Source organism: Lepidochelys kempii, chromosome 19, assembly GCF_965140265.1.
Source record: "Lepidochelys kempii isolate rLepKem1 chromosome 19, rLepKem1.hap2, whole genome shotgun sequence".
Lineage (NCBI taxonomy): Eukaryota > Metazoa > Chordata > Testudines > Cheloniidae > Lepidochelys > Lepidochelys kempii.
This window is the reverse complement of record NC_133274.1, coordinates 7,204,746-7,326,641: the sequence shown is the minus strand read 5'-3', so window position 1 is coordinate 7,326,641 and position 121,896 is coordinate 7,204,746. Positions and strand designations below refer to the sequence as shown.

The following is a 121,896-nucleotide window of genomic DNA, read 5'->3' as shown; positions in this document are numbered from 1 at the left end:
GAATATGGTACAGAGCTATGAAGATATTTTCGAAGGGAAGAATGTTGGTGATGAGTAATGATCCCCTGGAATCACAGATTGGGGAATCTGCACATTGTTCTTTCTGTGTGACCAGACAGCCTAGTTTATGTTCTACTAAGATATGTGGCAGGGGCTTTTAAAGGACACAGAAGTAACGAAGGGAAGGCAGGTAACTACAGGCTGATTTTTAGGGATGCTGAGCACTCCCAGCTCCCATGGACTTCAGTTGGAGTTGTGGGCAGCCAGCGTCTTTGCAGATCAGGCCCCAAATGTCAGCACAGGAGATTTTACACTAAGATCCCTCTCAAACTTAGGACACTAACCCATATGCCACGCCTCGGGAAAAACAAGACAGAGCCAAGAGAAGGCTTCCAAAGGAGATATTTAATTTCTGAACTCATCAGTTACAGACACTGGCATCACTTAATCTAAAAGGTGACAGGTCCTTTATTCAGAACATATATACTCTGCATGGCTGGCCTGCAGGAGAGAGACAGCCAGCAGAACAGCTGCACACAGGGCATAACTGGGCTAACTTTAACAGAAGAGTTTCATTCCCACATGTGCAAAGAGGGTGATGCATGGTTAGCTCTGCTGTCAGAGGGACTCAGTGTTACCAGCAGCAGATCAAGGCCTGGCCTCCGGTTTGCCACTGTGGTGCTCAGGTGGCGTGTATTTCCCTTCCTTTATCAGCTGCTTCTTCTGCGCCACAATTGTCTTCAGACGCATTATCTGCCAAAGACAAATGAGTTAAGGACTAAAGATTGGTCCTGCTTTGAGCCGGGGGTTGGACTAGATGATCTCCTGAGGTCCCTTCCAACCCTGATAGTCTGTGATTCTATGATTTTGTAGCAGGAAAAGAGGCCACTAGAGAAGCAGCGGGAACAGTGAAGCTTACTTCAAAGCCTCGCGGGTCAGGACCCTGGCACAAATGCACTAGGACATTCTAGTTTTAAAGTAAAAACAGTATTACCACATCCCCTCCCAAGAGGGTATAATTGTAATGAGAATCTATATAACAACGTGTGCACTGCTCCCCTGGATGGAATGAAAAACGTGAACAACTAAATATAGTCGTGTATCCCAACAGTGGCTGCATCATCACACACATGCATGAACATTTCATGGGTTACAGATTTCCGCTTTCCTTTCCACTGTCATTTGTAACCACTCCCAGGAAAACTTTAAACGAGAATTTGTTTCCTTATCAATGTTATTTCCCCCCCCTCCCCCATCAGCCTTGTTATTATGGATGAAGAGCTGCATATAGCTTTTTAGGAGCACTGAGGGGTTTTTTATTATAAAAAAAGAAAAACAAATAAAAACATTACAAACAAGTAAATAAAGTGGGCCACAGTATGGGGGATATTTGAGTAACCCAGTATATTTTGTGTTGCAATGAAAACTGCATCCAAACAGACTTCTCCATGAAGGGAGTCACTAATGTGCCTAAGTACAAGGCACCATGCACACACTTGCAACCACTAGAGAAAGTCTTGCCTTTACACCGTAACCCTTCAGGACAAGGATCATCTTTTCTATGTTTGTACAGCACCTAGCAAAAATGGGGCTCCAGTCCCAACTGGGGTCTTTCAGCTACCATATGATAAACATTTATTACTAAGAATCATAGGGTTTGAGTTAAGATACAACTTTCATAGAAACCACAGGGTAAATTCAGAGTTGAGAGTTCACCCCACAGCCTTTAACCTCTTTTGTTATTTGCTTACAATGCTCTGAATAAGTAATAACACTAAACTTCCTTCCACCTTACTACTTCTCTTGAAGTCCCTTTCTGCCCTGTGTCCTCAATAACTTGTCAGGGATGGCCCCGTTACACATAAGCTGCCCTTGTAAACGTATCTGTCACTGTTTTGCCATAAGACAAGACAGAATTAACCTTATCTAAGCAGCTTCAGCGTTGTAATGGCTCATGTTCGTAAACCATTTTGAAAATGTACAGTGCTATATAACCACTGAATATCCTTCTAGGGAAACTATTTTTTATCACATATGCTCAGTTACCTGTTACTAACTGATGTGTGTATCAGCTTAATGGGCAACGTTTTTGTTTATAACAACTCCACGGTACAAGCACATTGCGACTACAGTAGGATTAGAGACCTTGGAGTCAGGAAACAGTACGACAAACTGGGAAATATAACTCAGAATGGCCTATCCGATATCCCTAATTACTAGAGTCCTTGGCATCCTTTTAAGAAGACAGGTCTACCCATCAAAGATCCCAAATCCATGTTTTCCTTATTGAATCATGGATTATTGCATGGGGGAGCAGGAAGCCGGGTGAATCACAGCTCAAGTTCTTGGAAAGTAGACAGCATGCTGCAATGTCCCACAAGCTTTGTAGCTCAGTTAGCCAAGGCAGGAATGTCACCTGACATACTGGGTTTCCTGCTGAGCTGACCAATCTGTTGCCTCAGTGAAAGAGAACTGAAGAGAGCATTTTTTTGAGTGATCTGGTTTATAAATAAACACAAACACTGTCAAAGTTTGAAGAGTTCCATGTCTGAATTTAACTACAAGGTTATTTGCTCAGACTTTACAATGTACTCAACTCAACAATAACCAGTCACTGACTAGAAACAAAATCTCCAAGAAAAAAACAAAGTTTTGAGAGTCAGACATAGGACTAATCCACTGATGATATTCTGCCCTGCTGTCTCTACAGAATACTAAATTTCTCACTGCATGCTAACCATGCATTTCTACGGCCGAATTCTGCTCTCAGGCTCCCACTGAAGTCACCAGGAATCTCAGACGTTTATCTGGAGGTAGAAGTTGGGCCCTAGGGGTTAGTGACAGGTGTATGGTTATTGTTTTTTGTACTGGACTGAAAATTTTGCATAGCCCTTATTATTTACCCCAGTGTTCACACTGTGTGTAATATACATTCCCTCGACCTCATTCCCTCCCCCGCCCATATCTAGGTCATATCTTCTTACCGTTTTGTGCCTATTAATACATTCTTGGAAGTCTTCATATTCTGGTCTGCATTCCTTGCGTGCACGAATCTGCCCAATGTCACTGGCACACTCAATCCATTCCTTCTCAAAGGCATGGCACAGAGCTGCCCGTTTGTAGGGCTGCTCTGAGCTTTGATGCAGCATCCATTTGTCCACATTGATTCCCAGCTGATCTTGCAGATTCCAAAATGGCATGGCTGAGCAGGAAGTGAGGAGAGAGATAAAGTAGAGTGGTTATAAGACTAGTCTAGAGATTTAGCTCAGTAAAACAGAAGCATATGAAAGCAGGTATTTCAATCAATGCTTTTCAGTGCACAATTTAATACTTTTCCCAAGTGATTCATTTAAGTTTTATTTTCACAAAAACAGAAGCAAGAGTTAAACATTCATCCAACATATATTATCTATTTTTTGCGGGAAGGCAGGTAGAGATAATATAAGCTAACCTCTTTAGCATATGAACAGAGAGGAAAATGTTCTGGAATCATTTTTTAAAACTACAAAAATGTCCTCTCAATGGCATTTCTATGGATGGCTCCTGTTGTACACAAGGTTCATTCATAATAAAATGCATTGATAAAATAGTATTTCACACCAGATTCAGTTAAAGTTATACACGGACCTGCTTTTATTTATTTTTATATATATATATATATATATATATATATATACACACACACACACACACACACGTACTCAGACATTTTTTTATATACAAACCTTTTGATTGTATGATCTTGGAGGTTATTATTCACAAGCCCTTGTAAATCTCTTCATTCTCCTTGTCTCTGATCTCCCACCTAGTGTAGGCAGGCCAGAGGGCAACTGCACTCAAAAGCGTTGGATGTGAGTTAAACATACTTTATGATTGCATTTTTGCAATAGATCTCCATGAATTTTCAACACCTTTTTTATATGTGACATGTAGGATGTTGGTACCTTCCTCTGTTTGCATTTCTCTGCATGTTCTTAGGTTTGCCTGATCTTTAACAATTGTGACACTGTACAGTGTGGCTCTGGTCTGTAAGATAAGCCCTGTGTTCTTACTCACTTTTTTTCTCAGGCTAAGTTTCCACTGAAGTCACAGGGAATTTAACCCAATAATGATTGCTGTATTTGGCCTCAAGTGTGCATTCTATGTCTATTTACACTATTGGCTATTAAGGGAACAGACTATACTATATAAATTCTAAATTGTACAATTGTACTGTTAATAACTTTTACAACCATCTACCATAGAGTTAAACACAGCCTTAGTTACAACAACATGCACGGTGGCAATAAGCTTGCTAGTGAAATGTTTCATGATTGAAATATTGTTAACAGTCTTGAGAAAGAATCAAGGCAGAGCTATTGGTGACCAATGTTTTAGCCCCAAAGTCAGTGAGGAATTGTTTACTGGATTTATTACCAGTGCCAACACAACACCCCCTGTATTTTTCTGCAGCAACTGATGCCTCAAATAAAAGGAAAAGAAAGATGTTTCTAATGTGCTTGGGATACTTTATCACATCAAATGGTATTCAATGCAACTTGCTTGATTTTTATGAAGATAATGATGAATCTGCAAGTGGCATTCATCACGCTATAAAGAACTGCCTGGAGAAACACCAGCTTAACGTTAATTGTATTACTGCATACTTTGCTGATAATACACCAAGTTGTGTTTGCCATAATTCATAGATGCATCAGTTATGTGCTGAAAATGACTGCACTCTGAAGGCAAACTGCCTTGCATACACAACCCATGATACCTGCAAACATGCTAGTGGTCCGCTGTCAGTTATTGTAGAAATGATTGTGTTGGAAGATTTACAACCACATTGTTGTGCCTGCACCGTGCAGAGAAGGTTTTTTCTGAGTTTACTGAAATTGAATGGAAAGAAGTACTCGAGACATGTGAGTAGAAGATAGCTATTCCTTAACCCAGCAGCTGACCACCTTTTGAGAAACTGGCCTGTAATTAAAGCCTGCTTCAAGTCATTAGCTGATGCTTGCCCAGTAACTTTAAATAAAGTTTTCACTGAAGATGGCGTGTATACCTGCATTGTGGAAATTTACAGGTGTTCTCCCCCTGCCCCCAAGTGTGGCTTGTATCGACAATCTTGTGAGGAAATTAGAAGAATCAAAGCTCTGCATTACTGATGTGTACACAGAGACGTACCATTTTAAGATTTTTTTTTTAAGATTCCACACCAAACTGATGGAAAAACACAACCAGAACAAAAGGTGAACATAAAGCAATACTTCATTAAGTTTTATGACCCTATGTTTTTGTATATTGATAACTAGTTTGATTTCTCTTCAGACAGTGTAATGATGAACCTAAAGCCTATTGAGCAATATGAGAAGCTTAGCTTCTCAGACCTTAAGACTGTAATGGAAGCACTCAAAAAGAAGGAAATCATAAACACATATCAGCTGTATAAGTTTGCACCCAGCTGAGATGTGATTGAAATATCAAGACATCACATTTCCAAACCTGTCAACAAAAAGTGGGTATGTTTCAGAAGCATGGAAACAAAACCTGAAAAACCTTGTTCCCAGTTGTGTCTTTTGTACTTACTGTACCAGAGATGCCCTTATAGACATAATATTATTCCTTAATGGGAAATAAATGATTTGACGAACAGAACAGATGCAACGTAGATTTAATTAAAATGGAACTCAATATATGGATAAACTTCCAGTTATCCTTCAAAGATTTCTTCATCTCTGAAGAACAGGATCAGGAGTTGCTGAGTGCTGCAAAAAGCAGCAAGAAATACCACTAGCGAATACAGGCGAGTACTGCTAATTATTAGTAATAGTAACAACCAGAAAGCTACAACCAACTCTAGTTTCACAGGTTGCCTTGCCTGAAAAAGAACCAACATCTCTCCACAATGGGTGGGGGTGAAGGAGGAGACTAAGAAAATTGTTTGGGGCACCCCCTCCCACACACTCCCGGGGGGCGGGGCCGGGAGCTGGGGCAACCCCCCCGGGGGGCGGGGCCAGGAGCTGGGGCAACCCCCCCGGGGGGCGGGGCCGGGAGCTGGGGCAACCCCCCCGGGGGGCGGGGCCGGGAGCTGGGGCAACCCCCCCGGGGGGCGGGGCCGGGAGCTGGGGCAACCCCCCCGGGGGGCGGGGCCAGGAGCTGGGGCAACCCCCCCGGGGGGCGGGGCCAGGAGCTGGGGCAACCCCCCCGGGGGGCGGGGCCAGGAGCTGGGGCAACCCCCCCGGGGGGCGGGGCCAGGAGCTGGGGCAACCCCCCCGGGGGGCGGGGCCAGGAGCTGGGGCAACCCCCCCGGGGGGCGGGGCCAGGAGCTGGGGCAACCCCCCCGGGGGGCGGGGCCAGGAGCTGGGGCAACCCCCCCGGGGGGCGGGGCCAGGAGCTGGGGCAACCCCCCCGGGGGGCGGGGCCAGGAGCTGGGGCAACCCCCCCGGGGGGCGGGGCCAGGAGCTGGGGCAACCCCCCCCCCCCACACTCCCGGGGGGCGGGACGAAGCACAGGTGGGGGTTGGGGCAACTCCCCCCTCCACATACACCCCCGGCGGCAGAAACACAGGGCGGGGCGGGAGCGTGGGGCGGGCCTGCAGCCCCACAGACACCCACCCCGCGGCTGCGCGGGGGGTGGGGAGGGAGAGCCGGAGTCTGACCGCCCAGCTCATTGGGCCCGGCCCCCCACAACCCGGCGAGCAGGGGAGGGGCTCCCCAGAACCAGAGGCCGGGCCCGACACCCCGGAACAGACCCACCCCCCATTGCAACCCAGGAGCTTCACCTGCGACCCGCCGCCGTCGTCCTTTCGGGGCTTTTACGACGCTCGCTGCCGTCAACCGCGCCCTTCGCACGCCACCCGCGCTGTGCTTTACAGCTCGCAGTCACCTCACGGGGGAGGAATCATAGAGAAATAAAGAGAGAGCGTCTCTTGCGACCTGGCGGGGAACCAGTCGTCTCCCCAGTACACCTCCAGCGCCACCTGCAGGCTGGGTGGTGACAGTGCCCCTGTGTCCCCTGCAGACTGGAGGGCTGACATCCCTAGGGCCTCCTGCAGACTAGAGGGATGACAGTCCCCTGGTGTCCCCTGCCAGCTGGAGGAGTCATGCATTACCCACACCCTCCAGCCCTCTGTGTCTTTGTGGGGTGTCATATTTCTTCTCCCACAACCCCCATATCTCACTGGTCGGCACCAAGTTACAGTGCAACATGACTGTGGTCTGAGAGACTCATAACCAGTCACCGAACCATGGGGCTCCCACCAGTCATGCCGGCTCACTTGTGATTCAGAGTTATATGCATGACCCGTTCCAAATGGGCCTGAAACACCTCTGGCCCTAGTACTCTCAGGCACAGAGCAGGAGATAGTGTCCTGGGTTCTCATGCACCAAAGGGGACTGGTATCCAGCAGTCAGAGCAGCAGGGAGTGGGAATCAGAACTCCCGGTTTCTACTGCCTGATCTGGGAAATGCATAGATCGACTGGAATAGGGGGTGGGAACGGATGGGTTCTCTTCCTGGTTCTGCTGCTCGCTTTCTCTGTGACCTTGGAGGAGTCTCACTAATCTCTATTTCTCATCAGTAAAATGGAGATAATTTTCTTTCTTCACAGGCATGTTGAGAAGGTTAATGAGGGTTCGAGAAGCACTTTGTGTTGCTCAGCTGGAAGGAGGTAGAGCAGCATTAGGTGTTATTGTACAGATATGTGTGTGTTGAAGGGATAGTCTTGGGGATTGGCTTTTTTTTTTTCCATTAGGGTTTCCCAAGGGCCAGTAGACAGACACTTGTTAGCAGTTGAAGAACCACCACCTATCAATCCATCAATTATCAGAGATGGGATGATGTAACGATTCCTTAGACCTTGGATCCTTCCTGAAATGATATAAGTGTATCCAGAAAATATCTAGCTCCCAACTCACTGCTTTCTGTTCCCAACCTCTGCATCCCTAGTGGCTTTATTCCAGACCTCTGGGCACAGAGTAGCCCATTGTCAGTCTGTGTTAGTTTTGTTGAACGTGACAGTTCTTACCAATGTTCAAAGCCCTGGTAATTGTCAGTTTAGGGTTGATCTCATTTCTGTTTGATACTCCTGGATCCCCTTTTGAGAGCAGTGATTAATTCCCAGAAAGATCCGGCACGTCGATTAATCATTATTGCTTAAACATAAAAACAGCCAGTGGAATGTTGTAGTCACTGTTTAGCAAGGCATCAGCATTGATCTCCAATTTAAACCATGTAGGAGTTTCCTGTTTTGAGACCCAAACGGGGCTCTCCCATCCCTCAAGCCATGTGGGCTTGGGGAAGAAAGATTCCAGAACAAACCAACTCCAGAGCCCAGAGCAACTCTCAAGTCAGCCAAAGCAGACACAGAAGCAGCCGCAGTGGGTCCTACAGCATGGAGGGAGTAATAGGGAAAGACAGAGCTCAGCCAGGGCTAACGCTCCATGCCAGGTGCACCCCAACACAAAGCTATGCAGGGGTGACTCCCACCTTCTAGAGGTACTTAGGCCATTGTAGTACCCCTCCAACACACCAAGCCCTCTGTGGGGAAGAAAAATTGCAGGAAGGAGCTAATCCTACCCCCAGAGACCTGCAACTGTCAACATGGCAGGAGCAAACCTAGAAGCAGGATCAGCAGCAAGGATTCTGCTGATGTGACCAGGCTGCTTTCTACAGTTTTGACTCTGGAGAGTTCTCTCTCATGTGCTGATTACCTGTTTGCTCCAGCCCCCTCCCTCAGTCCAACCCTCACTTCAGCTTCAGTCCACCTGCCCTGAGCATGCTGCCCAGCATACCACCCTCCTTTGTGCTATTCCCCTTCTCTCTCTTCATCTAAACACCACTACCACCTGTCATTCTGCTAATGTGTTACAGCCCTTTTCCACAGCTTTGTCTGTCATATCAGCATTTCAGAGCAGTGACTGTCTATTACTCTATTTGTCCAGCACCTAGCACCTTGGGGCCCTGCTTTCCATAACCCCTTAAGCACAGCCATCATCAAAATAATAATAAATACTAAACCTAGTTTTAATGCAGAAGTGAGTTTCCCTGCAACTATGGTGGATTCCAGATGGTAGGATTCTACCTGCTAGCAGGTCCCTTAAAAACGGACTTGTTCCTGTTGCTGATCCAGGAGACTTACGGTCTGCTGCAAAGGACCTCACCCACTCTTGATTTGTATCGTGTGGAAATGCTGACTCTACAGCGGAGAGATCTTATTTCATTAGTTTAATAAAAAGAGATAGTCAGTGGCCCAGTCTCCAGCCTTGAAGGGACCTGATCCTGCAGTGGCCACGGTAGTAGCACTGGAATGAACGGATCAGTGCGTATGTGTCACCACTGCCCACTGTTGGTGGGACTCTGAACTGCACCATTCTCAGTCGGATGTCCAACACTATTAGCAGCTGATTGAGAGTCCCCCTTAGCTCAAGTGCTAGGAATTTGTGCTTTTAGAACAGGGGATTTGATTTCGATGCCTACTGTTGCACAGAAATTCCAAGTAGACATGATATGTGGTTCCATGACAATTAGGCGTTTGCCACATATTTGTCCCAAAAATCAAACCTTGCATAGTACGTTGTTTTGTTACAGTGTTGGATATCTACAAGACAGCTCTCCCTATTCTTGTATTCAGCAGGACTACTCATGTACTTAAAAGAGTTCCAGAATAGGGACTTAGAAAGGCATTACTGCTGCCAGTTTCATGGCATTGGCAGTTCCTGTCCTGATTATAACAAGCAAAAATCAAGTGTAAGTCCCAACCGGGCCATGAAGTCTATGGTCTGGATTTTCAGAACAGTACAGCATCCAGCTGCTCCCGTCCAGTTAGGTGCCCAACTGGCAGCAAAAGCTCTTTTAAAAATCTGTCTCTGTGAGACACACAGACAGTCGGTGGACCACGATGGATCAACTGTTGATTTTAATCACTAATTGTTACCCCTTTAGTTACTTCCTCTGCCCCTGAAAGAAAAAAAAGCTTGTTCTCATTGGTTTGATAGCTCACCTTGCCTGGCTCAAGCAAAGCTGGCTCAGTGCTGTTTTTTTTTAAACATTTCTTCATTAAAGGTTTAAAACCAGAAGTGGGTATAGGCTACGACCATTAAATAGAACAATATACTGAGCAAAAACCAGTCGGAGAACACTTCAATCTCTTTGGTCACTCGATTACAGACCTAAAAGTGGCCATTCTTCAACAAAAAAACTTCAAAACCAGACTCCAACAAGAGACTGCTGAATTGGAATTAATTTGCAAACTAGATACAATTTAGGCTTGAATAAAGACTGGGAGTGGATGGGTCATTACACAAAGTAAAACTATTTCCCCATGTTTATTCCCCCCCGCCCCCGCTGTTTCTCAGACGTTCTTTCAACTGCTGGAAATGGCCCACCCTGATTATCACTACAAAAGGTCCCCCCACCCCCGTCTCCTGCTGGTAATAGCTCACCTTACCTGATCACTCTCATTACAGTGTGTATGGTAACGCCCATTGTTTCATGTTCTCTGTGTATATAAATCTCCCCGCTGTATTTTCCACTGAATGCATCCGATGAAGTGAGCTGTAGCTCACAAAAGCTTATGCTCAAATAAATATGTTAGTCTCTAAGGTGCCACAAGTCCTCCTTTTCTTTTTGCGGATACAGACTAACATGGCTGCTACTCTGAAACCTACACTGGGCATGCATTTGATCTGGCCTATCCTATGATCTACCAGTAGATGGTGCCAGAGCAGTTTAAAAGGCCCTGCCTCTCTCCCTGGGAGCCTGGATTGGATGCACAGCACTACAATTTGCTCCCTCTGTAGCTTGTATGTGTCTTGATGACACTGTCATTGCCCTGGTCTACACTAGGACTTTAGGTCGAATTTAGCAGCGTTAAATCGATGTAAACCTGCACCCGTCCACACGATGAAGCCCTTCTTTTCGACTTAAAGGGCTCTTAAAATCGATTTCCTTACTCCACCCCTGACAAGTGGATTAGCGCTTAAATTAGCCTTGCTGGGTCGAATTTGGGGTACTGTGGACACAATTTGATGGTATTGGCCTCCGGGAGCTATCCCAGAGTGCTCCATTGTGACCGCTCTGACAGCACTCTCAACTCAGATGCACTGGCCAGGTAGACAGGAAAAGAACCGTGAACTTTTGAATCTCATTTCCTGTTTGGCCAGCATGGCAAGCTGCAGGTGACCATGCAGAGCTCATCAGCAGAGGTGACCATGATGGAGTCCCAGAATCGCAAAAGAGCTCCAGCATGGACTAAACGGGAGGTACGGGATCTGATCGCTGTATGGGGAGAGGAATCCATGCTATCAGAACTCCGTTCCAGTTTTCGAAATGCCAAAACCTTAGTCAAAATCTCCCAGGGCATGAAGGACAGAGGCCATAACAGGGACCCAAAGCAATGCCACGTGAAACTTAAGGAGCTGAGGCAAGCCTACCAGAAAACCAGACAGGTGAACAGGCGCTCCGGGTCAGAGCCCCAAATATGCCGCTTCTATGGTGAGCTGCATGCCATTTTAGGGGGTTCAGCCACCACTACCCCAGCCGTGTTGTTTGACTCCTTCAATGGAGATGGAGGCAACACAGAAGCAGGTTTTGGGGATGAAGAAGATGATGATAAGGTTGTAGATAGCTCACAGCAAGCAAGCAGAGAAACCAGTTTTCCCGACAGCCAGGAACTGTTCCTCACCCTGGACCTGGAGCCAGTACTCCCCAAACCCACCCAAGGCTGCCTCCTGGACCCGGCAGGTGGAGAAGGGACGTCCGGTGAGTGTACCTTTTAAAATACTATACATGGTTTAAAAGCAAGCATGTGAAAGGATTAATTTGCCCTGGCATTCGCGGCTCTCGTGGATGTACTCCCAAATCCTTTGCAAAAGCCTCTGGGGAGGGCAGCATTATTGCGTCCTTCATGGTAGGACACTTTACCACTCCAGGCCAGTAGCACGTACTCGGGAATCATTGTACAACAAAGCATTGCAATGTATGTTTGCTGGTGTTCAAACAACATCCGTTCTTTATCTCTCTGTGTTATCCTCAGGAGAGTGAGATATAATTCATGGTCACCTGGTTGAAATAGAGTGCTTTTCTTCAGGGGACACTCAGAGGTGCCCGTTCCTGCTGGGCTGTTAGCCTGTGCTGAACAGAAATGTTCCCCCGCTGTTAGCCACGGGGAGGGTTGAGGGGGTAGCCACGCGGTGGGGGGAGGCAAAATGCGACCTTGTAACGAAAGCACATATGCTATGTATGTAATGTTAACAGCAAGGTTTACCCTGAAAGAGTGTAGCCATTGTTTTATAAAATGTGTCTTTTTAAATACCACTGTCCCTTTTTTTTTCCTCCACCAGCTGCATGTGTTTCAAAGATCACAGGATCTTCTCCTTCCCAGAGGCTAGTGAAGATTAGAAAGAAAAAAAAAACGCACTTGTGATGAAATGTTCTCTGAGCTCATGCTGTCCTCCCAAACTGACAGAGCACAGACGAATGCGTGGAGGCAAATAATGTCAGAGTGCAGGAAAGCACAAAATGACCGGGAGGAGAGGTGGCGGGCTGAAGAGAGGGCTGAAGCTCAAATGTGGCGGCAGCATGATGAGAGGAGGCAGGATTCAATGCTGAGGCTGCTGGAGGATCAAACCAATATGTTCCAGTGTATGGGTGAGCTGCAGCAAAGGCAGCTGGAGCACAGACCGCCGCTACAGCCCCTGGGTAACCAACCACCCTCCTCCCCAACTTCCATAGGCTCCTCACCCAGATGCCCAAGAATGCGGTGGGGGGGCCTCCGGCCAACCAGCCACTCCACCACAGAGGATTGCCCAAAAAACAGAAGGCTGGCATTCAATAAATTTTAAAGTTGTAAACTTTTAAAGTGCTGTGTGGCATTTTCCTTCCCTCCTCCATCACCCCTCCTGGGCTACCTTGGTAGTCATCCCCCTATTTGTGTGATGAATGAATAAAGAATGCATGAATGTGAAGCAACAATGACTTTATTGCCTCTGCAAGCGGTGATCAAAGGGAGGAGGGTAGGGTGGTTAGCTTACATGGAAGTAGAGTGAACCAAGGGGCGGGGGGTTTCATCAAGGAGAAACAAACAGAATTTTCACACTGTAGCCTGTCCAGTCGTGAAACTGGTTTTCAAAGCTTCTCTGATGCGTACCATGCCCTCCTGTGCTCTTCTAACCGCCCTGGTGTCTGGCTGCGCCTAACCAGCAGCCAGGCGATTTGCCTCAACCTCCCAGCCCGCCATAAACATCTCCCCCTTACTCTCACAGATATTGTGGAGCGCACAGCAAGCAGTAATAACAGTGGGAATATTGGTTTCGCTGAGGTCTAAGCGAGTCAGTAAACTGCGCCAGCGCGCCTTTAAACGTCCAAATGCACATTCTACCACCATTCTGCACTTGCTCAGCCTGTAGTTGAACAGCTCCTGACTACTGTCCAGGCTGCCTGTGTACGGCTTCATGAGCCATGGCATTAAGGGGTAGGCTGGGTCCCCAAGGATACATATAGGCATTTCAACATCCCCAACAGTTATTTTCTGGTCTGGGAATAAAGTCCCTTCCTGCAGTTTTTGAAACAGACCAGAGTTCCTGAAGATGCGAGCGTCATGTACCTTTCCCGGCCATCCCACGTTGATGTTGGTGAAACGTCCCTTGTGATCCACCAGAGCTTGCAGCACTATTGAAAAGTACCCCTTGCGGTTTATGTACTCGCCGGCTTGGTGCTCCAGTGCCAAGATAGGGATATGGGTTCCGTCTATGGCCCCACCACAGTTAGGGAATCCCATTGCAGCAAAGCCATCCACTATGACCTGCACATTTCCCAGGGTCACTACCCTAGATATCAGCAGATCTTTGATTGCGTGGGCTACTTGCATCACAGCAGCCCCCACAGTAGATTTGCCCACTCCAAATTGATTCCCAACTGACCGGTAGCAGTCTGGTGTTGCAAGTTTCCACAGGGCTATCGCCACTCGCTTCTCAACTGTGAGGGCTGCTCTCATCTTGGTATTCATGCGCTTCAGGGCAAGGGAAAGCAAGTCACAAAGCTCCATGAAAGTGCCCTTACACATGCGAAAGTTTTGCAGCCACTGGGAATCGTCCCAGACCTGCAACACTATGCGGTCCCACAAGTCTGTGCTTGTTTCCCCGAGCCCAGAATTGGCGTTCCACCGCATGAACCTGCCCCATTAGCATCATGTTGCATGCATTGGCAGGGCCCATGCTTTCAGAGAAATCTGTGTCCATGTCCTGATCACTCACGTGACCACGCTGATGTCGCCTACTCGCCTGGTATCGCTCTGCCAGGTTCTGGTGCTGCATACCCTAACCTTCTATATACTGCTGGATAATGCATGTGGTGTTTAATGTGCTCCTAATTGCCAAAGTGAGCTGAGCGGCCTCCATGCTTGCCTTGGTATGGCGTCCGCACAGAAAAAAGGCGTGGAACGATTGTCTGCTGTTGCTCTGATGGAGGGAGGGGCGACTGACGACATGGCTTACAGGGTTGGCTTACAGGGAATTAAAATCAACAAAGAGGGTGGCTTTACATCAAGGAGTATTTCAGGCAGGACTTCACGGAGGGTTCCAATAAGAAATGGTGCACCTAAGTAATTGTTCTTATTGGAACAAGCAGGTTGGTCTGGCCTCTGATTGATACATGGCTAGATTTACCTCACTGCACCTTCTCTGTGGGTGACTGCAGCGTGACCTAGAGGAATGAGTCCCCTAGACGGGGGGCAGGATGGGGAGGGGGAGCAAATGAGTACAAAACAAATCTGATCTATTTCTTGTTTTGATCCACTCCATCTATCTTGTACATCTTTGGCTGGCAGCAGACGGTGCAGAAGGACTGCAAGCCATCCACATCTCATGGCTGCTCGGCAGAAGATGGTACAGTACGACCGCTAGCAGTCCGTATCACCTGCCTGCTCACCATAAGATGGTTCAATAGGACTGACTGCAGGACTAAAGAGAATGACCTGGTCAAGTCACTTCTAATGTAGTCATAGAATCATAGAATCATAGAATATCAGGGTTGGAAGGGACCCCAGAAGGTCATCTAGTCCAACCCCCTGCTCGAAGCAGGACCAATTCCCAGTTAAATCATCCTAGCCAGGGCTTTGTCAAGCCTGACCTTAAAAACCTCTGAGGAAGGAGATTCTACCACCTCCCTAGGTAACGCATTCCAGTGTTTCACCACCCTCTTAGTGAAAAAGTTTTTCCTAATATCCAATCTAAACCTCCCCCACTGCAACTTGAGTGTCCCTGCACCCATGTCTGCCCAAGCGCTCCTGGCCGATGTGGCCAGGAGCACCTCGGACACAACGATGACGGCTACCAGTCCTATTGTACCGTCTGCTGCCACAAGGCAATGGGTTGCTGCTGCTGTGTAGCAATGCAGTACCACATCTGCCAGCACCCAGGAGACATACGGTGACGGTTACCTGAGCGGGCTCCATGCTTGCCGTGGTATGACGTCTGTACAGGTAACTCAAGAAAAAAGGCACGAAATGATTGTCTGCTGTTGCTTTCACGGAGGGAGGGAGGGAACGGGGGCCTGACGATATGTACCCAGAACCACCCGCGACAATGTTTTAGCCCCATCAGGCATTGGGATCTCAACCCAGAATTCCAATGGGCAGCGGAGACTGCGGGAACTGTGGGATAGCTACCCACAGTGCAATGCTCCGGCAGTCGACTCTAGCCTCGGTACTGTGGAAGCACTCCGCTGAGTTAATACACTTAGAGTATTTTCTGTGGGGACACACACACTCGAATATGTAAAACCGATTTCTAAAAAACCGACTTCTATAAAGTCGACCTAATTTCGTAGTGTAGACATACCCTTAGAGACCAGCTGTGCTCTGCAAATCTCCCCTTGGCAGGAAGGGGATGAAAATCCACCTGCTTATTTATAAAAAAAATACAATTTATTAGGATAACTTACAAAAATAATGTAAACCCAATCGGCATATAAACACCCACAAACCGAATGCTCTGCCCTTTGCTATGGCACACAGCAGGCAACACAACACAGGCAGGAGGAACAGGATTTATGTTGCATACTTAAAAAAAACCACACCTGAATGTAAAACAGGTCCTACTTCAGGGCAGAAATCTGAGAGGGCATGAGAAGTGGACACAAGAGTCCCCTTGGTTAAGGATCTGCCCCCGCCATGACTGGTGCTGCTCACGTGATTCTAGCTGGAGTGAAGACAGGGGTAATGCACAAGGTATCTGTGATTTCCCAGCCACAGGAGAGAGGAGCACACAGGCTCTCTCTCTCCTCTTCTTCTGGTTGTGGCAGCTTCCCCTGTAGCAGCCGGACAGCTTCCCTGTAAGCAAGAAAAAACAAACAAACCTTTCTCTCTAGCCCAGTTTTACACCCATCCCCAGAGAACAGGGAGTTCTGTTCTCACTCATCTCCCCATTACGCCACCCAGACTTCTGTAGGGCGATCCCAGGCTGAGGTCTGGCAGTAGGCCAAAGACAAGCTGGTTCATGTCTAGATGGGGTTTGGACACTTAGAGTGAAATCCTAGCTATATGGAAGTCAATGGAAGTTTTGCTTTGGGCCAGGATTTAACCCTAAACTTCCAGATGCTGCTGATTCCAGAAGTGGCACTTTTTCTTCAAAGCCCAGACCAACCCCACAGTCTGGCTCCCAAGGGCAGTCAGTCATGAGCTCTGATTCTCACCCCTCCTTTCCCTGGATGAGTTACAGGAAGTCTCTTACCAGGCTCTTACCGGGACATGGCGTAGTTGATCTGTGGCTGCCGGTGTCCATTAAAAGAGGACGAGGCTGCTATGGTGTAGGCACCCATGTTCTCAAACGTCAGCCAGTCACCAACTTGCAGTTCTGGTAGCTCCAAGCCATCTGCAATGCAGTCCGGCCCATCACAAGAAGGACCCCAGAGGCTGCTGCTGAACAAGGGGTGATCTGGGCCGTGTTTCTGCAGTGGGGGTGGGGCGTAAAGGAGATGGACATCACAGGAGACCAAGCTCGTAAATCTAATAATCGGACCAAAGGTCAGATCCTCAACTGGCGTAAATCAACACTTCTCCACTAACTGCAATGCAGCCACACTCATTTACAATGGAGCCATGTGGATTTATACCAGCCGAAGATCTGGTCCTAAAACTGGAGTAACTCCATGGAAAACCAATCCAAATTGACCAGACTAGCCATCGACTACTGGAGGCCCAAAATGTAGGCTGCAAAAAGTGAGTTTTATGGAAAAAATATTAGCAGAAATGTTCATATTTTAACGACCTTAAGGAAAAAAAAGAGAGGGGAGAAAGAGCAGTTTGTGTGGATTTTAATCAACCCAGACATTGCAGCACCAGTACACAGGAAGTGGAAAGTTCGAGGGAGTGAAGGAACAGAAATGGAACGCCGTCTGTCTGGACTGTCTCCCCGAGCTAAAGGCAAGAATTAACTCTGTCAATGGCAACAGCTTTGTTTTAATGGTATATTCCAGTTTGATCATCTCCGCTATTAGTCACATCTCTTAAAGCTATATTTGTCACTTGTGTCTGTCCCTTTAATCCTTTCCTGAACACTCCTTGTGAGCAAACAGACACTGGGTGCGCCTACACTGCGGTCAGAGGTGTGACTGCAGCCCACGTAGAAATATCCAAATTAACCTGGATCTAGCTGGCTGTACAGGCCCACCTAGGACCCTGGGTACTCACGGTGCTGCCGGGGTTTCACTGCTATTGTTATTGCAGCTAGCTCACATATGTCTACAGGTGCCGGAGTCACAGTGTAGACATGCCCGCTGTATGCATGGTTTTACCCAGTGCTGCTAGTTAGCAAGTGGCTGACCCATGGGCCACATTCAGGTCTTGCTACAGCCCAGCTGCGATTCTGAAATCCCTGCAACTGGCTCTGAAGCTTTAAAAACCTCAGTTTTTGCTCTACGATGCCTGGTTGATCAGAGAAGGCACTCACTGGCATTTTGGAGCCAACATGTAGAGCCCTGCAAATCCGCGGGTATCCACTTTATATCAGCGGACCATTTCTGCCGATGGCTGTGGATGCGGATACAAATTTTGTATCTGCGCAGGGCTCTGATGGTAAGAGCCGGGCAGGCAGCTGCGAGGAACTGCAGCATGGATCCTCCGCCTGCCCTGGGTGGGGGGCCGGGGCACTGGGCATGGGGCTGCCACAGCTCCCCACAGCTGCCAGCACGGCTCTCTCTGACCCGGCCACGATAAAAGCCGGGCTGGCAGCTGTGGGGAGCCGCGATGGACCCTCCACCTGCCCTGGGCCGGGAGCCCAAGCAGCCCCCAGGCAGCTCCACAGGTCTCCCCACTCCCCTTGGCAAGGCCAGCATGGAGCCCAGCCGAGAGCCATGGGGAACCACAGCAGATCCTGCACCTGCCCGCGGCGCAGAGCGGGGAAAGAGGGGAGCTGAGAGCAGCCCCTGGCCGTGTCCCCGCCCTCCAGGATCCCCACCCGGCTCCCCACAGCTGCCCGGGGCTCTCTCTGAGCGGGCTCCGGCAGGGGAATGCCTCGGAGCCTCAGCCCGCCCCCAGTGTAGAGCCCTGCAAATCCGCAGACAGATGCGGATATCTGCAGATAAGTTTTGTGGATAGCAGATCAGATGTGGATACACATCTGTGTATCCATGCAGGGCTCTCCCAACATGAAAACTTGTTAACGACGCTTCAGAATGGGTGTCAAGGATTCAACAGTGTATTAAAAAGAACCATGGGTCGGTACAGGAAGTTACAGGAATTTGAAATCTGCCCAGGGTCCGTTGCACTGCTGCGGCCAATGCCAAGCTATCAATGGTCTGATACTCTGGGGGCTGATCTCTGGTGTCCAATCACTTGGAGGAGGGCAAAAGCCTTTGAAGGGCTCGTTTGTGATGAAACTGGAGTTAGAAACCTTAGCCCAACGTCCTCCTGCGGGAAACACCACTGATTTCCACGGAGTCACACCCGGGATGAGTTGAACACATTCTGCCTTGCCTACACCGTCCTCTGTATCACAAACAGGCTGAGCTCAGATGTGGAGCGGGATAGATGTGGGAGGGAGGAAGGGAGGCTAGAGCCATGCTGGGCACCTGGGGAGGCAGGGAGCATCACTCTGACAGCGTCTAAGGGCTTGGCTACCCTTCCAGATGTAGAGCGCTCGGAGTTAAACCGGCCTTCGCAGAGCGCAGCAGGGAAAACGCGGCCGTGCGTTTACACTGTCAGCTGCAAGCGCACCGGCGTGGCCACAGAGAGCAGAGAGCGCCATGGTAGCTATCCCAGTGCGCAAGTGGCTGCAATGTGCTTTTCAAACTGGGGGTGGGGTGGAGTGTGACAGGGAGTGTGTTGCGTGTGTACGTGGGGGGAGAGAATGTGTTTTGCGGGGGCTGAGAGCATGTCAGCATGCTGTTTTGTAAATTCAGACAGCAACAGACCCACCCACCGCCGCCCCCTCCCCCCCACACACACTCACAGCCTTCCACACTAATGGCTGCTTTGTCCCGGAGCAGATTAGCAGCCGGCTGTCAGAAATGGAGCTTTGAAAGGGGATATCCGCATGCCTGCAGCCGATTTCAAAGCAATGACAAGAGTGGCCACTTGACTTCAGGGGATTACGGGACGTTTCCGGAGGCAAGTCACAGCACAGTAATGCAACCCCTCGTTCACACTGACGCCCGGGGGTTTCAGCCGGGGTGCAGCAAGCGTTCTGCTTCTCGTGGAGGTGGATTGCCAGGAGCGCTCCAGCTGCAGAGTCCCGGCACTCTATGTGCCTTGCCAGCATGGACGCGTCAGGAGTTAGGGCTCCCGGAGCTGCTTTAATGCGCTCTGACTTGTAAGTGTAGCTAACCCTTAAGTCGCTCTCTAGTGAAGACAGGCTACTAGGGAGACACTGCAGGGAGTTACAGCCAAAGGCTCTCAAAGAGCTCGGATACTCAGTGTGGGGGAAAGAAACCCCAGAGACTGAGCATGGGAACAGAGCGTCCCGGAGGAAAGGCACGAGGTGCAGCTGGGGAGAATCCCAGAAGTGGATCAGACCCTCCACTGAGGGCTGAGTTATTTTGGTCTATTGTGTCCCTCTTCCTCCAGGTGGAAGGGACACTTACCTTGTGCAGGATGGGGCTGGGGCAGGTGTGATTGAAGAAAATGCAGCTGAAGGATCCATAGATGCCATCGTTAATGTAATACAGGATGCTCTTCTTGCTGCCAGACTCTTCATCTGGGAGATGGGGATAGAGCAGGGAAGGCAGATTCAGCAAAGGGTCAATTCACGTGTCAAGCTTAATACTTTGAGCTCCTGGGACTGGACAAAGATGCCCCATTTGAGGGGACTTCGTCAGCCTGACGTGGCTTTTGAGGAGTGACCAGATACTGACCCGGCTGAGGGCCACACAGAAAATGAGAACTGAGGCCTGAATCAACTGCCATCCATTTTTCCTGCAGTCACTACTGCCGTCCAATATCAAAACAGGTCCACTTTGGACTAGTAGGATCTGAACTACTGAGCAGTTGTATGCTGGTTGGCTCTCAGCTCTCATCTTTCCTAGCAAAAGGTGTTTGGCCCGCAGTTCAGTTACCCATCACAGCAACCTGCTGCCTCCCCGGGGGCTCAGCACTGCAGGAAGATGCATCATTCCACCTGCTCAACCTACCGTCTGAGCCAGGCGGATCCAAGGGAACCTCCTGCTTGTCAACAACATTGACAGCCAAGGTAAAGGCAGAAGCTACATAGTATCGTCCTGGTTTGGCGATGATCTCCACCCCACAGCCTTCTGGGAAATACAAGTCCAAGGCAGAGTTGATCATGGCTGCCATCTGATTGGTAGAAAGGGGGTGGGGTGGAAGAAACCACAAACATTGTGGTTGGTTATTCCAACATTTATTAGTTAACCACCCTTTCAAAATAAAGGCCAGAGATTCAAGCCCAGCTGAGATACCAGCTAGGACTCCCTCCCAGCTGCCTTCTCTGCCTAAAGAGAACACAAACGGTAATCTTTATACCTCTTCAAACCGGACTTTAGAATTTTCAGTGCCAGGGAATCCACCTCCAATGTCTAATAAGTGCATCTTGTAGCCCAGCTCTGCACCCATTTCAAACACCAGCCGAGCATCTGCTATGGACCGAGAGAAGGCTTGCAGGTCGGGGCAGTCACTGCCAACATGAAAACTAAGGGGGAAGAATCCTTAATTTAGTCTGGGTTAAGCCCCATCATCCAGCCTCCTCTAATGCCAGAGCGTTGAGAGCAGACTTGGGAAAACAGTGCAAAATGTTATTCACAAATAATCATTCTATAGGAGAGTTATGCTCTTTCCACACACCGAGAGAGAGACTTACAGTCAGAATAACCTTTCAGACTAAAGAAAAGCAAATATAAACCTTCCAGTGGAGAGCACAGTGTGTGATTTCTCCTAGAACTCTCTGCAGACTAAGTGACTCCAGCAAGGCCCTTAAATATCTAGGCTGGGAATTTCAAAGAAGTTAAGTCTCTATTTGCAATGACTTTCAACAGGAGCTGAGCCTCTAACTCCCCTAGGATCCTTTGAAAAAATATCAGCCTTAAAGGTGCAATACATAGAAAGAAAAGGCATATATTACAGAGATTCACTCTTGTGATAAATTTAACTAATTTTGATCACACCCATGACCTTCTTGTGTTTAATCGTAATAATTTAGCTTGAAACCTTTTTAGTTGTGAAACCAAAACCCTCAAGTGCAAATTTTTAGTTTTACACCCAAATATGCAATGCAAAATTTGCTTGGTTATTGGTTAGTTCCCCAACTCACCCGATCAAGGAACAGAAACAATACCACGTGACTTGGAGAACCAACCAACAGCGTGAATGTCCAACACTTGCAATTTGCAAACAATCAGTAAGCGGAAATCCTTGTCTGAAGAAATTAGGGGAGAGTGTCATAATTAACGTGGAATTCTGCCATCTGTTCATGGGCTATTGGTGACAAGAAATAGAGGAGAAATCCCACCAGTGAATGCACTAGGATTGATTTGCCCAGGTTTGGTGATCAGACAGACCCTCCCAGATCCATGAAGTTCAGTGCAAGTAAAGGTTTCAGAGTAGCAGCCGTGTTAGTCTGTATTCGCAAAAAGAAAAGGAGGACTTGTGGCACCTTAGAGACTAACCAATTTATTTGAGCATAGCTTTCGTGAGCTACAGCTCACTTCATCGGATGCATACTGTGGAAAATACAGAAGATGTTTTTATACACACAGACCATGAAAAAATGGGTGTTTATCACTACAAAAGGTTTTCTCCCCCCACCCCACTCTCCTGCTGGTAACAGCTTATCTAAAGTGATCACTCTCCTTACAAGAGAACCTTTTGTAGTGATAAACACCCATTTTTTCATGGTCTGTGTGTATAAAAACATCTTCTGTATTTTCCACAGTATGCATCCGATGAAGTGAGCTGTACCTCACGAAAGCTTATGCTCAAATAAATTGGTTAGTCTCTAAGGTGCCACAAGTACTCCTTTTAGTGCAGGTAAAGTTAGGGTTCAGGGGCTGTGCTTATGTCAGTTTAGGGAGAATCAGGCTTCACGGTATGAGGATGCCACCCTGTACCTGATGCCAACAATCTCCACATTCATCTCCTTTGCAGTTTCTAGTAGGTGTCTGCAGGACTTGAGGGTGGCACCAAATTTCACGCTCAGACAGGCAGAGGATCTGGGGTTGTTGGTGGCGATGCACAGAACCATCCTGTGGAATGAAGTTACACCAGGTCGGTGTCCCAGCTCTTCATCTCCCACTCCCCAATTACCATGCAGGCCAAGGTATGCGATTTCTCCAACTCTTTACTGAAGCCAGCCCTAGTACATGGAACATGAACATGCTATGAAAATACATAAAGGTCCTGCCCATAACAAACATCACGTTCACCCTCTAGAGAAGATTGAGAGACTAACCTTTGGTCCATCTGTTTCCAGCCTCAATAGCCTCCTTCTTCCATACCCAGAGAGTTTATATACAAACCTGGCATGTGGATGGCTCCTTGCCACTTTCCCGAGCTCTACTTCATTGTCGAAGGCCATCAGCTGCACCCCGTGGCTGGCTGCGTATTTGATCTGCGAGATCTGTTTGCAGGGGTTAGTGTAGATAATCTTGTCAGGTGGGACCCCAATGCTCTGAACTAATGCAATCTCCGTCTGCAACAAGATAGAAAAAGCATTATTAGCAGGGTGTATGGATCAGCCCCTGGGGAACTCAGTGTTGTGGGATACAAATTGTTATGAAATCAAGGGCTCCAGGCCTGGGACATTCTAATGCACGTTGTGGGTTCACCAAGGGTAACTCACCAGGATTCAGGCCTGGGATTCTCCTAGGAACCAGACACAGATGAAGAAAGTGGGTTTGCCCACAGGGCTCACGGTGGACTGTGTGTCTGGAGCGAGAGATAGCAGTAACACATCACTAGAAACACAAGACCAAGGAAGGTAGGTCTGTAAAGGCAGGAGGCAAGCTGGATGGACCAGATTACCCCAAGATATGTAATAAAAACACTGCCACCTAGCCCTCATCCATTAGGCCAAAATCCTTCACATGGTGTTAGGAGGAAGAAACGAGCATCTCTCCCCCTGCTAGTTGTTTATAGCGCATTCAGGCTGCGTGGAACTCTGTTCATTGTCATGGCCTCTCGGGCTTTGTTGTTTTCCCTTAGGCTTTGTTCTTAAGACATATAAATACATGCCACCTTGGCAACCTGTTCCTCTGAATCACAAAGAAATAAATAGCCTTGCTTTGATCCACCCAAAAAACCCGTTAATGAGACAAGAGGGAGCTTCTGACTCAGCCTTGAACCCACATAAGAGTGGGCTGTGGCAGCATGTCCCAGAAAAAACCAACACACTTAGGACATGCCTCATTACAGATGGATTCTGTTGCCCAGGAGACATGTAAAACAAGGAAAGAATTTGGAACACCCAACTGCGGGAAGCAGACTTTCCAGGATGCACTATTACTGTTTTGCTGGAAGGGGGAGACTCCCTCCAATGTAAATGCAGCATGGGAAGCTCCAGACTAAGTTTAGGACTCTGCAATCTGCACTAAGCTTGTTTAACATTTGTGCTGCCATACCGTGCCTTGGCTGGTTCCCTCACCATCTTCCAGGGTACAGATCTAGCCACCGCACCCCAGGGACATTGGGGCCCAGAGTTGTTGTTCTTTCCCCTTGTTCCTACCTTGCTAGCACAGTCAAATCCTGCCCCCAGCTCAGCCAGCGTCCGCACCACTCCTTTGCTGCTGTTGCACTTAACAGCGTAGAAAGGTTTGACGTGGGGCAAGGCCTTCAGGAAGTGCAGGTGTTTCTTCACTACGTCCCCCAGGTCTGCCACAAAAAAGGCCCCTTTGTCGCTCTAGAGGGAAGAGACTGGAGTCAGCAAACAGTGGTCTCAGCGCCCCTCCCTCCCGCAAGGAAGGAGCGTTGCAGAGTCTTCATGGAGCAGCAAAGGCACCAGACTCAAAACTGAGAGCCTGATTCTCCACTCACCCCACAGTGATGCCAGTGGAGTTACTCCTGATTTACACCCGCATAAAGAAGGGGCGAATCAGGCCCTAAATGTCCAATGATCAAGGTCCCTCCAATTTGGGGGCTTGCTAAGACTCAATCTTTCTGGTACTGAAATCAGTGAAGTCTGCAAATGATGCCCAACAGCCAAGTCTTGCAACTGACGGCCACTGGTGCACACCCCGCCCAGCTGATGTACGCGCCATCTGCATCGAGACACCAGCAGAATGCCCAGTGTGACAAAGAACTCCACGCTCACAGCTGCTTCAACACGCCCAGCGCAGGGGTAGGCTCTGCTGCGCGTGGGGCAACTACATGACACAAAGGGGTGTAGCTTGAGGGCAGTTAGTGGTAACCTGCGATTGACGGATACCAGCACAAAGCCTCAATTAGGAATTCAATATGGTCTTCTCAGAGCTGCAGCAAGATTCGGGTGGGACTCAGTCCACCACTGGTGAGAACGGGCAGGAGCACACCCCTGAGGTGTGCCACACACACGCACAATCAAATCAGCTCTTTTAATTTGAAGAGAAGCAAAGGGCTAAGAATGAAGCCCAGGAAAGAGCCCTACAAAGCATGAGAGGGGGAAAGTGGAACCGATGAGATATTTTTAGACAAAAAGAGATTTTTAGAAATGTGATTTTCCTTTGTTTCTTTTCCCCTAGTCCACTGGCAAATAACTATCTGTTCCCCAGATCAGACCATTATCAAGCCCAGCAGGCAAGAAAACCCTTAAAACACTAACAGTTGGAATATGACCTTCTTCCATACCATACACTGATATTCGAATTAGGTCAAAAATAGGACGAGAAATTCCACAGAAGTGCTGGCAAATTCAAAAGCGTTTTCCATCCTGTTATATAACTATCTAGCAACAATGTCACCATGGTCATTTTTAAGTGGGAGCATTTTCATTAAGGTGCATTTTAGTGGGGGAATCACCCAAACCTGGGCCTGATTCTTAATGACACAAAGGCCCTTTGACACCACTGTGGCAATGCAGCGAGGGGTGTAAATTATGTTTATATCCACTTTAAAGCCCCCTCACACTTCCAGCGTGGTATAAAGAGGCTTCAGTGTAACTGAGAATTCAAGCCCTGGTCTCTGCAATGCAAGTCTCCTGTCCCCAACAATACAAAGATTCCACTGCCCAGTTCCCTCCACTCTGGCCCTAAACCAGTGGTTCTCAACCTATTTACCACTGCGGGCCGCATATGCAACTCTCTGTGTATTACGTGGGCCACATCCACACAATCTACATACTACCTGTATGGACATCAGGATGTCACATGGGCTGCAACTGTGTGCTGACTGGGCCACAAACGGCCCCAAACCAACTAAGATAGGCAAGCCCAATGTATGCACACAAGCACATATGGCTAACTTATAGGCACATGCAAATCAGGTGTTTGTATGTGCATATGTCCAGTTAAGTATCTAGCCAGCCATTCCCACAGATGTGCACACACAAAAATTGAAAACAAAATTCTGCCCCCGCTTCACTGTCCAGAAGAAGTTAAGTGTTGTGAGATGCTGAGAAGTTGCACTAAAGCATCTCAAATCCTTATGCGTCAGAGGAGAGTGACAGTTAAATAGCCCCCCTACAGTTAGATGCCACATGACATCGGGGCCAGTGGATGGGAAGGAAGGGCCCATAGAAGCTAAGTGCCCCTTACCGTCTGGGAGACCTCCATGAGGAGATTTTCAAGGAGGTCTCTGGTGGTGAAGCCCTCCTCCACCATCATAAAGTCTGATTCGTCCAAGTACCCACTCATCGTCCAGATCTAGGAGAATTGCTAGTTCTAAAGCCTCCTTCAGTAGAAGTAGTTTCTAAGTATGCAACACACTGTAAAGAAGGAGGAAGAGTGTTAGTGGGGTTTCTGGGTCCACCCCCAGAGACCATCCCCATCCGGCACTTTCTCTAAGGCCTGGTCTACACACAAACTTGTACTGCTGTAACTAAAGGTGTAATTTTATACCGATTCAGTTAACCACTGAAACTTTGTATGCGGACGCGCCTCGACAAAGCTGAGCAAGTAACAGATTTTTTTTTTTTTTTTTTAGTTCATTGGCACTTTCAAAAAGTTGAAGAATCATTTTGGGTCAAAAACATTTCATTTGGAATTTGAAAATTTTTAAAATGTTTGATTTTTTTTTTTTAAAGTTAGAGGAGATTTTGAAACAAAAAATTTCAAACCAAACAATTCTAAACATTTTGGTTTTTTAGAATGTTTTTTAAAACCAAAACAATTCATTGAAATTGACAAAGTCATGAAACATTTCACTTTTGCTGGACCTGTATTTTTCATCCCCACCCAAATATTTTGTGCAAAAAATTTCACCCAACTGTACTCCTCTATGGCACTAAACTGGGTTTATATCACTTTAGCTTGTGCCAGTAACTTTACAGGTGCGAGCTAAACTAATATAACCAGATTTAAACAGATATACAAGTCCACACACAAAAGCTGCATTGGGTTGAATTAAACTGATTTAAGTTAAATTTAAGTTGTGTGTTTGAACAAGCCCGGAGTCCTGTCTCATAGCACAGACTCTTTGATGACTTATTACAGCAGTGACTCGGCTAATTAAGATTGCCCCGTGTTCTCAGTTTCTTATAAAATTTCACATTTCAAGCTGAAATTAACAGTTTCGTCTCTGCTGGGAAATTATTTTTTTGGGGGGTGGGAGAGGAGTTTGAGTAAAATTAGTTAAGCTATTTGGAGTCGGATACACACACCCTTACCACTCCCCATGTTCCCCATCAAATTGAAAACAAAAAGAAGCTGGAAGATTTGCTTTTAAAAGACGGCTCTAGTGGCAGAACAATATTGTGTTTGTAGCACAATGTGGTCTTGGCCCATGGCTAGAGCTTCTAGGTGCTTGTGCAATACAAATAAATAATAATTGGGAAGAAACTATAAATCTGCCGGGAAATAACCCACACTGAGGAGCTGTGCCATTGAGTGAGTGGGTCAGGACTGGCTGCAGTCTGAATCACTCTGTGCAGGACATTTTGTGAAGTTTGAAACACCAGGGCTGGCCTTACCATGAGGCGAATGGAGGCAGCTCGACTGGGGGTGGGTGTGCCACTCGGACCCAAAGTTTCAAAGTTTTGGCCCAAGCGAGGGGGCGTCATTTGAGCTCCCTGCCTCAGGTGCCAAAATGTTGTGGGCTGGCCCTGTAAAACACACTCCATTAAGTAAGGCCAAACTGGCTAACTTCAATTCGCTGTGAAAAAATGGAGCGTGTGTGCCTGTGCGTGTGTGCAATGATTGAGGCAGGGTTCCACATGAGCCCTTGCCTCCTTCACTGTGCACGGGGTAGGCTAAAATCTGCACAGATCCCAAGGGTCACATCACAAAAGAGGAGGCTCCTATCACTAGGTGGGAAAGATGTGCCAGATCTAGTGTGTTGGATGTCTGGACAAACATCCTAGTTTTTTACAGGGAAAATATAGACTCCATAATCGGGAAGTTCCCCCAGGAAAAGCCTACACTCAGAAAACATGAAGGTTGCACAGTTAAGTTCTCAGAGATCAGGAGGTACCAGTGTGCACACAGCTCGACGGTTGCCTTCTTTCACATATAGCATATAACAGTCTTTAATGAGATGACCACACATTGCTGTGCTTCTTAGACACGGTTCAATATCACATTTCTCAACAGACTTACTTAGATACATGCATGTAGCTTTGTGTCTCAGTTTTACTCTTGTATATTGGCAATGGGCCAGTACCTCTTAGGTAACAGACCTTTTAGCGAATAAGTTTGCTTCTATAAAGGACATAGTTTAATAGTTTCAGCAGCAGCCATGACTCTATGGTGTCTTTGCAGCCTCCTTCAGGTGATGCCCAGGCAATGAATGGTGCAGTTAATGACAAAGCTAACTTAGCTGTAAACTTAAATTGCCAATGTATGCCAGAACATATCCCCTCATACTCTCCTATATAGGGCTCCACCTCCCATGTGTTATGCCAGGATTCCCGGTGTAGTTTTCCAGGAGATGAGTTTCATGGACCCCATTTCCCAAGCACACATTTCCCAAGACCAAGGCATGCCACTAAAATGGTGCAGCAGCATGAATATCTTTAGAAAACCTGTGTAGGAGATCGCATGGTTTGCCAGCCAGTCATGGAATTAAACAGGACAGGCCAGACCCTTAACTGGTATTAACCAGCGTAGCTCCTTTGACTTCAATGGAGCTACGCCAGCTGGAGAGCCAGCTGCGGCATCGTGCATACATACAGGGGGCAGAGTTAAGGATGCACACTGATATTTCCCCCCCAATGTCAATGCTGAACTGTGTAGCCTTAATGATCTCTTGCCTTATATTAACTCCAGCCAATAATCTAAGGATGTTAAGACACCACAAAGGCTTGCAGGAACTGGTTTCTGGTCCCAGCTCTGACTCTGGGGGGCCTTCGCTTTTCAGCCCTGTGTCTTTTGGGTTAACGCGGTCGCCCTTATCTAAAGTGATAAAAATAATCCCCAAACTCTACTTCTGAGAGCTGCATAGCCTCTCTCACTCTCTGCAGAGCTTTGCTTGGGCAATTCCTAGTGCAGGGTGAAGGGGCAAACCACACTCTGATCTAAGAGCTGCAGGCCCAAGACACACTATCTTGTAACGGATCAAGCAAATAATAATGCAAGCCAAAGAAAGCTCTCCCAGGAGAATGGAGCAAATACATTGAAATTATTGAAACTTTGCAGCTGGGGAGGGAGAGTTTAGAGGGGACAAGAATTCTTCTGGTTTCTTCCCACCCAAACACATCAATGACCTTCATCCCACCCATCATCTTGAGCTGCATGGGCACAGGACTGATAAGCAATAAAGGTAGGACCAGACCCTGTCTGACTCAGCCTGAACTGGATACAAGAGAACATGCAGTATACCCTGTCTCTCTCCCCCCACCCTCCCCAGATGTTTTTTCCTTACCGAGTTCCAAAGCCTCCTTCCTGGGGGGCTAGGTGTAATACCAGGGGGGCTCTCCGGTGAACTCAGAGCTTTTGCAACTCCCCGAGGCACAGGTGCTGCTGGGGATCCGAGATCTCTACAGGGGAAAGAGTGCAAGTTCCAGCAGGTTATCAAGAGGGATCAGGTACACGCACACAGCAGAGCAGTCCCCTCCCTAACCATTCCTATGCCTCTGTTTCCTCTGCTCCCACCTGGCACCCAGCCATCCTCCTCATCACCCCCCTCCTCACCTCCTCCCAGCCAGTCCAGCTGCCCCAGAAAGGCTCCCCCAACCCTTGATTCCTCCGCTCTTGCTGGGAACCTGCCTCTCCTCTGTTACCTTAAAAAGCATTTAAACGGATTCTGCCCATGGGTCTCCCAAGAGAGTGAATTGGCTTCAGCGGTGGTTGTTCCTCCTCCTCCTCCTCCACTCCCAAGCCTACACCATGCAAGCAGCACCAACTAAACCTGCCCTCCTGGGGAGGCTCTGCCACCCCTTATATACACAGCTCCCGCCCACCTCTGACTCACAAGCGTGGCCTTGGCAACCAAACTCAGCAATCCTATTGGCTGAGTCGGATACAAAGCACTCTCTATGGCATCCCCATTGAAAGCAGGCAGCTGGGCAGGCCCCAGTCTGCTGAGGGGGCAGTGTGCAGGCTGCCTATGGGGCATGAGGACAAGGCTCTGATTGCTCTGCACCCAGCTATCGATTCGCTGACAGACAGGCAGCTGATCTCCCCGACTGCTGGAGCAGAGCCTTACGAGCAGGCATGCAGTATAGCCCTGGCAAGAAGCCACTCACTCATCTGGGCAGTAATGCAGAAATAACATGAGCTGTGTGGTGCTGGAAAGTCCCAGTGGGGAGAGGAATAGGGCCAAAGAGGGCTTTGGGGATGGGAGGAGGACAAAGGCCTCCTGCAGCTTAAACACTGGGCAGTCACCAACACGGTTATTTCTTTGGTGATGCCTTGAATCATCCCAGACGGGTGAGACTCCATGGGCTCCTGACAGCTTTACTGTACCGCTGTGGATTTCAGCAGCTTGACTCCAGGGCTCCTATTTAGGGCCCTACCAAATTCATGGTCCATTTTGGTCAATTTCACAGTCATGAGATTTTAAAAATAGTAAATTTCATGATTTCAGCTATTTAAATCTGAAATTTCACGGTGTTGTAACTGTAGGGTCCTGACCCAAAAAGGAGTTGTGGGGGGAGGGGGTCGCAAGATTATTGTACGGGGGGGTCGTGGTACTGCAACCCTCACTTCTGTGCTGCAGCTGGCAGCGGCGCTGCCTTCAGAGCTGGGCAGCTGGACAGCAGCGGCTGCTGGCTGAGGTCCCAGTGCTGAAGGCAGAGCCGCCGCCAGCCGCAGCACAGAAGTGAGGGTGGCCTGGTCCGGTATTGTCACCCCTACTTCTGTGCTGCTGCTGGCGGGGGGCCGCCGTCAGAGCTGGGTGTCTGGCCAACGGCCGCCGTTCTCTGGCCGCCCAGCTCTGAAGGCAGCGCAGAAATAAGGGAGGCAATACTGTGACACCCCCCCCCCCCGCAACTCCCTTTTGGGTCAGGACCCCAGTTTGAGAAATGCTGGTTTCCCCTGTGAAATCTGTATAGTATAGGGTAAAAGCACACAAAAGACCAGATTTCATGGGCAGAAAGACCGAATTTAACGGTCCGTGGCGCGCTATTCACGACCATGTATTTGGTAGGGCCTACTCATATTGCTTTAGGAGCCTCCCCTCTCTGGAGTGGTTTCTCAAAAGTCCCTGGACACACTGTGAACGAGCTCTTCTGCGTTCCCTGGAGTTTCAGGATAACGCACTTCCCTCCCTGCTTGAGATTTGATGATGGTAGTGGGGGAGGTGGGGTGATTTTGGCTGCTGGGAATCTGAGATCTCTGCAGGGGGACAGAGCAAGTTCCAGCTGGTTCGCACGCGGGACCAGGAACATGCACAGAGCAACACAGTCCCTTCCCCACCCATTCCCAACCCCGTTTCCACTGCGGCTACTGGGCACCCAGCAACCCTAGCTGTCCTCCTCACTGAACCCCCACAAGAAAGGCTCCCCCACCATCCCCACCCTCTTGCCTCCTCTGTGCCTGCCAGTCCATTTAGACAGGCTCCCCCCTATCCTTCCCTCACCCCCGACTCCTCTGCTCCTGCTTTGGTTGGCGTTTTGTAATCTGTTTAGTCTGCGCTGGTATAAAGTGTCTCTGCGAGGGCTGCTAGTTCAGTGTAACAATCAGCATGAGTGGTAGAGAGGCAAATAAAAGAGAGAGGCAAATAAAAGAGCTAGCACCTGCCTGCCACGTGGTTGTCACCAATTCAAATGTAAAAATCGGTTCCTCTGAGCTTTATCCATAACATGTGTCCCACATCTTGTTTATTTGCACTTGGAAGGAGCACTGGCTCAGCAATCACCTCCCTGTCTTTCAGCTGTTGTGGTCATTCCTGAGATGGTCTCATTGAAACTGTAAGCTTTTTGTGGCAAGGTCTGCGTCTTTTCATTTCTGTAAAGTACAGTGCGAGTTTTCATGCTGTTCTGGTCGCCCCATCTCAAAAGATATATATTGGGATTGGGAAAAGTACAGAGAAGGGCAACAAAAATGATGAGGGGGATGGAACAACTTCCATATGAGGAGAGATTAAAAAGACTATGAGTGTTCAGTGTAGAAAAGAGATGACTAATAGGGGATAACATCAAGGTCTATAAAATCATGACTGGAGTGGAGAAAGCGAATAAGGAAGTATTCTTTACCCCTTCATAGAAAATAAGAACCAGAGTTTGCCCAATGACATTATTAGGCAGCAGGTTTAAAACTAACATAAAGAAGTACTTCTTTCCACAACTCACTGTTCACCTATGGAACTCATTGGCATAGGATGTTATGAAGGCCAGAAGTACAACTGGGTTCTAATAAGAATTAGGTAAGTTCATGGAGGATAGGTCCATTAATGGCTATTAGCCAAGATGGTTAGGGATGTAACCCCACGGTCTGCGTGTCCCTAAACCTCTGACCACCAGAAGCTGAGACTGGACGACAAGGGATGGATCACTTGATAAATTGCTCTGCTCTGTTCATTCCCTTTGAAGCCTCTGGCACCAGCCACTGTCACAAGACAGGATATTGGGTGAGATGGACCATTTGTCTGATCCAGTCTGGTTGTTCTTATGGCTGTATCACTTCATAGTAAACCCTCTAGCCAAGAATGTGGTTTAATCCCAGATGAGGGGGAAGGAAAGCAGAAGCCCATTTCCCTCCATGGTCTAGCACAGGCTAGAGAGACAGGGAATCTCAAGTTCTAGTTAGAGTTCTGACCCTGACTCACTGTGTGGCCCTAGGCAAGACACTTCCCCTCTCCATGCCTCAGTTTCCCCACTGGGGATAAAAATATTTCCCTACCTCCCAGGCACGTTGGGAGGATCGGCTCTGTGACAGATGTAGCAATGTTCTGCAATATCCTTGAAATACCTTATTTAATTAAGTGAAGTATCTTTGGAGTCCATTGTATTAAATGCAAAGCTTATGTCTTATTGTAGGCCTGGGTGACCAAAGATGCTTTCCTGCCAACACAGCTACCAGCACTCATTGGGGGTGCTTTAATTATGCCAACGGGAGAGTTCTCTCCCATCAGCATAGAGCAGCTACATGGGAGACCTTACAGCACGGCTGCAGCGGTATTGCTGTAAGGTCTGTAGTGCAGACATAACCTAAGACTGTTATGAACTTGTAACCACAGAAAAAAACCCTTTGTGGGGTTTGAAGGACTGATTCCTACCAGAGCCTTGTTGGGGGTGGGGGGGTCATGATCGCTGATAATCTTATTAGCATGTGGGTAGATTCTTTTATTGTTTTAAATACGTTTACTCTGTAATGCTTTCACCTGAAGAATAAAGGTGCTTGCTCATAAAGAGGCGTTCGGTAACCTGTTGGCATTTACAGCTGTCTATAGACTTCCAAGAGAAAGCTAAGCACAGACAGTCTGGCTTGCTGGGAATATCACAGCATAGGCACCGAAGTGTGGAGGCTGGACAGGAGGGAAGGAAACATGGGTCTCTATTCAAGAGAGATGACGGATGAGGAGCTGGGAGCCTCAAAGGGCTGCCCTTGGTGGACCACGAAGGAGGAATACAGGTGCAGTTACCCTGAACTGACAGGCTCATTCGTGTTTATGCAGCACTAAATGTTAAGGGCCTGAGCATGGTTATTTCTAGTTCTGGAGGAACCCAGTTCATGAGTACATTTCAGATGAAAGCTAATTGAATTAGCCCCGTTTATGTGGGGAATTAATCAGCAGCCGTCTGCTCCGTCATATGCTGGTTTGCTCTGGATAAGAGGATGAGCCCACTGCAAAGCGGTGACATTTGCCTTCAAGCCCAGACGGGGCTAGATGTCACTCTTGTCTCAGTGTCAGAAAACTGGCCAGAACAGCCTACCTGGGCCATGGAAAAGGCTCAGGCCCCCCTCAGAAGAAAAATGCTTAGAAAGAGGCATTATCACACACACCCACACCTGGCAGGCTACTCAGTTCCCATGCAATCCTGAATAACACAGAGCTATATTCTAGGCAGGATTGCTCTATAGTTATATTGCCATTTGGCAACAGGCCATATGAACCCAGGTGCGAGAGCTCTCTTTCCTTCCCTGTTCTGAGCCAGTTTCTGCTAAGCCAGCTGGTCATTGTTCATTTCCTTGGCTGCTTTCTTATCTGCCAGGTGCTTTCTAGCCCAGGGTGTCACAGAAAGCCAGGACCTCCAATACCAGAACAGTAGCTCTTGACTTCAGGGCAGATGGGTATTCGCTCCTCTGGAGCATGCTAGGGTCTGCCTGCTGATCAGAGGATACCTAGTGTCTGCAATACACAGGCATTCCTAAGAATTAAACTAGGGTTCACTCATGGGTGGCAAACCCCAGAGAAGAGGGTAGATTTCACGTTTGAGGCACAAGCCTGGGAACCAGGGCTCTGCCGCTGACTCCCCACATGACCTTGGACAGGACAATTCCCCTCTCCTGATGTTAGAATCCCGGTCTGTATGATTTGTATCATGCTAGCGCCTAGGAACCACGCTCATGGATCAGAGTCCCATTGTGCTAGATGCTGTACAAACCCCAAAATAGACAGCTCCTGCCACAAAGAGTTTACAATCAAAAAAGCATTATACAAGAGAGAACAGGTGGAGACAGACAGGTGAGCACAAGGACTAAGAGTTACCTACCACCTCCCCCTAGCAGGTGGGGAGTTACTATGATTTGAAAAACACTTTGTCCTCAGATGCCAGGAGGAGAGCAGAGAGTTCTTTGCTGATAATATCCTGCAAAGATTGGGCTATGAGCCTAGGGAGAACAGGGCCTTGCAGGGAGACACTGGCCTCTGCACTTCCAGGCCTGAATTTCCTAATTGCGTTCTCTCTCCTCCAGGGCTCACTGCTGTCTCTGCAGGCATCCTCTCTTGACAGCTCATGCTGATCCAAAGGTTCAAGACGGCTACAAACAACCCTCTCTGGTTGCAGCCAAATCTGGATTCAGATTCAGCCACTGCCATCCTGACACCGAGAGGAGGGAGGATTCCTTTGCAGTCTGCAAAACCCAGCTCTCATCAGGGGTGACCAGTCCTTGCACCCCAATGCTGGTTCCCGTGGCTACTGATGACTCCACAGTGGCAGGTCAAGTGAGGTGCAGCCAGGGATGGGACCAATCCCTCAGTAGCTTGAAGTCTTCATCCAGGCAATTCTGACAACAGTCAAACCAGCAAACCAAATCCTTCTACAGCCAAGACTTTAAACTGAGACTTCCAGTCACACTCCCTCTCGCCTGCTCTTTAAATGATCGCTGTCAGTTAAGGGTGACTTTGTACAGTCAAGGAGTGAGTCCACCAAAAAGAGGATTTCACTTCCCTTCCCCAAGCTGGGCCTAGATCCTAGCCCCAGCAGGAGCACATTCCTCTCACAGGGCCCCATCTTGCTCCCTTTGGAGATGATAGCAAAAGTCCTGTGGAGTCCAATGGGAACAGGAGCCCTGTGCTGTGGGAGTTGCATACACAAAGTCTACACAGCTGGGTGAGCCCTTCTACCCTGCAAATCCCTGCAATGAGACCATGCAGCTGTGGTCTGTACTGTCTACTCAGAGATAGCCTGTAAACCCTCCCACTTTTGCCTCCATTTCTGGAGCCAGACAGCAGCTTGGGCAGCTAAGAGTCATGCTTAATAATCAGTAACTCCCATTCCCATGCCAGTAAATGGGATACATGGGCAGCTGAGTGAATGTATTGAATCAGCAGGTTGCAAGATGGCAACAGTGTTTCCTTTTGTCACAACTTCTCTACACAGATCCAGTTAAGGCTAGGGCTTCCCCAAAGGATGCTACAGATTTGGGTGAATATTATCCCCCAGTTACTGAGAGGGGAGCCAGAGAGGGCTGAGTAATGTAGCAGGGTACACCCGGGAAGTGCCATCCTACCAACTGCTAGACACCCTCAAGCACAGGGCTTTGGCTAACAGGAGATGGGAAGGAATGTTAGAAGCACATGGTTTCCTGGGGTTATTGTTATAGAAGGCAAAAGAGAGGGTTCAAAAGAAGAAATCAACAGATTCAGGGATAAAGTGAGAGCAGGGAAAAGGGCAGAGGAAGAAAACCACGCAGTGAAGTCTTCCAGAAAAGATACAGGTGATGGAGGCATCATGGTCCAGTAGACCAGGCACAGGCCTGAGACTTAGGACTCCTGGGTTCTAGTCTCAGCTCTGCTGCTGATTTAGGCAAGTTTTTTGCCTTGGTTTCCCCACCTTTGAAATTGGAGGGGAAAATGTTGTGCAAATACAGTATTTATAAGGCCACAGGTGTGCCTGTCACTTCACATAGAGAGCACACACATAGTCCTTGCCCTCAATAATTTACCCTCAAGGGCCCTGATCCTGAAAGCTCAACATACACACAGTGGTCCCTTGTGGCCGTGTGGAGCCCCATTGATTTCAGTGAAGCTTCATGTAGGCACAGAGGTCTGCCCATGTAGGACTGGGGCCTAAGTGAAGAGTTTACACCCCTCTCACTGCAGGGAGGGCATATGAAGGATCTGAATTACCCACAGAAATAAAAACTGTATTTGTTTTGCCCCACACATAAAACTATGTCTCTAAAGGAGGAATGAGTTAACACTAGTAAAAGGTGTGAGGCAAACCGGTTCAGGGAATGAGTATTGGGGAAGTAATGAGGTGTTGTTTAGGGTTGCAATCACAAGGACAAGTGTAGGGCACTCCTGATTGCTTGTTCATAGTTACATTAACCCTGAGCAATAGGGTGACAGGGCAGAAGGGAATGGCATGGGAGCTACTAACTGGAAAAGTGGCTGCTTGTTTCACACATGAGATCTATCCCAGTCCGGGTTCGTTCAGGAGCAGCAGCAAGGAGTGAAATCTCAGAGCTGGCAGGAGAGTCCAACAGGGGCTGGAAACAGACCTTACCTCCTTCTGTCCTGGAGATGCTGCTACTGAGTGAGGCTCCACACTGACATCCAATGACCACAGGCTTTTCTCAGTCTGCCTTGTGCCTTGCTGTAAGGATAATTCCAAGGGTCAGCCCATCTTCTGAATGGGAGCAGCTCCCCTGTGCGCGTTTCCTGGGGAATTCCCTTTGGCACACTCTCTGCAAAGGGTGGCCAAGGAGATCCAGTGCCAGCCTGTGCCATTTATATTTCTAATGCAGCCCTCCAGACAGAAAGATAAGGCGGGGGAGCGACCTACTGGTCACACAGACACTATCCAACAGGCTTCTCATTGTCCCTCAGCACACTGAATTGGTTTTCACGCTGCTCGGTTACTCCTCAATCACATACCAGCATTCCTGACAAAGGCCCAGTGTATCTTTTTCTGACAAGACACAGCGCAATAGTTGTGTGTGTGTCTGTGAAACTGCCCAACTCTGTGCCGGACACCCTGTACTGCTAAGAGCTAGAGGAGGAAACAGTGATCAGCACCTGTGCTTCTGCAACAGGTCACTGTGAGTTCTTTCCCGGCTATCTCCAGGAAGCAGCGAGCGAGCATGGCGTGTCTGGTACAGCAGTGACAACCGCGAAATCCTCACTAGCCAGGGTGGGCGTCTTAGAATCATAGAACATCAGGGTTGGAAGGGACCTCAGGAGGTCATCTAGGGCAACCCCCTGCTCAAAGCAGGACCAGTCCCCAACTAAACCATCCCAGCCAGGGCTTTGTTACACGTGGGCTCTCTGCTGTGCAACATGAGCCTTCCAGGATGAAGAACGATTCCGGGGAACGTGGTTGCTACAGAGAGAGGGGCTGGGCAGGGCGCAGTGGGATGCCCTGTAACCAGCACTGAGCGCCCCCAGGGGCCTGCTCCTCTCCCAGATGGGAGAATAGAACCCAGGAGTCCTGGCGCGCCCAATGGTTGAGACACTCCCCCCCCCCCCCAGCAGGGGGCGCTGCGCCCGCCCGGGTTTTCCAATACGACCTTCCCGCGCCCTTATACCCCCGCCGCCTGCCGCCTTTGTGGCGGATAAGCCCCGCCCCTTGCCCGGATGCGCCCAATCATCCCCCCACCTCGCCCTTGGGCAGCAGCGATTGGCTACCCCGTGTGTCAGTCAGTCAGACGTGGCGCGGGGCGATCCTCAGCGGCCCAATGGGAGTGCTGGGTGGGCGGGCTCGCGGAGGGCAGGCGGTGTGGGGCCGGGCGGAGGGGGCCGCGGCGATGGCGCCGGACGCGCAGAGCCGGGAAGGCGAAGGCCGGAGCCTCCGGGCCGTGCTGCTGGGGCCGCCCGGGGCGGGCAAGGGCACCCAGGTGAGGGGCCGGGCGCTGCGCGGGGCCTGGGGATCCCCGGGAGGGCCCCGCGTCGGGAGCGGCCAAGGTCACAAGTGGAGTCGGGCAGCGGACCCAGGAGTCCCGGCCCCCGCCCGGGGGGGGACGGGGACTAGGCCCCGGGAGTCCGCGGGGGGGGGACGACTAGGCCCCGGGAGTCCCCGGGCCCGGCCCGGGCGGCGGGGGGGGGACGACTAGGCCCCGGGAGTCCCCGGGCCCGGCCCGGGCGGCGGGGGGGGGGGGGACTAGGCCCCGGGAGTCCCCGGGCCCGGCCCGGGCGGCGGGGGGGGGGGGACTAGGCCCCGGGAGTCCCCGGGCCCGGCCCGGGCGGCGGGGGGGCGGGACTAGGCCCCGGGAGTCCCCGGGCGGCGGGGGGGCGGGACTAGGCCCCGGGAGGCCCCGGGCGGCGGGGGGGCGGGACTAGGCCCCGGGAGTCCCCGGGCCCGGCCCGGGCGGCGGGGGGGATGGACTAGGCCCCGGGAGTGGGCTCTCCCCCCATGTTAATCTCTGATGTGTTCTAGCCACCTCTACTGATGTGTAGCATTGAGCTGGCCTTTGTCTGCGAAGTACGTTGCAAATACTTACAAGCTTCGCTTCTCCTCGCGCGCCCCTGGACGTTAAGAAGCATCTTCCGCATCTCGTTTAGGAGGAGGCCGGGGTGCAGAGCGGTAGCAATTAGCTGCCCGGGGCAGAACTGAAAATAGACCCCGGGAGTTCTTGGCTCCAAAATCCTGCTCCCGAAACATGCTTCCTCCTTGCTCGCAGCCGTCAGCCCCCTGACGTGACCGCTCCCCACAGCCAGCCAGCTCCACTTCTCCTGGTGCCTTCCCTGCTCCGCCCCTCCATTTTCTTTATCCCCTGGCCTCTTCCAATAGACTCCATGTTGTTGTAAGAATCCTTAGAACTCTCCCTAGCTCTTCGGTTGCCTGAGACATTATCTCACCCGTGTGAAGGAATAAAATTTCTCTGTCCCTTTCATCCGCTGATTTCTAGTTCATCTGCCCCTTTTGGCTACTGCAAATTCCTTGGTCCTTCATGCTGTTTGGTCCCAGACCATGTTAAAATAATTTTGTCTGCTTCTCATTGCAAAACCATTTTCTTTGTACCGACGTTACCAAACCCTGTTTGGATTTTAACCCTTTTAACTTTTTAATATCGCTTCTATCACTGTGAGGTGAAATTACTTCCTGTGATTAAAAACTTCACCTGTGGAGAATCAATGGGATCTGTTCATGGAAGTTACACCAGATTCATTTTTTATTCTGTTTTCTCCCATCATAGGCTCCTAAGCTTGCTGAAACATACTGTGTTTGCCACCTGGCAACAGGTGACATGCTGAGGGCCATGGTGGCTTCAGGATCGGAGCTGGGTAAAAGGTTGAAGGAGACTATGGATGCTGGGAAGCTGGTGAGTATAGTGAGATGGATATTGCTAATGAAAGTGCCAATCATCTGGGTATATTGAGAGGACTGAAAAAAGCATTTAAAAAAAATACAAGCCTGCGGTGATCAAACGGCTGTCCTTCATGTAGAAACGCTGGAACCAATGACAAATCCAGACCAGAAAACTAAAAACAAGTTTCAGGGGAAATGTGTGATTTCCCCACACCTTCCCTGTAAGGCCATAGGAAAGATGTCCTGTAAAGATGCTTCTCCCTATCCTGCATAGATCTGAGTTTTCCCCCTTAAAATTCCTGTTTTCTTAGCTTTTAGCTTTCCCTTTTGGTTTATCTAGTTTCACAGAACATAGAGTAAATCCTGATTAATCAGCTTCTGGCTAATAAATGCTCCGTTATTCCAAACTGTGGTTATGTCTCTGGGGTTGCAGGAACAGGTGTTATCACTACTGCACTCCTAAGCCTCCTGTTCACATGGTGCCCCTAAGCCCTGCAGAGTGAAGATTCCAGTTATCCGAAGGTTTCATATATATCTCCGGAGTCCTTCAGATAATTGCGGTTCACCTGTAATTTGTAAGGTGAAAATAAAGCCTTAAGACCATTTACCCTCACAGTTACAGAGGGCATTCAACTCTTTCGTGTGAAAATGGCTTGGTTTGGAGTCCCAGATGATGGCTATACTTGTTACCTGTGGCATGTTTCATCCATAGATTTCAATGCATTTTGTCAAGGTGGGTAAAGCTCTTAATGGGGAAACTGAGGCAGGGAGTGAAGTAACTAGCTCAAAATAATAGTTTGAGCTCAGGTCTGCTTACTCCCAGGCTGGTGCTCAATCCCTTGCATCATTTTGTCTCCCTTTATGCATAACTATATACCCAGGTTCAGACCTCAAGTCTCCCCCCTTTCTTTCCTCTTCTTTCCCTGTGTGTTACACTGAATTATGCTATTTGCCAATAGCAGGCTTTAGTACTCTTAAGAAAACTCCTCCAGAAGGCTTTGTGGTAGCACAGGGAGACTGCTTATCGTCATCCCTTCACGTGGAGCTTGCATTGCATCAATGAGCCTGCCATATCACAACTGGTTATGGAAGATAGGAGCACTATCTAGAAAGACTGGCTGTTATCTTTAATGTGTGTGTTCCTGGAAACACTACACTGCATTGGCAATATATTGTATTAGCATATTCTGGCTTTAAGATAACTTAGTTTAGTGGAAGTACAGCAATTCCCAAAGCCCATTCTTGGACTGTGTTTAGTTTTTTTAAAATAACGTAGCTTTCCCGTAAAAGAAGGGTTGCATCAGCCACAGAATCATGGAAATAACCTTAAATTCCAGCCAAACCACCCAGCTTTTATTGTATCATTCATTTTATGGCTCTTGCCTCTAATGGTACATCTACACAGCAGAGAAAACCCTGCGGCTGGCCCGGGCCAGCTGTCTTGGGATCAGGCTTTGGGGCTGTTTCATTGCTCTGTAGACTTTGGGCTCGCCAAGCTCTGGGACCTTCCCACCTTGCAGGGTCCTAGAGCCCCGGCTCAAGCCTGAGTTCAGAAGTCTATTCAGCAATGAAACAGCCTTGCAGCCCAAGCCCTGCAAGCCTGAGTCAGCTGGAATGGACCAGCCATGGGTTTCTAGTTGATGTGTATACATACCCTAGCCTACCTGAGGACCAGATTCTGCTAGGCTACAGTAGCATAAATCAGGAGTAACTTCACTGAAGTCAATGGGGAGTTATTTTAGGTTTAAACCAATAACATTTGGACACTAGTCTGAATTGGTGTCTTCCACAGTCAACTTCATTCCAATCTTATGTTCAGATTGGAATATGAGGAAGCCAAGCAAGGCCCAGATGCTGCAAGCACCTATACTTGTTATATACATATATACATATATACCTACCTATATGTTCTTAACTTGAAGCACGTCAGTTAAAGTCAACGGGGCTATTCATGTGCCTAAAGTTAAACTTGTATGTAACTTTGCAGGAATGGGGCCTGTCTGTCTCTACAGGGGAAACTGTGAAATTGTGCATTTCTCAGCACCTTTTTAATAATCAAAATTAAAAAAAAAATCCTTAATCTGTGTTTTAGTGTTTGACTCCTGCCAGTAGGGTCTGTGGAATCTATCCCACAATCAGCGAATGCACAAGTTAAGAATCTCATAATGCTGTTCACTGGCCCACATTGTGGCGTGTATTATTTGTGCTCATTGAGCCTGTTAAATGTATGTCTTGTTATCTACATGTTACATACACACACGTAGCAAAAGAGAACCTTTGCTTCCTGACTAGGATGTGTTTCAACTTGCAGATTTTGCATTGTATTAACAATACTTGGCATTCAATTATATTACGCATACCCATGGTTAACATTGCTATTGCCTTGGTTTTGTTGCACTTAGGAGCAGGTGCAGACTAGGTACTCATGAACCCTAGGCTCGGATGGGTATATTCCGTGGCTAGCAGGTGTGAAGACAATGTTTGGTGAAGTCAACTGAATTTTAGGGATGTAAATGAGGCACCCTATGGTCTATCATGCTTAAGATAGGACAGTGATGGACTAATCTGGTCTATTTACTGTTTTTAATGAGGTGTCTATGACTTTCTTCTAAGGTGAGTGATGAGATGGTGGTGGAACTCATTGAGAAAAACCTGCAGACTCCTCCCTGCAAAAATGGCTTCCTGCTGGATGGTTTCCCTCGCACAGTGAAGCAGGCGGAGATGGTACGTGACCTCAAATCCTCTAGCTCAGTAGCTCTTGTTACCCCCAGCCATGTCTCTAGAGACTTGATTATGTCGGTACTCACACTGCAACAGAGAATCTGTGTACTTAAGGGGAATGTTTTCTATTACAGCTGGATGAGCTCATGGAGAAGAGAAGTGAGAAGCTAGATTCTGTGATTGAATTCAGCATTGCTGACTCCTTACTCATCCGGAGGATCACTGGACGGTAATAATTCTCCTTCCTCCACACATAGGCCAGGTCCATTTTTCTTATTGTTTTCCCTATGCTTTGGGAGAAAGTAGTGAATTTTGATTCCTGGGACAGTTTTAGCACTGGGTGGAGCCAGCTTTGTCACAGCACCTCAATCCTGGCCTGCTTCAGCCTTTGCTATTTCAGTCTTTGCTCCACACACATACACGGTTCTGCTGTCACACCTCAATGCTGACCTGGAGCATGCCTTGCTATTCCCATCCTGGTCCTTCCTTGAACAGAGTCTGTCCGTTTGTGCCACGGATAGTGGTTGGTGATATGACTAAGCATGAAGGAGAAATGTGAAATGCTAATGCCTTATGCTGTGTCTTCTCTGGTATTATCACTGCTTCATTGTATTACCCTGCAAGATGAAGTGCAACCAAACATCCTTGTCCTGGATCAGACTTGACCGTTTAGGTCCAGCAGAAGTTCTCCATTACATCACCTAGCCCTTTAAAATCTGGATTTCCAGAAGATTCCTCCCTCACTCCTGGACAAAATACTCCTCCACTCCCCCCCAGTACAGCTTCTTTTCCTCAGCTCCCTGAAGAGCTGCTTGATTGAATTGACTCGAGCAAATTTATTGATAGAACGACAAACATCTGTGTTGCTGTGGATGTTTCCCATGCTGACTGGTGTGTGTTTGTCCTCCTATCATGAGTGCAGAGGTATTTTGCTGACCCTTGTTTTCGGTTTTAGGCTGATCCACCCAGCAAGTGGCCGCTCTTACCATGAGGAGTTCAACCCCCCTAAAGAGCACATGAAGGACGATGTATGTGAGCTACTGACACATTTCCCCTGAGATCTTATTTAAATGAACTTCAGTGGCAGGTTTCAGAGTCGCAGCCGTGTTAGTCCGTGTTCGCAGAAAGAACAGGAGGACTTGTGGCACCTCAGAGACTAACCAAGTTATTTGAGCATGAGCTTTCGCGAGCTGCAGCTCACTTCGTCGGGTGCATGCCGTGGAAAGTACAGAAGATCTTTTTATACACACAAACCATGAAAAAAATGGGTGTTTACCACTACGAAAGGTTCTCTCTCCCCCTCACCCCACTCTCCTGCTGGTAATAGCTTATCTAAAGTGATCACTCTCCTTACAATGGGTATGAAAATCAAGGTGGGCCATTTCCAGCACAAATCCAGGGTTTAACAAGAACGTCTGGGGGGGTAGGAGAAAACAAGGGGGAAATAGGTTACCTTGCATAATGACTTAGCCACTCCCAGTCTCTATTCAAGCCTAAGTTAATTGTATCCAATTTGCAAATGAATTCCAATTCAGCAGTCTCTCGCTGGAGTCTGGATTTGAAGTTTTTCTGTTGTAATATCGCAACTTTCTGGTCACACGATTACAGACGTGAGAGATTGAAGTGTTCTCCGACTGGTCTATGAATGTTATAATTCTTGACATCTGATTTCTGTCCATTCATTCTTTTACGTAGAGACTGTCCAGTTTGACCAATGTACATGGCAGAGGGGCATTGCTGGCCCATGATGGCATATATCACATTGGTGGATGTGCAGGTGAACGAGCCTCTGATAGTGGGACTGATGTTATTAGGCCCTGTGATGGTGTCCCCTGACATTAGGCCATCATGTGCCAGCAGTGCCCCTTTGCCATGTACATTGGTCAAACTGGACAGTCTCTACATAAAAGAATAAATAGACACAAATCAGATGTCAAGAATTATTCATAAACCAGTCGGAGAACACTTCAATCTCTCTGGTCACGCGATTACAGACGTGAAAATTGCGATATTACAACAGAAAAACTTCAAATCCAGACTCCAGTGAGAGACTGTTGAATTGGAATTCATTTGCAAATTGGATACAATTAACTTAGGTTACCTTGCATAATGACTTAGCCACTCCCAGTCTCTATTCAAGCCTATTTCCCCTTGTTTTTTCCTCCCCCTCTCCCCCCCAGACGTTCTTGTTAAACCCTGGATTTGTGCTGGAAATGGCCCACCTTGATTTTCATACACATTGTAAGGAGAGTGATCACTTTAGATAAGCTATTACCAGCAGGAGAGTGGGGTGAGGGGGAGAGGAAAACCTTTCGTAGTGGTAAATACCCATTTTTTTCATGGTTTGTGTGTATAAAAAGATCTTCTGTACTTTCCACAGTATGCATCCGACGAAGTGAGCTGTAACTCACGAAAGCTTATGCTCAAATAAATTGGTTAGTCTCTAAGGTGCCACAAGTACTCCTTTTCTTTCTTCAATTCAATGTCAGACCAATAACCAAGCTTTTATTGCCCTGTCTTCACATGTTGTCACCTCCATTTGACTAGAGATGAGTTTGATGGAGGGGAGGGCTCTGCTGGGCTGTAACAAGCTGCAGATTTGGCCTGTTCACTGTCGTCTTCTTTTTTCAGGCCACTGGGGAGCCCTTGATCCGCCGTTCTGACGATACCGAAGTGGCTTTGAAAACTCGTCTGAAGTCCTACCACACGCAGACCACCCCGCTGGTAGACTTCTACACCAAACGAGGGATCCATACGGCCATAGATGCCTCCCAGTCCCCCGACGTGGTGTATGCCAGCATCTTGGCAGCCTTCTCAAAAGCCACATGTAAAGACCTGGTTATGTTTGTTTAGGGCTCAGCTAGTGCAGCGCACTCCCTTTTCCTGTGGGGTCAGGGGGAGGAAAGGCCAATTAGAGAGCGGAAGGAGGGGGGATGACAGCCTGAGAGGAGGCTGGGCAAAGTGTCCATTAAACAAGCAGTTGCTGGTCTATTTTTCTGGCCTATGTGAACATGCTGGTATGTTTCTGTATACCTGTGTGAGAGAGAATATAGCCTGTAGGGGGCGCAGTGAGCTAATGTACCGGCCATTTGCTGCTAACAACATGTTTACGGGTCAAAAGTGAAAGTTTGGTTTCTTCTAAAGAGTCCTAGTTAATGGGAAAACAGCTGACTTTTCACTGTTCAGTCTGTTTGGCTGGGACCCAGTTTGGGACTAGCAGGAGTACTAGAGGTCATGGCTGATCTCGGGGGTGGGAAGCTTGCAATACACAGGTCAGTGCTGTCTTTCATGCTTCACCGTACGGCTGTGGGAAAATAAAACGCTCTGCCTGCTTGCAGGAAGTGAGCCTCGTCTGTGTGGGAGGAGGAATGAATGCAAAATGTGTGAGTGGAGAATGTGCTGCTTAGTACCATTTTAGAACACAAGCCTTTACCCTGTGGTACATGTCTGATTATTTTATACTGTGTGAGCAATACTGTAACCAGCCTAGTTTTCTTGGAGGGGAATCTGGATCCCAGTTGGTTTGACTCTAAAGGGGGAAGGTGAGTGTAGGCCGTAGGAGACTCCCCTTTGGAAAGGGAGTGGGAAGGTAAGCAAATTCTGTGGATTCCGCTGTCTCCTCATCCCCTAATCACAGGAGATGATGTAGCAAGCCCTTAGTGTAGTTTTCTCAAGGTTTTCTCAAGGTTTCCAAACAAGTCATTCTTCAAGGAGTGTGTGATAAAAGCTTTGAGTGTCCTTGAGCCCTTCTGACCTTCCTTATGATATCATGGAAATGCACTTGAGGTTCTCAAGCAAGCCGAAGTGCTCGTGCTGAAACCTGGGCTGCCTGATGTTGATTTTAACGTGACAGAGGTCATGCTGCCCTCACAGTAAAAACAAGGCTGGTATGAAAGGAACAAACTCTGTTCTGTGTGGAAATCTCAACAGTATGTGGAAACTTCTGGCATAAATGCTTATTGGCCCAAATGAAGCTGAGTGTCCTTTAACCTTCAGTGTATTTTGCTGATTTGGTGTAATAGGCTGTGTAATCTCATTGTGTACAGGAGATGTGGAGTCTGTATGCTGAGCTGCCTGAGCGACTGGCCCATTCAGTTTGAGGGTCAGCCAGGAGGGATTCTTCTCTCCTTTAGTTCATGATTTACTGTTAATCACACTCTGCTCCTCAACTTCCCTTCCAGTGAAGTACAGCCATCCCTTCCCCCTTTCAAAAATCTGTAAATAGCCCCAGAAACTGAAAGCGGTCTTGTCACTGCTACTCTCTCTGAAATCATGTGACTGCATGGAAAGGGGCGTGGAGGGAAAACAGAAGTTTAGAATCTGTTGCTCTGTTTGGGTCTTCCCCAGCTTCCACTGTCTTGCAGTGGTATTTCCTCTTGCCTCACCACAACAGAGACTCTGTGGTTGTGCTGCTAGTGGGGTGCTGGGTGCAGGTGCTCTGGTGGCAGCTCCTATCGGCTTTCAGTTAGTTCAGGAACGTAAGAAGACTGGGTATAGACAGCCATGGAATTGAGTGTCTGTTGGAGCCACTACTGCGTAATTGTTTGCCTAGAATAACAAAAACTGCCCCTTGAGTGTACTTGAATCTCTTGAGAAGGGGAGCCCATGTAGCAATAATCTAATGGAAGATTCCCACTAAATCGCCTGGATTTGGGAAACAGCGCATCCCACCCCCATGTGTGAGCTGCATCTGTCCTACACGTCAGCCTCATTCTGCTGTTAACCATGATTGTTTGGTTTTTATTCCTTAAATCTGTTTTGTGTTTTGTTTTTTTGTTTCCCATTTATTCCAGCTCAGTGACTCCATAGGCCAGACAAGACACCACCAAAGGCTGCATGCTCCATCAGCTCACTCCATCCTTTCCCCTTGGGAGAAAGGGAGGGCTGGGAGGGATGGTGGTGGGGGTCACGGCTGATCAGAGGAAAGGAGGGGAAGAAGGAGAAGGCAGAGTGGTTTGTTTCTCATCAGAATCATGTTCAAGAGGAGATTGATCTTCTTTAATTTAAAAAAAAAAAAAAGAGAGAGAGACAAGTGTTTGGGGAGGAAGAACACATTGTATTGTATGAAAATGGATTTCTGTGCCAAAGATCAGACCGTTGAGCCTTTGCCCTGCGATGAGTGTTGGACTTGGTGCAATTTCAAGCTTCCAAATGGGATTCCTGGTACTGCCATTGCTTGGTAGCTCTGCATGGTTTCTTTTTTCTCTAAGGTCATTGTAGAATTTGTTTTTCTGCTTCCTCAACTTAATTCCCCTATTGTAGGACCAAAATGAATATGTGAAATGACTTCTGTAATGGAGAAAATAGCTGACTAAATTGTACTTCCCTCGTTTCCTGGATATTTTGGCCTTTCTAAAACAAGGCAAAGGTGGTCTGAGGAGCTTTCTGCTCCTGTGTGATGCCATCAGGGACCTGAACTCGAGCCCAAGCCTTCCATCTTTCTGATCTTGGAAAAGCTGAACTTCCTAAAATAATGACGAAATACATAGGATTTTACCCCTCTCCCACTTGACTGTGGAAGCGACAGTGAATTGGATTTTTTGCCTCTTTTTACAAACCAAATGCTGCCTTGTTTAATCTCTGAATCAATAAAACATACTTTACAATTTGTATCTGTAACTGCATTCTTCTCTTTTTGACCTGCACACAACACAGGCTGGCAGCGGTGATACATACTGTAGACTACATCTACCAGAATTGAGAGGGTAGAGGATGACAAATATTCATGGTAAATAGGCCCAATGGCCTGTGATGGGTTTTTAGATGGGGTAAGATCCAAGTTACCCGGGAAAGAATTTTCTGTAGTATCCGGCTGATGAATCTTGCCCATATGCTCAGGGTTTAGCTGATCGCCATATTTGGGGTCGGGAAGGAATTTTCCTCCAGGGCAGATTGGAAGGCCCTGGAGGTTTTTCGCCTTCCTCTGTAGCATGGGGCAGGGGTCACTTGCTGGAGGATTCTCTGCTCCTTGAGGTCTTCAAACTACAATTTGAGGACTTCAATAGCACAGATATAGGTGTGAGGTCTTTTTTAGGAGTGGTGGGTGAAATTCTGTGGCCTGCATTGTGCAGGAGGTCAGACTAGATGATCATAATGGTCCCTTCTGGCCTAAATATCTATGAATCTATGACCAGAAAGTCCAACCAGAGAACTCAACTCTGTGCAACTAACGAACATACCCTGTCATTTTCTCTCTTATATACATTTCAAACTCCCTATTAGGGAAGTGATTGTTCCAAGTGCTGTCCCTGTTCTTCTATCTCTTCTACTCTTCTGTATGAAGAAATTAAAGATAAATTCCTTTTGAGCTTTGACCCTGTCTTGGCTGGAGCTTGTCTTCTGTGTGTTTTCATAGCTGACATCTCTGAGCGTTTTAATAGCTCTCTATTTCTATCAGTGTTGTGTGCCTTTAACGTGGTCCTATATTCTTTCCCTACTCCCACAAGACAACAACTCTAGTTTTACTGCTTTTGAGTGTAGCAGTTTCTTCTGCACTGTAGCCTGTGACCATCACCTTCATGCTTACTACCCTCCATGCTCCCCTTTCAGCAATGTGTATCTTCTGCAGCATGGAACAAAATCTGCCCTGATGGCAGAACATATCTTTCTTTTTATCCCAACCTGTTCAGGGCTGAGACCTTGTGGATTATTCTCTGATGTGATTCCTGAAAGAACATTTTTCTTGATATGCAGGAAAACTATGTGTGGCCTCCCCTTGTTGCTATTTGTAGTACACAAGCACCCCAGTCCATTTTGGGAGTCCTCTGCTAGGCACTGTACAAAGACAGGATGCCGCAGAGCACCCATCGTCTCTTGCTTTTGCAAATAATAGGTTTAGTGAGTAGGATGTATCAGTATTTTTCTTCACCTCCACCTTGTGCTTCCCTAATGTTTCTCATAGGGTTTGGATGAGTGTTTTCTTCACCTTTCAAAAGCAAGCTCACACATCTGAGTTTTGTGGTATCATTCCTGTACTTTGATAATCAGGTTCTTACTGATAACCTCTTTCCTTACCTTTCACCTGCCTTTGCTAAAGCCACTCTGTTTGCTTTGACAAGGTTTTTAGAATTGTTTTTTAGTAAATTGTTCCTGTTAAATGACTTCACCCCTGCAAGCTACTTATCCTGTGATCTTTTGAAAGGTGTGTTCGTATTTCATACAGATAATTTATTCAGCAGCAGGAGAAGAGAATATGCCCTATGTATAACACTAGGACCAGCATAGTCTAGGACAGTGCATTTTCCCTTTCGTTCAGTGTGGTGTGAGTTGTTCTCCAATGCAGCAGTCTCTCTCCTGCTAAGGAAAAGCAGCTCCACGGCTTGGGCTGCAGAAAGCATCAAGCTGCTTTTCCTTCTGAAATGTGCTGCGGGACTTAACAGTGGCATACCTCCTCCCCTCTCGCCTCAAAGCATCTGTGAAAGAATACAGCAAATCTCTTCCCCTGCACGGTATTCCGGGCTGATGAGAATGCAGTGTTCTCTGGCTTGTAGCATCTAGACTTGGGGCTGGGGAATGTCGCATCTATTGTATTCCCTGCAAAAGAGCATCTGGCTTGGAATGCAAAACGAATCCCTGCCCTGCACCAAGCACATGGAGTGAGGAACAAAGCAGCTAGATATCACAGTGTGTGCTGAGGGGGCTGGATATGCAGAGATACCACCTGGCTCCTCTGCACACTGGGTGGGAGACCCATACTGGCTAATGGTGCCTATTAAGGAGGGAGATCAGAGTCCCTACGGTTCCCACCCTGCCCCTCCCCAAAGTGCCCCCCATCCTTGTGTTGCAATGGAATGTAAAGCCATCCCATTATTTTAGTCCCCTGCGCACCCCCAGCCCTGCTCCTTTTGGTTGCTTCCAGGGGTTGCTTAATAAGAGCTGTGGGCAATACCAAATGAGTTGGTGGGAGGGGGAGGGTAGAGGTTCGGGGGATGGAGTTCCCCTTCTGTTGCTATGGCAACTGTTGCCAAGTGGAAACCCCAAACACAGCAAACCCGGAACAGCACTGTGGTGGGGAGGCTGCCATTGGCTGGGCGGGCAGGGCTGCTGGGTGACATCATGGAAAGTGGGGACAGAACAAGGGAAGCTGCTGAGTGAAGCGGAGCCTCGAACAGGAGGGGGAACCCACAGTAGGTAAGAAAGAGATTCCCCCCCCCCGCCCCAAAGCCCATGGGACTCTCCCATCCCCCTTGAGGGGTTCAGGGATGGCTGTCCCAATGGGAAGATATCAAGGGTCCAGTGATGTCCTCTCCCTATCCAGGTTTTTATAAGATTGCCCATCACCCTGATATCTGAATCCTCTCTCCATCCGCTGCCTAGGGTTCCCCAAGCGTTCTTGGCACCGGTACTGATTTCACCTGGCTCTAGGACTGCCAGCCACGGTACCGGGCACTGTAGCCTATGGTGTGCAGTGCCCTGGTAGCTGCTGTGACATGTGGGTTACTCCCAAGCTCTGCATTGCTGATATTGGGAGCAGCCCCTGAGCTCTGCGCTAGATCGGAGTCTGAACCGCAGGGTAAGTGGGGGGCAGGGGTGTGTGATAACACCAGTGTGGTGGGGCAGGGGAAGGGGTTGTCTGAGCACCACTAGGTTGTGAGAGTGCATGCCACTGAATGGAAAACAGAGGAAGGGGTGGACCAGGAGGGGCTTAGAGTACCCTGAGTTTCATGCTGGTGCCATAGAACAGGAGCTGTTGAGCTTAGCTGATGTACCTGGAGGTGGGAAGCAGAGCTCTCTTGTGGGGTTAGAACAGGCGCCGTTGAACAAGTAAATCTGAGATTTGAAATGACCCAGTCTCCATGACACCCCCACAGTTAAATAGGTGGGTGGTGAACAATGTGGGTGCAGTGTAGCCCAATTCAAAAGTTCATATAGGCGAGCCTAGATTATTGGTCGCCAAAGTCTATGGTGCTATTATAGCTGAGGCCAGGAATCACTGGTGGGGAACCACTGCTCAAGAGAGGGCAGCCTGTCGTCCTATTGTTTCTGGGAGTTTTTTCTAGTTTTGTCCGGATGCTAATCCTGCAGGCCCGGGAGGCAGGATTGTGACGGGTCTCAAAATAATATTTGACGTCACGTTGCTTTGCCACAGAACAATTGCATCTGTTCACCTAGTATAAAAAATTAAGGGTGAAATTCACCTCCTAACTCCTATTGGACTTAAGTGGTTCTAAGGCCTAATGCTGGCCCACTGCACAGGGCTGAATTTCATCTGTGTTTATACCTATAGGTTAGGTTTATCTTTTCACCCTAACCCTTGAAAAAAACCCTTGGTTTTACAAAAAGAAAAGGAGGACTTGTGGAACCTTAGAGACTAACCAATTTATTTGAGCATAAGCTTTCGTGAGCTACAGCTCACTTCATCGGATGCTGTAGCTCACGAAAGCTTATGCTCAAATAAATTGGTTAGTCTCTAAGGTGCCACAAGTCCTCCTTTTCTTTTTGCGAATACAGACTAACACGGCTGCTACTCTGAAACCTTGGTTTTACCCTGTTTTACAGTTACATTTCCATGGCACAGTTTAGTGTCGTTTTTATACCTTCAAGTAGGCTAGACATGAAACCAGGGGGATGACATCACCAGAGGAAGCGAGTTAGTTATGATCAAATGTAGCTAACTCTGGCTGTTTCTGCCAGACCTTCACTATATCAACACCTACAGCATGTATGTGATTGGGAAAAGGGTAGCTTGGGGTAGGAACAGTGACTGAAGCAGGCTGTCAGCCGAGTGGGGGTGGTGATTAAGTCTCCCCCATAACTTAGAAAATAAAAACTAGGGATTGGAAACGCTGGAAAACATAAACCTCAGTGGGAAAGTAGGTACACCACTTAAAACACCAGAACAGAGGCGTGCCAGTAAAATTATGGGCATCGGCTTACGCTTGTCTCATTAAGACTGTTTAAAAATCTTTCCCACGTATGTGGGAGCACAATACTCCATTGAAAGGCTGAAGAACTGAGAGCAACAAAGGTCCCAGAAGCTGTTGTATAACAGGTACCATGGAGAGACAAACCTTAGAAACACCTGAGAGAGAGAGAGGGAGTGGGTGGATTCTTAACAAGGAGGATAGCTATGCTTTTTGCTGGGTTGTAAAATTACCCCTAGCTTTCTGTAAACCATTTCCACAAGGGACACTGGTTCTATGCAGAGCTACCAGGGGAAGGCTCAGGGTTAGCCACTCTGCAGATTATTTTGTGGTAATTACATAAACAGCTAACACTGCTGCCCATGACTTCACTGAATAGTGTTGGGTCCAAGCCCCCAGCTTTAAAGGCCTTGCTGGGATTTTAGGAGCCGGCTTATTGCCGGAGAATTGTGCTATCACTCAGGTGGCTTGGATCGTCAGCTGGGTTTTATTTTTCTGACGTGGGAGGAAGGCACTCTGTCTGTACTGGCTTTTGAAACTGTGCTTAAGCACACGTGAGGCATGGGTGATAGGTAGCCAAATGGGGATCTACCATTGCTGGGCTGTCCAGTGCAGACAGGCCCAAACAATGCCGGAAATACCATGCTCGGCTAAGTAAAAACCTAGCCTCTCAGGTGGTTTTTGAATCCTGTTCTCCTGTGGTTTGGGCCCCCCATGTGCTAGCTGGCCAAATGGTAATTACAGACATGTTACAAAGATTTCTGAATCATGCGTCAACTTGATTTCCAAAGACAGTTCAAAAACCAGTGGAGATGGGGCCTTAAACTGGCAGAAAGGAGGCTAACGCCCCCTTATCTCTGACTCTGAATTGTTCAGAGGCCTTTCCTATGACTTCTCTACACTAGAAAATTGATGGTAACGTGAATATACTACAGTTTGGTTCTTTGCGACCAAGTCAGGTTCTAACACATTTGGGGTGCTGTCATGTGGTAAAATGTTCCTCAGCCATGTTACATTTCCTAGCATAGATGGACCCCAACATAGATGACCCCAAACTGTCTTCTGTGGCACAAATGGTTAGGCCTGGGATTTGTGGTGGATCTTTGCCCTGCAAGATAGGAGACAGGGAAGCAAGAAGCCCTGGTGGCTTAGACATAGAGAACCGATGCTTTGGCAACGTAACACACTCTTATCAAAGGGTGTGATCATGCACACAGCCACCTTTCTACAGCCTGTTCCACAGCCCTGTCTGCAGAGCAGAGGGCTGCAAACCCGCCAGCCACTGGAGAAAGCGAGAGCAAAGGGAAATCTTTCCTTCTCTATTAAAAGGGCGACGCATTATCCTTCAGAGAGTGGCTGCCTACTGCAGCTAGCTCAGCTGTTTGTCCCCAGAGAAATCTTGTCAGCAGAGCTTAAAGTGTGCCAGGGCTGAGCCCCGGCATCTCTAGGCTGGGCAGTTCATAGCCCTAGTACCTCTGGGCTTGCTGCGACAGGTATGAAAGTAAAAACATTTGCTTGAGTCCCGGCACCTCTTTCATTACAAATTAAGCCCTGCTGGTTGGTACTCCTAATCCTTCCCACTCCGCAGGCTCTGACATGTCATGGTTGTCGTGATTTTTATTAATTAATTTCTTCCTGTTCCTTTCTGTCAGTTCATTTGACCGTGACACAAGCAGGTGCTGTCACAGGCGTGTGTCAGGCTTATTTGCTTTCCCTCTTTACCTAGCAACTAAGTGCCAGAGGGAGGCGGATGAAAGGAAAGCTGGCAAAGAGGCGGGAGTCAGCTCTGGCTCCCAGTGCTGCTAGAATGAGCACACAATCCCTTACAACACATAACCTCGGGCGTTCCTTCTTTGCTGAGAGCCATGCATCCAGATGCCAGTGGCCATGCGAGCAGTCAGCCACTGGCTCTCTGCATTGTAACAAGAAAGCTGGTTAAAAAAATCTCCCACTGTTTCTGTTGTAAATTGGGGCCCGTGCCCTCTCAGCTTCCTAGGGAACCCTGGAAACGCTTGGTCCCACTCTGGAAAGCCCTGTTCCCCTTCTTTCCTTCTTCTGCTGTTGACTTATTTCATCTGGGGCTGAGTAAGAGGGGCTAGCAGGTTGTGAATGGACAGCCATGGCTACTTTGCCCAACCCTTCTATCCTAGCTCCCTTCCTTCTGGCTTTGCCTCCATACCCCTTGACTCTTCATAAACAGGATTTGCTGACTCCTGAGCTTGTTAAGACTATGCCTTTACTGTGCACCTTGTTCCAGTCACTTCCTGCACTAAGTACAGTGAGGGACGGGGCAGGATGCATGGAATGCATTGATTCATAGGGCCAAATTCACTGCAAGCATGAGTGGGTCCAAATCCATTGGCTGCTGTGGAGTTTGAGTCAGCTAATACCAGCAGGAAACAAATGCTACCTTCAAGGGCAGGGCCTTTTCTCCAAGTCTACAGCAGAGCTCAAGGCTGGAAGACAAGAGGACAGCAGCAGCATTCCCTGGTTACAAATAAACGTTCATTCTGAACAATAAATGGCAGTGACTTACCAGCACAAACCTTCTGCTAGCTCCAAGCACCAAACATCTTAAGCCCGGGCCTTGGCACCAGTATGCAAAGCTTTGGTGGCAGGAGGCCAGCGGGACTGTTCTTTTTGACAGGCGACTGAAATTAAAAATCTCTTTTTCTTTGCAGCATTAGTGTCTCTAGGCACTTTGGTGTCTTGCTCGGTTCCACAACAGAGAGGGTTACAGAGGGCCATGGTAAACCTGCTTCCCTTCCTCCTGAGCGCCTCTCTCATTCATACATGCTTTCCCAACCACCCCTTGCACACCAGATGTAGGAACAAATACTGAGGTTTGGCAGGGCTTATGAATTTTGTCCTGCTAGATGTTAAAGAGACACTCTCTGTTCTTGGCTGGGGGATAGGATTCTTCTCTGTGTCCAGTGCCAGATTTCCCAGCTGCTGCCATGTTCTGTTTCTGGTCATGGTCACATGTGAAGAGTCCCCTTCCTAGATGGATCTGGAGGCACCACTGTTTCCTCAGGAATGAGAGCTGTGTAAATCCCAGTATGACTCTGGAGCTGGGAGAGAGGGGGCGAAGGCTGCTGGAAGCACTGGAGCAGGAGTAAGGGCTGTTTAAATCCCAGTGTAACTCTGAAGTCAACCCAGAGCCACACATTTCAGCAGCAATTGCAGCAGTCACAGGGGCTGCTGTCAGATTTCTTTCCTAATGTGCCTGACTGGAGCCTCGCAAGCAGGGGAGCTCCATGCGCGAAAGAGGCCATTTAAAGTGCCGTGGTCCCTCTTTAAAACTGCTAGCAGTTACCCCTGAGCATCATCTGAGATGCTGCCACAGTACTTACAACGGAGGATAGGTGCCGTATCTCGGAGACCACTGCATGATACCCAGCAACTCTTGCTATTTTGTACCAGTCTATAGCACTCTGTGGAGATAGCATCACAGCCCAGAGCAGAGAAAGAGAGAGACCACATCTCAGTAGATCTGATCTAACCACACCTGACTGTTCCATTAGGCTCTGGGAACCTGATTGCCAGAAAGATACTACCAAACAGCAATGAATTCAGAGAGGAGCAACAAAAATGACTAGTGTGTGGAAGGGACTACTTTATGGGGGAAGATGCAGGGCCTGCTCCCACTGAATGCAATGGTAAATCTCCCACTGACTTCAGTGGATGCAGGTAATTCAGTCCAATCGGAGCTAAATTTGCCTAGTTTGATTAAGCAGTGACTATGGGGAATACATACCAGTGTATGAGGTAAACAGCAAGGCAGGAAAGAGGGTTTTTAGGCCTGGCCTACACTAGAAAATTAGGTCAGTTTAACTGGGTCATGGGGTGTGAAAACTCCATGCCCCTTAGCAATGTAGTTAAGCCGATCTAACTCCCAGTGTAGATAACGCTACGGAAGAATTCTTTTGTTGATCTAGCTACTGCCTCGCAGGTGGGTGGATTAACTATGCCAATGGGAAGACCCTCCTATCGGAATAGGTAGTGTCTACACTGAAGTGACACAGTGGCACAGCTTTCCCACTGTCGCGTTTTAAGTGTAGACAAGTCCTTAAGAGTGCCACAAGCTGGTATAACCAATCAGGGTTGCTGGTGCAACCGAGCAGACCCTATTCATCTTCCCATGATAGCTCAGGAGCTAAGGATGATGCTAAGCACTCTGCTTCCCCCACCCACGACCTACTAAGTGTTGCAGCAGGTTGCCAGCATAGGATAGTTTGCAGTGTTGTTGTCGTGTTGGTTCCAGGATATGAGAGAAGGTGGGTGAGGTCTGAAGAGCTCCGTGCAGCTGGAAAGCCTGTCTCTTTCACCAACAAAAGTTGATCCGACAAAAGATATCACCTCACGCACCTTGTCTCTCTCAGTAGAGGATAGGGCAGCTGGCTACCTATAGGGACAGCTAACAAGGGATTCTAATGGACTCCATGTAGTGGGGAGCCCAAGTGTGGTTGCTTCATGACAATATGATGGGGTGAGATTACATGTTAAACAGGAGGACCCTGATCAAAACAAGTTTCAAAGGGAAAAAGCTCCATGCATTTTCCACCTGGCTCATACCCCTAGAAAATTAAATATATTTTTTCTTATTTGGGGGCCAAGAAATATGTGGTGGAAACTCCATCCCCAGCCTCCTACTCCCTCTGCCTGTCAGATTGGAGGTGTGGCTCTTCAGTTCCAGGAACACTGTTCTTTCCCCTTGTCACAGCTGTTTCTGGTTAAGAAAATGGGAACATTCCCCCAGCAGATTCTCAGCCAAAGCTGCCCTTTCATTTCCAGAACTCGTCACGTCAGCCACTCCTTCCTCTCCCCTTGCCATCATAGCTGCAAGCATGCTCCTGCCTTCAGGGACATCATTTGCCCTTGCTGAGTTTCATTTATTTCCTGTTTCATTACTTACAAGACATGGCTAATGAAAGAGGCCTGCGGAATCTGGTCTGCAAGGAGGATGTTTATTCCTTGGCTCTGGACCAGTAACATTCTTGAGCCGACTTGCTTCCCAAAGCAAAGAGAATTAAACTCATGAATACTGGCAGTGGCCTGGTGGCCAGCCCTGCAGCAGGGTTTTGGGCCCCAAGCCAGAGGGCTGTAATCAGGCCCGGCTTCTACCCATATTGAGGGCCTTTGCTGTCAGGTACAGCTCTTCTTTCCCAAAGCGTGTGAGGACACATCCACCCTAACAGAAGGAATGTGGGCACCATCATTGTGGCATATGTTGGGAAGCTTACTACTCGTTGCAGCTAATGCTAGATAGACAGAGCAGGAGTAAGTACATGCACTGCATACCATGAAACACTAGAGGGAGCATAGGAAAGAAGGCAGGAGGAGGAATGGTAATTACACTGTGGAACGCATTGACACAGGAAGTCACTGATGCCAATAATTTAGCAAGATTCAAAAAGTGATCAGACATTTATATGGATAACAAGAATATCCAGAATTATCATAAGGAATATTAAACAAGAGATATTAAACCTCAGGCTTCAGGGCTTAAGGCAATCTCGAATAGTTAGAGATCACTTTGAGACCTAATGTGGGAGGCAGATTACCCCACTTTTGCTGCTGTGGGATTCTTACACCTTCTTCTGAGGCATCTGGTGCTGGCCACTGCCAGAGATGGGATACTGGTCTAGATGAACTTTAGGATTTGCCAGACTGGATCAGAACCATATTCCAATGGAAAGACCAAATGGTGGAGTTATATTTTCAGAGAGTTTGCTTGACTGAGAAATCCAGTTTAATGACTACTTGAGCCAAAATAAACACGTCCCTACCCCAAAACAGCTGGAAAAGGTAGTGTTAGGGGAGGTGGCCCTTGAAATCCAGTGTTGGCTGTAAGAAAAGTAAAGCTAAATCCCATCTGGTGGTAGTATTTTTGCTGGCTTGCTGATGGCTTTGGTGGTGGCAGTGAGTGGGTAAGGGTTTGGGTGGCAGATGAGCCAATTAAGAGAGTGTTTCCTACCAGTAAAAAGCATCAATCCAAATGTAATACTGGATACCCCCATCCACTCTCTATTTTGCTTTCAGGATGAGAATAGTTATGGTGTTAGTAATGCAGGAAGCTGAAAAATCCCAGCTTGATTCTCACACACTAGGCTGAATTCTCAGCAGTAACTCTTGTTTTGACCTTTAACTAGAGCATTCTAGGTACCAGAGCCCTCAGGGGTACTGCATTGTCAGTACGTCATTTTTACCATGTTCCTTTTCTGACCATAACCACACTTGGGGGGAAAAAATCTATCCATACCTTTTGAGTCAGGGCACAGGGAAAATTTCAGCCAGCATAGTGTAGTTAAATGAATGGCAGGTAAATTCAGGAGGAAATGCTATTTCACATAGGGAGGCGTTAACCTTTGGAATCTTCTGCTGCAGTTTGTTGAGTCAAATACCATGGGTGAATTTGAAGAAAGTCCTGATGGTTTTATGACCTTTAATAACATCTTTAGTTACATGCTGAAGGACATGAGCTCATTCCTTAGAGATCAGGAAGGAATTCTCCAATGCCTTTCACCCATCCTCCCACCATGGACAGGACGGCACAATGGCCTGGCTTTATTTTGAAGGGTGGGGATAGGGTGACCAGATGTCCCGTTTTTAAAGGGACAGTCCCGTTTTTTGGGACTTTTTCTTATATAGGTGCCCCACCCCCTGTCCTGTTTTTTCACAGTTGCTATCTGGAAACCCTCAGTGGGGAGATCAGTTTCCTCTGACGCATCAGGTATAGAGTATTGTCTGAAGCAAAACAGAGGATGAGATTGATCAGTATGGCAAATACTCTCTTTCCTAGTGATTAGCTCTGTCAGCACTTCCCAGCTCACTCCATCCCTATGGATACAAGAATGCTCTGTTTGTTATGCAACTCCTGTGAATGTTCTATTTCTTCAAGCTGTTGCTGAGTTTTGAAAACAAGAGACAGAGCAGGACAGGTGTGTGAGCTAGGGAGAAAGAGACCCAATTTCCCCTCTCCCTCCAGAGCACAGCAAACTTTGCAGGGCTGTGTTTCTCAGGGTGCTATTCCTGGGAGGCCAGTCATAGACCTGTGATGGGGTTTAGCCTTAACTCTGGTCTCCTCACCACAGATGGCTTTGAAGAGACACAATCAGGTTCAAATCCCCTGTCTATTTTGCTCTCCATCGTGTGAGACAGTGACCTTTTGCGTGCAGACTGCAGAGGATGTGTCTTGATCTTTTCCACCATGGGAGAGTATCACCTTGAGGCAAACCCTCGAAGTCACTTCCCTATGGTTGTTTGCGATGAGGACGCTTGCGGGGAGAGGCACTTTGGGTTGGGTGTCTTGTTCTTTCCTCCCTGCTTCCTGTTTCTTGCAAGCCTCTGGTTGTCATGCCTTCTCTTCCTTGACGTGAACTGCTGCTTTGTGGACATGAGTCTGATGCACAGGAGACCCAAAGCTCTTTCTGCAGCAAGGTGGCTCTGGAGAAGGGGCCATGCTGGGAACTTTCCCGTGTAAGGTTCCTGTTAGCTAGCCCCATGAGGCCTCCTTTCATCAGCCTGTTCAGCTGGCTCTTTGACAGGCAAGGGGATGGATTGTGCAGAGCCAGCCACAGTGCTGCAATACAGAGACCCACAACTGCAGCGCCTGCTCCGCTAAACAGCAAAATAGGTCGTGCATCACCAAATGAAAACGGACAGATGGTGCCTGCTAATACAGGTTAGTTTAGAGGCCTGCAGGATTAACCCTTTTGCTGCCACATCTCCAGAAGAGAGCGAATGGAAAGGAAGGTGTTGGATTAGGGCCCAGATGTATGGCTACTCCTGGCCCTGCCTGTGTTTTGTAGCATTAATTAATCTGAAAGGCTGTAAACGATGCCCTGATCTGTAGTCAGGATGCTCTGAACACTAAGCTTGGAGAAGTGAGAGACTGACTGGGATTCTCTTTGGGTCTTGGTTGGAGCTAACCTGTCCCCAGTCAATTCTGATCCACCCTCGGGGGCAATGCAGTCAGCCACTCAGCTGTCCCTGCACCCCCAGAAGAAGCACAGAGTGCTCTGCTCTGTGCCTATTGATAATTTGCCTGCTGAACCCACAGTTTCCTGTGCCAGATTGGGTACTGTGATAGTCTCTCATTTAGCCTTTTGAACTCTCAAGCACTCACACGTCTCTGTGAGCGAGACAGAGAGCTGAGGCAGAAGCCTTCAGTCTTTGTAACTGATTCTCCCTGACACACTGCTCTCCTTTCCTGGAAATCAGGCCATTGCCTTGCTATGTTCTCATCAGCGAAGGCAATCCTTGTGTTTCCGCTGGAGCCTGTCACCACCTGCTCATTGTGGGCACAGCAAGCCCTTGCAGGCTATAGGGCTGTTGATTCTTTGTTGGCCTCCCCTCATCATGTGGGGCCTGATATTGTGAAGTGCTGAGTGCTCTCAACTCCTGGTGATATCAGCGAGAGCTGAGGGTTCCCAGTACTATACTCTTGTTTTTTCTCTGGGTCTCAATTGTGATCACCAGTGGCACGCTTTTCCCCCTTTCATTCCACTGCTGCATTACAGCACATTGGGAAACCCAGCATGACATCAGCCAGGAGGCCTCTGGCTTCCTTGATCAGGTACTGGTATTTTCAGGCATTGGCCGGAGATGGTTTGCCCTGCAGCATTTCTTCTCATGTCAGGTGGTTTGGAGCACTAGTCACTACAAGACCTGATCGGCCCAGCACCTTCCTCCCTTCTCTGAGCCCAGCTCTAATTGCCTACTCCTCTCTGGCTTAGCCTCTCACCGTGAAGTACAGGGCTAAGAAGATGTTTGGCATCACCACCTCCGTCTAGCCCAAACCAGCTGCAACAAGCATTTGGGGATTTCTCAAGTCAGTAATTTGCATGTGTTTATGCTGTTACCAAATCTATAATTGTGTCTGTTGAATAATTCAGGTCAGAGGATTGTCTTGCTGTTCCCTTTGTATTATAGGTATCAGACTAGCATGTTTCCAAGGGTAGATCGCTATTGGGCTAAACCATTCTGGCTATAATCCCTTGTAACTGGGAATGATCAGTCACAAGGCAATGGAGAATCAAGAAGCAGGGCTATTACTATTTCTAGCCCTTGTAGTTGTGAGCTAACGACATATTACATCAGGTATATACTCAGGAATCAGAACAGCCTGTGCTCTTGTTACCGAAGGAAACCCTTTTTTATAGACAGGAAAAAAATATCAAATAGCTATTATAAACCGCCACTTACTGCTCCTTATCTGTACGCGTCAGACAGAATAGACTATCACTGTCTCTGTGTCTATGTTCCAGTTCCCCTTTCAACGTGTCTACGCTGGTCGTCTGGACACCCATCCAGACAGGCTTGCCCGGCTAGCTCAAACCTCGGGGAAGTAGCTCAGGAAGAAATGTGCAACAAAAGACTCCTGCCTCTTATCCACAGTCTTCCCACTCAGAATCCTTCCACCTCCCACTTCTTGGATCAGCTGCTGACAGCACTCAGAATGCACCCTCGTTCTGCGGAGGCAGCTCCTGGGTGATTCTCCCTTGCAAACACCTTGCAGACACTTGCAAACACTTCAGAGTAGGGTGACCAGACGTCCCAATAAAATCGGGACTGTCCCGATATTTAGTTGTTTGTCCCGCGTCCTGACCAATGTACCATTTGTCCCGATATTTTGCTTCGGCGGCACTCTGGCTTTTTTTGTTGTTGTTGCTTGGGGCGGCAAAAAACCTAGAGCCGGCCCTGGTGCGGGGTGAGCCTGTGGCTGCCCCCCCATGTGTCCCGATATTTTGTTCTTGTCATCTGGTCACCCTACTTCAGGGGAGCCACAGTCCTACTCTTCTCTGGGATGATTTAGTTGGGGATTGGTCCTGCTTTGAGCAGGGGGTTGGACTAGATGGCCTCCTGATTATCACTACAAAATGTTTTTTTTTTTCCTCCCCTGCTGGTAATAGCTCACCTTACCTGATCACTCTGGTTACAGTGTGTATGGTGACACCCATTGTTTCATGTTCTCTGTGTATATAAAATCTCCCCATTGTATTTTCTACTGCATGCATCCGATGAAGTGAGCTGTAACTCACGAAAGCTTATGCTCAAATAAATTTGCTAGTCTCTAAGGTGCCACAGGTACTCCTGTTCTTTTTGCAGATACAGACTAACACGGCTGCTACTCTGAAACTTTCCAACCCTGATATGCTATGAGTCTATGATTCTCTCATCCATCTACCCCTAAGAAAAGGTTTGTTCATTCCAGGTAGGCCATGAGGGCTCACTGCATGTCCCTTGGCAGGACCACTGATTCTGAGATCAGCAAAAATTAGAGAATGTTTGGTGTTCTGTCTGCAGACCTGATTTGTAAATGCTGCACGGTGCTTTCCCAGCACTTCATGTGGAGTGTCTGTCTCCCAGGAGATTACATGACGACAGCAGCCTCTTTAGAAAGTTATTGTGGGGAGTGAAGAGATTGCTGTGATGTGTGTGCGTGTGATACAGGAGAGGGTGTGTAATTGCAAGGTAAGGCAAAGTAATGCTATTTTGAGGAGCCTTGAATTGCTGATCCCAGGGCTCCCGTATCCTGCCTTTTGTTCCTCATTTAAAAGAATGTAAATCCTGGCTAAATTCAGCAGATAGAAGGGAGAATAAAGCAGATTCATCTGCTCACGTGGAAATATCTCATGGGAGCATGGGAGGGAAATGAGACATGAAACAACCAGAACAGACAGTATATTTGTATAGAAATGGTGCACAGAGATCTCTCCCCATCCTCATCCAGAAAAAGAAACTAGCCTCATGAGGACAGCCTGCTCTGTGAAACGATCAATCTGCCTGACATCAGTATGCAGTGTTTCTTCCCCAGGGACTTACAAGGTTGTGACCCAATCATGCGTCAACTCTTATAAATACTACTGATACTTTGTACCTACAAAGCACCTTTCTTCCAAGGATCTCCAAGCCCTTTACAAACAATAATGTTTCCTAAAACCCCTATGGGCAAGTCAGAATTATCACTCCTGTTTTACAGAAAGGAGAAGTGACTTGCTCAAGGTAGCAGAGCTGGAATGTGTTCTTAGCTCTTTAGGGCAGGGACCTTGGGTGAGATTCTGTGCTATGTTCCTAAGAGCTTTTAAGCCACCTTTGTGCCCTCCTGATCCTGAGCTACTCTGTGGACTGGAGGGTTTCAGAGCAGCTCTTAGCATAATTTTGACAGCCCTGGGGGCTTGTCTAAGTCACAGCAGCCGCCTAGGACTGCCCCATGGGCTGCTGCACTGCCTGGAATCTCTGCAGCACTGCGTGCCATGTCTCTGCGCCTGGCATGCCCTCTCCTGCCTCTGGCATCCCCCCTAATGCCAAGGCTTGCAAAGGGTCCTCAGACGCATTCCTGCACTGGGGAATCCTTTTAGAGCCCTTTTACATTGCTCTGGCTGTCTTACCCAATGTAAAGGGGCTGAAGATCTTGGCCCCTCTCTCCAGACCTGTCTGTAAAATGCCTAGCACACTCTTGACGCTATACAAATAATAAGTAAGGCTGGGTCTGCACTGCCACTTTCAGCGCTAAAACTTGAGTCGTTCAAGGGTGTGAAAAAACACACCCTTGAGCAACAAAAGTTGTAGCACTGAAAAGCGCTTTATTGCTGGGAGCCGTGCTCCCGGTGATAAAACTCCCCCTCCCCCCCCCCCCCCGCTCGGGCTGGGGTTTTTTATATTGCCGGGAGAGCTCTCCCCCCACGATAAAGCGTGTCTACACTGCCCATGTCTCACGTTACCGTGGCCGCGCTGTGCAGTGTAGACATACCCTGAGAGCCTTAACTCCTGACTGCCAGCCAGGCCCCTGCTCTAATCCCACCCATTCGGATTTTCCCCCATCCAGTCCCTTCCCCCCGCTTTAACTTTCTCTGCGGTCCCTTCGTGAATAAACAAGGACTTTTCCCTAAACTTCTTCCACACCAGGACATAGGCTATGACCTATTGGTAGCTGTCCCAGCCCCATGTGTGTGTGGGGGGGAGTCCCTCGGGCACACACGATCCAAAATAAAAGTGCTGCTCATGAGAGAGGGTTTAAGCTTCACTGTTGGAATGAACTGTAGGATTCACCCCTAACGGCTCTTTGTCCACCCTGCAGCTCTTTTGAGTCAAAAAGGTGCAGACAGGCCGGAGAGGGAGAGGAGCAGGCATTCATTTACCACATCTCTGGGTAACCAGGAAAGGTGGGGGGCAGGGTACGTGGCAGGAGCCAGAGTTTCTCTTTTAAATGACACAAACCCAAACTGGCTGGGCTGTTTGACGCCGCCACAGAATATTCCGGGCTGGTGTGAGTGTGTCCTTGGCACTCCCCGCTTCCTCAACACAAACGGTCCCACCGTGAGAGGGGAGTTTCGCAACCCCCAGAGCAGACTAAGCAGGCAAGCTGCACATTTCCTGGTAGACTCTGCTTTCACCCTCCATCTTACAAAGGGCTTTTCTTTAGTACGTAGCCAGAGGCCTTTCCTCCCTGCAGCCTTGTGACTCTGACAGATCGCTTTGTGTGTGTGTGTGAATTCATCATCACCCATCAAAGCAACACTGTGGGTGGAAGAAGGGAAGTTTCAGGCCTACCATGTCTCACCCACTTCTCTTACTTACTGAATGCTGATTGTGTGTGGTGCTGTACAAAGAGAAAGATGCACAAGCCATGCAGCACAGTTGAGGATAATCCTTTGGCAAAGGGTTCAGTACCACAGCAGTGCAGGGTGTTGTTGGTTTGTTGCCAAAAGGCTTCATGGAAGATGTCTCATTTTAAGGCAGCTTTAAAAGTATCTGTGTCCAATCCTGCTCTCATTTAAACAGAGAAGAGCTGGAAGATCTGAAGTCAGTAGTCATTCCAGATTTATGCCAGTTTAAGTGAGAGCAGAATTTGACCCTCTCATTTGGGGTTTGTTCTCTGTTTCACTGTGGCTTTTAAAATCTCCCTCATTTTTTTTTCATTTCTCTCTAAGGCGAACAGTCAGAACAGGAGACCACTCCAAAGCCATGTGATTTCTTTGTAATTCCTAGGTATGAATAAGCTGATCTGCAGATTCTGGAGAATTTCCCATTGGCTCTCCTCCTCCCTTCCTTAACAGCAAACTTCCTTGTTTATTCTCCTTCCCAATAAGGGTTTTCTTCAGTTTGAATAAAAACAAACCGTTGGGTCTGAACTGCTCTTTGGTCAGGAACATGCTGAGCGAGCGGGAGCCTATAAACTCCTGGCAAAGGCTGAGGAAACTCTCCACAAAGAAAAGGAGTACTTGTGGCACCTTAGAGACTATCCAATTTATTTGAGCATATGCTTTCGTGAGTACAGCTCACTTCATCGGATGCATACTGTGGAAACTGCAGAAGACATTATATACACAGAGACCATGAAACAATACCTCCTCCCACCCCACTCTCCTACTGGTAATAGCTTATCTAAAGTGATCACTCTCCTTACAATGTGTATGATAATCAGGTTGGGCCATTTCCAGCACAAATCCAGGTTTTCTCACCCTCCGCCCCCCTCCCCTCCCCCCCCGCCCGAAACTCACTCTCCGGCTGGTAATAGCCCATCCAAAGTGACCACTCTCTTTACAATGTGTATGATAATCAAGGTGGGCCATTTCCAGCACAAATCCAGGTTTTCTCACCCCCCCCCCCTCCAAAAACCACACACACAAACTCACTCCTGCTGGTAATAGCTTATCCAAAGTGACCACTCTCCTTACAGTGTGTATGAAAATCAAGGTGGGCCATTTCCAGTACAAATCCAGGTTTTCTCAGCAGGAGAGTGAGTTTGTGTGTGTGGTCCAAGGAGTTTTCCACTGCATCTCACAGTCAGTCTTATGTCTAATAAAGAGGTGCATCCTTCAGAGCTAGAGGGCTCAGCATACAATATCTCACCTTGATCCCAGCAGATGTTAAAAACAAGCATGACTGTGATATACTTAATTTTATGCAAACTTGGTGTGGCCCTCAAGTTCTGGGTAGGAAAGGTCTTTGTCATTTTGGGGATCATCCTGCTTGTAAATGGCTTTTTTGTGTGTGGTGGGATTATGTGCTGGTCCTGTCATCATTTTCAAGAGCTTTCCCGGTTTGATTAGATGGTGCCGAAACACCCTGGAGAGTTGATCTGCAATTTTTTGATATGTGGTGGCAACCGGGTATCGGCTGTTACTGTTTTGTGGTACCAAGGTGTCATCAAGACTTATGATGAGCTGACGTGGTGCAGAGGCATCATCAGGCGGTGTATGGCACTGATATATAGATATGGCGTGGCCCTGAGGTTTCATGGCACGCTGGGTCGTGCTGACATGCGAACGTGACATGGCACCGAGGTGCCACCGGGCATTGTGTGTTGGTGGCACGATGGCACATCATGGCACTCCGTGGCGAGACTGGCTGCCATGACATGGAACCAGGGTGCCAAAGGGGCGCGTGTGTACCACTGGCACGTTGTCATCAGTGTCATGGGCCAGCGTGTGTCAATGACATGTTGGGATGTCATCGTGCGGTGACGCCGGAGCTGTAAGCAAGCTGCGGTGGCCGAGGCTGTCAGCAAAGGAAGGGACCGGCCTTGAGACGGGGCAAAGCTTGGGCTGCGCATCCCCACTTCCAGGCCCCTCCAGAGAAACGTGGGGCCCACCCCGTGCCATTTCACCCCAGTTACAGGCGTTTAGGGGGCCCCCCTGAGCTCAGGGCACATTAGGGTGACCAGAGAACAAATGTGAAAAATCACGACGGGGCGGGGGTAATAGGTGCCTATATAAGAAAAAGTCCCAAATATCAGGACTGTCCCTGTAAAATCAGGACATCTGGTCACCCTAGGGCACGTGTTCCTGCTCTTCCCCCCCCCCTCCAATGAGCCCTGCCCACTTCGCTGGCCATGTGCCCATACCCAAAATGGCCGCCTTGGCGGCCGAGCGCCGTCACGTGACGAGCCCCGCCGCTGCCGCGGGGGCGGGTCTCCCCGCCCCGTGCGCCTGCGCAGTGAGGGCGGGGTGTGAGCGCCAGTCGCTGCCGAGGGGAGCCCGCAGAGGGGCGCCTCGGGCCGCCGCTGAGGGGATCCGTTTGTCTCCGCAGGCCGCCGCGCCGGGCCCCGCCATGGGCTCCGAGAAGGACTCCGAGTCCCCCCGCTCCTCCTCCATCCACGCGGCCGCCCCCACGTGCCCCAAGCCCGGCGGCCGCCGCCGCCGCCGCCTCTCCTTCCAGAGCGTCTTCTCGGCCGCCGCCGCCTCGGCCTCGGGCGGGGTGCGGGGCCGCCGCCGGGCCAAGGCCGAGCCGCCGCCGCCGCCGCCGCCGCCGGCCCCCGCCCCGGCCGCCCCGCCGGCGGAGGCGGCCCCGGCCGAGCCCCAGGCGGCGGCGGCGGCGGCGGCGGAGGGCGGCGCGGGGGAGCTGGAGTGCCCGCTGTGCCTGGTGCGGCAGCCGGCGGAGAACGCGCCGCGCCTGCTCTCCTGCCCGCACCGCTCCTGCCGCGCCTGCCTGCGCCAGTACCTGCGCATCGAGATCACCGAGTCCCGCGTCAACATCTGCTGCCCCGAGTGCAGCGAGCGCCTCAACCCCGCCGACATCCGCCTGCTGCTCAGCGACTCGCCGCGCCTCGTCGCCAAGTACGAGGAGTTCATGCTGCGCCGCTGCCTGGCCGCCGACCCCGACTGCCGCTGGTGCCCGGCCCCCGACTGCGGGTGAGTCCCGGGGCGGGGGCGAGGGTCTGGCCTGGGGGGCAGGGGGGCTGATCTCCGGGGCGGGGGGAGCCCGGGGGGCTGGCACCCCCTTCTTTGGGGGGGCGGGGCGGGGGGAGCCCGGGGGGCTGGCACCCCCTTCTTTGGGGGGGCGGGGTGGGGCTGGGGGAGCCCGGGGGGCAGTGGGCCTGTCTTTAGATGAAAAGCCCCGTATAAGTTTTTTAATATTCACTATTAGTGACACACAGGACTGTTTCTTCTGTTATAAGCCTATTCATCCCCCTAGAGGCACACCTCTGTAAAGAAAGGAGCATGGTCTAGTGGCTTACATGAATTTTTCTGACTCTGTGATCTAGAGCAAGTCACTTAGCCTCTCCTCAGCCAGCTGTGAACTAGACTATGTATACTCGACCTTGGGAGGAGGGTTGAGTCTTAGTAAATATTCCAAAAAGTACTTTGAGATTTTTTACTAAGTATTAAGTTAAATCAGAGCCCCCATCTTGCCAAAATCCTTTTCCTGCCCATAACTTTCTATGTTTTGCAGATACCTAGACCTTTTTTTTATAGATTCAGGTGGATAGGCTTTAGTTTGTGTAGGAGGCTAATAACTGGTTATTAGACAGTGCTCCCTCACTATAAAGCTGATCTTGCAAACCAAGGGAAGTGAGACCATGGGTTGTGAGAGCATGGAAAAGTTAGATATGAAGTGCCACCTTTCCAGAGAATGTTTCAGAATTAGTTCCTAGGGGTTTTCAGTTATGATCACATCCTTGTTTCTCTAATTTAAAAGCAAGCTTTATTCTGAAATAATGGGAAGTATGGTGTTTCCTCTACTATGTGTGCTGCTGAGAGCTAAAATAGAGTTGGTGAACTATAGAAATGATTTCCACACCTGCAGGAGGAACTGTAAATTTTGGTTTTCCTAAGTGCGGGAAATCTTTACCAAGCTGGCACCAGGCTGTTGAAGCACCATGGTGGAGGAATAACGTTGAATCATATTGACTCATTCACTATTTGCTTAAATGAGGAACTGTCTAACTGGCCAAAACTCAGTCCATCCAAACATGGTGAATTTCTAGATTAGCTTATTGTTGCTTTCATTTTCTCTTTAAACTAGGCTTATATAGGCTTCTGATATAGCATAAGCACAGGCTTGTTGGTAGCAGGGATTTTGTATTTTATCTATCCAAGAATTCAGCAGAAACAAACAGGAGGCTTAAAATACACTCCCAGCTAGTGGGGATGTTACGGGAAGTTTTGTCCTAGGGTTCAGAGCAAAGGTGGCAAGATTCCTAAGATCTAATCACAGCTTTGTAACAAACTTTGACTCTGGGAAATTGCTTAACCTGGATCCAATGAAGTGAGCTGTAGCTCACGAAAGCTTATGCTCAAATAAATTTGTTGGTCTTTAAGGTGCCACAAGTCCTCCTTTTCTTTTTGTTTAATCTCTGTGTCTTAGGTTACCTGTTACATGGGTGCATGTTACACGCTTGCTGTGTAAGGATTTATTTACTATTAAAGCTTGTTCCTTGGGGGCTCAAGGTTAAGTTAGTTTAAAACAATCAACGTTTTTGATATTGCTGTTTAGGGTGACTTGTAGGCATTGCAGATCAGATTATACTCCTGACATAGTAATGCCCTTGGAATCTGCCTTGCTACTCAGCTAGAGAAAATGTAGTTACCACTTGCTGAGTTGTCTCTGTTTTACTGATGTGATGTTTATTGGTATTTGGTTTAAAATGTAAACACACCAAAGCCAATTGAGACTGCCTGGCCAGTAAAGATGTCCCCTGCATGGCCCCTAGGGACATTACTTTTTCACTAGTAGTCTATAATGTATACCTGATAAAGTTGCTGCTGTGGCAGGCTTCTGAAGGCTAGTGTAACATTGATCTTTGTTGTGCAAACAGTTGATGCCATCTGGCTGCCCTTGCCCAGTGAGCCAACAGTTCGTACATAGGCAGCTTATAAAAGGTTTCAAAATAAACTATAGAGTTGATATCCCCTCCCCTTCCTCTTAGAAACCAACAAGCTGGCATGGCTCACTTTGTGGAACTAGGCCAGTAGACAGGGCATCCCTGCTATCTTTCTTGTTAGTGACACTTTAACAAAGGCTGTCAGAGTCAGTCGGGTGGTGGGAAGAGTTTATTTACCCTAAACTCATTCTTCCTGGCAAACTTGTCTAGCTGTCCTTGTGTAAAGCCATGAATACCAGTTATTTTCAGTGTCTGGATAGATGGTTCACTTTCCTGTGGTACTGGTGGGTGAGCTTGAATGGCTAGTATGAAGGACTGGTGAGCAGACTTGGTCTCAAAAGTTCTGATGAATGTTATGCCCTCTCCTTACCACATCACACCCTATTCAGGAGTGTGGAGAGTTGACTTGTTTCTCTCCAACCATACATGTAGTTTTGAGAATAATTTACCAAGAGTCTACTGGACAGATGTGTTCCAAAACACAAGCCATGTGGCATGCAGCATCCTGAATGGCATGCCTCTGCATCCCACCCATGCTCCAAACAACTTCATAAGTGAGCAAGCTTAGCTATGCTTTCTAGAAAGGTAAAATATAGATGTAACATTAGAATCTGTTTCCATGGCAATGTTGATCTTTTGGAGCACTGTCAGCTCTTCAGACAAATACAGATTTTTGTCTGCCCATTGCAATCAGCTGGTGCTGCTGACTGGTATATGTCTCACTATATCTCTACTAAAGGCTTAGGGAAACAACTGAACTGTGAAGGCTGAAACTAAGTGAAGGAAGCAGCTGAACATGATTGTGGTGAGGTAAGCAATCCCTCAGAGCAAATGGAGGAGCAGGCCAGGCATCTCAGCTGTGTGAGAGTAGGCTAAGAGCAGCACTCTGTAGTAATATTGGGGTTTAAGGTAGAGGCTTGCAGCCACACCTGGGATGTGGAAAGATCAGGATACTCCTTGTCATGCCAAGAGCTGTAGTTATACCTGGAAGTGACTAATTGTTAAACTGCGGGCATGTGTCAAAGGCCAGGTGAAGAAGGATGCACACATGTTAACCATTCAGACCCTGCAATGCTTGGTGTAGCCGGATGCCATCCGTCTTCTGGGTAGAGCCTTTGATTGGCCTCTTTAGCTGGACTTAAGAGTTCCGTCGTGTTTGTGTTGTTTGTTTTTTTAGAGGCTAAAAAGCATGTAGTTCACTCCACACCAGTGAGCTTGTTGCTATTAGTTGCTATTTTAACTCTGGGACTAAAAATTCAGTGCTTAGTAACTGTTCTGGGACTTTGGTGAGAAAACAGGACGGTCTGAGATGGCCAGAAAAGCTTCAGAATTCTCTAATGCAGGGACAAGTTCAGTACATGGTAAAGCTTCTTAATGTAGCATGTTGAGCTCTCCTGGGCCTCCTGGTAATATAGTTGTCAGGCCCCAAAATGGCTATAACAGCTGGCATCAAAGTGTTTTCTTTAGAAGCTGTTAATGTCCTACACTTGAATGTCTCTCTGCTAAGGAGTTTGCTGTAGCCTACTGGTAGGAGGTGAGGCTGAGTGGGTAAGATCCCTCTGACAAAATGTTCAGTAATCAAATGTAGCTTGAGTTAATATTTTTCCTAGGTTGCCTGCATCCCCTCTCTCCTCTAGCATTGGTCTTGAATGCCAGAAATACAGTAGCTGTTTGCACATGGAGGCCCTACAGTCCTGTCGTTCAGTTCCTGATCGTAAGCAGGGAGGCACTGTTTGTCTTTAACAGTTATGCTGCACCCAGGCAGGGTCAAATTGCTCAAACTCCCACGGGATATGAATCATTGTGGTATGACACATTCAGCAGTTCTCACGCTGCTGCTTCAGAAGCTGCAATGCTACTTCAATTCCATAGGCTCTAAAAATAAACCAATGGCGAGAGAGAGAGACAGAATACCTCCACTTATAACACAAATGCTGCAGAAAAGAGAATAGTCACCCTGACTTCTGTCAGTGTTACAAGTCAGCTTCCCGAGAGCAGTGCTCTGTGTAGTGCATTGGAGCTCATCCATGTGAGTTTCCTTGTAGATGTGCCAGCTAAATCTCCACATTACCAGCTCAAACACAAGATGATCTCCCCCCATGCTCCCCTCTTCTTCTCAGTCTTCTAGTTCTTTCTGTAATTGGTTCATTTAAGACTGGCCTATGAGAAAAGCTGCAGAAAGCCAAGGCACCCTTTCAATTATATTTCCTGCTAAATTGGGAGGATATAAGTGGAGGACTGTTCTGCATAAACACTTCTTCGTCTAGAGATCACCCAGAGCTCCCTTCCCGAAGTAGCTGCAGCTCTAAACTCCTTTTGTACATTTTTTTTAAAAAGTGCCAATCACTGTTTTTGTAACATGACAAAACAAAGATACAATTTAGTTTCATTAGGTCCTTCTAGAGCTCCTCACACTTCTTTCTGGGCTTGACTAACGGAAGCAATTAGGACAACTAGCAGATGAATGTCAGTATAAACAAATGGAAGGTAATGTGCATTGGAGGGAGCAAGCTGAGTTAGTCATAGGTAGCAGAGTCTGAATTGGCTATATCCACTGAAGCAATAGAACTTGTAGACTTGGAGGTCAAGAAGTTAAAGCTGGACAAACTTAGAATAGAAATAAGGAGTAAACTTTTAACAGTGAGGTTAATTAACCATTGGAACAATTTACCAAAGGTCATGGTGGATTCTTCATCACTGACAATTTTTAAATAAAGACTGGATATCTTTCTAAAGAACGCTTTAGGACTTTTTCCAGGAAGTTGTATGACCTTCCAGTCTGACCTGCTGTATAACAAAGATCACAATTGTCCCTTCTGGCCTTGGAGTCTATAAAGAAAGAAATCTGTTCAGTATGCAGTGGTGGTCAAGAGAAGGCTGTCAACAGGTACAGAGAGGAACATTAGATACATCATTGTATAAATGGCATCCTTGCCTCATGTAACTTAATGGTGGTCACCTAACCTCAAAACCCATAATAGAAAAGATCCTTGGAATTGGAGAAGTCAAGAATTTAAAGAGAGCTTGTACAGAAAGAGCAAGCTTCCATATCGGGAGAAATAGTAAAGCTTAATTTGGAAAGGAGACAAGCAAGAGGACTTGATAGTGAACCCCAGTCAAGCATTGTGATTTACCTGTCCCATAGTTAGGGCCCTACCAAATTCATGGTTCGTTTTGGTCAATTTCACAGTCATCGGATTTTAAAAATAGTAAATGTCATGATTTCAGCTATTTAAATCTGAAATTTCAGGGTGTTGTAATTGTAGGGGGCCTGACCCAGAAAGGAGTTGAGGGGGGAGGGTGTCACAAAGTTATTGTGGGGAGGGGGGAGTTGCAGTACGGCTGCTCTTCTGCAATGCTGCTGGCGGTGGCACTGCCTTCAGAACTGTGCGGCTGGAGAGCGGCAGCTGCTGGCCAGGAGTCCAGCCACTGCCAGCAGCAGCGCAGGAGTAAGGATGGCCTGGTATGGTATTGTCACCTTTACTCCTGCGCTGCTGTGTGCAGAGCTGGGCCCTCAGTCAGCATGTGCTGCTCTCTAGCCGCCCAGCTCTGAAGGCAGCACAGAAGTAAGGGTGGCGTGGCATGGTATGGCATTGCCACCCTTACTCCTGCGCTGCTGTTAGCAGGCCGCTACCTTCAGAGCTGGGTGCCTGGCCAACAGCTGCTGCTCTCCAGCCACCCAGCTCTGAAGGCAGCACAGAAGTAAGGGCCGCAATACCGCAGCCCCCCTAAAATAGCCTTGCGGGCCCCCCCCGCAACTCCCTTTTGGGTCAGGACCCCCAAAAGGAAACCCTGGTCTTTCCCAGTGAAATGTATAGTATAGGGTGAAAACGCACACAAGACCAGATTTCACTGTCCGTGACACATTTTTCATGGCCGTGAATTTGGTAGGGTCCTACCCATAGTACAGAATTGCATTAATCTCCACTGTATAAAAGTAACCATCTTTTACTCACTGCTGCAGGCTACTGAAACGTCTGTTTTAAATATTAAAGTGAAGAAACAACTATGGAAGCGTAGGTTTCAGAGTAGCAGCCGTGTTAGTCTGTATTCACAAAAAGAACAGGAGTACTTGTGGCACCTTAGAGACTAACCAATTTATTTGAGCATAAGGTTTCGTGAGATACAGCTCACTTCATCGGATGCATTCAGTGTAACATCTCTAATTGGACCCTAGCTAAGTTAAAAATGACAAGCATAACTGATCTTGAGCTTCAGGGCGTAAAAGTGCATCAGCTAAGGTCAAGGAGAACTTATTTTTCCTTTTGCATGTCTCCATCCCTATGCGTATCCATGGTAGGATTGCTCAACTGGTGAGTTGAATTAGGGTGGTGTCTCAGAGGATGGTATCATTATCTACCTGATTAGATAGTGGTATATTCTAGCCAAAGTGGATGTCTACGTCCTTTACAACTAATCCTTTATCAACCTGATGAGGGTGCTTCAGAATTAGTTGTTAAAGGCTGCAAATGTGTATTGTGCCAAAGAAATAACATGCCTCTGTCCTGAAAAATCTGTTGTTCTGAATGCATAGGAGGGAACTAGCGAGGGATCCATCTACTAAAATTCAGCTGCCTCTGAGGTTGGGTGGCAGTGGCTATTCAGCAGCAAATCTCGGTGTTACCCAACAGATGGGCCACTGAAGTGTTCCGGTATATTGATTCCTGCGTTCCTAAGATAACTTTCTGGCTTGACTGATTCTGGTATCTTTGTCATCTTCAGTTACGCTGTTATTGCCTATGGCTGTGCCAGCTGCCCCAAGCTGACTTGTGAGAGGGAAGGCTGTCAGACTGAGTTCTGCTATCACTGCAAACAGATATGGCATCCAAACCAGACCTGCGATATGGCCCGTCAGCAAAGGGCTCAGACGCTGCGGGTACGGACGAAGCACGCCTCGGGCCTCAGTTATGGACAGGAATCTGGACCAGGTATGAATTAACAACCTTCTTATTAGCCAGTATGAATTATGTCCGTGAAGCCAGGAAAGAGATCCACCTGTTTTGCAGCACTTCCTGGAATCAGAGTGGGGGGTATTAACACCTGGCAGGGAGCACAACCACTTGGCACAGATGAAGGACACCAGCAATATTGGATCTGGTCAGCTCTGATGCTCAGCACAGCTTCCTTCCCTAGCCAGTAATGGAGTAAAAATATTTGGCCTGACAGGCTAGTTCCACAAACTACTAATGGAATTAAAATTTGAGGTTCCACAATTGCAGGACCTAATTGCATATGGTCACCATATTCTGCATGTAGTACCTCCTGACCCGTTACAATAAGCAGCTACTTTTTGGTTTGCTTTGATCTTTTAGATGTTCTTAAAGCTCTTGCTGATCTCAATCTCAAACAGGAACAAGAGAGAAATTTTACCCTCTCAGAATGTGAGCTCCATTTTGTCTGCTGCTGTGAGCAATAGCAGCACTAATACCTAACCCAGAATAGGGAATTTAGCTCCCAGCTCTGATAAGTATTAGTAATACCATTATTTATAGGGGAGAGATGCCAAACCATTTGGCTGGTAAAGAGCTGCACTCTAGATCAGCAGATATTCTGATTAAATAGTGCTTTTAAAAAGGTATCAGTGATTCAGAAAGTGAACCATAAGATCAGTTAATAGATTCTTTCTCCCCCAAACAAAGCATGTATCTTCTCCTAGCATGCTACTCATTATAAACACATTGTTCCATTTGCACAATAGCTGGCGTTTGTGTGAGGCTGTAAATGTTTTTAAAGGTGGCTCAGCTGTTACTCCAGACTAAAATATGCCTGAAATGTACAGAGCCCTGATAATGGACACCATAAACATTGCAGCCACTGCAAGACAAAATTCCCAACACAAACCAACAAGCAAAAATCAACCACTGATCACTATTTGCTGCCAAAGGGAATTTGTGGAAGTGAGGCCTTTAACAGAACTTAGCCATCAGCCCTGGGGAGATTAACTCCAGAAAGAGAGGTTCCTTCTGTGTAGTATAAGTTGGTCTCAGAGCAGCTGAGTCCCAGACTGTTCAGAGCTTTAAAGATTGCTACCAGCACAATGAACTGTACAGGGAACGATTGCATAACTTTGATCATAGATAACATTTCAGAGTGACTTATTTTGTAAATGGCTATAAAGGGGCATCTGTCCATCTCCTTGTTGTGTAGTAACTGGTGGATGCCAGTCCCTTTAAATGACTAAGTACCCAACTGCGGGCACAGATTAGATACTTACCCACCAATACACTAAGATTTTCTTCTGTAATCGGACACAATTTACACCCACAAAGAGGCATATGCCTTTCAAAAGTGTGGGTCACAATTTCTCTGCTGTCTTGTCCTCCGGATAGAAGAATATAGAGAACACTCTTGGCCCTTAAATCATGTTAGTGGTGAAGTTTAAAAATGGGTGATGCTCTGGGCTAGCTAGCTAGTATGGGGCAAGCACAACTCTTTCATAACCACCTCCTTTTATGATGTAGAAAACACTTCTTAAAATGCTGTTCTGCTGGTGTACGCTGGCCAGACAAACAATACTAACTTGTTTTAGAGGAATTAAGTGCCAGCGTAGAGGTGGCTCCCTGCCTTTATCCTGTAGCACTGAAGGATGTAATCAGAACCAGACACCTTTGCTTTATCGCTTTGATTAAGGAAAATAATAATCTGTTCGCCTAGATGGGCAGAGTTTGACATGCATTATCCTCTTGAGCCCACCCTCCCCAAACAAAAGAACCCCAGTAAATTCCTGAAGATGGCTAAGGTGTATAGAATCTGACTTGATCCCTTCCTTCTTCCCCAAAGCCGATGACATCAAGCCATGTCCACGTTGCAGTGCTTACATTATCAAGATGAACGATGGGAGCTGTAATCACATGACTTGCGCAGTGTGTGGCTGTGAATTCTGCTGGCTGTGTATGAAGGAGATCTCAGATCTGCATTACCTCAGGTGAGATGGGGAGCAGAATCCTCTGGGCCTCCTGTTGCTAGAATATGATGTTTGTTTATATTTTTGTATTTAATGTATTTTAATTTTTCCAGCTCCTCACAAACATCCCCCCCGCCCCCCAACACATTCCTGATCAGTTGGAATAGGAGGAAAGCTCTGAGTTTCCTCACAACAGTAGTGCACAATGGTCCCTCCTGACTGTGGGTGGTCTCCACTGGTGGAACAATGTGAGGAAGCTCTTAATGGGATGAATGTTCAGTGTAGTCCCCTTCACACTGTGGGGGCATCCATTCTTGATGGTCAACTGGATCTGGGGAGAAGGAGCCTTTCTTGCACAGTATCCACACATTGACACATGTCATATTTTTATGTGGATATTGAAAAGACAACTTATTTCCCCTACAGTCCCTCTGGCTGCACATTCTGGGGCAAGAAGCCGTGGAGTCGCAAGAAGAAAATTCTCTGGCAGCTGGGCACATTGATTGGTGCCCCTGTAGGCATTTCCCTCATTGCTGGCATTGCCATTCCTGCCATGGTCATTGGCATCCCAGTGTACGTTGGGAGAAAGGTAAGCATGTTGGGGTGGAGATCAGAACTAATGGAATGAGCAGACTGAAACATTCTCTCTTGGGAATCATAGGTGTTTGTCAAGGACTTTAGGCTAATGGTAAGTGTGGGATCTTTCCATACAGCTGCTGGAAACCCAGCTGGCTGTTAGGCCAACTGAGGATCACTATTTCTTGGGTTTCATACGTAGTGAGTGTGGAAAGTATGATGACTTGACAGCCCTGGAGACTGAAGTTCTCAGTCAAACGAATATGTGCCTCATGTGCACTGACAGTGAAAGGTTCACATTGCTCTGCCAGTATGCCTCCACCTTGAACCCAGTGCATCCCCGTAGAGAGGGGAACTGTGTATCTAATTCTTGGCCTCTGTGGTGGCTCTTGTGCCTTGGGATTGTCCAATAATAACTGAACCCTGATCCCTCACCTCACTTCACACAAGTTATCAACCAGATCTGATAGTAATGACTGTCTACCAGTCTGTCCTAGATTTGTACCAGTGACTAGAGGTCAGAGGCTTCATGTTCCCTGAGTCATCCTGTCCCTTTGCCTGCCTCTGTTGGTGGACCGGCATTAGGTGAAGAGGGAGAAACAATGCTGCAATGGAACTTTCTCCAGCTTGTCCTTACTCCTGAACAGACGCACTGGCTACATCTGTTTGAGAGGGTCTGTGGGTGGGATGGAGGTACATAAGATTGGCCATCAAACCAATGGCCCATCTAGCCCTGTATCCTGTCTTCATCAGTGGCCAATGCCAGATGCTTCAAAGCTTCAAAGTTTTTTTTATTGATCCATCCCCTGTTGTCCAGTCCCAGCATCTGGAAGTCAAGGGCTTAGGAAAACCCAGAGCGTGGGGTTGCACAACTGACCCTGTTGGCTAATGCCCATTGATGGACCTATCCTCATCAGTGGCTATTATGGGGGATTTTAAGGGTCATGTGACTGGCATGTGTGGCAAAGTTGTAAGGTCATGAGCATATTAGTTTTTCATGCTAGTGGATGCTCAGTGGCCAGGCTGTCCGTTTTCTCACCTGTTGATCCCTGCTCTCCCCAGATTCACAGCCGTTATGAGGGAAAGAAGACGTCTAAGCACAAGAGGAACTTGGCCATCACCGGTGGGGTCACCTTGTCTGTCATTGCATCCCCAGTTATCGCTGCTGTCAGTGTTGGTAAGTAGACAAGGCTGATTTTCCTTGTGGTCAGTCATTGTTCATAGCTCTGCTCCTCATGTGTTGCTCCTCTTCTATTCTGACAGATATTGGGCAGGAATGACCAAGGGTAGCCCACAAATTCCTACAATATCCCTGTTGGTTGCTTTCCCACTTATGTAACATGCTGCCTGCAGAGGCTGCAGGTGCTGGTGTCTGTGGCTTAAGACTGAGCACTGTGTAAAATGCTCCCTGTAGTGTTAGTACCAACAGTTCGGCCAAAGAAACTGGTTTTTATGCAAGTTTGATATGCTGGCAAGCTGCCACTGCAATCTTCATGGAGTCAACTTGTTCTTTGGCCCTATCCCAAGACTAAGATTGTTCCGCTGCAGGTTTCCTTACTCTGTGCTGGAATTGGGTTCCCTTGTTCTGTAGTGTGATGGTCTCAGCCATTATTTCTATGATAGTGACACCTAGGAACCCTGTCATGGACCAGGACCCCATTGTGCTAAACGCCGTGCAAACACAGAACAAACAGGTGGTCCCTGATCCCAGAGAGTTCATGCTGCCCATCCGGCATGCCTCAGTCTCATTGTCATCTGATATTCCTCTTGACCCGCTGTGTCCTCTGTCGCAGGTATTGGAGTCCCCATCATGCTGGCCTATGTCTATGGTGTTGTGCCAATTTCTCTCTGCCGAGGAGGTGGCTGTGGAGTCAGCACAGCCAATGGGAAGGGAGTGAAAATAGAGTTTGACGAAGATGATGGACCTATTACAGGTGATTAACTTTTCACTATCTGTCTGTGTAATCTGAAGGGCTGAGAGGAAACAAGCTAGGCCTTGCTGTGGGATTGTCCCTTGGGATTAATTGGGGTGGATAATCAGCCTTTTTCAGTATGTCAAGATTTCTAGCTTTCACTTCCTTGCCACTGTTTCAAGGCTAACCCTTCAAAGTACACTCTGCACTCTTAACACAAAGCTTGTGTGAAGCACCATAGTGCCTTTCCCTGGGAGATCCCCAGCCCTCTTCCCTGCTGGAGATTGAATCTGAAATCTGTCTTGAAAATGTTGCTGTCTGATGTGTAACCTTAACCCAGAGATGGGCAAACTTTTTGGCCCGAGAGCCACATCTGGGAATATAAATTGTATGGCGGGCCATGAACGCTCACAAAATTGCGGGGGGGGAGGACTCTGGGATGAGGCCAGAAATGAGGAGTTCAGGGTGTGGGAGGGGACTCTGGGCTGGGGCAGGGGAGTGGGGTGCGGGAGGGGGTGAGGGCTCTGGCTGGGGATGAGGCCTTTGGGGTGTAGCTCTGGGCTGGGACCAAGGGGTTTGGAGGGTGGAAGGGGGATCAGGGCTGGGGCGGGGGTTGGGGTGCGGGAGTGGGTGAGGGCCCCGGCTTGGGGTGCAGGCTCTGGGGTGGGGCTTGGGATGAGAGGTTTGGGGTGCAAGAGGGTGCTCTGGGCTGGGATCGAGGGGTTTGGAGGGTGGGAGGGAGAGCAGGGCTGGAGCAGGGGGTTGTGGTGCAGGGGGAGGCTCCAGGGAGAGCTTACCTCAAACGGCTCCCGGAAGCAGCAGCATGTCCCTTCTCCCACTCCATGTGGAGGCGCAGCCAGGCGGCTGTGCATGCTGCCCCATCCGCAGGCACCACCCCTGCAGCTCCCATTGGCTGTGGCTCTGGCTAATGGGAGCTGCAGGGGCGGCGCTTGGGTGGGGGCAGAGTGGAGCCCACTGGCTGTCCCTATGTGTAGGAGCCGGAGCGGGGACATGTCGCTGCTTCCGGGAGCCACGTAGAGCGGCCCCTGACTCTGCACCCCAGCGGGAGCTTGCGGGCCAGATCCAGCCCATGAGCATAGTTTGCCCAACCCTGCCTTCACCCCTAACGGGATGCCAATGGCAGTTCCTTTACACTGTTTAATGTTCAATGTATCTTCTTTGCCTGTCTCAGTGGCAGATGCTTGGCGAGCTCTGAAGAACCCTAGTATTGGTGAGAGCAGCATCGAGGGACTAACTAGTGTGTTGAGCACCAGTGGGAGCCCCACGGATGGGCTCAGTGTCATGCAGGGCAACTACAGTGAGACAGCCAGCTTTGCTGCCCTTTCCGGTGGTACCCTGAGCGGTGGAGTCCTCTCAGGCGGAAAGGGAAAGTACAGCAGGTAACTGAACTGACTCGGATCATGGCAGTGAAGGGGCTGAAGGGTCACAAGGCCTAGTCTGTGGGGAGGCTTGTTAGCTCGCCAGGGATCTGTTTGGTTAGTGGGTGGCACCACTGATACTTGGAGTCTAATCTCAGTATCGCTTTTTAAACCTCTTGACGTATGGTAGAATCAGGTCCAATAATCTCTGCTTCATCTGTTCCCCAGCCTTGTCCCTGTTGCAAGAACACCAAGTAACTAGCAGCCACAGCACAATCTGGTTTGGTTATCTTTCTCCCCCAGCCTTTCTAGCTCCTTAATGGCAGGAGATAGGGTTTGGGGTTGATTTGAGGAGCAGCAGAGATATACTAGTTTGCCATATAAGGCTCTTGCAAACATCTTGCCGACCTAGCCTAGTGCTTCAAATGGCTGTTATTCCCTAATAGCACTTAGTGATCAGGACTCGGGAGGGCCTGCCTCCAGTTACAAGGTTACACCACAGGTTTCCTCTGAACCTGCCTCTGAGTCATTCTGGCCATGTAATTGGAGACATGGGTCGAAATGAAAGCCCAGAATATAATCATAGCTGTGTGCTGGACCTGGAAATCCGCCTTGCACAGGAACTGCATGAGTCATGGGTATAAACCCAGTCTAACTTCGATATGGAAAACAGACTGAGGAAAGAGCTCAGCCAAATGGAGGCACTAACGAGGCTAATCTAAAAGATTAATCTGATTTTAAACTTCTTAGTGCAGACCTGGATTAGCGCACAGAGCCACCTGTCTCCACAGCTCCCACTTGCTAAATGACTATTGTTCCTGTAGTTTTCAGAAATGAGCTAGGCTGTTCTGTGGCCCCTGGCTGTGTTGATGACTCTGGATGTTTCCCAACTCTTCCCAGGCTGGAAGTGCAAGCAGATGTACAGAAGGAGATTTTCCCCAAGGATTCTGTAAGTCTCGGAGCAGTTAGTGACAACGCCAGCACGCGGGCTATGGCTGGTTCCATCATCAGTTCATACAACCCGCAAGACAGGTACCTAAACTGCCAGTGCACAAGAGTGTGGGTCATATGTGGTGTGGTGGGGGGTGCGGTTTGAGGGCTGTGGAGAAGGTGCACGTTGGGAACTTTGATCTTAATGATTGAAGGTCTATGCAGAATCCCGCACGCTTTCTTTTCCTTGGTTAGGTCAAGAAGCATTCTCCCTTCACCTTCCTTTCCAACTATGTTTGTACTTCAGTATCATTCACCACCACTAGCAGAGCTTGTGTTGACGTCCCTGGGGCAGCTCGGACTCACTTCAGTTCTTCTGTCCTGCGAACTCAGCAGAGACTCCCTTTTTTCTAGTCTGTACCTGTGTCTGTTGGAACTCTGTAGGTGGGATGATTGTACCGTACATATGGTGTTCATAACTGCACCACCCGTCCAGGTAGTGTTAGTGGTTCCTTCCACTATAGGACATGATTAAGGGTTGGTAATTGGAAACAATGGGACACGTACACGGGGAAACTCAGTAAACATGCATGGGTTCCAGAGACTGTCCGAATACCTTTAGGGTTATGTATCATCATACAGTAACCTGCCAAACCAGTTGGGCACAGCCCTTGCTTGCTAAGCAGTGCTCTCGTGTCTGGAGTTGTGGTGTGAAATTACAACATATTTCCTCTAGCAAGGTCTCACTAGCTAGAAGGGAACATTTCCTTGCCTTAGTCTTGCACAGAATGAAGGCTTGGGACTGTTGGAAGCAAACTGTATTCCATATAGGTTAGTGATAGGAATTTGGATCCAGGGTTGTTCCTGCCTGTGCCATTGTATCTGCCTCAGTTTCCCTAATTACAAAAGGGGAATAATCTGAGTGTAAATTATTGTAGATTGCCAGTTGTGGCAGCGTGGTATGGTGAATGGCACTCCCATACTTGCCTCAGTCACGAAGCTTTCTGTTGAAAAAGTGCTCAAGATAACGTGCTAATATTAATAACCTGAGACTTCCACTGTAGCTGGTAACTAACCAAAGTGGTGCTTTTTTCTGCAGAGAGTGTAATAACATGGAGATCCAAGTGGACATAGAGGCCAAACCTAGTCACTACCAACTAGTTAGTGGCAGCAGCACAGAGGACTCTCTCCACGTCCACACCCAGATGGCAGAAAACGAGGAGGAGCAGGAGCAGACATTCAAACACCAAAGCTGTGAGCAGAAAGACTGCATTGCCAGCAAAACCTGGGACATCACCCTGGCACAGCCTGAGAGCATACGGAGTGACTTGGAGAGCTCTGACAGCCAGTCAGATGACATGCCAGACATTACCTCGGACGAGTGTGATTCCCCCCACCCTCAGACTGTCGCCTGCCCACAGACCCCAAAAGCCAGAGGTGCGGAGAGCCCAAGTGCCCATCTGAGCCAGTGTGCCCAAGAAGAAGGGCACAGGCCAGAGGAAATAGTCTCTAAACTGGAGTGCATTGAAGCCAGAGTATGAAGTTGCCTCCTCCAGAGAAGCACGCTTACAGTCACTGCATCCTTTGTAGAGGGTTGTGTCCCTTGTTGGCTTCTGTTTCTGATTCTCTGGCCAGCTTCCCTGGTCTGACCCTGAGGGGAAAGATGCCATTTCTTACATGATTTAAAAACAAAAACAAAAACCCCACCCTCGTTTTTAATTTATTGGTTCAAGCGCTCTGAAAGATGTCTGAGTGTACCTATGTATGTGTGTGCGTATACTGTGTCTGCAAAACTACTAAAGAATTGTTTTAATAAAGATTTCTGTTGTAATTCGACTTACATCCATTTCTTCCTCGTCAGATCTAAAGAAGCGAAATCCCTGTGCTCAGTGGCTCTCCATTTGTTTCTCTGCTCAAGCTGCTGGTGGAATTGCTGCAGTAGCTCAGGCTTCCATACAAACAGGTGTGACTACGGTTACAAATGTTCCTGGTTTGAAACTGTGTTGTGGCAGGGAGGCCTTATTCTCCCTCCATGTGTCACTTCATCTAATGTCACTGAGGAATCTAGGTAGTCTGGGGGGTGGGGGGGGGGGGAGGTTGGTGTGTATTGTCTGCTCTCTAGAGGCCACTGTCTGACTTCTCGAATTGCTACTTTGGCCTAATTCTAGATGAGATTTCTGAGCCAGCACATTCTTCACTGTACCTAATGAACTCTGTCTATGGAGCTTATTCCCGACCTATGCTTTCTGGAGTGAAGAATAGGGCTGCAGTGGACAGAAGGAGCCATTTGGAGGTGAACATCTCCAGAATGCTGTGGAGGAATCTAAATCAGAACAGAACAATTGCATGCTGTATGACAAAGCAGTGACAACTCTGCATCTTCCTGTCCTGCTTGGCGGTGCTTCCCTGCTAGTAGTGTGGAGTTCTAACGCAGCTATACGCTCTGTCCCTCTAAACTGCATCTTCTCTCTCCCCCTCCTCAGCCAGCCAGGCAGCTACTGTTCACTGCATTTTGTAAATACAAGAGGCCACTTAGCGAACGGAGGTTGGAGTGGGACTAGCCGAATGCTGTTCTGGCTGAGCTTTGCTGTGAGCCAAAGGTGGCTTGCTAGTGTCACTGGGAGAATGGACCTGCTTTCCCCTCCCAGTGAGCGGAGCTAGCTGCAGAGCAAGGACTGATGGACGTGAACTTCTGGAAGGTTCAGGTAAGATTTTGGTGGTGGTACTTTGGATAGGGCAATATGGAGACTGCAGCATCCACCCAGCATGTCCCTGTCTGTGCTACAAAATCCAGCGAGTGCTGAAACAGGCCCATTAGTCAGTCAGTGCGATGCAAATTAACAGGAACTTTTCCTGACTTCCTCATCTCTGGGTTGAGCAGCTGCCCAATCAAGAGCAAGGGCCTGACCCAGAGACCAGGATAATAAGGAATGAGACTGGTTTCAGAGTAACAGCCGTGTTAGTCTGTATTCGCAAAAAGAAAAGGAGTACTTGTGGCACCTTAGAGACTAACCAATTTATTTGAGCATGAGCTTTCGTGAGCTACAGCTCACTTCATCGGATGCATGCCGTGGAAACTGCAGCAGACTTTATATACACACAGAGAATATGAAACAATACCTCCTCCAACCCCACTGTCCTGCTGGTAATAGCTTATCTAATGTGATCATCAGGTTGGGCCATTTCCAGCACAAATCCAGGTTTTCTCACCCTCCACCCCCCCACACAAATTCACTCTCCTGCTGGTGATAGCCCATCCAAAGTGACAACTCTTTACACAATGTGCATGATAATCAAGTTGGGCCATTTCCTGCACAAATCCAGGTTCTCTCACCCCCCTCCAAAAACCACACACACAAACTCACTATCCTGCTGGTAATAGCTCATCCAAAGTGACCACTCTCCTTACAATGTGCATGATAATCAAGGTGGGCCATTTCCAGCACAAATCCAGGCTCTCACCCCCCCCCCTTTTTTTTTCCCGGGGACACACACACACACACACACACGGGGGGGGGGGGGGGAGAGCCTGGATTTGTGCTGGACATGGCCCTTCTCACCCTCACCCCCCCCGTGTGTGTGTGTGTGTGTGTGTCCCCGGGGAAAAAAAAAGGGGGGGGTGAGAGAGCCTGGATTTGTGCTGGAAATGGCCCACCTTGATTACCATGCACATTGTAGGGAGAGTGGTCACTTTGGATGAGCTATTACCAGCAGGAGAGTGAGTTTGTGTGTGTGTGTTGGGGGAGGGGGGTAGAGGGTGAGAAAACCTGGATTTGTGCTGGAAATGGCCCAACTTGATGATCACGTTAGATAAGCTATTACCAGCAGGACAGTGGGGTGGGAGGAGGTATTGTTTCATGATCTCTGTGTATATATAAAGTCTGCTGCAGTTTCCACGGTATGCATCCGATGAAGTGAGCTGTAGCTCACGAAAGCTCATGCTCAAATAAATTGGTTAGTCTCTAAGGTGCCACAAGTCCCCCTTTTCTTTTTAAGGAATGAGACTGCAGCTCTGGGGCTGACTCAGGTTAGCCATGTACCAGGGACAACTTGCGGGAGAAATGGGGTGAGGTGAAGCAAGTACTGTAAGTAATACTCCAGCGCCCCCTACCAGGGAGTGCTGGGAATTGCAGTAGTGACTGCCAACTGCCATAGTTGAAAGGGAATAATAGCCCACACCCTAAAGCAGGAGTGGGGATTACAAAACCCTGACACAAGCAATAGAGAAAACAGATGTGCAGATCCTGTGCTCAGCTGAGGAAACTTTTCATATCCTCGTTTAGTCACAACTAGTTCAGCTGTTCTGCTGTCATCACAGGTGTTCTGAACATACCTTGTTCTCGTGATCTTTGTAAAGAGTTGCTCCTAGTGAGGAGGGTGGTTGAATGTGGCTTGGCCACAATGGGAGAGGCACAGAGGCAGTGGCAAACACCTTGATCGAGAGCGGGTAGCAGGGTTAGAGGGACCTATGTTTAGAAACAGGGCGAGGTGGGGGAGCCACTGGATTATCCAGTAGCCGCAGACCTAGAATCGGATTAAGGCTGTGTGGGGTGATATGGTCCTGCTTCCCAGGCTGTGTGAACAGTCTGCAGTATTTCACTCACCCCTGAAGTCGATAGCTGGAGATGGGGGGAGACCTGCAGATACAGAGCTGGGAACAGGGTGTGGCCGCAGCAAGGATGGCACAAAGCGTAACTGCACAGCAATAGCATAGAGACCAGAAGTGGTGGCGGTGAAATGTTTGGCGGCATGGATTACAATAGAACTTGTAGCCTTGGGTGCATGACTTTGGCAATTGCGAGTGAAGAAAAGACATGGGAGAGGACCACTTCAATCATGAGTCTTTCACTCTTGCCTCCCTGCTTTCCTTTTGTCAGCTGGTTAGGTGGAGTTTGGGCATCTTTCACACAGAAGTGATCCTTGTTGGTCAGTGTTCTGCTCCTGTCCCCATAGAGGTGCAGTGTCCTTCACCTCAGTGCGCATCTCCTTCACTGTGTCCCATCCTGTCACCACAGGAGACCATACAGTGCAGGATGGCTGCCTAGTAAGGAGGTCTTTGTTAGGCAACTCAAGTGTCCATAGGAAGGAGAAACTGAACAAAGCCTTACACAGGGCACAAGGCAAGGCACGTAGTAACAAGACATCCCAGATGGAGGAAAGAGTGCCCAGCAGGCACTGGACATCCGCGGCACTGGAGTAGGAGAGAGGCTGTGGTAATGAAATGATGGAGAAATTTCTAATGACTGAGTAGGACAAGAGGTGGGCCTGGAGCTCAGACTGAGAGGTGAATTATTAACAATGTCTGTCTGGCTACATGGTGGCACCTGCCTAATACTGTAGCTGTGGAAGGATTTTGAAAATACCTTCTTAAATAGGTTATACCACTTCAGTAAGAATTCAGCTACCTCCTGAGTTCTTTCATTCACAGCTTGGCTGTGTTTCTAATGGAGATTGCACGGGATAAAATCCTGGTCCCATTAAATTCATGGGAGTTTTGTCAGCTTAGGGCCAAGATTTCACCCATACTCTACATTTGGAGACTTGATTTCTGGTTTCTTCTCCCCATGGGCTCTGATTGGGACCACTTTGCACACAGCTCTTAAGTACTGGATCTCTCTGGTGCATCCATCAATGTCACATCTAGGCACTGAGAGACTGCAGAAACTGTAAACCTTTTGAGTAGGAAGGTTCTGCTGTGAAACGAGTGTGTGCAGGCTCTCCTGGGAGCTGAAATCCCTGCGGGGGGGCTGTGCTAACCATCTGCAAGGAGAAGTCCAGAGAACATTAGCAGCAAAACTGCTTAACATTGAGTGAGCGAGTGACCTAAGATGCCTGGATACATCAAAACCGCCTTGTGGTTTGGGGCTGTGACAATGGAACATACAATCCAACTGAGCTTGTGACCAGCTCAGAGAGGCCCTCCCAGCTTTTGTCCAAGAGAGGCCCTGCATGCACCATGGGGTGAGATGTGCTGTGAATACCCAGCACCGAATCCCGGCAGCAGCCCTGTGTGATGGACAAGTGCGATCAGGGTTTGATTTATGGTGGGACCGAGTATGGTTATTGCTCGTGTGGGTCTAGCAGTGTTTCTGTGATCAGAGTGTGAAAGGATGGCTTGAGAGCGGCAGTTGTAGGTCCCCAGGGTGGAGTGAGCTGAATCCTTGCTCATAAAAGTCAAGGAAACCATGGAAGAGCCCCCCTAGCATGACTTCAGCTGTAAGATGCATGAGGGTGCCTTAAAGCCAGCACTTCCTGAAGAATGTTTAGTACACTTTTGGGGAAAGCCTATGTGCAAGTCAGGGGAGGGGTAGGGTGCAGGGTTGCTGGGACAGGCATGACATGGTGACCCTGGTATAGAAATGTCGATAGAATCACCACCCTGGGATAGAGTTTGAAGTGTGCAGTGTTACCGCCTTCAAGATGGGGAGGTCAGCAGGGTGCGTGGACACCCCCAAGCAAGAAGACTGAGGAGTCCTGGAGATTGCCTCCCACCTACATTCAGCTGCCAAACTCCCGGTGTAAGTAGCAAGTTGCCTGCATGGTATAAAACCCCTATGTTGGGATTTCTGTTAAAACTTTACTCATGTCGGGGGCCCAGCTCCCTCGCGTCAGAATCCCACTGCACTGCAGACTGCCCCTTTAGGCTGGGAGCCAAGGAACCTGGAGCCACAGGATCACAAGGAAGCATGCGGTGTCTGGCCCATCTGCAGGGAGAGGCCTACATACCTAGATCACTGCAGCCAGGAGATGGAAGCTGTGGTGGGTGGGGTTTGAGCTCTGAATCACCTTTCCTGGGGAAGGTGGAGTTTAGCCCTTTGTTCTGGCCTGGGGAGCTAGTCAAACAGGAAGAACAGATTTAAAACAGTTGTGGGAGGGTAGCTGCAGCTGGGACTCGGTGCATGGAAGAGCCGCAGGTAGGGCAGGGGCAGGGAGTGCCAGGAACTCAGCCTGCCTCTCCTTGCTCACGGGGATGAAATCAGAGACTCCTTAACATGGACCCTCTTTGAAGCAGCAATGGCCTGATCTGAGAGCTGCCAAGATGTGTCGGCTGGGTGAGTGGCTTCCACTTTCCCCAAAGTGAAAGGGAGGGATAGGAATTTCACACCCTTGTCCTGCTGGATGGGCTCGGGGGTCAGACTGGAAGGGCAGTGGTAGATTGGAGACTGGTGGGGCCTTGTCTGGCTCATCCTGTGGTGGGGTTTTTTTTCTCAAAAGCCTTCTTGTAAGAGCTTGGTAATGAGGAGCCGCAGCTAAAGCTGGCGAGGTGGCAAACGATCAGTGTGGTTGCAAAGGCAAGAAATGAGACCAGGGATCAAAGCCCAGATCTCATCCTGATCACAGGGAGGGGGTGACCACAGGGTGTCACCTGTGTGCCTGCAGGATTCCAGGGGCAGTCCTGTCAGCTGGTCACCAGAGGCCACAATGTAGCACTTCTTGCTTCTTCAGCATCCTTCTCCGTCTACAGATGGGGAAGCTAAGACACAGAATGGGCAAAGTGACTTGCCCAAGGCCACCCAGGGCCTGACCGAGCTGGGAATAGAAGCAAAGTCACCCAGATCCCCCATCTGTGAGCTCTGGCCCTGGTGGGGAGGCTGATGGGAGTAGAGAGGCTGATAACGTCACCTCCAGAAAGCAGAGCGACTGTCCACACAGGAGCTATCTCGAAAGGCTTTGCACCAGGGGCTCCAGCCTGTGTCTGGAATCGGAGTAAGAAAGCCCTGCCCCAAAGAGCAGTTCCTGTGATCATGGCGGGTTGCTAGGATCACATGAGTTGTGAGTTCTGTTTTGCAGAGTTGTAAGCCCTAGTGTGGAGAGGGCCTGGCTCCCCTTCGTGTTGGGAGGGGAGGCGATGATCTCTTGGCGTTTTGGTGTTTAATGTGTGGTTAATCTTTAAAGAAATCTGTTTGTTTTGTGAGAAGCTTCTGATTACGGAACTTCCTTGTCCCTTTCTTGGTCTCTGTGCTCCAGGGCCTTAGATCCACCTGCTGGAGCTCTCTGGAAATGGGAACTATAGATTTCTCCAGGCACGGAGCTGCAGGAGGGTCTGCTCTGGCCTGCGCTGCTCCCTGCTATTTGTTCCATTCCTCCCGTGAGGACAGAATGGAGCGGGAGTAACTGACCTCCCCCCAGCAGCCAGGGCTCCTGAGGCTGGGACTGGAGTATGGGCCTAGAGAACCAGTGCTCCTGCAGTTCGTCCTGCGGGGAGAGGCTGGGAATGGACTCTCCGAGGGGCCGCCTGGCTGGGGCTCCTGCACCCTCCGAGCTAAGGACCCCTGAGGTGGAGTGAGGGTTTGCACCGTTTAGTCTCTGAGTACAGCTCCACTCAGCTCTCCTACCCTATCCCCTGCTCACTGCTTCTCCGAGCCCCTCTGGAAGCCTTTGTAGATAGATTCACTGCTCTGTGCCTTGGGGCTGGACTGCCCGGAGCCCCCCACAGCCTTGTTCTCTTCCCTTCCGGTCCTTCCTCTCTTCAGTCAGCACCGCTCGCCCCGTCCCTCCGCTCCCCTTCTGTTCCCGAGCCCTGTCCAAACCACTCGCCGTCATGAGAACGCTGCCCCGCTCGGCCAGGTGCTGGTCGGCCGCGTGGAGCTGCCGGGGGCTCCCGTCCCAGCCCTGAGACTCCACTGGCGGGTGTGGGCCTGGGACAGATCCTGGCATCCTGGCACCCATGGGGCACATTCTCTGGGACAGGCCCTGTGGCTGCTCCAGAGTCCTGGTCAGGAGTTCAGAGGGGATTTTTATAGGGCACTACAACAGCATCAGTGCACCTCATGGCTTTCTCCGTGCCCGCTCCACCCCTCACGGCGCTGTCAGTGGGGCTGTAAGGTCCTTAGGGCAGGGATCTGTGGGGCTGTGTTTGTTCTGTGCATGCCCATCATGGTGCTGCCTGGACCCCAACTAGAGATGCAGCGGGCTGAGCCCCTCCCTTCTCTCCTGCGCAGACACCCTTGATCCCAGCAGCTTCCAGAAGCTCCTCATGAAGACGGGGCTCATCCTGATTGTGATCGGCCACCTCGGTTTCATCTCTGGAGCCCTTGTGCACGGGACAGTGCTGCGCTACGTGGCAAACCCCCAGGATGCCATCTCCCTGCAGTACGCCATCTCCAACATCATCTCGGTGACCTCGGCCATCCTGGTACTGCTCTCCTGGCATGCTGGCTCTGCTCGGGGGTGGGGAGTCTACGGATAATGGGGGTAGAGGATGCTTGTTAGGAGGCAGGGGAGTAGATGGGCCATAAAATGTGGTTTAGGGTCTGGGAGGGGATGTGCCAGGTTAAAGCTGGTGGGTAGGGGGAGAAATGCCTGTCTCTTTCCAGGCTGCAGGCGTTTGGTGGGAAGCCCCCTGCTGAAGTAGAGGCTGACGGATGGGAGATCCTGCAGGGGACCAGTGGAGTGTGGGTGCAAAGACAGCACTTCCCTTACCCACACGAAGCCTTGCTCTGCTGCCTCCCAGGGCTGCCCAAGTTACTTAGTAGGGCTGTCAGCGAAAAGCACTCGGCTTTAAATGCCGGACATGACTGGTCCTGAGAGCTGTGTGGCCAGAGATCCCCCTCCCCACCCCCACCTGCAGTTTCTTGCTGCTGTTTAAGAAAACAAAATCTGGCATCAAAGTTTCTTTAATCAGGAAAACAATCTTCCCCCCCGAGTCCGGGCTTAGGAGCTGCGGTCTCTTCCCTTCCTGCAGCCCACACAGGTGCTCTGTCCCTGCGGATGCTGAAGCTGGGACAGCCCTAGCTGCAGCATCGCCCACAGAAACTCCCCCACAAGCCTGATGGCCAGATTCACCTCTGGTGTGAGCGGGAGCAGTCTGGTCCCCAAAAGGTACCTAGGCTACATGGCAGCTCCTTGGGGCAGGGACTGGCACGATGGGGCCCGGGTCTAGCTGGAGCCGTCCCTGTTAGTCTTGCTGCCAACGGAAAGGGAGAGGGTACTCCATTGGGTAGGGCGCTACCCTCGGATCTGGGAGACCCACGTTCAATTCCTTGCTGGGCCACAGACCCGGGCAAGTCACTTAGTCGCTTTGCGCCTCAGTTTCCCATCTGTCCAAGAGGATAATAGCGCTGCCCACCTCCCAGGGGTGGTGGGAGAAGAGAGACATGACAGACTCCGTAGTGATCAGATCCTGCAGTCATGGGGGCCAGATAAGTATCTGGATGGCAGCTGGAGCCATTCTGGGCAGATTCCCATGGGAATGTCGCAGCCCCTGCAAGAGGCTCGCCCCCGGGAAGCCGCTAGGGACAGAGACTGTCCCAGAAACTGGGTGCTACCAAGGTGGTTTTAAGGAAAGCTCTAGAACCAGTGAGCTCCGATTCGGTAACAACTGGGGAAAGCTCCTGCAGTGGGCCCCGGTACGGAGCACTCGCTGCCTTTCCAACACTTGCCAACATTAAGCACTTGACAAAAATGAAAGCCAATCCTCGAAAATCACCTACCCCTAAAAAGTCTCCGATTGCCGGGGGTTTCTAAGGCCATCTGAGTCCCCCCCCAAGCTGGCCTCGGGAGCTGTCAAGCCGGCACCAGTCCATTTAATTGTTAACCCTAATTATTATTATTATTTCAGGCACTTGCAGAATATTCAGTGACGTGCCTCACGCCACAATAGGGGGGTGGGTGAGACTCTCCCCTGGGCTGCCCCGCTGCAGTCGGCATGTCAGCTCAGCCTGGTCCAGGAAGGCAAGCTGTAGCCCCGGTTATGGGCCAGCCCTTCGAAAGAGGTCAGAGTCCTGGCGATCTCCGGCACCTGCTGGATCCAACTCTTCCCTGCTTGTACCTCCTCCGAGGCGAGCGGTGGTACAGCAGGGAGAAACAGGGCCTCCTTCTGGTTTTAATACCAGCAGCATTTAAATGGTTCCCAGCCGGCCCTGAAAGTTGGCACCTTATTGTGGTGAATGCCACCGTGCCTGTTTTCCTGGAGGCAGGTTGCTAAGGGTGGCTGTGCCTGGATTCCTATGGGGCGGCTATTCAGCTGCATCGAGAGAAGAGGGCTTGGACGTTTTGATTTTTGGGGGGAGCCAACTGAAGTAAACAGCAAATACTGTGGGGGCAAGATGACCGCCCCCAAGTCCCTGGGGCTTTCAGCACCAGTTATTTCTAGCCTGAGGGGCTTGGCAGAGTATCTCCTCCAGTTGCTGTCTGTGCTTCCTTTGCAGACCATCTCCTGTGGCATAGCTGCGATTGTGCTGTCCAGATACCTTTCCCTAACAGCTCTGGTAAGGACAGCTCCCGAATCCCCCCCAGTCCTGTCATGCTTCGGGAGCTTGTCCCCACCAAAGGCAGCTCTGTTGGGGGAAGGGCCCCTGTTTCTCTCCAGCTTCTCTCGTCTTTCACTCTGGAAGGGTCTGTCTGGGTTCTCTGAGCCTCTCAGCTGTTTGCAAGTTTCCCCTCTTCAGAGGGGAAAGACTTGTTTGAACTGGAGTCTGGGAATGCATTCTGGGAACTTGCCTAGGGCGGCTGCAGCTCCGTGCCACGCCCAGCAAGAGAGAGCTGTGCTGTTTGGTGGCTCCATGCGAGCGTCAAACCCCAGGACAGGCTGGAAGGCTCGGGGACAAGTAGCATGCATGTCTAGGGGTGACGGAGATGGAGGATAAGCTCCCTTCCCACCCCAGGAGAGGATTGGGGATGGAGGAGGGGGAGGAAGCCTAAGTACTTGCAAACTTTTAAATTAACCTCAGGATTCTCCTTTTGGGGAAACTGAGGCAGAGGCTGAGTCCATCTCAGGGTGCAGTGCAGCGTGACTCACCCACCCTTCAAGGAAAGAAAGGGCAGCTGCATGAAACAAACCAGACACCGCTTATCTGTAGTGCTGTGGTGGGATACCAGAGGATGTCTCTTAAAATACGGTTGGTCTGTACCCCACCGTGAGTCAGTGGCAGGGCGCTCCCAGGCCTGTGCTCAGACCACGTGGTCCCATGGTGACTGAATTCCCTGGCATCTGTGTGAAGGGCCAGCGGTGGGAGGGATGCAGACAGCCTGGATGGGTGGCTGCAGCACGACCCGGGGTCTGTGTCCCCCCCGCCCTTGCTGTAACTAGCTGTGTTTCTCTCTGACTCACCGCAGAAGTGGGCAGTCTTCTCCCTCAGCATAAGCAGCACCCTGCTCTCGCTCTTCTGCTCCGTGGGGCTGGCGGTCTCCATTATCCTCACCTTCGCCAACAAAGGGCGTGCCCTGCTGGCCACATGCACCTTCGCCAATGTGAAGCTGATCCAGATCTCCCACGAGTGCTCCTTCGACCCCACCGGGGTCTATGTAAGTGCTTGGGAGGCTCTGAAATCCCTGTGAGAGGAGGGGAAAGGCTCCACAGAGCGAGGGGCACCTGCCGCTCTGGCATCGCAGTGTCTAGTAATGCCCCTGGCTCCTACTCAGCAAGGGCAGAAGCTACTGCTGCAGCTGGGACCTTGGGGGTGGAATACGGGGTGTTTATGCGGTTTCAGGGATTTTTTTTTTGGCCTTCCTCTGCAGCATGGGGGCGTGGTTCATTTGCTGGGATCCCATAGCAGGGGCCTTGAGCAGAGGGTGCACTGGGGACTCTCCCATGCTCTCCCTGCAGCGTGCAGTTCAGTCTCCTGAAATGTTAGTCTGCCTAAAGTATGTGGGCTTAATATAGGGGCCTCTGGGTGAAAATGACTGGCCAGGTCCACCTGGATGATCTAATGGTTCCTTCTGGCCTTAAAGGCTCTGATCATGTTGTTGCTCCTAATACCACCACCCCTGTGCACCTTCCATCTGGGGACCTCAGAGGGCTGTAGACCCTCGTGCATTAAATGTCCCAGCAGCCCCGGGATAGAGGAAGTATCATCCTTGCTTTAAAGAGGGGGAGACTGAGGCACGGTGGAGGGAGGGGAAATGACCTGCCTGAGGTCGCACAGTGAGTCAGCGGCAGGGCTGGGCGTTGAACCCAGTGCTAACCCCAGCGTGCCTGTCTTTGGATCAGGCCTTTGGGAAGGTGGGGGTCAATGGGACAGCTTCCATTGGCTTTGGTGGGTTTGGCTCAGGCCCCAAGAGATCTCCTGACCCACTCCTCTCCGCAGAGCTCCTCGCTGTCCCTCTGGACCATGTCGCTGATACTCGACGTGGTGGAGATCATCTTCAGCATCCGGTGCTTCCTGCTCACCCTCACTCTCCTCAACCTGAAACTGTGTCGGGGGACCCGCAAGAAAAAGGTAACCCTGGCATGCCTGGTCTCCTCACCCCGGCTCTGGAGCCCCTGGTATCTCCCTTCTAAGGGCTGTGGGGCTGGATTCACAATGTCCTATTTGTAGCCGCTCCCTTTGGCTGAATCCCCGGGTTTGCTTCTGCTCTCTGGGCTTTGCACAGGGGGAGATGAAGGCAGGTTCTCGGCTCGCTCCCAGTGCTGTCAATGGGGCTGCTGTAACAGTGCAGGATCTGGCCCCAAGTGGCCGGCTCCGTCCCACCCATTGGCCAGTGTGGTGGTCAGAGCAGCTGGATCAGGCTTTGTGATACCAGTGACCCTGTCCTTCAGCTCCCAGTGCTGGGAGGTGCCGGTTGGCTATTGTGTCCGGCCCCTCCAGCTTTGCCGTGGGCCAGGCTCACTCCTTGTCAGACCTGTTGCCCATGTAGCAAATTGATCCCAAAGCTCCTCCCACCCCAGCACTTATGGACTTGGCCATCAGAGGGGATTGTTCTGCGTAGCTCTTCCCAGGACTTTCAGCCGCTGTGTGCTTGAGCAACACTGTGTTGATACAGAGCGTTTCCTCAGTGCGGCTGCTGTGTTTGGGCAGCTTTGCCTGGGTGCCAAAGCCCTGCTGGCCCCCAAATGGAAACTGGGGATCCCACCTCCGTTAGAAACCAGGATCAAAAGGCCGAGCTAGAGCCTGGCTCTGTCTGATGTGTGTAACTAGGGATGCCCTGTGCAAAGGACACAGGCTGGGTCTCGGAGTCGGTACGCATGGAGTGTTGCCTGATCCCTCAAGCTCTGCGGCCTGTCTCTTAGCCCTGTGGCTTGGTGTCTTGCTTTGAGGGGTGCTCGAATGCCCGGCTACTCTGGTTTCACACTCGCTTCCCGTGTCGTTTCAAGGTCACGTTGCAGCTCGTCCCAGTGGAGAATCGAGAAGCCAGTGAGGGCCGTGTCCTCCTGAGGCAGGGCAGAGTGGAGACGGTGTGGCTCTGAACAGGCCCGAGGAGCCCCCTGGCACCGCGGGTCCAAGCCTCCGCTCGTGCATCAACCGCATGGACCTGCCCCCAACCAGGCTTTGCTGTCCCAGCAACCTCAGTGGCTTGCCTTCCTTCCACCATTGTTCTCCCATATGCTGCACTGGCCTCATGGGATTCTGCCATCCCAGCCTCCTCCCCGGGGCAGTGCTGTTGCTCAGACCCATTGTTGTAATGAGGGGAGGGGATCTTCCACCTGCTGCCTTAATCTCCTGGCCCTCTCCTGCTTGCTCGGCTGCAGGGAGCGAGTGAGGAAGGGGCTGGGAGTTGTTGGATGTAAACTGGCTTCCCCCAGCCAGGGAGAGACGAAATCTCATTCTGGGCATGCCTAGGTCTGACATCATCCCACAAGCAGCTGCACGGAGACAAAACTTTATTCTGAAGATATTAAAAGAACAAAAGCAACCCCACCCCCACCCCAAGCACTCCCTTCGTTACTGGATGGGACGAGCGAGCGTCTGCTTTGAATGGTGCGTGAGCACACCGGGACACGTTGATCTCCACAACCTGGGTTGAGACAGTTGGCAGGGTTGGGGGGGAGGGTCTGTGCTGACAGAGCCCCGCCTGTGACGCGGGGCTTCTGCCTCTGTGTGAAGTGGGGGCGGCCCTACTGAGCCCTCCTTCCCCTTGCCAAGGGGATCTGTGTGCAGCCAAAACGAAATACTGATGAACAAAATTATGTGACAGACAGCAGTGGCCTTTAATGTGTGCGCTGGGGTCCTCAGGGCTGCTCCCCGTCTGTGCTAAGTGGGGGAGGCTACAATCAGCTGGGAGGTGGGGGGGCAGCCCAAGGGCTGAGGCTGCTACCACTGTCTCTCTTCCCCCCGGGCCTTACTCAGCCCCTGCCTTCCAGCTGGGGCAGGCTGTAGAGATGGGTACATCCCCTTCCACCAGGACACTGTCGGGGTGGTGTCCTACTCTACACGGCCACTGGGGGAGAGGGCAGGAAGTCCAACTTCTGGCTCAGTAAGAGAGGCTTTGCCATGGCCACATTCTGGCACCTCTCCCCCCTGCCCCCAGCTGGGCTTTGGCACCCCTAGCCCTGTTGGGAATTAATTTTGCTTAACTCCCCTTCAGACACCAGCTGTGAGAGCAAGTCCCCTGTGCAGGCTGATTACTCCCCCCGCCCCCTTCAGTCTCTGGGGGTGCAGCCAGAGCCCCTCCCCTTGCTGACTGACCTTTCCCCCTCAAGCTTCTTCCAGGAGCCCCAGACTTTAGCCTCTGTGTGGCCCCAGGGCTGGGCTCGCGCTCACCTGGCGTGTGCGCTCTTGACCGGCTTGTCTTTAAACAGCGGCCTGAAGAAAGTCCCTGGCCCCTGCTGTGCACCTGGGTTGGCAGAAGCCGGGGGCTTGGCTTGCTCTGGTGCTCGCTGCTAAGCTTTTGGGGCTGAGTCCATGGAAAATCCTGGCAGAAGCGAGAAGAGAGGGAAGTGTTCGGTCTGGATAGCCTCTCCCGAGCTGCATGGGGAAATACCTAGCTCTATTCCTGCTCCTAGGAGGAGCCTCCTGCAGACCTAGCCCAAGGATCCCACCCCCCAGTCTCTACTAGCTGCAGAGACACCAGCCTATTCCCTCTAGCTTCACCTATGGCAATCATCTCGAGAAGGGAGGGCGCGGGCCCCCTCTGCTCCCCTACGAGTGGGCCCAGGGGTCGTGCCCCCCAAAGCACCAGTCAGTCCTCAGGGGAAACCCGCATAGGCAGCCTGGAGCGCAGCCTCACCCAGCCAGGGAAGTGGCCCTTCGTTACAGCTACATGCTGGCCCTGCAGCAGCTGCATCCCTCCCATTTTGCAGGACCGGCAGTTGGGGGGCAATGAAGGGGTAAGAGCATCTGCCTGTGTCCCTGCTGGGGGGAGGGGAGACGGTGAGCTTAGACATACCCCCCCTTCGGGGTACCACAGGCGGCTAGTGCAGTCGATGGGTTGTGGGCTGAGATTAGCAGCTCCTCCTTCCCCCTGTGGAGGAGCAGAAGCTTAAAGGAGGGGCAGCTATTTCTCTCTCCCTGCTGCCACTTCCCATACAGCGATGGAAAGGCCCAGCTGCATTGTGCAACCTCACAAGGCAGAGATCCTGAGCAGGGAGACCAGGACCCCCCCCCGGAGGACAATGCTGAGCCTGGCCCCACCTCCCAGGGACCCCCGGAGGACAATGCTGAGCCTGGCCCTGTGCTCCAGCCCACAGGCGTCGTGAAGGTGGTTTCCAGCTAGGTCCTGTTCTGTCCGCCTCCCACCCGCCCCGGGAGCCCCAGAACCAGCTGAACGTTCCCGAGGCCGTGGCTACGGACTCGGCATGAGGGAAGCAGAGTGGATGAGTCGAGAAAACAGGGGCCGTGCTGTCGTTTCATGGGACCATGTCCGTTCACCCAGAGGATTATGGGAAGCTGGCCTCTGTGGCGGAGCCGGGGATTTTGTGAGGTCAGGTGTCTTGGCAGTGCTCTCGGGAGAGGATGGGTCCCATCCCCCACTCCCCTCGGGAGGGCTCAGAACTGCGAGGCGCTGCTGGGGTCGCACTGCAGCAGCCGCACGATCGAGGGGTCGCTCTTGGCACCTTTGATGAACTCTTCCAGAGAGAGTTTGCCTAGGGAAAGGAGAGAAGAAAGGGCCTGGTGCGTCCACAGCTGGGTCAGCTTGCCCCTTTCCAGACCAGGACCAGCCCCCTCCACAACCTAGCAATACAGGGGGGGGCGGGTTGCAACCCCGGAGTCAAGAAAGCACGACTTAGCATAATTGCCCTCTCTCTACTGCAGCTCTATAGCTATGGGGCGCCCCCCCGCACTGCGGGAGGGGAGACTGTCCGGGAAAGGGCTGCTCAGGTCCCTACCACGTGAAATAATTCTCCTGGCGGCTGGGAACGGGACCCGCGCCCCCAGAGCAGTGAGGCTGCTGAGGGTGCAGCTGCTGTTCCTACAGCAGTGCCTTGCCTGGGGCAGAGTTTACTGGACTGACCGCGATTAAGGGGACAACAGCCCCAGATGGTGGACACCAGACATCTTCCCATGCCCTGTTCTCTCCCGCCTGGGCTGGCTTGGCAGTGGAAAGTTGGATGGACTGAGCCCAGGGGCCAGGAGCGGGCTGCTGTATTTCTCCTTACGGTCTTTGTCTTCACAGCCCCCCCTGAGGCAGGGCATGGCTATTATCCCCATTGGGCAACTGAGGCACAGAGAAATTAAGGGACTTTCCCCGGGTGATGGAATCAGTGGCGAAGCAGAGCATTGCCCCCACATCTCCCCAGCTGCACCCTGGTGCCCTAACCACTGGACCACCTGTCCAAATAGCCTCCAGCCTTAACTGCAGGGCCCAGGAACTGTGGGTGTGCGCGGGGGGGGGGGCACTTTCTGATGCCACTCTTGGTTTTGCTTTAAACACAATCAAGCCCACTGGCTTGGGCTTAGCCCCTCCAAGGACCCAGGGCCCTAGGCCCACAGCAGCCCTTGCTATATCATGGCATGGCCACAGGAGAGCAGCCCTGTCAGTCTCTTCCCCCCCCCAGTGCTGTGATTTCCAACCCCCCCCACGCTAAACGAAAATGATGCATTTAATCAGTTTGCATGTCTCTGATCCTAAGACCCCTGGATTTAGCAATGAGACCTTTCCTTAATCTCCCTCCATCTCCTCTCATTTACCATCATTATTAGTATCCATCTGTCGGAAGATTTTTTCCGTTCTCTTCTCTGGAGTTGATTCATCCTCAGGCATCTTCATCACCGAGGAAACCATTTTGTAGATGGCCTAGGGGAGGGAGAAGAGGACAGATGGGGAGTCGTGACCTCTGACGACTCAAACCTGTAAGGGCCCTGGGTGCTGCGGGTGAGACCCAGGTGGAGTAGCTGCAAAAGCCACTTAGAAGCCCCGGAGCTGAGGCAGAGAGGGCTTGTACGCCTGCCTTTGCAAACAGGTTTTGGTTTTACATTGGAGAATAAGCGTCATTTAAAAAAAAAAAACAACCCAGTGGAATAAGCCTGTTAGCCGCATCAACTGCCGGCACATCAGCAGGGAAATACAATGGAGCAGACTTGATTAAACAAGATCAGTGTAATAGCTACTGGGTCACTTCTTCCGGTGGGGCCCGGCTGCTCCAGGAAGGCATCTGTAACTAAGATTCAGAGTGCCGGGGCTGTGTGGTTAATTCCAAAGCTGACCCAGCCCTAGGACAAGGGTAGTGATGTGCTGGCGAGCACACCCTCCGCTCCCCATGCCCCCCCCCCATGCCACCGAGCCTAGACTAAGTCAGCCCATCTCTCCCTCTCCCCCAGGGCCATCCCTGGCTGCCCTTTGGACACCTGGTCATGGCGTGCTCTGCAGAGGGCATGTGTTACATCCCGGGCGTGGCTCTTCAGGGGAGTTGCTCTTTTCTCCTGTTTACAACACAGATGGGAGCTTGCACCCCCAGCCAATCAGGACGTCCCACATCAGAAGCGGCCCCTCGTACAAGGCCACAGATGGACACTGGGATGATCTGGTGAATGGGGCCCAACTGCCAGTCTGTTTCCTAGCAGGGCAGCTGTAGTTCGCGCCTGGCTGCACTTGTGAAGAGTGGAGGGGGCTGGCCCCAGCAGCTCGATTTACGGTGAAAACACCCTGCGCTAACCAACTATCACCTGCAGAGGGCATAGAGGAGCTAGGGAGGGCTCCTGCTAGTTCCCCTGCGGGACCTTGGCTCACATGAGGGGCAGCATCCCCATGACCCGGGCTGGGTTACCCAGCACAGGTGGGCAAGCTAATGGCTCCTGCTGTTGGAAAGGGCAGACCCGCCCAGGGCTGCTCCTAGGATGATGGGAAGCAGACAGACAGTGCCCCTCTGAACAGATCTCTGTGTCCATCTGACACTGGGACAAGACCGCCGACTATACTCCCTGCAGTGGTTCGTGCACAGGGTACCGCAGCCCCTCATGTCAGGTCTCCTATGCTCAGACAGTGGAGCACAACTGGGTCTCCTCTCTCCCCTAGAGACATATGCACTGGGGCTCCCGAATGCCAAATCCCCTAGCCAAGAAGCCCATTTCCATCCCTGCTCCCCCGTTCCAGTTACTCCTTGCCTTAGGCCCTGCAGGGATTTGATTTGCAGAGGAGAGACTCAGTATAAAGGGCTCTGGCTTTCAGCTGCTTCACTTCTCCCCAGCCCCCCGAGCAATGAGTGTCCTGGGCTCCTGCGTCCTGCCGCGCTCCCACCTGGCTCGTGGCAGTGAGTGCATTAAGCCCTGCCAGGACCAGCTTGATCCTTCCTGCATCTCAGTGGGAAAACGGAGTCAGCCATTAGCTTCGACCCTGGATTCAAAGCCACGGTTCCCCGATCGGCACGGGAGTTTTTGCTGTCAACGTACCAACTCCTGCGCTCCTAGGGCAGATTTTAAATCCCTTCGCCTGGGACCTAAAGCAGCAGAGACCAGTTTGGGTGAGAGGCCGGTCCCTTGCTTTGGTTGCAACACTCTTTGTTCCTGTGGAAAGCGGATGCCACTGACAGGCAGCATCCTGGCTTTTCATCAGAGAAGGGAGACTTTGAGCAGCCTCCACCTGCAGAGGGCACAGCTTGGGGGGCTGGACAGCGTGACCTTCTCCCAGCCCTGCCAGAAGGCTGCTCCTCAGAGCCAGGCAAGAGACCCGTGACGGGCAGTCACCTCACACTCTGCCCTCTGCTAATCTGTCCGGCTCACCATCCCGCACCCTCTAACCCCCATTAAATTCAACCCTTCGGTCTGCTCTTGCCCCGCTCAGCATCACTGCTCAGAGGAGAGAGACTGGGACACAGGCTGAGGAGGGGGCCAGCAGACCAAAGAAGGAGATCAGGAAACACAAGCTTTTTCAAGAGATGCCTTGTGGAGCCCAGCCCGGCCCTTGTTAAAGCAAGTACGTACACACCCCACCATTCCCTGGGAAGACAAGCCTGTGAAGGGAATCTGCTCCTCCTTACAAAATCCAGCCCCCACCCCTCCATCTTCCCAAATGTCATTATCCTCCAGCCACTGAATCCCACCTGGTCCCTGCATCCCCATGGCTGACAGACACATGCCTGCATTAGCCCCCTAAGCAGTGCTAGCCCCTGGGACAAACAGAACCTATCTGATCCAATTCCCAGCTGCACTGCACCCTGGCTGGTTGCTGACACCATGGCAGGGTGGAGGAGATACACTCGCCCTTCTGAGCTGGGGCGTATGACTAGTCAGGGTGCATGGCTCTGGAGGACTGGCCCCATTCAAGCTAGTCCCGTCTCCCTGGGCAGAATGCAGGATTATTCCCTATGGGGCATGTCCTAGTGCAAGGGGCCTACGTGGATGCCTGGGTCTCAGCTAGCTGAGTCCCTGATCCAAAGCCCATTGACATCAAGGGGCATCTTTCCCTTGACTGCAATGGGCTTTGGATCAGGCTCGTAGGCAGGGCAATACTGCAAGCTCATCCAGTTGACGCCCAGGCACAGGGAAGCCACACGGCCAAGGGAAGAGGGAATTGGGGAAGGGGGGGGTTGTGTTACCTGCACGATCTCCAGCATCTCCTCCCGGCTGATATAGCCATTACCATCCAGGTCATACATGCTGAAGGCCCACATGAGCTTCTGCTCCAGTTTGCCCCGGGAGGTGACGCTCAGGGCGATGATGAACTCTCGGAAGTCGATCGTGCCATCCCCGTTGGTGTCGAAGGTGCGGAAGACGTGTTCGGCAAACTTGGAGGCGTCGCCGTAGGGGAAGAAGTTGGCATAGATCTTCTTGAACTCCTCCACGTTCAGGATGCCGGTGGGACAGTCCTTGAGGAAGCCCTTGTACCACTCCTGCAGCTCCAGATCCGAGAACTCAGTGTTCTCCCGCAGGTCCTGGAGCATCTCTGGACGCAGTTTGCTATTCTGCTTCCCCATGGTCACTTCACAGCCTTAATCTGGGCCCCAGGAGCCAAAGAGATGAGAGGCAGATCTGGTCAGTCCCTCTCCCAACTACCAGCACCCTTCACGGGTGGGTAGCTCAGCTTCTTCCCCAGCTATGAGCACCCATCGGGGACTCAATACTGGACATACTGGGTGAAATGCTCTGGCCTGTTCTACAGGAGGTCAGTCCAGATGATAGAATGGTCTCTTCTGACCTTAAATGCTACAACTCCCCCATCTAAACCAGCCCCGCAAAGCACTCGGCACTAGCCGTGCCACTCAGATACTGCCCCACCCAGGAGCTGGTTAGCATCCTGCACAGCGTTCTGGTTTTGTACAGCGCCTAGCACAGTGGGGCTCTGCAGTGTTTGGGGCTAGATATAGCAAGTCAGGATTCACTCAAATACGACTGTACCTGAAGGAATATTGCCTGAGTCGGAACCATGCCCCCCAACACAGCCATGGCAGGAAACGACCCCGCTGAGCCCATTTAGACCTCACTGCCCCATGGAGTCAGAAAGCTCCCGTCCCCCTAGGCAGCCCTGGAGACACTGTCCGTCTCCTTCCCAGTCATGAAAGCTGCACCTGCAGTAGCCAGTGCACCGAGCAGTCATCCCACAACGACCCACCACAGGCCCGTGGATGCTGCCAGGTTCCCTCATCGGCTCCACTGCAGAAAAGAGAAAGCGTTTGCTCAGCTCGAGCAGCTGCTGCTGGGGGAGGTTTCTGCACGGAGGTGGGAGGAGCATGAATCATCCTTGACTTATTACTAGGCCCCGGGCTGAGGCGCTTTAGGAAGAAGGTGAGGCGTCTATGTGGCCGCCTTTCACACCAGGCGTTCCCGGGGCTGGGCAGAGAGAATGGGGCAGCGGGACGGCAACTCTAATTATAAGCAACTCTCAAAGTTGCAAGTAGCTAAGGCAGAGATTTTGCTGGGCTGGTCTAAACACCAGGAGGGCAGGGGGAAGATTGGAGAAGCGCTGATGCACAGGGGAGGGGGAAATGATCCTTTCCATACCTCTCAGCCCAGACCACCGAGGGCAACTCCTGCCTTTCACCCAAAGGGCTGGCCCCATTGGAGGCAGAGCCGGCCCATGGCACCTCACCTAAAGGCGGCCAGAAGAGTGAGATTCTGTCTCTTCAGTGCAGCCCTCACCAACGGTCCCCCCACGCTCTCTAGACCGCCCTCCAGATGCCTGCCCCCAAAGCTCACCCCGAAGTTGGAGCTGGTGCACGATGCAGCTGCCAAGAGAGCAGCTGTCAATGCCCAGTGGCGAAGCGCCAATCGCTGTCCTGGCTGCTGGGACCAGTTAGGAGGGGGATAGCATTTAGCGCTCTGAATAACCTAGTGGGGACAGTGCTTCCTCCTAAACCGCACATCAGGGGGGCCCTGGCTTTAGGACTCTCAGGTCCTGTCTACACTAAGGAAGAGACCATGCAAACATTAGCCACTGGGACTGCAGCGGAGGGACACAGCTCAGCCCCATCGCCACGAGCAAACCAATACAGCCCTCAGCGCTGGTTCGTCCTAGTCTGGCTCCATCACACCCTTTCGCTCCATCACACCACTCGGCCCAGCTCAGGAGACAGAGGCTGCACCGCACGGCACAGGGCTACTAACTGGAGTTTGTAGCCTGTAGCTGGGGCCCCCCACTGCACCACTCATCAAAGCCACACTCAAGCTTCGCCCCACCCCCTGATGGGCCGGCTGGCTTGAGCTTAAAGCACCACTTAATTGGAGCTAGAGATTTCTGGGGGGGAATGGGGGGGGTGAAGTTTGGGGCAACACGCGAGCTAACCCTGCCATGGAGACAAGCCCTTAGCCATCATGCCTAAGACAAGACAGCCCCTGCAGTGGCTTTAGCCCCTCGCTTGCTCCATGGTCCCCATCCTGGGAATTCACTCCCCTGAGCAATTCCAAGTCAGCCTCACAAGCATCCTTGTAGCCGCTCCGGCTCCAGGCACTACATGGCAATACAAATAAGGCCAGTTCTGTGGGCGCCAGGAGGAGAGGAGCGCTGGGTAAGGACAGTCATTAGAGGCCAAGCACAGGCGTAACATAGCTCCAGAGCAAACTGGCAGCAGCAACCCCATGATCATTCCACCCCCTCGTCTGAATATTAATTGGCAGCCTATTAACAATCAAATCTGCACAGCCAAGCCCAAGAAGCAGGGTTCTGCGGGCACCAGGGAGTCAAAGAGACACGAGATCACAGGGCAGAAGGCCATTGAATTAATTCCATTTCCCCTCCCCATTAACCACTTGCCTTTAGGCCTGCGTCTGGTGAGCCAGCAGGGATGCTCATGTGCCATTTGCCATCCCCCTGCCCGCTGTGCAAGAGGGACCAGCGAGGGGCTGGGCAGCGCAGGGATTTCCAAGTAATTAATCATGGCCACTGTCACTCTCCAAAGCCCTGTAAACAGATCAACCCTGCTTAGGAGGTACAAGCTCTGCTCGGAGAAGGCTGCCAATCCCAGAGAGGGGGAGTCCAGACCCCAACCGCTGAGCGCACCTGGAGAGCAAGGGCCTGTGGAGTAAGGGAAAATTCCCACAAAGAAAAAGACTCAAGACCCTGATCTCTGCTAGGGACCCACGCGCTCCCACCTCCTTGGTAGTCAGCCTACATGTCACAAGGGATAAGGATGAAAACAGCCTGGAGCCACCCAAAATGATTCCCTCACCCACGCCCTGGTCATTTGGTTATGCTAGCCCTCTTCGGCTCCTTGAATTCTAGCCCCATTAGCCAGCCCCTCAATCCTTTTTGTTGCTCTTCTCCAAATCCCCATTACTCCCCCTCCCCCCAACCCCACCTTCCAGCTTGACTAGGAGCTTCTAAGAACAGAGCGCAACATCCCGAGACTGTGCAGAGAACAGACCAACGCTTCTGGGGAGCAGAGATTAAAACTAGCGCAGAGCTGGAATAAGGAAGCTGAGACGTTAACACTGCACCAAGGTTCAAAGGAAGCAAGTGCCATTTGCTGTGTAGTGAGCGATTCCTTGGTTAGTGCGACAGAAACACTTGGATTCGTTACCTCCCACTGGACCTTTTCTGTCCATTCTCTGCAGCCAGAGACTTTTATTCTCCTCACTGGAAACTTAAGCAGCCTCTTGTAATTACCCTTAAATTTAGCCTTTTTCCCTCCCAGTGCCAGGGTGCAATCAACCATTCCGAGCCCCTGACATGTGGGCACAAGCAGCAGGACCAGTCACAGCACTCAGGTAGCTCTGGGGATACAGAGTCTTTTCAACGCGAGCGATGGGGTGGGCACATGGCTGACGCTCACGGATGCTGGGTTCTCTTCTCAGGTCTGCAGCCAATTTACGGTAAGTGGTTGGGCAAGTCATTTATTCAAAGCTTCTGCAAAATGAGGGTGAAACTGACTGATCTGGGAGGCTCCCCTCGGCTGTGCAGTGTGTTGAGATTGCCCCATGAAAGGCGCTGGGGAAACACAGAGTGTTGGCATTTATAACCCAGACTGGACGTGAAAGGGGAGATCAGGTCGGTGCATTTCCCTCTGGCTGCACATCTCCGCCTCCTCACAGAGGATCTCCACTCAGTTGGGCTCTTTAGGGAATTCCTGACAAGCCACACCTAAGTCAGGTGTTACGGAACCAATCCAAGGAAACAGAGTGCCCCCCCCGGCCCATTTCCCAGCAAGGAATTTCAGTTCTACCAGCAAGGTAGGCAGATGAAGAGGAACCAAAGAGCAGAGAGCATCCTCTGGAGAGGAGACGACCATGCGTCCTTTCCACGGGGGAGTCTTGAAGGAAGCAACGAGCCAACAGAGTACGTATTATAGTCTGATGACAGTGAGCCATGGCGGCTGTTAGACACAGAACCATAGGCTAAGTGCTACTCGCTGTCAAGACAGCATTGTTTTGGCCATAAAAGACACCCTGGCATGTCTTATTAAAATCAGACTCTCCAGAGGAGAGCCAGGCAGGGAGCAGACAGATTTCTAAGCAAAGCTAATTGGGTGTAAGGTTAGATTGGAGGAAAACAGGACCAGAGTTTTAAACGCAACAAAACCATTAACCTTGAAGGGAAGCAAATGCATGAGTCAGTGTTTTGATTTGCCTAGTAGCAATGTCAACTGGCGCCATTCAAGGACCAGGGGTTGGAAAGCTGAACCCAAAGTTGTTAAAAGGAGGATGTTGGTCCCATTTATCACCTCTCCATTCTGCGACTGACAGATGCCAGGGAGGCAGCCCTAAGTGAAAGAAGCCTATCACCAGAAGCCTGAGTCTTAATTTCTTGGGTGTTCATGACTCCCAGGGGGTCCAGGTGGGCAAGGCACGTGAGATCAGACTCACTTTGAGCCAAAGATGTCCCACTCTGTGGGTGAGCCCACTTCTGGGTCTCAGCTGTTTGGAAGAACAGGCTCTTGCAGATGTCACCAAGGGGAATGTGGTGACTATCAAATCCATCACAGCATGACTCCTCATGGGCCACCTCCTTCCTCACAAAGAGTCACTCTCTGGGGGAAGGTGAGCAGAGGTTTTTTTAAAATGCCAAATCAGCGACTTAGTTAAAAGTCTTTAATATTAGCCCAACGTGGATGAGCTTTTTCGTCCCGGTTTCAGCTTATTGCAACTGCTCAGTTAAATATTGATGTTTACAGTCACATTTTGCCAGTTTGTTTACATTGGTCTGTCCCGCACAAGAGCACGAGCGGAATACAATCGGAGCCAGCAGCAGCTCTGTGCGAGAGGTTGCCAGTGTTCTCCAGGTGGCCTAGCAGATAAGGTGCTGGTGTGGCAGCTAGGAGACCTCAGTTCTGTTCCTGGCTCTGCTGCATGACCTTGGTTAATCACTGCGCTTGTTTCCCAGCCTCCCCTTGTCTAGTTACACTGTAACTAGTACCGTGTAAGGGACTGTCTCACTAGGTGTTTGTACAGCACCTAGCACTTTAGGGCCCTAATCTCAGTCTGGGTTTCCAGGCGTTACTGTCATATTAATACTGAGGGGGGTGTCAGTCTGACAAATTCTACCTGAAAAGAGCATAGAATACATGTGCAGTGTTCCTCCCACCCCAGTTGGATTCAAGGATTTAAAACTAGAATCTGTCAGAGGAAAAAAAAAAACCCAGTCCTTTCCTTTGGGGGGGGGAGACAGGGAGAAAAGGTTTTTCTGAGCATATTCATTTCCCCTCTCCGCCTATTTCTAGCAGCGATGGCTGCACAATGTGCCATTCAAGCACAGCTGCACAAGGAAAATGATATCAAGGATGCAGTTAGACTGGCTCTGTCCTGCAGACCTCAACTGTGTATGGTTGGGCGGCTTTCCCGCAATACGGGGTTCGCCCAGCGCAGTGCAGAGGGGGTTTGAACATGCTTTTTACATTTTGCAATCACTAAAAGGGTTTGTCTTTAAAAACTAAAAAAATAAAAGCAGCCCCAGGAGAGATAAAGCATCACTTGGGCGGGGATCTGCGGGGCTATGCTGTATACATGGGTTGCAAAGGAAGCAATCGCTGGGCTGAGCTGAATTCTGCAGCCACTTCAAGCAGGTGGGTAGCTTTATTCACACACATAGTCCCACTGAACGTCAGGACTACTCCTGTGAGTGCCACAGCGCTGAGAACAATGGGAGTTGAGCGCTGGAAAAATCTGGCCAGAAGTGTTTGCAGGATCAGGGTCCAAGGGCATGAGGAGAATCATATAAGGAGCTCCACGCAGGCAGTCCTCTGCCTCCCCACAGAAGCCCCAGTGACTCCATGGTGGATGAGAGAGGGGGTGGGGAGATTGGGGCCTATTAATTGGTTAGAGAAAAGAGTTATTTTTCCTAGTTAGTTTTCTGTACATTTAATTTAACATGAATCTTTGGGGCAGCGCGTCTAGGTGTGTGATCTGAACAGTCGCCAGCATGGGAGCCAGTGGGCCAGCCAGCCACGTCAGCTCCTGCCTGCTTGGCTTCTCTAACCTTGCTCCCTCCACTCAGAGTGCCCACGTCGTCTCTCCAAGGCGCCACGAATGTCCAGCTCAATGAGCCACTTGTTCAATTAGGAAGTAATGAAGGAGGATGCCGGAGCTGTTTGCCAGAGACACAGAGCAAGCAGGAGACACGAAGCTCCATGCACTCAGCAGACTGGAAAGCTCAGAAAGTCATCGCCCAGATGACTGAGCTGGATGCAGTGATAGAGGAGAGGCCCGTACACCTGTACATAAGGTGGTGGAAACAAGCCCAGGCAGACCTACGGGGACAGGGAAGGAAGAAAGACCATGTCCTGCAGAGCAGGGGCTTGGATGGTCTCTCTCATTGTTTGCCCCTTAGTTTAAGAGGAACATGAATTCAGGCCAGGAGCATGGGTGCATCTCATTCAGAATCCATGCAGGGACCTCTTACCACAGGAATTTCCTCCATTCAGAATCTGGTACCACAGATCTCCTTTTCCCACTTCATTATCACAAATTAGAGATGATTTCAGCACCACCAGAGCCAGCCCCTCACAATTTCCCCCCTTCCCTCCTTGCACCCCCTCCCATGCATCAGGGTGGGACACACTTTGGGTTTCTGCAAGCCAACCCAGGGCAGGGATCTCCATCACGTGATCCAGAGAGATGCAGTTTAGGGGCATGGGGTGCGGGGCAGTCCTCACATTGCAGGAGGACCAGGGTTGCGATGCCCTTTGCTGAATTTGAGAGGAATGCTCACAACTCACTGAATATTTGGTAGCTCTTCAGCCAAGAGCATACAGGGAGAAAGGGAATTTAAAGAGTTTCAGGCACACCCGTCACTGGTTCAGTGTCATCATGAAGTGACATGGGCTGGGGTCTCAACGGGAGCTTGCCATTTGACTCAAACTTCAGCTTGGATCACCCACCAGAAATAAACCAGCCAGCGCTGGAAGAGGCAATCCAGTCCTTCCTCTCTGCATTGAGGCAGGACTAACAATACCTAGGAAATGCAGCTGCCAGGGGAATAAGTTGGGGGAGGGGGAGGAATTCAGAGAACTGCCAAGTTGTTAAGAGATGAAGTCTTATTTCTTTCTAAATTCACAACAACCTTCCAATTCTCCGCTTCCCCATTCATTTCAACAGGGAGATAAGATTTATGCCTTGACCCACATTGACTGTCCAGATGGCAGCTTCCCAACAGTTAAAGCCATGTTTACTATCATTATGACGCTTTCAGTTCATTTATTTTTAAGCAGCTCTCGATAGTGCAGTTTCCCGTATAGTGCAGCACTAGCCAGGTGTCACTCCTGGCTAAAGCGGGATCAGTAATCCAGCTGGGGAAGAACAGGAGCCTGACCTAAGCTTGAAGATCTCAAGGCCCCTTGGGTGGGGTGACTGAACCGAGGGACTACTGCAGGACAAGGACAGAGACCCCCAGCCCCTGAGCCGTCCTCAGTTCGGAACAAAGAACTCCAACTCTGCGTGCAGAAGGGAACCACTCCAGTAGGAGGTTCCATCATTCCAGTTCCTGAAGGACAAGTGAGAACTAGCTCTTGCCTTCCTTGTACCGGCCCGGGTGCGTGACACCACAATCGCCATCCACTACTTGTTACACTTGCTTGTGCATGCATCTCCTCTCCAGAGTGCGTCACAGAGTCAGCTCGCTAGCCCTCAGGCATCCTTGTGAGGCAGGGACAGATGGGAAACTGACGCACCAAGGGGTTAAGGAACTTCCCCAAGGTTGCAAAACAAATTGGTGGCACAGCTAGAAACAGAACCAAGCCTCCACTTCCCAGTCCAGCCCCTTGGCAACAGGATCATCTCCTTTGCCAGAGGCTTACTCCAGCATTCAAAGCCTGTTCCATATTGGCCGAAAGCTACAAAGGGAATCAATATCAGAGGCAGGAAAAACTCCTGGTTCCTGGTTCTGTGCTCAGGCCTCTCTCCGTTGATACTCTCCCCCACCGGAGGAGCTGCCCTTTGATCTCTTTCTGAATATTTCTGAACCAAAGGCCCATCATTCAGATTCCAGTGCTGGAGGCATGTGGTTAACTGATGGCCCTGCTGTTCATAACCAGATGTCAGTTAGGGGTTGGATTGTGCCAAGAAGCATGAGGATTTATGGCCCATTTAAAGTAACTGATTTGCTCATTATCCCATGTTCTTTTCGATCCTATTCCTTATACAGCTGACCATTGTTTGCCTTTTTCACCGGCACTACACAACAGAGAGCGGAGGTTCTCATTACACCATGCACAGAGATGTGCAGGGTCTGTGTCGGTTAATTTAGAAGACAGCACGACGTACATCCATACTATTCTTTCCAGCACGCGTGGTTGCGTTTGCCAACAGTGAATTTCATTTTCCATGGGGTGGTCCATGCCCCTCGCTTGGTTAGGTCCCTCTGGAGTTTTCTTGAGGATCATCTTCTCTAGGTTCCGAAATAACGGTCATCTGCACACATGTCTGACGTTTTGCCACACCTTGCTGCGTTTCCTCTCCACCCTCCACTATTAATGAGGCGATTTGCCCATCAACTGCAGAGCATGGCATACTGGGGCCTTTTTGTTTCCTTTTTTATAGGATCAGATGAACAGTTCTCTTTAAAGTTCACTCAGCTTTTACGTCTTACGGATGTTGCAGGCATCTGGCTTTTTCGCCGAACACAAAACACGCTCCCACCAGAACCTACCCAATGGAAATCCCATGCTTTGGAGATTAGAATGACCACGTGGAAAATCCCAGCAATTTTAGGAACACTGATGCCATTGGTCCATTCACACTGCTGCAGTCCTCACCAGCACTGCTGGAGAATGCTCCCAAAGCTGGAGCCTCAACCTACAAGGCTTGGGAACCACTGGGTGAAAACTCATTAGGCCACAGTTAGAACAGGCGCTAAATACCCCATTGGCCTGGGGAGACCTGGCCCGCGTGGACAGAGCTCTGCTTGGGATGGGAGTTCTCCTGTCTGAAGCTTTAACAGAACTGGGTCAGCTCCCTTTCGAGAGAAGGTTTATTTTCAGCTCTGCGCACTGACAAAGTGAAGGACGGAAACGCAGAGCTTGGCAGAGATGCAGGAAGAGCGGCTTTGCCTGCCTTCTTATCAATATTTAAACGATGCTTTACAGCCTCCGCCTGGCGCTGGAGTCCCAGGAATCTAACCCCACAGATTGAGGCAGGCAGGCGTTAATCAGGGGAAGGGGATTGCTGCGGCTTCAGGTTCTGCAGACTGGGTCAGCCACCTTTCCCCATCCACCCAAGGGAGGTCAGGCCGGAAGATGCCAACGAGCTGCCCTGAGGATTCAGAGGGGAGGTGGGAGGACCGAAGACAGGTTCCCGTTTGTGGAGGGGAAACACAAGCAGTGGCTGTGCTGTAGGGGTAGGAAGGGGAATAGCGAGATAACAGACGTCAAGCGCTTCACTAGCCATGGAGGGCAAAGGGGAACCAGTTCCAAGGCAGGCTGGTTTGTATCCCAGCAAAGCCAGCTCCTGTTTGCCTGCAGATCCTGCTCTGCCATCCCGTAGGCTCTTCCAACGTCAGTTTTATGCTCCACACTCTCCTCCGGCCCCACCTCAACCCCCACTGCCATGTCCCGCAACCTCATTGCCTCTCATGGTAGTGCCCATTCCCAGAGCAGGGGCAGACACCAGGCACACACAGAGAGACGGGTCTCAGCGAGCAAAACGCATGTGTGGGTCTCTGCTAACAGCTCCTGAGAGGGGGCCGATAAGGACGCACATCCGTCCGAGATGTCAGCCTCAGCCCCCTCCTAGGAGATGAGGCAGTGTTACCACCCCTGTTTTATAGAGGAGGGAAGAGACACACACAGAGGACGGCTGGCTTGGCTGAACAGCAGAGCTGGGACTAGAACCCAGTTCTCGGCACAAGAGCACCTAGCCTCCCAGTGCTCTGGGAGGAGCAGGAATCCCAGCGGGTTCTCAGCACACGACTCCCCTCTCCCTGCCCTGTGCGAAGCAAACACTAAAGAGCAGCTTTAACTGACTGCACAGACACCAAAATGTCAGGATTTTCCATCAGCTCTGCAACCCTCCCACAGCTGCAGTGGGCTGAGCAAAGCGAGAACCCAGAAGGCTCAAATGCTCAGCAGGCTCCAGCCCAGACCAGAGGCTCAGCCTGCCCATGCGGCTGCCCTGTTCCCAGCTTCTGTTTGGAGGGAGAGCGAAGAGACGAGTCTGGCAGATTTCCACAGAACCTTTTCCGGTTCTGGTGCTTTGCTTGGGACTTCAGCACCTTTCCTGGACTCCTCCCTGCCTGCACCTGCGAGCTTTCTGCGCCTAACCCCAGTGCGGCTCAACAGAACAACCTACTGGGCAGACAACAGAGCCCGCTCCAGCTGGAATTTTTCAAGGCACCTAGGAATCAGACTTCCACCGAACTGCAAAGGCATCTGGGTGCCTAATTCCCTGAGACACCCTGCCAAACCCTAGCCCATTTATACTCCGGCCAACCACCGGATCCTCCCCATGGCTGTTTTGTGCTCCCACTTCTCTGCTAGAGTCCCTCCTGTCCAGTCCCCCAGCCCGTCTGCTCCGAGCAGGGATCAGCTCATGCTCTTTACATTAGATGGCCCTGCCGCTGCTCAGCACATGTACGCCCAGCCCCATCACCTCCAGCCGAGAACAAACTGCCATTCAGAACACACCCCTGAATTGTGCTGCCCGGCCACGTCTCCTGAGCACCGGCCCAGGGAACAGCCTACCCGCGAACGAGGCCTTCAATGCAGTCAGTGAATAAGCACCTCCGGGGGTTAGGTATACAAGAAGCCTGCTCACTGCACGAGCAGTGGGACGCAGTGATCTAGCACTGGAATGTGCAGCACCCTGGGAGATGCCCAGGACTTGCAGAAATCAGCCCTGGGAGGATGATTTAGGCTCTGCTAGAAGCAGTTTTCTTGCAAAAACCCCCTTCCTCACTTAAACATCTTTAATGCATACATACACCCTCATGCGCACACACCTACCTCCTCACACCCCCTCCATGAGCTACCCATCCCCACCACAGACAAGACACAAAATGCTCGGAGTCAATCCTCGACTCACCCACCGAAGAGCAGAGATGGGACAGGAGATCCAGGCGCTGGAAATAAGAATTTAAAGGGACGGTCAGTAATCCATTGGCCACACAGACACCAGATTCCTGAATCCAAGTTAGCCAGTCCCATGGCAGCCTGGGTGTAATGGACTTGGGCCCCAGAGTTACATAGACAGCATGCTCAGAGCTGGCTTAAGAAATTGCTTAGGGCCCGGAGCAGCTCAAGGAGGCCCCCGATTCACTTTTTATACTAAGAACTTGCCTGTTTTAGAATCGGGGAGGCAAAAATATTCCTGCTTAGGGCACCCCCATGGGTTAGCACCGGCTCAGAGCATGCTTTACTCCCAGCCCATCAGGCAAAATGCTCTGTTGAGCAGCTGGGCTTTGGGTTGGTGTGACACAGCCAGCCGCCAACAGGGTGTCCGATTCTAGAGGAGCCTTCACTGAGAGCTCCCTGCCCCAAACTCACAAGCCCGGGGACTGTGATTAGAGTACAGCTCCACCATGGCATTAGCACACAGGAAAAAGGGGCCCATTCTCCAAGCCGTCCCAGGCCTTACAGACAGATCGCAGCACCTCGCCTGGCAAAGCAGGAAGATTGTGCAGTCAGCCACCCCAGCGTGACAAACTGCCCATGGCCAGCACCCTCGGCCAGGTGTGCCATGGCATTCCACCCCCAGTGGTCTTCGACGGCAGCCCCGCGTTACAATAACTCAACCTACACGTCGATCAGGTCTCAGCATGAGACTGCGTCTGCATCCCATGGAAGGGGAGCATGAAGTGAGGGTTAATCCCTGAAAAGCCCACCCCCGAGTTAGTCCCGTTTCTGAGCAGAGGAGACTGTTTCACTCAGTATCACTCATCCAGGGAGCAGATCCCTCTGAGTTCCCGAGGGAGGGTCTCCATCCACAGAGCCCTTTGACGGGCCATTATTTAGGCTTCAGGCCCTTCCCCTACCCTGCTGGTTCTGCAGTAGCTGGGCCTCCAGATCCTCAGGGGCAGGGGCACCAACCCCTCTTCTCCTACACGGGAGACTCATCTGCCGAGAGCTCCTTGACCTGCCTCCGCCAGTTGCCCTACACGAGCCTGGCAGAGCCCAGTGTGACACGGGGCACCTGGGCTCTCCAGCTGGCTGCTCCTGAGCACGGCGCTCGCGTACACGCACTTCGAGGCGGCAGGCGAAGCAGAAGCGGTGCCGAGGCTTGGACCAGGGGCTACCCAGAGATTGAATCGCCTCAGTTATTCTCTTTAACGAAGGGGGGGGGGAGGGAGCAGGCCAGATGGATGCCGGCACCCAGGAAGCCCTGCTGCAGAGGAGGGCTGGGCTGCTCTCCAAGGTATTTTATCCAACGCCCCCCCTCTCCCAGACGCTCTGCTTCATGCTCCTCTCAAACCGGATTGGCACCGGCTGGCGATTTGCTCCCTCATTAAGCAATGAAGCCTTGGTTCAAACGACACAGGGAACAGTGGTGGTCTGGAGCAAGGGGCGCACAGCCCCGCTGCCCTGCCGGCTTCCAGGAACCTGGCCCAGCATGGGCTGAACTGGCCCAGCGGGGAAGGGCATGGCACAGGGGCGGGGCAGGAAGGGTGCACTGCCCTGCCCAGCATGGTACCCTGCCCCCACAGAAAGGGGGCTGGGGGTCCGAGCAGCCAGGGAACCGGGGCACTCCCCCAGCATTCAAGGACGGCAGGGCAGGAGAGACCCAGCTCCAGCCAGCACAGCCAAGCCTGGCCGCCCCAGCAGGATCCCCCTAGCTCAGAGCAGCCCCCTGGGCTAGGGCAGAGCGCTCAGCTCCTGCTGCCCGGGGAGCCTCCGACTCCCCCACCCCGGGCCTGGAGCGCCGGCTTCCCCGCGGCTCCCGGGAGCAGGACACACAGCCGCCAGGGGAGGCGGGCCTGAGCTCGGCGAGCCCCCGGAGGAGACACGGGGAACCCCGCCGCCAGCATGCGGGCAAGAGGCGCTTCAGCGCCGGAGATCCTGCCCCGGGCATCGCGGCAGCCCGGAGCTGCGGGGGGGGGGGGGGGGGGGTCAGTGGCGATCTGCCGGGGAGGGGCACAGGAGCCGTCCGAGGAGGGCGGGGGCTTCGCCCCTAGGAACAGCCGAGTCCCGCTGCAGCAATGCAGGCGGCTCGCCCCCGGCCCTGAGCCCCCCCTCCGCCCCCCATCGCACGCACTTCCAGCGGGACCGCTGGCTCCGGGCCCGGGAGAGGACAGGCAGGAGAGGTCTCGAAGCCGGGGGTCAGAGAGGTGGGCGGGGGGAATCCACCCCCTGCGCCATGGGGGTGGGGGGACCCCGCTCTGCAGAGCCACTGGCCGCTGCAGCTACGGCGAAAGCGTTTGATTTCTTTTAAAGGGACCCGGGGGCCCCGCCTGTCCTGTCTCCAGACCCCCAGCACGGCAGGAGCTGGCGACCCCCTCGGGGAAAGGGGGCAAGACCAACCACCAGGACACCTCCCCCTCCCCATATCCTCCCCCAGCCCGGCTCCCTGCCTCTGCATCCCCCCCCACATCCTCCCCCAGCCCGGCTCCCTGCCTCTGCATCCCCCCCCACATCCTCCCCCAGCCCGGCTCCCTGCCTCTGCATCCCCCCCCCCCACATCCTCCCCCAGCCCGGCTCCCTGCCTCTGCATCCCCCCCCCCACATCCTCCCCCAGCCCGGCTCCCTGCCTCTGCATCCCCCCCCCCCATCCTCCCCCAGCCCGGCTCCCTGCCTCTGCATCCCCCCCCCATCCTCCCCCAGCCCGGCTCCCTGCCTCTGCACACACCCCCCACATCCTCCCCCAGCCCGGCTCCCTGCACCCCCCCCCCCGCCCCCCCGGCTGCAACAACTTTTCCCCTGCAACGATCAAAATGGCAAAGCCGAGCGCGGGCTGCTTCCTACCTGCCCAGCGAGAAGGAGAAGCGGCGGCCGCTGCTTTCCCCCCCTTGCGCTCCAGCCTAGTGCCCGCCCGAGCGCTGCATCCCAGCTGATGCGACCGCCGCTCCATGCAGGGCTACAATGCACGAGCTTAGCAACTTCAGGGCGGGGGCTGGGGGGGGGGCTGGGCGGCTTGTGGGGGGTGGGGGGGGACGGACTCCTGCAAACCTGGGGGAGATGCAGCGGGAGGGGGGGGGTGGAATGTCCCACCTGGAACAAATCCCGGGGGGCAGCTGCCCTGACTCCGGAGCAGAGGGGCTCTGCCTTGTGCCCTGCCCAGCGCCTGGGGTGGCCTGGCTGGCTCCGGTGCCGCCTGCCCCCCACCCCCGTTTCCCTGGGTCAGGTTGGTGCAGTCCGGCTCAGAGCCCTGCAGAATGACTGAATGGGAGCTGGAGCGATGATTGACAGCCGCCCCCCCCCGCAGGACGCCTGTTACTGGGGGCTGTGGGGGGGGGGGAGGGTGATGCTGGGACGCCAACCAGGCGGCTTGATTAAAAGTTTGCTTTAAAAACGGGCCCAAGCCGGGAATGGGCCTTAAAACCAGCCCCCCCACCCCCCCAGTGAGGGGAGGCTTCCTGATTCGACGCCCCTGGTCTTGGTGCAAAGCCGCAGCCGATCCCAGCCGCTGCGGTGCGGCCAGATGTGAAAGCGCCGCCGAGGGGGCTGCGGGGGATCTGCCCAGCGGCGCCTACGGTTTGCAGCCAGGCCCTTGGAGGAGGTGGGGCAGGCCGGACATTGCGGGGCGCATCTATACGGGGGCGGGGGGGGGTTTAGTGGCGTCAATCGGGGACATGACTCAGTTCAACCAGGCCAGCAGCCCCCTGTGATGTGAAGGTCAGTCTGCTGCCCCTGTCCCTCCAGTTCACATCAAGGCCTGTTTGCACCTTAGAAGCTGCCTGGGGGAGGGTGGGGGGGCAAGGGGCAGTTGGGGGGCAGCGAGAGGCAGCAATTGTGGGGTCGGCTCACTAGCCGGGTGTGTTTGCTGCAATGATCCCCAGTGAAATCCTTAGCAATGTTGCCACTGAAACAGTTATCTCCGAGAGCCCTATTTAACCCCTGGGTGTGGGGAATGCAGCAGTTCACATCTCAGAGCCCCTGTTTCGGGCTGTCTGCAGACTCAGCCAGACACCTCCGCCTTTGAGCCAATCGGGGCACGTTTTCAAGGTTTGCTTTGCCACCGTCGGGATCAGGAACCAGATTTAAAAAAGGAAGCACGGTGAGACCACGGTGCGGAACCTTGCAGCAAGGGGGGGAGTCTGCAGCTGTGGAATTGCAGAGTGCAGGGGCCCTGCTCTATTGCCAGTGGGTGAGAATGCTCTGTGGGTAAAGCCTGCACTGCGTTCTCTATGCCACAGCGCGTGTGGGCATGCAGAGTGCCTACCCTATTGCTTCTCCGCTCTCTGAGCTAAGACCAAGTGTAAGTAGTCTCTCGGCCTATCAAAGGCGCGTGATCCAGTGTCTTGATGTTTTTGGTCTTTTGGCCTGGAGATGAAAATCTTGTCTGTGTCTCTTGGACCATGAAGTAAAAACATTATCTAAGTTATAGCTGTTCTTATCAGTTTAATATCTGATATGTCCTTTATTCGAGGACTGTATATTACATTGATTTTTGGAATGTGGGGATGGAATAGATGCAGGCAAAACATTGCAATGCACACATGCCATTCCACTCTGCTGGATGGACCCAGAACTGCTCCCCTCTATGTCAGAGCCTCTCCAAAGCTAACAGAGATTCTCCTTTAGCTCAAGTGGCAATAGGAGTCCTGAGTTCTAGCCGGGCTGTGATGCACACTGGATTGACAATCATGTAGTCCCTAAGCAGCTATGGGATTGTGTTAGAAATTCTCACACATTTTCATAGTGTGGACCGTAGAGAGGATCTTGTGGACACCTTCCCACCCATTCATCATTGCCTTGGCCACCTCCCCTCCCTTGGACAAATGGTGCTCCCTCCCCAGAGATTACACTGGGCTGGATGGGAAACACAGAGGAGCTGCTATTGGGAAAAGTGGAATCAGGGCAAACTGGCACCTTCTCCAGCTGTCTTGATGAGCATAAAGGGAGACAGACGGGCAAAGAGAAACACACACAGAGTCAGGGATTCGGTGAGGTGGAGGGAGTTGGGACTGAGAGTTACCTACGTCACAGGACACACACCTCTGCCCCTTAGGGCGGTGGTTTTCAAACCGTGGTCCACAGACCTCTGGGGATCTGCTGACTATGTCTAAGATTTCCAAAGGGGTCCACAACCTCCCTTCGAAATGTGTTAAGGGTCCGCAAATGAAAAAGGGCTGAAAAGCACTGCCTTCAGAAACGAGCCACTGGCCAGGGCCAGCTGCGAAAGGGAATGTACGTAGCCACAATTACACGGCCACTAATTTAATTTGTCTCTTTCATGGCCAGTAAGTCACAAATTGCTGCAATCTGGACTCAGCTAGAGCCGACCCTTTCTGGGGACTTGACCCCCAAAGCCTCAAATTGAGGCTTCTCAGTTTTGCAGCTAATTCCAGATTATCCCCGGGGGATTTGGTTTCTGTCTCACAATCAGGTGTGTTTCTATTGATATTAAATCACTCCAGCCCTGCGGGCTGCTTTTCCTAGAGAAGGCAGCTTTTCCTTTTCGCTGTCATGTGCTTTCAGAAAGAGCAATTACTAAGGGGGCAAGACAGAGGATCATTTTAATCAATTCTTGCAGCCAGTTAAATGTCTTCAGACTCTGAAAAATGGAGAGCAGCCCAGTGAAATGCAAGCCAGGATCAGAGATGGGAGCTGGTCCTTCCCTGCATGAAACCAGCTCAACTTCATTCATTCCAGGCAGTTTCACTGGGTTCCCCCCACCTCTCCTTCTCCCCCACCTTACTGTGCCCCAGGAGATGAATGGCACCCTAGCATAAGAAACACACAAGGCCAACAGCTGCTTTAAGGATGCTGAGCATTGGCATAACAACAGTCTGAGGGCAGGTCTCAGTGGATGCAAGGGTACGTGTCCCGGAAAGGGGTGTGTGTTTGCATACATGTGTGTGGCTGTGTATTGGCTAAGATACATATGTGTGTGTGTGTACATGTGTGAGGGCCTATGTGTATATGGGCATATGTGTTTACCTAGATTGTAAGTTCTTTGGGGCAGAGCCTGTCTCTTTGTTCCGTGTTTGTACAGCACCTAGCACCGTTGGGGCCGAGACCATGACTGGGGCTTTTAGGCGCTACTGGAATCCACATAATCCACACTCATAATAATAATGTCTTTGTGCATGTGCCACTGGGAATTCTTATGTACACGTGAGCTGCAGTAGTGTGCATATGGTTAGGGTCCGTGTGCGTGCATACATGTGTGGGAACATGTGTTTAGCTGTGCAGGTACAAGCAGCGGTTAAAGTAAGATGGCGCGAGAGGAGAGGTCTCCTCCTGTCTCCGTCCCCCAGCCCACTAAAACAGGGGAGCTCCCTCTGAACCCGGCTCCCCTCCAGCTCGCCTCCCCCTCTGCTGGTGCAGGGAGAACTGCCCCTTCTGTTTCAATCAACTTTAGCCACCGCGTACACAGTCACTTAAACTTCTCTGTCCAGGCGTGTCATAGTCCCCTGCTGAATCCAGCACACCCAGCTGGGGCTCCCAGGGGGCAAAAGAGTGGCAGAACCGAGATGGCTCCAGCTGTGCCAGCCAAGTGGGTTTCTCTGCCCCCTGCTTCCCTGGCTCCAGTCTGCAGTCCGGGCACACCAGGCATTCAGTTTGCAGCTGCTGCCGGGAGCTGACGTGGTGGTTCTCATTCCCGCAGCAGGGACGGGGGCAAGCGTTCCTGGGTGGTGTCCAAGAACTGCCAAAAGGGGGCTTTGAAAGTGTTTGTTTAACGCACGGCACAGGAGGAAAAAGCCATCCTTGCTCTTTCCTTTCATGTCGCCACCTGGCAGCTCTCTCCTCCCCGCTCCTCCCTTCCCAAGGGTGAGCGATGAATGCGCCACTCACAAGGGCACCCACGCTGCCATCTGGGATTACGGGGCCAGAACCGACCTGACCACAATGCAGCCAAATGCCAGTGCACAATGGGCTGTGACACACAAAACGCTGCCAAACTGGCCCCCACCCGCAGCCCCCACTCTGTCTTTGTCCCAGAGTATCTCTCCTCCGCCCCCTTTTAGGCCCGCTGTCACTCACCCACCAGCTCCCATGCTTGCTCACACGGCCATTGAGTTGGGGGGTTGGGTGGGAGTTTGGGGGTTGCCCCTGTCCTGTGGTTAGTGAGCTGCTTGCTCTGACTGGGGCGGGGAGCAGGGGCTGTCCGGCTGGCTCCTTTCAGCTGCACTGTTTTCACTGTCAGAGCCTGTGCCCACTGGAACACATCTCAAGGGTGTAGAGGTGACATGCTGTTGTCACAACAAGGGGCCAAATCAACCCTGGTGTAACTCCAGTGAAGGTAAGAGAGCTGCCCTGGGGTTGCCATAGGCCAGGGTGTCAGCTGGCCAAGGAGAAAGGCCAGAGCCTCAAAGGTATTTTGGCTCCTGACTTCTATGGAATTCAGTAGAAGTTAGGAGCTTAAATACCTTTGAGAATCTGGGCCAAGGTGCTGTCCAGGCTGGCCCTAGTACATGTGAAAGCAAACCAAGGCTCTTCAGGCATCCCTGGGCTCCACTAACAGGCCTCTGCTCCACTGAACCTTATTGGGGTTTCCCTGTGCAACGCGCCTGTTGCTCACCAAGAGGAAGGGCCAACTCCAGGAGCACCATGGGAACAAGTGTCAGCAAAGGATTTTCAAGGGCGGGGAGGGGGGGCAGAAGCTGGACTTACAAGGAGACAGCATGGTCTAGTGGTTACAGTAGGGGATCAGGAGTAAGGAAACCTGAATTCTTTTCCCATTTCCACCCTGACCCCCTGCATGAGCTTGGATGAGTCACTTCCTTGCCCCGTGCCTCAGTTTCCTGACCTCCACCCAAATTATGTCATTAGTGCCACTAGTACCAAGTGCCCCCTCCCCCTAACTCTGTGGCTGCTGGTTCTCTGTGCCCTCCTCCCCCCACGACTCGCTGTTCGGGGACGTTCTGTGTGGGCGTATCAGTCACATTCATTAGCAGTCAGGAGAGTCAGACAAGGCAAATGGGCAGCCGGGGATTCTGCACTGGGGATGGATGGACAGGCTCTCCCCATGGGCCTCAATCCCGAGCATGAGCACTTTGGATGGACATCAAGGCCCAGACCCTCAATGGGCTTTAGGTGCCTAACTCCTACTGAAATCAATGGGAGTTAGGAGCCTAAATACCTTTGAGGATCTGGGCCCAAGGCCTTGCTCTCAGCCTCAAAGCTCTTCACAACCCCACTTCCCCTACATCATCTCTGCTCATCTCATCTTAGTCCCAGCCTTTTTGCTCATTACATTCCTCTCTTTCCTCTCCTCCAAATGCTCCCGCCTCCCTCTTCTGCCACACTGTCCCCTAGGACGCCCACTTCCTATCTCACTCCTGGCATTGCACAAAGCTGGTCTGGTTTTCAGGAGCACTGAG

The 121,896-nt window shown here is 50.6% G+C and overlaps 6 protein-coding genes and 1 non-coding gene across 21 annotated transcripts; 4 read left to right on the top strand and 3 right to left on the bottom strand.

Annotated features, from left to right (window-relative positions):
* Positions 1-385: 385 nt before the first annotated feature.
* NDUFS5 (NADH:ubiquinone oxidoreductase subunit S5) lies at positions 386-93,516 on the bottom strand. Of its 2 annotated transcripts, none has more exons than XM_073318007.1 (3): positions 93,513-93,516; positions 2,985-3,205; positions 386-753 (listed from the first exon to the last, which is right to left on the bottom strand). In XM_073318007.1, exons 2-3 carry the CDS (start codon positions 3,198-3,200, stop codon positions 649-651), a joined length of 321 nt encoding a protein of 106 aa, XP_073174108.1. In that variant the 5' UTR covers positions 3,201-3,205; positions 93,513-93,516; the 3' UTR covers positions 386-648. The 2 variants fall into 2 exon arrangements, with proteins under 2 accessions (XP_073174108.1, XP_073174107.1); XM_073318006.1 differs by lacking the exon at positions 93,513-93,516 and adding an exon at positions 6,767-6,875 and having other exon boundaries at positions 2,985-3,202.
* AZIN2 (antizyme inhibitor 2) lies at positions 15,865-39,313 on the bottom strand. Of its 6 annotated transcripts, none has more exons than XM_073318042.1 (12): positions 38,817-39,301; positions 36,884-36,973; positions 29,413-29,527; positions 26,151-26,320; positions 24,149-24,322; positions 22,944-23,116; positions 22,536-22,670; positions 20,956-21,121; positions 20,607-20,769; positions 20,061-20,173; positions 16,723-16,928; positions 15,865-16,311 (listed from the first exon to the last, which is right to left on the bottom strand). In XM_073318042.1, the coding sequence occupies exons 4-12, from the start codon at positions 26,247-26,249 to the stop codon at positions 16,167-16,169; spliced, it is 1,374 nt and encodes a 457-aa protein (XP_073174143.1). In that variant the 5' UTR covers positions 26,250-26,320; positions 29,413-29,527; positions 36,884-36,973; positions 38,817-39,301; the 3' UTR covers positions 15,865-16,166. The 6 variants fall into 6 exon arrangements, with proteins under 6 accessions (XP_073174143.1, XP_073174145.1, XP_073174144.1 ...); XM_073318045.1 differs by having other exon boundaries at positions 16,223-16,311; positions 16,712-16,928; positions 38,817-39,310; XM_073318044.1 differs by lacking the exon at positions 36,884-36,973.
* On the top strand, positions 38,066-47,956 carry AK2 (adenylate kinase 2). Of its 3 annotated transcripts, none has more exons than XM_073318050.1 (7): positions 38,067-38,213; positions 39,513-39,638; positions 42,239-42,349; positions 42,481-42,575; positions 43,302-43,374; positions 44,978-45,173; positions 47,145-47,956. In XM_073318050.1, exons 1-7 carry the CDS (start codon positions 38,124-38,126, stop codon positions 47,153-47,155), a joined length of 702 nt encoding a protein of 233 aa, XP_073174151.1. In that variant the 5' UTR covers positions 38,067-38,123; the 3' UTR covers positions 47,156-47,956. The 3 variants fall into 3 exon arrangements, with proteins under 3 accessions (XP_073174150.1, XP_073174151.1, XP_073174152.1); XM_073318051.1 differs by having other exon boundaries at positions 38,068-38,213; positions 47,140-47,956; XM_073318049.1 differs by lacking the exon at positions 47,145-47,956 and having other exon boundaries at positions 38,066-38,213; positions 44,978-47,133.
* RNF19B (ring finger protein 19B) lies at positions 50,410-83,353 on the top strand. Of its 2 annotated transcripts, XM_073317998.1 has the most exons (10): positions 50,410-50,476; positions 67,246-67,847; positions 74,543-74,748; positions 76,601-76,745; positions 77,151-77,313; positions 78,363-78,477; positions 79,094-79,234; positions 80,406-80,613; positions 81,493-81,624; positions 82,622-83,353. In XM_073317998.1, the coding sequence occupies exons 2-10, from the start codon at positions 67,267-67,269 to the stop codon at positions 83,061-83,063; spliced, it is 2,133 nt and encodes a 710-aa protein (XP_073174099.1). In that variant the 5' UTR covers positions 50,410-50,476; positions 67,246-67,266; the 3' UTR covers positions 83,064-83,353. The 2 variants fall into 2 exon arrangements, with proteins under 2 accessions (XP_073174099.1, XP_073174098.1); XM_073317997.1 differs by lacking the exon at positions 50,410-50,476 and having other exon boundaries at positions 67,157-67,847.
* On the top strand, positions 88,284-96,374 carry TMEM54 (transmembrane protein 54). The gene is made up of 6 exons (XM_073317999.1): positions 88,284-88,574; positions 90,465-90,658; positions 92,673-92,732; positions 93,580-93,768; positions 94,551-94,682; positions 95,558-96,374. The coding sequence occupies exons 1-6, from the start codon at positions 88,562-88,564 to the stop codon at positions 95,648-95,650; spliced, it is 681 nt and encodes a 226-aa protein (XP_073174100.1). The 5' UTR covers positions 88,284-88,561; the 3' UTR covers positions 95,651-96,374.
* Positions 96,054-116,462, bottom strand: HPCA (hippocalcin). Of its 6 annotated transcripts, none has more exons than XM_073318000.1 (5): positions 116,372-116,462; positions 113,499-113,535; positions 102,155-102,552; positions 99,312-99,417; positions 96,054-98,266 (listed from the first exon to the last, which is right to left on the bottom strand). In XM_073318000.1, exons 3-5 carry the CDS (start codon positions 102,530-102,532, stop codon positions 98,169-98,171), a joined length of 582 nt encoding a protein of 193 aa, XP_073174101.1. In that variant the 5' UTR covers positions 102,533-102,552; positions 113,499-113,535; positions 116,372-116,462; the 3' UTR covers positions 96,054-98,168. The 6 variants fall into 6 exon arrangements, with proteins under 6 accessions (XP_073174101.1, XP_073174103.1, XP_073174105.1 ...); XM_073318002.1 differs by having other exon boundaries at positions 113,503-113,535; XM_073318004.1 differs by lacking the exon at positions 113,499-113,535 and having other exon boundaries at positions 116,372-116,456.
* A 1,450-nt stretch (positions 116,463-117,912) lies between these two features.
* Positions 117,913-118,096, top strand: LOC140900611 (U2 spliceosomal RNA). Its single transcript, XR_012155680.1, has one exon. It is a non-coding gene; the product is annotated as a U2 spliceosomal RNA (small nuclear RNA).
* The last annotated feature ends 3,800 nt before the right edge of the window (positions 118,097-121,896 follow it).

Excerpts from the sequence above, each read along its gene's own strand:
- NDUFS5 (XM_073318007.1), bottom strand. The coding sequence starts at position 3,200 with ATGCCATTTTGGAATCTGCAAGATCAGCTGGGAATCAATGTGGACAAA. Across the intron at positions 754-2,984 it reads GTATTAATAGGCACAAAACG|ATAATGCGTCTGAAGACAAT; the intron begins GTAAGAAGATAT and ends TGTCTTTGGCAG.
- AZIN2 (XM_073318042.1), bottom strand. The coding sequence starts at position 26,249 with ATGAGTGGGTACTTGGACGAATCAGACTTTATGATGGTGGAGGAGGGC. Across the intron at positions 22,671-22,943 it reads AGGAGCCATCCACATGCCAG|GATGGTTCTGTGCATCGCCA; the intron begins GTTTGTATATAA and ends TTCATTCCACAG. Across the intron at positions 21,122-22,535 it reads GTGGAGATTGTTGGCATCAG|TTTTCATGTTGGCAGTGACT; the intron begins GTACAGGGTGGC and ends CTTCCCCCTTAG.
- AK2 (XM_073318049.1), top strand. The coding sequence starts at position 38,124 with ATGGCGCCGGACGCGCAGAGCCGGGAAGGCGAAGGCCGGAGCCTCCGG. Across the intron at positions 38,214-39,512 it reads GGGCGGGCAAGGGCACCCAG|GCTCCTAAGCTTGCTGAAAC; the intron begins GTGAGGGGCCGG and ends CTCCCATCATAG. Across the intron at positions 42,576-43,301 it reads ATCCGGAGGATCACTGGACG|GCTGATCCACCCAGCAAGTG; the intron begins GTAATAATTCTC and ends TTTCGGTTTTAG.
- RNF19B (XM_073317998.1), top strand. The coding sequence starts at position 67,267 with ATGGGCTCCGAGAAGGACTCCGAGTCCCCCCGCTCCTCCTCCATCCAC. Across the intron at positions 67,848-74,542 it reads TGCCCGGCCCCCGACTGCGG|TTACGCTGTTATTGCCTATG; the intron begins GTGAGTCCCGGG and ends TGTCATCTTCAG. Across the intron at positions 74,749-76,600 it reads TGGACAGGAATCTGGACCAG|CCGATGACATCAAGCCATGT; the intron begins GTATGAATTAAC and ends TCTTCCCCAAAG.
- TMEM54 (XM_073317999.1), top strand. Across the intron at positions 93,769-94,550 it reads TCGACCCCACCGGGGTCTAT|AGCTCCTCGCTGTCCCTCTG; the intron begins GTAAGTGCTTGG and ends TCCTCTCCGCAG. Across the intron at positions 94,683-95,557 it reads GGGGGACCCGCAAGAAAAAG|GTCACGTTGCAGCTCGTCCC; the intron begins GTAACCCTGGCA and ends TGTCGTTTCAAG.
- HPCA (XM_073318000.1), bottom strand. The coding sequence starts at position 102,532 with ATGGGGAAGCAGAATAGCAAACTGCGTCCAGAGATGCTCCAGGACCTG. Across the intron at positions 99,418-102,154 it reads AGATGCTGGAGATCGTGCAG|GCCATCTACAAAATGGTTTC; the intron begins GTAACACAACCC and ends TCCCTCCCCTAG. Across the intron at positions 98,267-99,311 it reads GATGGATACTAATAATGATG|GCAAACTCTCTCTGGAAGAG; the intron begins GTAAATGAGAGG and ends TCCTTTCCCTAG.